Source organism: Trachinotus anak, unplaced genomic scaffold (genome assembly GCF_046630095.1).
Source record: "Trachinotus anak isolate AG129_WGS33_773 ecotype Australia unplaced genomic scaffold, CSIRO_AGI_Tana_v1 ptg000024l, whole genome shotgun sequence".
In the NCBI taxonomy this organism is placed as follows: Eukaryota; Metazoa; Chordata; class Actinopteri; order Carangiformes; family Carangidae; genus Trachinotus; species Trachinotus anak.
The window spans coordinates 10,282,759-10,406,041 of NW_027273875.1; the positions used below are offsets into that span (position 1 = coordinate 10,282,759).

At 40.3% G+C, this 123,283-nt stretch overlaps 6 protein-coding genes and 1 long non-coding RNA gene across 12 annotated transcripts; 3 read left to right on the forward strand and 4 right to left on the reverse strand.

Annotated features, from left to right (window-relative positions):
- Positions 1-1,437: 1,437 nt before the first annotated feature.
- Positions 1,438-61,953, forward strand: nlgn2b (neuroligin 2b). Its single transcript, XM_071460676.1, has 9 exons — positions 1,438-2,374; positions 27,241-27,988; positions 34,881-34,934; positions 39,532-39,681; positions 51,419-51,604; positions 54,725-54,990; positions 55,157-55,310; positions 56,337-56,703; positions 57,198-61,953. Exons 2-9 carry the CDS (start codon positions 27,472-27,474, stop codon positions 58,129-58,131), a joined length of 2,628 nt encoding a protein of 875 aa, XP_071316777.1. The 5' UTR covers positions 1,438-2,374; positions 27,241-27,471; the 3' UTR covers positions 58,132-61,953.
- Positions 60,569-62,564, reverse strand: LOC139607636 (uncharacterized). The gene is made up of 4 exons (XR_011684876.1): positions 62,220-62,564; positions 61,088-61,196; positions 60,868-60,940; positions 60,569-60,705 (listed from the first exon to the last, which is right to left on the reverse strand). It is a non-coding gene; the product is annotated as an uncharacterized lncRNA (long non-coding RNA).
- Positions 62,565-64,705: 2,141 nt separating this feature from the next.
- LOC139607634 (endonuclease domain-containing 1 protein-like) lies at positions 64,706-66,326 on the reverse strand. The gene is made up of 2 exons (XM_071460677.1): positions 65,784-66,326; positions 64,706-65,475 (listed from the first exon to the last, which is right to left on the reverse strand). Exons 1-2 carry the CDS (start codon positions 66,084-66,086, stop codon positions 64,882-64,884), a joined length of 897 nt encoding a protein of 298 aa, XP_071316778.1. The 5' UTR covers positions 66,087-66,326; the 3' UTR covers positions 64,706-64,881.
- A 6,052-nt stretch (positions 66,327-72,378) lies between these two features.
- On the reverse strand, positions 72,379-73,943 carry LOC139607982 (endonuclease domain-containing 1 protein-like). Its single transcript, XM_071461380.1, has 2 exons — positions 73,592-73,943; positions 72,379-73,346 (listed from the first exon to the last, which is right to left on the reverse strand). The coding sequence occupies exons 1-2, from the start codon at positions 73,892-73,894 to the stop codon at positions 72,738-72,740; spliced, it is 912 nt and encodes a 303-aa protein (XP_071317481.1). The 5' UTR covers positions 73,895-73,943; the 3' UTR covers positions 72,379-72,737.
- Positions 73,944-78,801: 4,858 nt separating this feature from the next.
- On the forward strand, positions 78,802-96,217 carry kdm6bb (lysine (K)-specific demethylase 6B, b). 4 transcript variants are annotated; one of them, XM_071460790.1, is made up of 22 exons: positions 78,805-78,958; positions 81,374-81,511; positions 83,829-83,885; positions 84,637-84,760; positions 86,113-86,169; positions 86,390-86,609; positions 86,721-86,966; positions 87,096-87,251; positions 87,332-87,616; positions 87,904-90,494; positions 90,631-90,757; positions 91,215-91,320; positions 91,985-92,190; positions 93,147-93,271; positions 93,352-93,420; positions 93,506-93,654; positions 93,781-93,895; positions 93,986-94,173; positions 94,314-94,455; positions 94,543-94,669; positions 94,753-94,923; positions 95,896-96,217. In XM_071460790.1, the coding sequence occupies exons 4-22, from the start codon at positions 84,642-84,644 to the stop codon at positions 95,917-95,919; spliced, it is 5,223 nt and encodes a 1,740-aa protein (XP_071316891.1). In that variant the 5' UTR covers positions 78,805-78,958; positions 81,374-81,511; positions 83,829-83,885; positions 84,637-84,641; the 3' UTR covers positions 95,920-96,217. The 4 variants fall into 4 exon arrangements, 3 of the variants coding, with proteins under 3 accessions (XP_071316892.1, XP_071316891.1, XP_071316894.1); XM_071460791.1 differs by lacking the exon at positions 83,829-83,885 and having other exon boundaries at positions 78,802-78,958; XM_071460793.1 differs by lacking the exon at positions 78,805-78,958 and having other exon boundaries at positions 81,375-81,511; positions 83,847-83,885.
- A 5,472-nt stretch (positions 96,218-101,689) lies between these two features.
- tmem88a (transmembrane protein 88 a) lies at positions 101,690-105,717 on the forward strand. Of its 3 annotated transcripts, none has more exons than XM_071460822.1 (4): positions 101,690-102,207; positions 103,167-103,487; positions 104,074-104,345; positions 104,381-105,717. In XM_071460822.1, exons 2-4 carry the CDS (start codon positions 103,179-103,181, stop codon positions 104,457-104,459), a joined length of 660 nt encoding a protein of 219 aa, XP_071316923.1. In that variant the 5' UTR covers positions 101,690-102,207; positions 103,167-103,178; the 3' UTR covers positions 104,460-105,717. The 3 variants fall into 3 exon arrangements, with proteins under 3 accessions (XP_071316923.1, XP_071316922.1, XP_071316924.1); XM_071460821.1 differs by having other exon boundaries at positions 101,694-102,207; positions 103,162-103,487; XM_071460823.1 differs by having other exon boundaries at positions 101,697-102,207; positions 103,162-103,487; positions 104,074-105,717.
- A 770-nt stretch (positions 105,718-106,487) lies between these two features.
- On the reverse strand, positions 106,488-111,961 carry pcolcea (procollagen C-endopeptidase enhancer a). Its single transcript, XM_071460820.1, has 9 exons — positions 111,675-111,961; positions 109,459-109,567; positions 109,110-109,368; positions 108,033-108,157; positions 107,771-107,907; positions 107,324-107,667; positions 107,158-107,235; positions 106,909-107,079; positions 106,488-106,818 (listed from the first exon to the last, which is right to left on the reverse strand). Exons 1-9 carry the CDS (start codon positions 111,761-111,763, stop codon positions 106,688-106,690), a joined length of 1,443 nt encoding a protein of 480 aa, XP_071316921.1. The 5' UTR covers positions 111,764-111,961; the 3' UTR covers positions 106,488-106,687.
- Between the last annotated feature and the right edge of the window lie 11,322 nt (positions 111,962-123,283).

A 123,283-nucleotide genomic window follows, 5' to 3' on the forward strand; every position in this document is an offset into this window, starting at 1 on the left:
GGTATGCTCCTACAGCACGTATTATTATTACCTTGAGGATGGAGGTACAGTGTGCCTGCTGCTGGTACGCTCCTATGAGTTGTATCCGAAGGTAGGGACAAGCTGCCTATATGATTGTTTAAGTTGGAGGACTTATATTAATAAATACTGCCCATAGTGGCCCTGTTTCAGCACAATCATACGACTTCTCAAGGTTTACCAAGCACATGAAGTCTCCGCTCACCACTCAGGATCCTTGAAAAAGTGAAGAGGTGGTCCACTGTTCCACGATGAGGCTTGACCATCACGTGGAGAGACACCACGAAGGGACAGATAGTGAGGAGAATGAAAGTCTCTAATAACTGACATATTTCACAATTCTGCATGTTCAGCCAACTCGCTGTGCACTGACTAAAGGATTCTTTAAGTAACACGAGAAGTAAATTGTAATTTATTGAAAATGCTGTAATCAGTAGTTTTATATTAACAAGGGATCAAATGACCCCATGTAAAGTGTACATGCGCTTCCTCATAGTGATGTACCCACAGATAATTATCACCTGACTCTGCAGTTCCCATCAGCTCCACAGCATCTTTTAGTTCATTGGTTTTGTTTTATGGCTCACAACTCAACTGTTTTGGCTCTCACCAGCATTGTTTCCAGACACATCAGGCAGCTGTTTTATAGCAAAAACACCTCTAATCCCCACAACATGCTGCAACAAATGGCAGTTGCAAGTTTGAACATAGGGTAGCATTTCGCAGCTAAAGCGCCAGATGTTTCCCACGGGAGTTGGTGGAGAAGAAAACTGCGAAATGGAGATTAATTAATGGAGTTACATTCATCAAGAGGACACAAACATGTCTTTAAAACAGACTGATGATGTTGCTCTGTGTCGGCTGGATACGAATATAGGCAAATGTTTGCTAACAAGTTCACCATATCAACTCAGGCTAAAGGCTTATGTCAGTGATGGGTTTCCAGCCTTTGCCTGCAGCCCCCAAGTGGCCAAATCGGTAAATGCAGCTTTAAGTGAAAGTGTGCCAACTCAACACTGTCTCAGTTTTTCCTAAAATGATATGCAAATTACAAATCATTTCCAGGGGCCTTCCTGTAAATTAAGAAATACCCTAATGAATAGGAAGTTCTGGGGAAGCATGGGAATATCATGAATAATCATCTATTATTATTATTATTATTATTATTGGCAGTAGCTCTATCATTACCACTCTACTATTATATTTTAAGGCTTTGAAATGCACTGGCGCCAAAAACTAAAAAAAAAAAAAAGCCTGAAAGTCTGACGTCAGCCTTGTGCAGATGCTCATCTAAAACCAATCAAAGCCAAATCCCAACCGTGGGTTTCAAATGCTTGTTTGTCTCACATGACAGTGTAGCAGAACCAGCGCATGTTCGCTGAATTATGCGTCGCGCCTCCTAGTCATGACAACTGTGTGACAGAAATATTGCAAGTGGTGTCCTGTAAGAGAGAGAGCCCATGAGACCGCACTGAGAGAGAGAGGGAGAGAGAGAGAGAGAGAGAGAGAGGGAGAGAGGGGCTGTTGAAGCACGAACCTCTGGGTCTTCTTAAGCGCACGTATCGGGCTTCAAACTAACATCACTGCGTCCTGATGTTTAAAGCAGTTATGGCGCTTTCCTAAAAGCATGAAGGCTAAACGGAAGATCCCGGCGCTGCTCCTCAGACTGAGCCTCTGTTTTGCGTCCAGAGCATCAGATACCAAGTGAAACCAAGAGAGAGCACCACGCAAGCGCGTAAAGACGAGATTGGACACCTGATTTCGTGGGGTGTCTGTAGAGCGTGTATTTCACATTTTAAGTCGGAACAGTCCGTTGCTTTTTTTTTTTTTTTTTTTGAAGGCCCCTGGCGGTGCAGCGGGGCTGAGACCGTGGATTATTATCAGCGTGGACACACGGGGAAAAGAGGACAGATCACTGCGTTGACTTGTGAAGCAACGCGCAGAGTCTTGACGCTATAGCGTTACGCATTTATTCTACTGTGAGTGTGTTTTCTCCCCCTCCCCAGTTTGAATTGCACTCGCTGCTGCATTTCAACATTATAAAAGTCAAATATCTGTGGATAAGGAACAGAGCAGGGTGTTGTCAGAGAGGGATGAGAGGAGGAGGAGGGGGGCACTATGAGGTGTGCTTTTTTTGGAAAAGCCGGAGAAAGACGGACACCGAGAAGGTGTACTGATATGCGAAACCCTGCGACGCGCTGCCCTCCTGAGAAATAAATGCGATCGGGGAAGAAATGGCCTAGTTAAAACCTCATCGACACACCGACAGAGGATAGAGAAGAAGAATCGCGTTTAGATGGACGGGCCATCATCATCGTCATCATCATAATTCCGCTGCTGGCTTCGAGTCTTTTAGGTAAGCCATATGTTCACCACCACCTACTAAACGTGACTAGAGATTTTCTGTGCATCGTGGGTTTTATGTGTGCGCAATCTGTACGCTTTGGTGACTTCGCACATTGCGCACGTTATCCATCTTGACGCACTGTCAGAATTGGGGGATGAGATTTCGGTGTAAATTCTCAGACCACTTTGTTGCTATAGCACGTATTTTCTTCCTTTCTGTGGGAGCCCCTCCATTGGCCTTGCCTGTTGATAAGCTGTCACATCTTAACACCATCGGTCTACTTTGTGCATCCACCATCAGTATTCTGTCATTTTAACCACGCTGCTGACAAGATGATATTCATCTGATTTAATTGGAATCAGCCAGACCGGCTGCTCTTCTCAACGGGGCTCCAGTTGTGTTCTGTTTTCTCTGGTTGTGAAGGTATACATTGTTTTCCATAATGTTTTTATTACGTGTGTTAAAGGCAGCTTAATTAGACACACATGCTGCTATGCTGCAATATAAGTAATCTCAACCGGTGTGTGTGGCTGGGCTCGAACTCAGAAGATGTCCTCTCTCATGAACAAAACCCTCAACAGCTCTGAGACACACACACACCACAGTATGCACAAACACACACAGACACACAAAGCCTGTGCCCTAGAAGATGCAGATAGGATTGTGAATTAAATGCACACACTCTGATGATCCAGGGAAGGCTCCATTAATATTCAGTGGTGGTTGGGCAGTGCTCAGTTAATGGCAGACAACAGGACCTCTGTTCTGACAGGTCATGGATGAGAAATGGTATATTTTCATTTTTAAGGAATAAATATGGGTTTTTTCCCCACAGATATGGTCCCTGAAGCTACAGAGGAGTGACATTTAAAATCCATCAGAAAACCAATAATGTGGTTTTGTAGACTTTTGCAGAATTTGGTATTACTCTTATTCATGTAGTGGTGAAATAGCTTTGATTGCTTTCTTAGGCCGGCATCACGTCAACCTGGCTACTGGCATTTGGGCACTTACTCAAATAGAGCAGAACATGGCTGAAGACATGGAGGATTTGCATGGCTTTCATGTAGCCTATTCCATGCATTTGTATTTTTAAACCAAATTTTATCATCGCACATAGGAGAAAAGACATGGTATACAGAGCAAGGATTGGAGACCATATACCGACATTTTGCAGAAATATACCTAGAACCCCAAATTGAAAGGTTTCTTGGGAGCATTTAAAACATTTAAGATCTTTATTCCTTCTGTGGTAATAATTTTAAATGAGCTATTTCTGAAATTTGTGAGTCTGTGCTCCATTTTCGTCTCTATTGCATTTCTTGTATTCAGTAGCAAGTAGGCCCGGAGGATTTGGTGGCAAATTTAATTTAAGGACAATCCTTTGCTTTACCAAAGTATGTAATGCAGTGACATAAAACACCTAATATAATCAACCAAACAGCAGTAAACACATGAATTTTAACTGTTAAAATTGGGTTTCCAGCTATCCAAAGAAACTACAGTAAACGGCCGATAAAGATAATATTGTGGCAACCACAGTGCCATTTGGTCCAGAGAGAAAATAGAAAAGATAAATGTCGTAAAAAAAAAGAGAGAATGGCTGCTTAATGGGTTGGATGACAACGCAAAGCATGGACTTACAATCCAGAACAAAACGTGTTAAGTCTTTATGTTTAATGAAGTATGTTTGGGTGATGTGTGGGGGAGGAAGGTGAAGTGTCCAGAAGTGTTCAGTGTGATATTCTCTCACACATACAGTAAACAGGGTACAAACCAGAGCTTTCTTTAAGGAGGAAAGGGACGCTGTCCAGCTGTCACATATCAGTGCTTATTCCCACCACCAAGGCCCAGCATTTATAAAGGATAGTCACATCATTTTCTTTGGTATTGTACTTTCACAGCTTTTAGTAATTATAGTTTTTGCTCGGTTAAACTTTCGGGTTAAGGCTTAATTCTGAGTTGATTATTTTATTATGGGTGTAATCAAGTAAAACAAATGAAACACTTGAAATCCTCAATAAAAGTTTGATATGTGACATGTTTTTTCATCTGCATCATTTCTTTCTGCTGCAAACACATTTCATGAGGACTATGTATGTGATGGATTGAAGTGTACATGGTATATTTTGAATCAACAGGTAACACGTAGCACATGAACTTTGCTGTTGAAATGTCTCTTTAGTCTGCTTTCTGATGCTGCACTGATGGTGTGTAGACGAATAAAATATTTCCACTTTAAAAAACAAAAATTTGCTGTTGCACAGAGTCAACGAGCCTTGTCATCAAGCAGAATGAGCTCTTATAAAAACAAGCTGTATGTTAGCTGCTGGACCTGCAGGTCACTGTATTCTGTATGGGCATAGGCTGCTTGCTACAGCCATAGGATATGCTTTATAAAATTGAGATGGTAAATTATGGTAAACAGAGATGTCATCTGTTTCTTAATTTAACTATGGCCATCAGAGTAAAAACAACAATAGGAATAAAAAGTTGTTCTCTTGTTTGGGTTATGATAGGATTAATGTGTCTCTACGGAGTTTAAGTAATATAATTTGCACAGAGAGGATTCTTTAAAAACAGTAAACATGCAGTGATTCATCAAAGCCAGTTGCAATTTCATTTGATTTTCCTTCTGTTGTGCCTGCACACTTTACTTCAGCTTGGTTACCTCTATTTCCACCATTTACTCTTATATTTACAGTCTGTGGTTTGGTTGCTTTTTTTTGTCACTATCCATTTTTAAGGTATAGATACTAATGTCTTTACAAATTATGTTGTTACCAGAGAATTTTGTTTTCTGCCTTAAAACAACCTGTTTTATGTTGAAAACCCAACAGTTGAACTGTATCATGAAGCTGCCATTACATCAAGAGGCAGCATTAAAAAAGGGTTAATAAACAAGTGGTGCTTCTAGCACATTCACAGTTTGGAATGTGCAATGACTTATATAGTATATCCTTATACAAATACATATTCTCATACACTGCAGTTGCCTTTGAGGAAGTTAAGGTAAGAACAATAGATCCAGGCTGTGCCTCTCAGTGGGTGTTGAAGTGATTTTCTTTTCTGTTCTGACAAACATTATCTCTGCAATTATCAATGGTGAAATCAGTGCAGTAGTTTATAGGATGTGAGCACAAGTGAACACTTGTGAGTCCATCCATGTTAGAAACTTTCCAAGCGAAGGCTACATTATATGTTATAATACTGACCCAATCTCCATGTCCACTCTCTGGCCAAAGCAGTGAACTCCACAGACTTTAGCTGATGTCACTTGTGTAGCATATGCATGGATATGCTGGGTAAAGAGCTCCAAATGGAACTACAACATGTGGGATAGCACTTTGTGATATCACATGACTTGGAGCAGAGGTAAATGACAATTGTTGGTTTTTTTCAGTGTTTTTCTGGATGCTTCTGGGGTTCCCCTGTTGTTCCAGTTATTTTTATGCCACAACACTATGAATTGTGGGTCAGTCCCTTAAGGAGAATCTGCAGGATTGTGCACTTACATAAAGTGTGTATCAAGGGCCCAAAAAGTCTACAAAAGAGCCCTCGTGCGCTTACCAATTTTATAGCTCGGGACTGCCCTGAGTCCTCAGAGATGTATCAAGAACCTTCAAAATCTGTGATTTCTGCTGAGAGGTTCGACATTAGGATTGGATGTAACCTGTAGTGTCACTGCTGCATGGCACATGTTCCCAGTGTCTGGGGATCTGCCCAAAAACAGACACGAAAACAGAGGACATCACTTTTAGGTTCACAGTTTTGAACATTAACATGTGTAATCATCAGCCCAAAACAGGATGAAAATCCATCCAGCATTGCCTTATATTTCACCAGATTGGAGGCGTGGTAGCTGTAGCTATCCGTACATCCTCTCACTATACGACTAGCCTGGTTTCTCATCAAGTTATTGCATCTTTACCTAAAACATTTACTGAATGCTGGGTTAATGGTGCAGCTGCTGTAATGGAGGCTTGGAGATTTTAATTTCTGAGTGAAGATGTCAAGTCAGAAAAAAAGGGAGGTTAAAATGACCCTGCTCTTAGTCACGCTACAACCAAGGAGGAGAAAAGCAGGAGAATAGCTTGACCTGACCCATTATCTGTGAGCAAAGTTAAAGCTGGAGAAACGCCTGGGCAAATGCCATGGTAACCATCTTGTGTAACCTCCTTTGAACAATATCACATAACAGTCATCCATGAGATAAGCCAGGATAAGTGCCGCTCTGTCTTGTACAGTCTGGGAAGAATATCACACCAAACCCCATTAAAATATCTGGTAATTTAATGTGTCTTTTATTAGCAGCAGAGGCACAAGCCCATTAAAACGGGACATGTGACCTTTCCTGAATTGCAAAGTTCCACCCTTCAATTCATCAAACATGATCCATTAAGCAGCTCTAACATTTAATTCTGTGATATTTTTTGGGCAGTGATGCAGAAGCTCGAGCTGGCATTCAAACATTGCATGTATTCTTAAAAAAAAAAAAAAAAATGAATGAATGAATTTCTTTCAAGCAGTGTTAGTGTATTATAGATGACGATGATCATAATTCACATGCTTATGACACAGCACAGGCATTAGGCAGCTGGTGCTCTTTAGAAAGGTGTGGGCAATGTTGACATTGAGTTAGACACATAGGCAGTCGTAGCCTACATGATATACTGTACTGGAATGGCAGCCCATTTGCTATGAATTAAATGTCATAGTTTTTACATTTTCAGATGGGAATATGATAGGCAGTTAATGTTGCAGTATGAAGTTAGCTAATGCTAGTTTCATTGCCTTGGGATACAGTGAGGAACTTTAATGCCTGAACAAATTTGTGATATGGTGCTCAAGGAAATGTTAATAACCATGCCCCCCACCCACCCTGTCCCTGTAGTAGAGAGGTAATATATTGTGCAGTGGAAAGAACATTGGAACGCTGGAGAGGTGCAAAGACAAGCCACTGAGGAATATATACGTACTCAATATGTAATGACAGTACAATTACACACTGTTGTTCAAAGTAGAGAAATCGGCCTCAGAATCACAGTCAGTTCATGGCTGAACAGGTTTTAGTGGAAACTGTGCAGTTGTTCTAACAACAAGCTCTGACACATCACTGCAAATGGCAAAACCAGAAACCTTGAATTCAAAATAAGACATAAATGCTCTGTATAAGCCCTTTGCAAAAACAAAAAAGAAAAAACGAAAAAACAGGCATCCCACAAGACTCTTGTATTCATTTTTTTTTCAAATCCAGTGACAAGATAAATGATATAAATGGTTAACATCTTATAAAGTGTCTGCTGTTTGGCTTGTACTGCAGTGTTACATTACATCTGCTAGCTTAAGTCTGTGATTTCTGTTGATCTCAGCAACGTTATTGACACACACTGTGCATTCTAAGCTGCTGATCTGGTGCTTGTATGCTGGAACATCTAGCCAATTTTTTCAAGTCAGAGTGTCAGTAATCATGGTATATTGTTGATGTTAAAAGTTCTGGTGATTCAGGATCTAGAGTTGTCATCTAAGCAGACCATTATTGTCCAACCTTGTTAATACCTTTGTTTGTTCCACTGTGTTCATACCAGTACTGTACCAAGGTTACAATGTTCTCAAAATGTCAAGAACTCCAATTTGAGGGCAGTAAACTTAATGTTCGTCAGCAGTGCAAAAGGTTGGATTGCAGGTTTTACAGACAGTTGCAAAAAGCTGGTGAAAAAAGACAAAAAAAGGTCCAGCAGGCTGCAAGCAAGTTTAACCTGATTTACCTTGAGAATGACAAAAAAAGGGGAACTCTTGATTACACATCATCTTAAAAATACAGAAATGTTTCTCCTACACCTTTTTGGCTTATTTACAATGTTTCCTATGACCCTTTTAATGAAGTCTTACATAAGAAATTAAAATTAGAAGTTAAATTTAAATTATATTAGCATGACATTTTGTGCTGTAATATAGTAGGACTGCATAAAAAAATTTATTTCAGAAATGAATGAAATCAGGTCGCTACAACAGAATTTTTTGAAGTGACATATCATGACACAATTCATCTAAGTAAATATCCCCATTTGTGGTAAAATCTAAAATTTTCAGACTTAATTATGACAATTATGACAAAGCAAATTGACAGATGAATTTCTGCAATGCAGAGACATGGAATTCCAGATCATTTAAACTACGGTATTTCTTTGATAACCTGAATTACGGGGCCTTTTGTGGGATAGCAAATGTAATGTAGAGTAAATGTCGCCAGCCAGGCAGCTGGGTGGGTGTTACCAACAGGATGGGGGGGTTACACTGACAGCATAGATATCCACAAGATACAGGCACCTCTTGCCCTCTTTGGCGATAATGCCAAACTACACACATGCTTAAGGTGCACAATGAAATTCACTGTCACGTCTCGGTAAATGTGGATCTAGGATCTTGGCTGGGAAAGCTCCACAAACTATCACGCTTGCTTACTGTCTGTTATTGTCAGTCAGTAATATAGTTAGCTTGGTTGCCAATGAAATGAGCTGGATGTTTTCGCACCATCAGCTCCTGTCTTATAACTGTCTGAACACAATTCTTCATTTGTGGAGCAGTTTATATTTCAAAAGAGCAGGTTAAGATAAAGTGAATGATGCAGTACAGGTAATCCAAGATAGTGCTCTCAATGTCGGGCGCTCTATAGCTTCTAGGTCCTTCAAAGGTCAGCACTGACAAGGTGCCTGGCTATTGGTCAGTGACATAAATTTGCATCTAAAAGTTAACCAAGGTTGAACTTGATGTGAAAAATCATGCACATTTGCCCTGCCCTTGCAAATGCATCCAGTAGTTGGGGCAGTTCCATTGGAATCAAATTATTGAGTGTTTCATCTCACGAGTAATAGAAGTTTTTGGTGTGTTACTATTTTTAAACGCTTGCAGCTAGAAACATGGTTCCAACACTGAAATGTTAAGCATTTTAGGACATACCTGCAATGTCTTTTGGTTATGATATCCATAACAAATGATTTCATATAACTAGGAAATTCTTTAATGGTTTTCTATGGGGAATAAGGAAAACATGATGATTACCTTGCAAACTATAAAGGCTACAAGACTGAAACATGGTGAATAGCTTCCACATACTTCAGTGCTTTACCTACATGAATTTCTGATGGACATAAAGTACTTTTGACTCTATATCCTACATCTTTGATCCATGCTTAACCAAACTTGGTGCATACATGTTTGGAGGACCACAAACACTGCCTATATGTCTGATTTGAGCTATCATGTATTGTTTTGTGTGTGGTCAAATCAATTCAACCTGCTATAACAGTTGACTGTTTCATGGAATTGCAACCAACTTTGGCGCAAGTGTAAAGACTGAGACCACGAATAAGACTGCCAAGTTTCATGCAGTTTTGCCATTAGGGGCTGCTATAGTAAACAACAACATTGCTTACAACAAACTGGGACTACTTACAGATAGTAACGGTTCCACTAAATTGTCAAGCTTAACTAGACCATATTAGGTTGTGAAGAGCTTGTTGATAGCGTCATTAATTCATTAATGAGGAGTGCATAAAATCACTAAGATCTGAAAACCTCTAGAGAATTGAAACTTTGCAGACAGCTGGCCAATGGTGAAATGCTTCACATAGTCAATTGTTGCGGTGCGGTGGGCACCATGTGGCCCAAGGTGTACATGAAAAAAAATGTATCTGTAGATTGTATTTGCTGCTAAAAGATTATAATATCACATATTATGTATTATTGTATACCTGATTTGGAGAACCCCGGAAACAAAAATAAAGGTTTGTGTGCACTTTACCATTTGTACTGAATTGCACTTTTACAAATAGGGGGCACTCGAATAAAAATAGAAAGGGACATTATTACAATTCTGTTTTTGATCAAATAAAACATGGTACAGCAGCTGCAAGCCTCTGCAGCTGCCAGTTTCAGCAGCTGCAATGAGGCTGCAAGAGCTGTCAGCCATCACACTGCATTTTCTTCAGGAATGCTAGTTGGATTTTTGTTATGTTGGCTATATTATATTTTGTAGAGCAGTATTTTAATACCCAGTGCACATATGGCTTCATAGAGCCATGAAGTTATATTTTAGCATCACATCCAACAACAAATCACTTGTACTTACTTGTTAGTTGTAGTGAAGTCTCATGTCTAAGCAGGTTCATGTGAGTGAGTACAACCAAGGGGTTGTGGACCACCAAGACCACTACACTGTGAACTGTTCTTGCGAAATGTCAGGTTGTGCAGACATTTACATCAGAGGATTCAGGACAAGTTATTGTAAATGGATGTCCAGATGCACTTGGTGGAAAATTTGCAGGCGCTTAACAGATGAATCCAAGCAGCATGGCAGATTCTGTGTGGTGCACGAGCTGTAACAGAAGCAGTGACATGAATAATCACAGGAGTGAGAGTGTGAGCTTGTCAGATTATCAAGACCACCTAATTACCATGTTTCAATCTGATAGGTGATTGTAAGAGTCATCTGATACTGATCAGATGATGGCATGCGGGAACCCAGATCCCTACCGGAACCTGCTCCATTTTACTACATAAATACAGGAGTCCATATTTGAAAATAAAACCCTAGTCACCCTAAACACAAAGATGTAGCAATTAACATTCTGGCAAATTATTAACAATCCTTCCTTTAGTATTGTATTTTGGATACAATTTATATTGAGTTATCAGGCTGAATGAGCCTGCATGATGTCTAATTTTACTTTGACATTTTACTGTCAGTTTTTAGGCAATTGGTGCTGATAAAATATTGAAAACACTATATAGGAGAAACAGTACATAGAATCAAAATTTAGCAAGAAACAAAGCCCTCTATGTAACTACCTGTATTTTGAATGATTTGTCCATCTTAAAAGTTAGAGCTTGCACTGAAACCCAAATTACAACCCCCATCTTTTATTCAGCTGACCTCAGAGCAGTACCTTTGAAGTACAGGAAACCTCTTAACACTTTTGGGCATACAAATCATTTCAGCAGAATACATCACATACAGCGAGTCTCAGTGCTCTACTTAAGCTAACTTACACATCATCAGTGCAGCCAGCCCATCTGTCAAGGTACACTTTCCACTGAGCATGACAGTCCTCTTAAAGCAACGTTTACATTTCAGCAGCTGTTTTGTGTTGTGGCAGCTTGGATAGCATGGCAAAGTAAATTGTATGTATTTACTCAAATGAATGATGATCTGGAGTCAAAACTTCCCCCAGTGTGAGACAATAAAGCAGGCTTATGTTTCAGGATGTGCGGCTGAACTCTTAGGCGGCTTTTCCCACTCTGACCCCATGAGTAGCATGTATCTATAGAACCAGCTGCAGGACATGATTGTATTACCCATTATTGTGACTGTCTGTGATCAAACAAAGTGCACCTGCTGTCTCTCATACATATGATTTTACAGCATATGATTTTTTTATTAGGTTTGTGTTTAAATGCTGTCTATCTAGATCCCTAAGAACCTAAAGGCCTTTATTATGGCAGTAGACAAACTATTATAGTATTGATATTTATAATAATATTTGTCCTGTGTATCCATTGATTTATACCATTAATAACAGATTAAAATCCATAATTAATAACAAATGTTATATATTTCACTGCCATCGTTACGTCCATATATTCTGAAAGTATACATATAAAACATAATGTATGTTATGATTTGTTAAAGATGTAAAGTCGAAAATTGTAAACTTCTGAATTTTTTGATTTGCTCATAATTTTTTCACAACCCAAGTACAGGAAGATCAGTATTGATGATGATTCTGCAAAACCTCTGATTACCTTGAGTAATTTCAGTAATTTTTTTTATTTTTTTTTTTTTTTAAGCCTCCGCGCCAGCAACTGCTGTGGCCAGAGGGTTTATGTTTTCAGGACGTCCATTTGTTCGTCCGTCCATCCCATTCGTGTGAAAGTGATATCTCTGTTACACCTTGAGGAAATTTCTTCAAATGTGGTGCAAATGTTCACTTGGACTCAAGGATGAACTGATTAGATTTTGGTGGTCAAAGGTCAAAATTCCAGATGACCTCTTGTTCTTGTGAACGTGATATATATTAAGAATGCCCAGAGGGGATTTCATTACATCTGGTACAAACATTCACTTGGACTCAAAGATGAACTAATTAGATTTGGTGGTCAAAGGTCAAAGTCACACAGACCTCACAAAACATGGTTTTGGCCTTGTCAACACAATATCTTGGTAACGCCTTGAGGGAATTTCTACAAATTTGGTTCAGGAATTTTATTACATCTATTATAAATGTTCACTTGGACTCAAGAACGAACTGATTAGATTTTGGTGGTTAAAGGTCAAATGTTTTTGGCCATAACTCAAAAATCCATACACTAATTAATGGACTGGTTTGTGAAGACATACATACTAGTTTTTCCCTCCAATGCCAACATTTTTTTTTGTCATTACAATATCAGCACATGGCAACTACAGTATGGTTAATGAGAGTAAAAGACTGTGTTTATGGCAAATACATTATGAGTATGGTTAAGGTAGTTAGGGTTAGATATTTAAAACACAATCTGCCATTTTCTGTAAAGATGTTAAATAATGGATTGATATTTATATCTACTTAAGTTAATGCTTGATTTTGCGATACCTATGGTCACCATGGAAACAGCAAGTGCAGTTTAATTCAACCAACACTCTTTGAGCAGCCGTTCACAATACAACTTAATAAATAAAGATGTTTTCAAGTCAAGTCAGTTGCGGTGTGGCAGTTACCTACAGTAACTGAGAAGGTGGAGGCGTGCTGCACTTTTGATGAACGTGTGCTGTTGGTGCTTATCCTGGTGAGAAAAGCTTTGTGTTTCTGATGGCTTCTTCACAATAAATGCCACTCTGTGTTATACCAGTCGAACGCTTTAAATTTGAAGCAGCAATAGTAGGATGTTTGGTTAGCTTCAGCATTCATTTAGTACAGTTCTAATGCTGTATAAAGAGTGTACAGTAGACAGTTATCAATGAAGTGTAATAGCTCTTGATTTTATTCTGCTTCATTTCCTGTGAATTCCTCATGCACAGGTTGGTAAATCTAAAAGGCATTTCCAATAAAAATACTATATAGATAGCTAATTACTGTATGTGAATACATTGAATGGCTGTTGCTTAAAAATGCAGAACATAAACAGTGTCAAAAATGGGTTTTGATTTCATGAATATCATGATTGAACTGTAATGAAACTACAGAAACTGAAATGTAGACTAGAATTAACATTTACCTTTTTATTAACTGAAGATACAATTAGGTTTAGACAAATAAAATCCTTCATATTATTCATACAGTAATGCAAAATGGCCACCTTCCCTTTTTGAGCAAACAATGGTAAGAAAAAAGAAAACAACAAAACAAATAAGTTCATTTGTTATTCTTCGGGATCCCCTGTCGATACTGCAGGAGTAACTACATTTACACATATAGAAACTCTTTGGTTTATTTTCAGAGGAAAAAAAAAAAGAGGAAAAACACTATGCATGTTATCCCAGCCTTTCTGAAAACATTTCAATTATTAATGTGTTTGGATACTCAGAACATAGCTGAACTACAGTGCATTACACCAGCAGTTGGGGAGTTCGATTTTAGCAGCGATGGAGGACACAGTCTAAACAAACAAAAGCACACAAAACAAATAGATGCCAGATTCGTTAAGAACTCCAACCATAAAGTCAGAAAATAGGAGCCTGTAACATGTTGGTGTAACCATTTCAAAAATAACTTTAAGCATCTGCAGACCAAAGGCTAAAGTTAATCACTTTCAACCTTCCACTTCCCCTCACAATTTTTTCAACCCATTGGAGCTCAGTCATTGTACCTCTTAACTCTCTCATGCATGGCATCTTTTATAATCAGACAATTAAACATTTAACTTAACAAAAAAAAATGTCAGTTACACAAAGTTTACATGGAGGTATTCCATGTTCTGATGTTTCTTGTGATTTACTCCAGTTTTGGAGTTTTCCCTAAAACAGTGCTGCGCAGCACTGACAAAATAAATATGATGATATATGAGGAAATTGCACAGGTGTTACAGACTTTCACATAAGAAAATACAATGAGCATTTCATTTTAGAGCATTCAAACAATTACACATCTAAATCCTTCAGGAGTGACAATGGAACCTACCCTGAAATAGACATATTCCTATTTTATTTATAATTTTACTAAATTGTCTTTTTGTAATATAACATAAAATTTATATAGAACAGAATTTCAATCAATGTTCACAACCAGTATCATTTAAATAGAACCAGTCAGTGTCATATCTGATGTGAAGTACTAACCATTACTCAACACAGACAGAAGAGGCTTTATTGATAATTCTTGTTAATGATTATAGTTCTTAATGGGTAGAAGCATCAGCAAATGTTTCATCATTTCAAATCACTGCTGATGATCAGTTTTAGTGAGCTACTGTTGATCATACATGGAGGTGAGAGGGTACTGACAACACCACTGCCACATAAAGTGACAATGTAGTCCAAACCTCATTCTGGTTTTTCTGAGGTGGACTGTTTCGTCTTCGTCTTCGTTGTTCCTTCAGAGTTTTACTGGAGGGGAAAAAGCTCTCTGAGCTTGTTAACTCTCTCACTAACTTGACAACAATTCACATGGACTTATTTGTACTCATAGCTGTCAGTAAACCATATACCTCTGTTGCAGCTCTGTTTGAACTCCAACACAGGAGGTTAAGCACAACAAGGCAAACGCGACACAGCTAACAGACTATGATAGCTTCCTCCATTTTGGACTCCCGCAAAGGTCAGCGCTGTCAGGACAGCTTGCTTTTGCTTGATGCGCAAGTGAGCATGTCAACTTCACCAAATTTGAAGTTGACGCGAAAGAAATTTGTGCAGATTCGCTTTCCCGCTGTGAGTGAATCCGCTGATTATGTCGATTCCATAACGACACAAATCGATTTCTCTGAAATGTTGCTGTTGTAAATGCTGCTGTGACCAGGCCTTTACCCTTTATCCCCACCTCTTTTCTCTCACTGTCCATACACCTTAACAGATATAGCCATAAGTGCACGTCTTATTGCCTCATTTCATCTCCATATCACAATGTCAGTAATACAACTCTATCTTCCCACCATTCTGTTGCACTTCATGTCACTTCATCTAAAATCTCACACTGCCTCTCCAGCACAGCCCTGATCTGCCCACACTGGTGCAGTATCCAGCCTGCAGCTGCTCTTCCCTGTCCCCCCACTGACTGCACACTTGTGTAACAACGAGTATTACTGTGTCAATGTGCTGTACAATGTCAACCATGTGTGCTTTTTCCAGCCTAGTATTTCTTTGTGCTCACATGATCTTATGTAAGAATGGAGCAGGTGTGGCTGACATGTGTCTCTCAGCTACACTCTCTCAGGATGCTCCTTAAAACATATTGCACTTTCCACAGGGGAGTGCGGGGGTAACAGGTAACACGACGCCTCATTGAAACACGGTTTGACAACAACCAAATGTAAGTGGATGCTGATGATTAATTTATGTAGGGTGTAGTAAAAAAAAAAAAAAAAAAAGAATGAAATAAAAAAACAGGGATGAAATAAAAAATCTTCAAACAATCACATTTTGGGAGTCAGTATCAGAACACAAATGGCTTGACTTGTTTTAGTTTTAATTATATGTTTACGTACAATGCAGGGACATGCCTGTTACTGTGACAACAGATACTGCATTAACGGTTCAATTAAGCAAATGCACAGTTCAAATTGTTTGATTACAGGGTATGTTTGATTCAACTGGAAGCAGTTTACACAGAGAAGAATTTGGCACCAGAAATCACTGAGAAAATAACTTTTTTTTTTTCTTTCATCTCCTCACAGACAATGTTGAATTAATGCCTCATTATTCACAGTTTGAGCTAAAAGCATTCACTCAAAGTGTGGGCTTTTGCTACAACCACTTACCTTTTTGTCATCTTTGTAAACAATCACGCCAGATCCCCTCTGTGTCCCTTCTGACACAAGAACATGTTCAAGAGAAGAAAATTAAGATCTGACACAGAGAGAGCAGAGTTAATATGACAAATGCAACTAAACTAAATTGATGTCTTAATCAGTATACGGGGCTGTTAGTGGTGGCATAAATGTCCCCACTGTCGTGTAACGTTGTCAATTGCTCCTAAAATCAATGTTGATGATTAATTGACTGAGAATAGCTTCATTAAGTAACGCACTCTTGGCAGGAGATGTGATGAACAAGACATTTGCTTTTACACTTTGAGTCCATCATGGGTTATACTGTTTACTGTAGTTCAATATTAGTTCTATAACCTGGTAGTTTCTCTGTTCTATGAAACTTTATAAATTACTTCACCTGACAAAAGGCAGGGTTGCTGAATCCAATAAATCCCTGCAGTAAATAAGAAAATATTAAAAATATAAAAAAGAACATCCCGTACTTCAGGATTATTGCCTCCTAGAAACAGTTCTAAAATACATCTCAGTGAACAGCCATGCTGCTTCTCCTTTGACACTACTGAAATTGAATTGGTTTGAAATAAGTTGCAAGGGAAACTATAAGGCAGAGCGGTTGTTTGAAAATATGTGCGACACATTCGGAGAGTATTGGGAGAGTGACATGTGATTCTACTCCAGCACATTTGATGTGAAATGAAGATTCAGGGAAGGGGTGGCTCGTATCTCATTTATATACGTAACATCCCAACTGTGGAACACTGCAGCAGGAAATTGGTCTTAAACATAAAGAAAAGACAGCCAAGGAGTTTTTCTTGGGCCAAACATCCATCCGACCTCAGTCCAACTGAGCTTTTACTGAAGGCCCTGAAACAAGCAAGAGATGAAGATGTGATGTTTTTTCATGAAGGATGATGTTTTGCTGTATCAGAAAATCAGCAGCCTCAATATTAGTGTTTAATTCCATGCAGTTCAACATGTTATAGTCTAATCATACATACATTTCATTAGATTTTCATCAGGCTTCATCTTTAGCTGCCAGGCTATCTTCACAAACTGTCAGTATGGTGCAGCTTGAGAAAGGGGATTAGAGGATGAGCTGTAACTTGACAGCAAACCACTTAACCACACATGTCACCCCTGTTGCCCTCACCTGCTTCTATTTTAGCCATCACGGTTTTTTCCCTCTGTTTCCTGCTATTGCGCCTCTGCTCCTAGCTGCCTTTTTTAAGCCACCTTCTTTTTCCTTCCTTATTTTGACCTCGCACCTGGCTCTTTACCTCAGCCTTTGCAACTTTCCCCTCCTTCCTATGATCACAACCTACTCCAGTTTTGATGTGAACAGTGTAAACATACACATAAAGAAATGAAATTAGAGCTAGGGCTGCACAATTATTTGAAATATTATTGAAATCACAATATGCTTAGTGCAAAATCCAAATAGTATGATTTGCATTTTTAATTTTTTTTTTTTTTTTGATCACAACATATGATAATTGAAGGAATGTGGTACTACGGAGATGCCCCGGCCTACAAATCTTTTTCTCCAGGCAAAAAGCAACATGCTTGTGTTGTACAGGGCCAAACAAAAATCACATCATCATCTTTTATATATTTTAATCAGTGAAAATAAAATGCTGAAATCTGAAATCGTGACTCATATTGCAAATCTGCCAAAATGATCGCAATACTTTTTTTTGGATTAATTTGGCAACCTATACCCCTAGTTTGACTTGAGTACTGTTGATTTTGATTTGCTTTTTTTGACACAGCAGTTATCTGTATTCTTCAATACAACTAGCTCATTGTTGTGTATGATATCCCTTTAACAATCTGAGGTTATCTAGTAGCAAAGACTAACTTAACAGTGTAGTCTTTTACTCATCACTGAATTTGGGGTATTATTCTCGTGCCTATTATAATATTAGTGATCTGTATAGAAGCCTGTCCCATTGCTTTAATGGCATTTTACCAAACTCACCACCAAACTATGTCCTGCCCAGATGTTCTCCAAATAAATGAAGAGGGATTTACTTGTCACAGCCAGTAATGAATTAGTCAGACTCTCACATTGCCAGCAAAATGTTCATAACACACCCACATCAAGAACACAAGGCACACGTTGGCAGTATATTGCTGGAGAGTCCTCAGTCAAATGGGATACACTGGAAACCACTGAGGTGGGTAGTTGTCAACCGATGGGCCGGTGTGTCTCCCTCAGACCAGAGGAGGCTGAAGCATGATGTAAACTTGTGCGATATTGTGGGGCTCCGGCTTGGTGTCATTACTTTTCAATGATCACATTTAAAGTAGGCTAAAGCAATGTCTGGCCTGTGGCTACATTCAGACTTTTGAGTTTCATGTCAGCCTGAGCTCCTCGGGCTCTTTCGACTCTCCTCCAGTCTAGAGCCAAGAATAAAGCTGATTGCAGTTTTGCTAGGGGGGCTTAGCGTTGTACGTGCTCGCCTGAGGAACGTAAGCTAGTTAATTCAATGTTATCCTGTAAATCTCCTTTTAAATTACACCCCTCCAGACATACTTTTATGTATTGTCTTCATCTTTGCAACCACCTTTTCTGTTTTCCCTGTTTTTCCGAGCCTGAAAAAGATTATCGCCAGCGTCATTATTGTTATTCGAATTTTTACATTTATCAGAATATCAGCGAGATTGGACAGCCACGTTAATATGGCTACGCTGCCATGTCTGTTTAACTTAGTGGGTCATTCTATTCTTAAATTAGCTTGAAGCTCGAGGCAAAGCAGCTGTCAGATTGCGCCCTCAAACTGTGTGTATCGCCTACAGACACCTATACACACGCTAACACAGCTAGCATTTCACCTAGATCACTGCTAATTAGTGTGTCACCACATTGCGCACACTATTTGGCTCCATTATGACATATTTCCCAGCTTACAGTCGCCAAACACACTAAGATAAATACAGACAGATAAATAAAAGGTAACAGCCCCTTCGAGGCAGCAATCTTCATCCAGCACATTTTAAGGGTGTCTGGTCAGAAGCTGTCAACATATCTTACTCTGTTAGTGTGCTGATGTGGGGAGTTGTAAGATAAAGGGTTTTCCATGTGATCTACAGGTGTTGAGCAGAAAGCACAGTGGTGACCAACAGCAACATATTGATTTTCTGGTCCAGCAGTGACAGAGGGCCTTTTGTCTAACCTCTCCTATCTGCTCCTACTGCCTGCTGCTTTATGATCCTTGCTGCCGCTTCATTAACAGGCATTGATGCTTCATTAAGGCCCTTTTAATTGACTTCTTCTTGAACACTTGTGAACCTCTGTTTTTTATCTAAATTTGTGTTTTCTTGTTGTTAATTACTGGGGTAAATTCATGAAGCTGTGTAGTCAAGAAATATATTTTAATAACATTTAATTTGTTTTTGACCTCCGGTTTAAATTGAGCTTGGCCTCTGTGGCTCAGCCGGATCTGTCCAGCAGAGCCGAGGTGTTTGCTGTGATTTCTTGCATTTATTGTAATTCTAATAAGTTAAACGTGATGTATCCTTGTGGATTTTCCTGCATTTTTCTTGCTGCAGCGTGATAAGGATGGGAAAACAGTGGCAGATGGAGCTGGTGTGGTATCTGATTTAGCTGCTCTTGGAGTCTGGAGAGCTTATGGTAAAAATAATAAATTTTGGGATGAAGCTCACAGCCTTCCTCAGCACTAACAACGCAGCAGTTTTCCACAATTATGGGGTCGCCATGGAATTAACACTGTGACAAGAACTTCCAACCTAAAATGTTTATTTTCCCACGCAGATTAACCTTTATTTGGATGTTGCTGTCTAGAGATTTAACAAGAAATCAGGACAGACTGTCTGGGAATGGGATAAATAAATGTATGTAAAAGCTTAAGGAAAGGAATTCAGATTAAGTATATTCAGTATGTGTTTGTGTATGTCTGTAAAAGACCTAGTGACACTGTATTTTTCGGGGTTGTAAATCTAAGACAAAATAATACTAAAAGTCATTTAAAAAGTTTATCATGGAACAAACAAAACAGTGTCAGTTTGCAAATAACTAAAAATGCAATATTTGTCTTGAGGGTTGTGCAAGGGGAAAGGCTGTGGGATCACTTAAATTAAAGGGTTTATCCTCTTGGCAACATGACAATGCTCAACATTAGCATGGTTGCAAAATTGTCATTTAGCCCGAGGGTGCAGCCAAAGCAAACCTCATGTAGTGTCCAAAATGGAAGAGTGGAGAGCTGCTGAAGAGAGTGTACGGACATATAGTTGAATTATTTTGAGTGGCTGTTTTTTGTGTGTGTAAAGTGTCTACATCGCCAAAACCAAGCTACTACAACATTCACAAAAAAGTTATTTTTAGTGAAGAAGTAAGGTAGATGATAGCTGGCTACAGTACATTAGCTGCCTTGAGTCACGACCTGTAAACTGTGACATGAATCGTTACACTTTATTGTGACTTGCACTTTCCGAGGATACTGTTATAAATATCAACCAGCCTGCTTAATATGTTTCAGCCATTCTCATCAGCTACACGAAGATACAGCTTTAATGACACTGTTGAAGTCAGCTGTGAGTTTTCATCTCCACAGCTTGAAAGAATATATTACAAAATAAATATGTATCTTCTCAGAAGGTTCAACAGTAATCCTATTACAATAATCCTAATATGGTTTAAAGCTCGATTGACACAAAGTCTGCTGGATCTCTGCCTATTACCATCTGCAGCCCTTCCCTTGTCTTCAGAGGCTTCAGTTCTCATTATGGGACACGTCACATAGTTGAAGACAAAAATGTTTTAGGAACTTGACTGTTTTGTCTAATTAAGAGACGTTTTTTAAATCAGTCAAATTAGTGACCATGTTTTTACCAAATAAATTTACCAAAAAAATTCATAAGTTGAGACCTAAAATTAAATAATTTTTTTTGAGTCTCAAAGCAAATGAATCACACATGATCCTAATTGACAGGAATAGGCTGAAACAGCCCCATCAGTAACACATTTTAAAATCAACTAATTCTCCCAGTACTGAAGAATGAATACCCCCTGTTGCCCCAGCGCCCTGGGTACATCATGCAGTTGTTAAGATACAAAGGAGAGAAACTGTTAGACTTTTCCAGTGGTGGCTTTTTGAGTAAATGAATTTTGATATAATGCTACCATTCGCAGGAGTGGCAACAATGTCTCCCCTCATTTCCTATTCCTGTGTCACCCAGTGCACCCTGGCAATCTGTATAGGGAGGCACTGGGGCAGGTTCTGGACAGCTTCAATGTCTGGTGTGAAAAGAGGATGAGGCCCTTTGGCTGAGTCTACATACACAGCCTGACAAATCTAATCTTAGACAACTTATTCATCTTACCCGGCCCATTTAAGGTTTAAGAGAACATTAAGGTCTCTGAACATCTCTTTTAATCGGAGTAGCTGTTCCTGCTGTACCTGCTAAAGGAACCATTCCCTTATCTTTCAAAAAGACAGGGGGGAGTTATACCTGCTGTATGACTCCCCCTGTTTTCTTGCCATGCTGGCCATGGGCAGTGCCTTACATTTACATCACGCTGAGTGGCCAGGGCCAATTCATTTGCACCTATCCACCTTTTTGCTAGCCCCATAATTACCTGTAGCTATTTCAGTCTTTGTACTAAGCTAAGTTCACATTAACCATACACACGAGAGCGGTGTTAACCTTTCATCCAACTCTCGGTTTCCCAAAACCTTTTCTTGACATAGAATAATGTGACCATATCTGTGCCCTCTCTCAATGACCTGAGAGAAGCCTTGGGTAGCAGTAACAAACTTATACCCTTTTCCCACTAAAATTAGGGGGTATAAGTGGGTTTTTTAAATGCAGGTTTTTTAATTAAAGCCACTTGAGCCCTTTTCCACTGATAGTCGAGTTTGTCTTTCTGCTTGACTGAGGACGCACAACTGCAAGGAGCGATGTCATCACATGCACTTAGAGCACACACACAGAAGCAGTGGAGTAAGAGTGAGCTGCCAGCTGCCCTGCAAACTGGTAAAAGCCTGTTTAAGTATTGGGGCTTCCATATGACATGTTTCGATCTGTGATTGCGTGTTTTTAAAATTTTCGGAGCTGCAGCTCACTCTTGTATCTCTGAAAGAGCAGGAAAAGATGTGAAAATTAGCAGGTTCACTAGGGGTTTTGTGTTTACATCAATGCCAATCGGACCCTGAGCTGATAAATACCTGTGTTTACTGCAGATTCATTTGACCCGGGTGTGAATACCGATTAAACCCTTTTCCACTGCCAACAAAAGCCCGATGTTAGCGGGTCTTAGTGGGCTTTTTGACCAGTGGAAAAGTGGCATAAATTAGCTTAGCCATGTGATGTGTTGATGTGGGACTAATAAGCTCTGACTAGCTCTAGAGACAAGGCTCTTTTCCATGTCCTTTAATAAAATTATTATTAAGGAAGCACTCAGCGCCTCAAAGCTTTTCAGATTGTTAATTGCTTCACCATCGGTAGCAACAGTAGGCCACTGCATCAGGTTGTCCTCCAGACTCTGGTTGTAGAAGGCAGAGCTATGAATCAGATTATTCCAGTTAAGGTGCAACTGGCTTTGTTGCCATACCATTTATTTCCCCTAAGCAAAGGGAAGGCACCTGTAGCAAACCGTTAACTCTCACAGACGCTGGTTCAGTGAAAGAAATACTGAGAGTCGTTCCCATAATTTAGTCAAGACAAGGGACTAGGGGGTCGATCTACTTTCAAGTCACTGCAAACAAATCCTAAATAGCATCAGTAATGTGTCTTGCAAAGAGGCGTCCTCTTACCCCTCGGAAATAGATGCATAAAGACAATGGATCACTGTATCTAGTCACTGTTGGTTGCAAGAGACTACACCATTGAGCCACTAGAGGTTAGTTTTATTTTTGAATTGAAAGGTCCCCTTTTCTCAGCATGGTGACAGTAGATAGCAGACAAGCAAGTTTAGACAAAAAAATACTCAGCACTCTGTTTCTGGCTTGCTAAGCTGCTTGTCATCCACAGATGTTGACTAGCAGAGGAGAGCAGCTTGACAGCTGAAGTAGTGCATGTAGTTTTAACACTCAAAGTGGAAACAGAGCAATATAAAATCCCAAGACAAGCATTTCTTCAAACCACTCTGACCATTCCATTTAAACATACTCATAAAAGCGTCCCGCTGGCAGAGAGGCATTACCTTCTCAAACAGCTCCAGCTGACAGGGCTACCTATTATATAAAACAAAACAGAAAACAGCTTACATTAGCCTGGTGATTTGTGTGTCAGTTCATACCATTTGATGTGTGAGGATGCACCCTCAATGCCATTTAAACTCACGGATGGTTGACATGAACAGATGTTAGGGATGTTAGGGTGCTTCCATTTGCCAGTCACATGTGAGTGGTTGCTTACTGTAGAGTCTCTACGCACATGCAACATCTGATGCCTCACTGGATTAAACACGTGTGTTCATGTGACTTAGCGCTGCTTATACATGCAGGGAGGCGAGCGACGCTAGAGACACTTGACCCACACCAATGTTCTCCTATTCAGTGAGGACATACTACCGTGTGCATCCCTGTGTATTTTGAAGGTGCTCCGACCTTGGGCTTGTGCTGTATGTTCAGTCACATTTACCTACACAATACGAGCACAGATAGCTGTTTTAAATTTGAAACGTGTATGTAAGCATAAAAAAAGAAGGCAATGAGCAGTGACAGCAGCTGGTTTGTAATTCAATGCTATGAAATCACAAGCTTTACACATGATTCTGTGTACTGCATAAAGTATAGTTATTAATGGGTGTCTGTGGTTGCACTTATTTCAGTCTGCATTGTTTTCAGTCTCCCTTTTGATCTTACCAACTTTCAATACTAAATGTGTGGTTTGTGGGTGGATTGTCAGATTTGTGATGATACTGCTCACATTTCCATCGCCTGGTTTTTCAAGATGTATTTTTTCCTGTCTTTCTTCCGTATTCCCCTTTAAGAAGCATTTTGTGGTCTTCTAAAGCACTTGTTTGACTTATTTGCTTTCTTGTCAAGAGTTAGAGGAGAGGCTCAACACAGTACCACTCTCATATCTGACTGTTAAATGTTAGGCTAGAGCCGGCTCGCTTAGCTTAGCGTAAAGACTGGAAACAGCTAGCCTTTCTCTGTCTGAAAGTTAAAAAAAATCCACCTACCAGCAGCTTTACAGCTCACAAATGAAAGGGAAACATCAAATAGCATTTTCCACTGCATGGTACCAACTCAACTTGACGTGACTCGACTCTACTCATCTTTACTCGCTCTTAGAACCAGGTACTTCTTTTTCCACTGCGGTACGGTACCCCTCGAATGCAAAATCATTACTATAGCAACCACATACAACACATCTTCCATGCACCACACACAAACAATGGAGAGTATTAAAGGGTATCGACAACTTGTGCCTGATGGAAAACCAGTCCAGTTGAGAGCTCTGTACAAACCCTCACTATCAAATCTAACTGTTGAGAGTCAAGTTGCACTGTGGGTAATGTAGGTCCAGCATTTGACAATAGATCTGACAAAGAAGAATGTGTGGTATAAAAAAGACAATGTCTCTGGTTCTGCTGCATCAATTTTGATCCTTTTTTGTTATAAACTGTACATTACAAGTTCAGCGGTGATATAGGAGTCCAATGCTGAATCGGAGTGGTAAAGAGTGCTCTTTTAACAAGTCATACCTCAAACCATAGTGAAAAAATGACAAGCTGTGGTATCATGAGAGTTATATGCTATTTCATGGTCTATTTCTTGAGCTTTAGAGGTGCTGGACAGAGTCATACTAGCTGTTTCACCCTGTTTCCAGTCTTTATGTGAGGCAAAGCTAACCGTCTCCTAAATGTAGCTCAAGAGACAAGTGAGAGTGGCATCGATTTTCATCGTCTAACTCTGGGCATGATGGCGGGTAAGCAAGTTTCTCAAAAGGACAAACTATTCCTTTAAAAGTACTTGTTTGTGTAAATAATGGTAATGCAAAAATGAGAGGAACAATTTGGGTAAATGAACACGTCTCCCTCAAATTCTTTGCCTCTTATTCCAAATAAGTCAAGTGGCTTCTCTAAATCATGCAATCTAACCCCCTCACACTGAGTCCTTTACAACACAGTGGAGAAAGTCATGTACTGTGTATAATTCACATTAATCTTTTTCTAAGTTGAATTTTCAGCTTGACTATGTATGCACACTAACTTTTTTGAAGAGGATTTAGGGTGTCCTGACGCACCTCACCTCCTCCTTGGAGTGTGTAGAGTTGTCATATGATGCAGTCACTAAGAGGGCTTTAATGAACTGAACATTTTTACAGTCAGCTTGCGCCTGTTTTGTTCTATAATGAAACAGAGCACCACTCACACCACTAACTTTGAACATCCTGTAATGTTGCACACCGTCTTTGTGCTCTATTTTACTGTCATCCCTTGTGTCTGCTGGCTGCCAGTGGAGTGTGGATATTGCAGGGTTGAGGGTGGAGGAATGAGGTGGCATTCAACCAACAGTTAGCGCCACATAAAGCCTTTATCACACCTAAACGGCTCTGTCTCCCAAAGCCAGAGTGCGATAAGCACTGCCCATTCATCTGTAATGATGTGGAAGCAAGAACCAACTGAACTGAGTTGAGAAGGAAAGGCTAACTCTGACACAGTGTGGATGGCTGAAAAGGGTGCGGGGCCAGTGGGGTTTTGCTTGTTCACTCCTCAGAATGATGTGTGAACATGCTTTTATTTACTTTGTGCTCTCTGTGGGTTGAAGGTAATTACACGACAAGTGTTGTTTTACACTTCAAAGTACTGTAATTATCTGGAAGATGAAAATATGAAGAAGGGGCCATATTACACCATGGTAATTGAAAAAGTTTCCCTTTGGACTGCAAATTAAGTTTTGCAACCAAACCAAATATTCTTAGACACTTAACCCTGTCATCACATGCTCATTGTGAGCCTCTCTTCTGAAGTAATAATTGCCCAATTGGAAGTTCCCAAGTTTAACATCTAAATTTGGAACCAGTGTTTCCAATATTTCTGATAGCAGGCAGAATCAAATTTCACCAGAGTATCATTCATAGTAAGTAAGGACCATAAGTTGTTAAATTTACTAACCTCATAGTCTGTGTTTGGCTCCCTCCACAGTTGCCTCCCCCCACTGTGCCGGGGGTGATGTGATCACAACTTTACAGCTCTAAATGCAGCCGTGTGTTTGCACCCAAAATGCATTATGGAAACATCACATGAGCTGCTTTCGTAGATGTGGTGTGCATGGTTATATTTGTATTCAGCAAAGGTTGAATTTGAGACGCATTTGGATGTCAACTGTGAAATCTGGATACAAGACACCGATTCTTGGCGAGGCCTTCAGGAAAGCAGGGCTGTACAGCTACTTATTATGACGAGCAATTGTGAATGCAGCTCGCAATTGTGAATGCAGCTCGCAATTGTTGCTAAAATTGATATCGCAGTGACACAAAAGAAAATATGAATACACAGGAAAAACAAAAACCACATACGTATGACTCTCCATGGTAGTAGCAATAAAGTAGCTGGCTAATATGACAGCTATAAAAGAAAGACACCAGTGGATACAGTAAATGCCCTTGTGATTTCATGTTCAATAAATATTTATGCTATTTATTTTCTAAATACAACATGTTACGTCAATCATCTTTAAGATGAAATCACATGACATAACAGACATAACACCTGGTGTCTGTTGTGGTAGACAGACGGGATATTATAAATGCATTCTAAAGGATTCATCCACAGTAAAGTGTCATTATTCCTTCTTTTCTGAGCTAACAGGGACCTCACCTCAGTTTAAACCAGCTAACCCATTTTGTGCCTTTTGAAACTCTGACAGGGTCAAACAAGTGCACCTTTCCCATTCACACACACTGACTCAAACCTGCAACCTGTCTTTGTCTTCCAGGTGTAATTGGTTCACTGACTGCAGCTCTGGACCCATCAGGAGTTCCTCAGACGAAGACAGATGAGACCGCAGAGTCTACCTGAGAATGCTGCCTGACCCTCCGCCTCACCATGTCACCCTAGGAAAACCGTTAACCTGTTCCTCTCCACACGCCCTCTTTTTGCCTTTGTTATCGCCCATAACCCACTGAGTTTGTGATCCCTGTCTACACCCAGCTGAAGTCCTAGTGATATGACTAAAAGAGCCTTTATTTTGGACATGTTGTTTTTTCCTTTCAATGTTGCCAGCCACCAAGGCTTTGGTGGGAAGCATCATTATACTTCTCAGCAGATTGCTAATCACTGTCTGGTGTGGCTCCTGGGACTAGCGCTACACCTGACCCTTTCCTCATGTCAGAGGGTTGACCTGAAACACCCCATAGTATCCACAGGCTATGGAAAGGTCCGTGGTATCAGGAAGGACCTCAACAATGAGATCTTGGGCCCAGTGGAACAGTACCTAGGTGTGCCATATGCCACCGCACCCATCGGCGAGCGTCGCTTCCAGCCTCCTGAAGCTCCAGGCTCCTGGCAAGAGATTCGCAACGCCACCCATTTTGCGCCGGTGTGTCCCCAGAATGTGCACGGGGTTTTACCTGAGATCATGCTACCAGTGTGGTTCACAGACAACCTTGATGCCGCAGCGACCTATGTTCAGAACCAGAGTGAGGACTGCCTTTACCTCAACATTTACGTACCCACTGAAGATGGTGAGTGAGACAACACTGTCAAACTAGATACAGGAGGAGATGAACTTCCTCTGATTCAGAGTGTAAAAACAGCTCCTACTTCTTAGATATTTTTATATTTCTGTGTCAGTTCTTCCTGGAGTAGTGTCATTTTGATAAATTAGTTAGGATTATATTCTGTGGAAGGAGAAATCTTAACATGAGCCAGAAGACACTCAGGAGATTACCAAAGAATATATTCACTGATAATCCCCCGGGTTTGTATTAATACCAGTCTCAGATACCATTGGTTATTGTGTGTAATCGTTTTCTAGATGCCGATCCTGCAGCATAGTCACATATGCAATCTGTCTTCTGCTAATACTCTGTTAACCAATTAGATACACTTTACTTTTATTGCTCATATTTAATTACTTCCAACATTTATCAAATACTTCAAACATGTTCTAGTTCATTTTTGTACCAATTATCCACATTGTGACATGCTGCATTTTAACTTAACACTAATTTCTTTAAATCATCCATGAACATTATATCTTCATCATAGTAATTGTATCAGCTTGCTAACATTAACCTTTTGCTTGAGCGGTGCAGAGTAAGTCACGTGTGTTTTGAGTGACTGAACAAAGTGAACCAGTGGAGTAGTAAATCAAATAATGACACCATTAACATTTTGTTACTTCAGCCAGTGGGAAAAAGAAATCTCACACCGACATACGCCCCTGCAACTGTAAAAAAAAAAAAAAAAAAAAAGAGTATTTTCTTTTATTCTGATGTTTCTTATATTCTTCTTCTTAATTTCTTGTTAATTCATTTGCAGTCACCTGTTTTGTGCTTTTAGTTGTTGTAAGCTTGTCAACTTCTACCATATGAAGGTTAAATCATCAGAGGAGAAGTGCATTTGTTAAAATGTTTGTTGAAACGCTCTGCAGCAAAGGGAGAAAAATCAGCAAAGATTATTTATTGATCTGCCACATTTCTTTCTTCTATCACAAGTAACCTACGCTGTGATTTGAATGTAGTCAAAATTACAGATGTAAAAACTCTTAATGAGAGAAACAAGGCAAAGAAACACATCTGCTCTTTAAAATATGGCATTATATCTCTCATGAATATTCATAAACATAACTTCTTAATCAGATATTGAAAACTACATTTAAGGATCCCCTTGAGTATAAATTAATTTCCAGTTCCTCAGTATGTGGGTCTGTTGCCCAGCATGAGACTTCCAGCAGCTCTTCACCAGCAGTAAGAGGACTGAAGAGGACTCAGCTCAGGAAAAACCAAAGAAACATCATTTTTAATAATCAGCTTCGTCTAAATGAATGCAACATCTGAAAAACTCATACATCAGCATCATCAGACCCTCATGTGATGTGGTCTTATAACCATGTGACAGCTCTTACTAATAGTGATCACCAGACATTATAATTAGTGGTAACTCGGCTTCCCCTGTTGGTTTCAGTTTGCAGGTTCATTTCAGATCAAACAATAGAAAACAATTAAGCTAGACTTACCTACATATTTGTATCATTCCAGGTAGCTGAAGGACGAACGTTCACACTATCATATATAGCATTACTGTTAAATAGAACTGATACAGCCTTTCAACGCACAGACAGGATCGTAACGATACAAACTATCAAGGTTACTTTTGCAGTGTGGCAGTTTGCACTGAGCTGCAAACAAAGATCTGTGTTTTTAATACTGGTAACATGTGGTTTTAAACCTCACTGACCGTTATGTCGGGATGCACATGTCAGTTTCATGGTTCACGCTTGTGTTGCATGGATTGTGCACTGCGGTTTCTGTGGTTAGGCTTGGAGGACTAATGCTGTTGTAGCAGCTGGGTCAGTAGAAACATAACAAATACAATACACTCGCCAAAGACAGCCTTGTTAAGGCCTCCAAGGGTGAAATTAGTTGAAAACTAAAGATCACTATAAGGCAAAACCTCCACCTCTGCATGGGCTATTTGGGTGTACTTCTTGCATTAATGATCCTGTGGAGAGCGTTTCAGAAAGCAGATGGGCAGGTAAAAGAACACAGCATCAAAGTGTATCTTTGGAGGCAAGGCATATGCTACTGATGACAGTTAGCAAGGATAATGTTAAAATGTTAAAAAGCCTATGATTAATGAGCTCACCTGAGAGTTCCCTGAGAGTATTCAGGAACATACGTCTATGTATTAGTGCTGCTGCTCATGTATGAAGTCTAACTTTAGGATTAGTCTGAAGTGGTGTACAGGATTGTTGTACTTTAACATTAAGCTGAAGCCTTACCCTACTTAGGAAGATTGTGTCAGTGTTGCAGATTAATTATTTTATCGATGCTCCACAGCCCAACAGAAAGTTGGAAACAGATTAATTGCTGGTGGAAAATATCAAGTAGTAGTGTAGTATAAAGTGAGACCAAAGTCCCAGAGGACTGAGAACATTTTCAAGAGATTTAAACCCCTCTGAACATATAGGACAGTTGAGTAGAATGAGTGCGCATACGGTAGTTATACAATATGTATGCTGTACACTACATATGTCATATACTCACCGAGAGGATGATGTAGAGTCTCCCGTGTTATTCCCAGGAGAAAAGGTGTGCAAATGAGAGAGACAGATTTTACATGTAGCCCTGTCTGCTTGTCAGAATCTGTCACTTATTGTCAGGGGTCACTGCTTACACAAGGCTGATGCAGTCTCCAAGGATATGTTCTGCCTAGTGTGAGAGAGGAAAATAGAGACTGAGGGAGAGTGAAGTGCCCCTGAAATCAAACACTACATTTTTCACGTATAACTGTTGTCACAATCCCTCAAATTGTTTACATGGTGTTGCACATGCAGTTATGTCAGAGGTCAGCTTTAAAGTCCCTGAAACTTTGATAGTAGTAAGCATTTCTCTATGACATGAAAGTAACTAACCTGGTACCAGTAAAGTGATGGTCAGGCGTGTGTACAGGGTAGATGTCGATGCTGTATTCTGCTGTGTTTGGCAGCGAGGAGTTGAGTTCCCACTCGCAGTGGATGTAGGTGGGCCAGGATGAATTGGCAGCACAGATTCATACACAGCCTGGATCTAAATGTTTTGGTGCCAGATCTGGCCCGCACGACTTGATTTTGATACATTAAATCTCCAGAGCACAACATTACGAATCGTCTTCCTATTCCCCCTCTCTCCTGCTAGGTCTGCTTCAGACCTAGAAATACTCGTGGTGAACATTTTCTCTGCGTTATTCTCCGGACAAAGGAAAATTCACTGCTCTCTTTTCTTCCTGCATCTGTTCACCCCTCTTGGTCTCTTCCCTCTGAAACCATCCCAGCCTCCTCTCCTCTCCCCTCCATCTTTATGCAGATGGCGGTAGAAGGGGTTACTGTTCTGAATGCAAATGAGCTCTTCCCACCCCACCCCCCCTCTCCATCCCCAGGCCACTATGTAGCCTGTCACTTCTTCAACTCAAATGAAATACAAATAACTTGCTGGAGTAATGTAAATACACAAACGTTGTGGTGGACTGAGCAGTGAGTTTTATACTCTCCATTTATCTCTCTCTAGCTTCCTGCCTCCTTCTCTAGTGTTCACCCTTAACTCTCCTGTGTGGCCAGGCTGCTAGGCAAGAGCACTGTCTCACTGCATTCCTATTTTCTCAAGACACTCCTCAGCCAAGAGCCTAAGATCCTTCATTTTTATTGCTGCTAGAGCAGCCATTTACCGTGCCTTTATTAAAAACTATATTTCAGGAGGCAGGACAGTGGAGGCCAGGATGGAGCTGGAGGCTGGGGGCACAGTAGAAGAGATGGGGAGCAGAAGGATAGGACTGCATGTGCTGGAAGCTGCTGCCTGGATGCAGAGGGGGTTGAACCAAAGCTGTGTCTGACACCTTGTCAAGCAGACAGGCCACCACAGACATGACATACCGCAGCTTCATCCCGTTTGCTGCAATGAGGAAATGGAAAGGGACGGGAGACAGCTTGCGCTCTGGCCACTGGCTCACTGAACCGAAAAGAAACGCTGTTGACTGAGAGACGGAGCTGCATTAGGTCAAACAGCACTGGGACAACCCAAGCTAAATGCTCCTGTGTAGGCCAACACATTTCACTGACCAGTGGCCCAATACATCATGTGACAGAGCCTACTGGCAGGCTTCTCTGCTGTGGTGATGGGAAATATGTTTATGACCCTTAGAAGGTTTGGCTACATCCTCTATTTATCTTGACTAATCCGTTCATCAATCAAAATTCAAATTGGAAAAAAAATCAATAGACAGTGAATTCTTTCTTTTACCAAACCTCTCAGACGTAAAACTCTGCTGCGTTTCTCAGTTTTATATCATAGTAAATTCAGGGCCTATGTTTTTTGAGCCATGTTAGCAGCATGGCTCCAGAGATGGAAATACTGGTCTGTTGGTTGGTCCACTACTTTGGTCCAGACTGAATTCCCTCAACAACTATTATGCAAATATTCCTCCAGAAAGTCATAAGAGTTCTTATGACTTTGGTGATCCACTGACTTATCGTTTTCCTCCACCAGCAGGTAGAGTTTTCAGTTGTTCTGTGAAATAACTCATATCTACCAGATTGGCAACATTCTTTCACAGATATTCATGGTGCCTAGAGGATGAATCCTACTGACTTCAGTGATGCCCTGAGTTTGCTGATGGAGGAATGGAAGGATGAATTGTAATAGCTAACTAATAACTACGAGCTGTACTTATTTCATACTGTTAAGTCAATGTAAGCAGGCTAACACACGAAACTCAGACGGTAAACATTTTCCCTGCAAAACATCAGCATGTTAGCATTGTGATTCTGAGCATGTTAGCATGCTGACGTTAGCATTTAGCTCAAAGTGCTGTTGTGCCGGAGTGCAGCCTCACAGAGCTCCTAGCATGCCTGTAAACTTTTAGTCTTGTTGGAATCTGGATCTGACAAAACAAGACTTCAAGGTGGGCTCAGAGAAACTATGATGGGCATTCCCTGACATTTTATAGACTGAGGAATAAATTAACCAAAACAATGTCAACAGATTATTTGAGAATGGAAATAATGCTAAACAAAAACAGAACATCATTTTCTGTTTTTTACTAAAAGACTGCAAGACTACAGGATGCAACTTCTGTTAGATGAGGTGAAGTCTGATGGGACGTTACAAAGTGCGGCTGTCTATTCGGTGGAGCTTATCCTCCATATGGGTTAATTCTTTATTGGGCATTAGAAAATGAATGAAATCAGAGAAGTCTCCATTAAGCGCCGAGGTGTGGCTTTAGAGTGGTGCTAAGTAGCGGGGAAGTGCTGACAAGACGGAGGGCTAATGTGCCTTTCTATCCATTACTGGCCTGTATACCTGTCTGTTCTATAGCCTAGGACAAGCTTCTGTACCATCTCACTCTATGGCAGGAAGTACTCTCTGGATCTGGCGCCTGCATAGCAGTACTCAAAGGATGCAGCAAATCCATTCAGCATTGATCCTTTCCCATTTAGACAGAAGATAAACATTTTATATCAGGAAACCATATTCATATAGAGGGGCGGATGAAAATGCAGTGTTATAATTGTAGGGTGCAGTGATGCTCAGAGTCTCTTTTGTCAGTAGACGCAAAGCTCTGTGAAAAGGAAAAGGGTACATGCCATCGCTTCACTGTGAGGTTTCCAGCAGAATGATAGAAACTGACATGTCAGCAGCACACTGGCAGAGTGATAAACCCCTTGGCAACCCAACATAGAGTATTCTTCAAAATGAGTGACTGCAACGCCTCCCCACCAGAGAGCCGGGTGGGTACAAGGAGGATAGCAACAGATGATGAGGACACTGTTAACATGCGTTGTATAGCGTGTGGACATCAAATGTGTGTGGGGCTGCAGGTGCATGAACATGAGTGTGTTTAATGACGTTCTTGAAAACAGGTAGACAGTGACTGAGGACGACACAAAACACAGGACTAATTGTGGGCCGATGCAAAGCTCGGCTGACAGAAAGCCAAAAGAACAAATTAATGGGATCCTTATCAGTTCAGACTTACAGAGGTTGATGCGTCAGGGCGTTGGTTGGTCACTGTGATAAATGCTTGTTATTGGCTCTGCCCTATGGAGCATTTAACTGGCGTTGCCATTAAAGCTTAATGTGGGGTTCCTCTTTGACCTTGATGAGGGGAATCCTGTCACAAGCCTTTACAGAAGGTGTAAATATCAAAAACAGAACCCTCTTTGTGAATTTGGTATGAAAGACTCACATTTCAAGCTCCATGCAAATGTTTCCCTGTGCACAGTGTGTGTGCGTGCGTGTGTGTGTGCGCGCGCGTGCGTGTGTGTGGTCACATGTATTCGTAATGACTATGTGTGCCTGCCCCCATGTGTGTATGAAGGACAAAAAATGACATAAGCACAAATAAATAAATAAATGCCAAAATAAATAATTAAATACATAAATAAATTAAAAATAAATACATTCAGTCTTAAGTTCAACAGTCTGGTCTCCCTGCACCGTGTTGGGACTTTTGCCTCAGGACTGCAACACTGTCCTGAGCTGGAGCAGGATACAGAGTACCTTGGCTTTCCTTTGCTTTTTTTCTGACTAAAAAGAGTGATGGCTTGATTCTGCTCATTGATTTTTCTTTACAAAGCAGCAGTGTGTCGGGACTGATTGGGAGAAGGGTTGAGGAGAGGTGGCCTCGGGGGTTATTTACGAGGCAGTCCGTGACTAGATCCTAAGCAGTTAAAACAGATGAGTTTGGGGGTTATCTTTTCAGGAAACAGTGTGTAATCCTTGTAAACATGTTGTCTCAGCTGTACAGTCACACAATTGTTGCAGAGCATAATATCCTACAGTTTCATTTTTCTCTTGTAACCCTTTTCTTGTTTTTCTACAAATGCAGTCTTTTTGAATTTTGTCTTTTGTCTCTCCTCCCCCTTTTTCTGAACCATAGGTCCGCTCACAAAAAAACACGATGAGTCTACAATGAACAGACCAAGGGATGAAGGTATTTTAATTGCATGCCTTTTTTTTTTTTAAACTCGTGCTCCATTTTTTAACTCCATGGGGAAATGTTGTGTTTGTATCTGTGGTAATAATCATCTCAGACTCACCACTCTGTGTGCACATTATACTGTCCTTTGTTAACTGCTTTTATTAGCACACAAATCACAAAAAGGTCCGAATGAATTAGTCTGATATGTTATTGTCCCTCATAATGTTATTGGGCCTTCTCCAATTTTTCTTCTTTTTAAGTAGGAAAAAGTGGAGGATTTCTGCATGTATCTGCTATTGCTGTGCATTTTCAAGTTCACTGCAGTCAAAGGGAGATTCTCTCACTACTCTTTACTGATGCAGCCAAAATCTACACAGACGGCATGTGCATATGTTTCTGTATACATGCCCAGACGTACTGAGTGTACTATATAGTACATAGCATTATGCACACATGGAAGTGCATTCCTTTCCATTTGTGCAAGTGTGTCTACTCAAGTACAGTGCTATTTGTGCTATTTGGGTATTGAATTCTCTCTCTTTTGCATCTCTAATTGCTATGGTTTAAAAAGAGACAGATGTAGCTAATCCAATTGTGTGGTTTCTTAACGGTGAAAACAGAAGGATTCACGCAGGATTGTCGAGGAGAGGAGCAGAATGATAGAATAGAGATGAAAGAAAAAGAAAAAGCTGAGCACAGCGGGAGCACAGGGGAGGGCAACGAGGGGGAGAAAAGGGGGAAATAGTCATAATGAAGACAAGTGCATGATGAAATGACATTTATGGAGCTTTGAAAGTGAGAGAGATGTGGAAAGAGAAAGAGAGTGAGAAGGGGGATGAGAAGGAGACGGGTGGAGCTTGACATTTATGCCGACACCTGATGGATCTTGACAGGATCAGGAGGGCTCGGGTAGGGGCTGAATTCCTCGCTTAATTGCTCAGGTATGGATTGGACACAGGTTCCCAAATATTGTTGGAAAATACTATCAAAAACACTATCGTAGCATCTTCATTTTGAATGTTAGTGGCAAGAAGCTGCATTGCTGGGGTGTGGGTTTGGGTGCAAAAAATGCTCGAGTGCTGAGTCAGGCTAAAAACGCCCAAATCAATCGAGATTTCCATAAGAGAATGAATGAGAGAGGACCACAGGAATGGAAAAGTAGAAAGTAGGCAGTTTCTGTTGGGAGGTAAGACGTTCCATTGAGGATGGATGTGAGGGAGGGAGGTGGATATCGAGGAGGCTAGTATCAGGTTAGGTAATAATGTGCCAGTGTCTTGGAGGCAGGCAGGGGAGACAGTGAGCTCCTTGTTGGCCATATAGGCTGTGGATCTGAGTGAAACACTTTCACCCTGCGACCCTGCACCCCCTAATCACCTCTCTGTTTGTGCTGAGCCCCTTTCAGTCAGAGTACATTTCCCTCACTTCAACACACATTCAATTCTGTTTACATCTTCTTTTTAATCTGTTTTTTTTAATTTTTTTCATTTTTATTAAACATTGTTACACAAATGTCAATCTTATGCAAATGTGATCTTCCGTTTGTTACTAACACCAGAGGTCACCCAGCCAGACGCAAGCCTGTATTCTCACCAAAATACCTATACCATGCATGTGTGCAGTTTTTATTTAAAGAATAAAATCTAGAAAACTGTTCATTTTAATTTCACCTGATGGAAGTCTAAAGCCCCAGAATGTTGTCAGAACGAAGTGCGTACAAGTGACAAGATAGTGTGCAGGAAGTTTTCTTCTTTAACACCACTTGGACCTTTTCCTATCCACCTTTCATTAAGGCATTGTAGGTATGCATGAGCTTTTTATCTTTTATTCCAAAATGAATGGATTTTTATTTCCATTTAGTTTTTTTTTTCTTTTTTTGGCATACCCCTGCCCTTTATTGGGCTTAGCAAATATTTCAGTTTTTAATTTTTCCAGCGTTTCTATGGTTCTGAATCATTGAGAAAATTTCTGTTATTGACAGTATGAAATGTGAAAAAATGCCCTTCACAAAGTAAAGACCTTGATGTACTGTAACACTGTATGGTTCCAACTACAGGGATGTGTGTCCTGAGAGGTGAAACAGCTTCAATGCAATTTCAGTCATGTCTGTGCTATAAAAACCTCAAAGGTCATTAAATGCTAACATAATTGTTGATATTGCTCAAATATTACTGTCCAGTACAGCACTAGATATCCAGCCTTTTATAAAAAGCAATGAAAGAAAGCCTCAGTGGGAAAATAAATTTTCTTGTCAAGGCTAATGGAGCAGAATCTAGCTTGAGAAGGGGGCCCCATATTAAAGACACAATCTGTGGTTTAAACGTAAACCAGAGAGTTGCCCCACCACTTTTTAAAACTCTCCTGTCAGTCGTGTTGTATTGTGGGCAACGTAGGTGCCAGGTTTAAGCAAGGAGGAAGAATGGATGGTGGAAAAAAAGATAAATTACATACCACAATAAAAACACAAGACAATGAAAAGACAATTATATCCTGGTATTCTACATACAATTGAAAGGATATATGTTGAAAGTGAGGAAAAAAGCAACGAAGAGGAGCTTACTAAGCTGTGTGAGGAACCAATAGGCAGTATATGATGTACTAGAATTAAGAGCAGTCACTGCACATGAGATAAATGAAAAACTTGAACATTTTGCACCTAAACCTGTATCTCTGACTAGAGGGCAGGATGTCAAACTGATTAAAGAGAGGATGGTCTGGATTAAATAGGATAGATTTAGCTTTTTGTGTGATGTGTCTGACAGATAGGACTGCTGCTCACCAATGATTTTAATCACTGTCTTGACAGGGTTTCCTAATTTATTCCTGTCTTGTGCATTTAAATTCCCATACCAGCAAATCATTGAGTAGTTAAGGAAGTGATTCTGTGATGGATCTGTAAAATGACACCATCAGGCGCCTGTCAAAATGAAAAAATATTTCACCTCTGCAGAAAATACAGCTTTTGTTGTCCTTTCTTACCAATTGCTACATTGTTCACAAGTGTTACAGTAAAAAAAAATTACTGATTGGACCTTTAAAATAGCAGCTACATGTCACCGTTCTTTCTCTCTGAGGATTTAATTTACGGTGTGTTGCTGTGAGTGCGGCTGATGATGGCCTGCTGATGTCACTCCTCTGTACTGTCCTGGTAATGCCGGGATAATTGAACTTGTTTACATATCCTCTGGGAAATCAGCTGAGGTTCAGAACATACCAGAGAAGAGAAGAAAAAGAGCAGCACGTCGGGGTGTACGAGTGAAAATTCATATTTTTAGCCAGCCTGCTTGTGTCATTCGTATGATCCATGAAAGGTGTCTGCATGTGTGAAGCCATATGTGCCATTTTACTGTGTTCACTGGTGTGTGTGTGTGTGTGTGTGTGTGTGTGTGAATGTTCGACTGTGAGTGACGCACCCAAGTGCATGTGTAACCTGAGATTCAGGTGGTGATGCAGGCGGGTGTGCAAATACGTGAGTAGAATTTGTTACCACGGCAACAGGCATTCAGTGAGTCGGTGCAATGGAATGGCTGGTGCAGTTCTATTAGTGAGAAGCAGTTTCCATAGCGACTCAACATCGCAGCTGCCTATGCAAGAGTTTGTGTGTGTGTGTGTGTGTGTCTGTATGAATACGATGTGAATCCTGTGTGAATTTGAGCGTTCATTACCGTACCTCGCTATGTATGACTTGCTCTGTAACATTTCATATTTTTTCATCATCACAATCCTCTTTTTTTGGTACAAACCTCCCATCTATGTCTGTACCCCTGTCAGATCTCTCACGCTGCCCTATTTTCATCTCCTTCCTCCCTCTGTCTCACCCCCCCACCCCCCACCCCCACCTTTATCTCTTGTTCTCTCCTCCTATCTCTCTGTCTCCCCATCTCTGAGTGCTGAAGCTCATCAGGGTAAACAGATGCTGTGGCTGTTATTTATGTTTCCACTTGGTCTGGCTTTCATACAAATTATCCACAGGCCCTGCACAGTGCAGACGCTCAGCCTAACTGGGCTGCACTGGCAGCTCTCTCAGCCTTATCCACGCTCAGACACTCAGACCCTACCACAGACGCTCCAAGAGAGAGAGGGGGGGGTGTTCAGGAGAGCGGCACACACACACACGCTGACAGAGTGAACCATAGCAACACACTGATGGGCATAAAGACACCAATAACAGAGAGGGCCTCAGAACTGGCTGCACCATTTGCTCCACACATGGAGGGACATAACAGTTTGGGAAGGTACCACTGCACAGGAGAGGGGAGTCAGACATCACAGAATAAAATATAGAGGATAAGCCCAGTGGGGCAGACATGAAATACTTGCTGCCAACTTAAAGGCAGTCTACTGAAAATGTTTCATACTTAGTATCTTCATCTTCTTTTTTCTAGTGAATCGCTGGCTGGAAGAGATTAGAAAATGCTCCATATAGATCTTTTTACTAAGAAGACTGCTGCAGTTATATTAATCTGGAGCTGTCGGATTAAAATGGGTAGACTACCTGTTGCCTGTGGACGCTTAAGCTGAACAGGAAAACAGGAATGAATGTGTGGTAAAGAATTTTACCAAACAGTGAATAAACATGAAAGTAACGCACACCTTTGTCTGTGTTGTGCAGATATTCGGGATCGTCGTAAGAAGCCGGTCATGCTGTTCATCCACGGAGGCTCCTACATGGAGGGCTCAGGGAACATGTTTGATGGCAGCGTCCTTGCTGCCTATGGAAATGTCATCGTTGTCACTATGAACTATCGGCTCGGTGTGCTCGGTAAGTTTGGTCAATGCTGATGTAAATGTTTACAGAATTTGTTTGGCACATGTCATCTCACCTTGACATAAGTGATACATACAGTATATCAGATTTCTGAGCAGCTGCATTCTATGAAATTCTGTGTTGAAATGGTGTGAAACCTGCCTTATGAAAAAGTAGCACAGTATTCAAGGCACCTGATGGAAAGGCAATATGATTTTTGTCCCTTTAAATTCATAAATCATTGCCGAACACAGCGGCGTTTAACGTGACCATTTGGACCCATCTGTCTGCAGGCTCCTATAGGTCAAATAGGTCTTATATTGTCTTACTCTAAGCTAACTTTACAACACATGTGAGTGTCAGTTTACACCTGTAAGGGAATGATAAACTGTAAAGATGTTGTTGGAGTTTTTAGACATAAAGCAGCCCTCGGATCTCAAATAATTTCAGCAGTGTTGACAATGCCTCCCTTGAGATGAAGAATGTTTGTATGGTGGATTTTACGATGATCGTAGCCTTAAAAAGCATCTCAACACTGCACCATCACAAATTCAAGAACTGCATTCAAACCCAGACCCTACAACCACTGAAACGGCCAACACCGTCACAGCCATGTCAGATCAGTGCTCCAGTGTCCCTCCATCTTTCCCTGTCTATTACTCTCTACACCCTTTCAGCCACTTGCAGCCATTTTAATGACCAGATGTTTCATATCAGAACTCATAGAGCTGTAGTTACATGTAACTCCCATTATTTCACCTTGTAGCTCAGGGTGTTGTGTCCCAGGGAGCTTCATAGACTTTTCAAAGATTTTTCTGGGTCTGTAGAAGAAAGAGTTATGGATTTTCTCTACAAGAAGGAAAATAACTTCTGTTGTAATAAACACTATAGACTGGGACCAGGACAGTGTAATAAAGTGACTCTACTGTTACTCAAAAAAGTGAATTTACTGTTGGGTTACTCTTTAAGATGCTTTTGGGAAATGGGGCCCTCACCTGTGCCAGTCTTTAATCCTTGACCTGGCTGAACCTGCCTGGTACTGCTAAATTTAGAACCTGAACCTGAACCAAAGCTAGATTTTTGCTGTATTTTACTGATTTCTGACTGTTAGCTTGCAAGGCTTATGCAACACAGAGGTTACAGTCTGTCTCTTTTCCTCACCCCAGTGGGTATTGCACACTGTATGTAGTTGCAACAAATGACAGGAATGGACATACTCGAGTGGCACAGTTAGAGAGAGAACAAGAGAAATTTCTCAATAAATCACATCTGAAAATAGCCAAACCCTAACCCTGAACCTGACAGGTCCTGACAAAGTATCAGGATTCAGGTCAGGTAGCAGAAGTCTAATGAACACCTGATAACACACACTGTACTGCACTATACAAGATTACTGGTCTGGGACTTGGAGTGGTGTATTTATAATAGCAGCCTTTGTGCACAGCTCTCAAGTGATTTCAGTCTTGAAGTCATGCACAATGATGTCTGGTTAATCCTGAGTTGTCATTTCTGCTGCTAAAGTTGCTTAGACTTCAGCACTTATACCATTATCTGTTCACTGAATGTTATTTCTGTGCAGCAGGGATTTCATAATAAAGCACAAACAGGTGTATTTACTGTGTTCACTTAGCCTGAAAATTACTTCTTTTATTTATTTATTTTTTTTGATTAATTAATTGTTGTATTGACACGCACTTCTCCAGAGAAAACTGACTTCAGACATACCACCAACCACTCAGTGCCTTTGGTGTACATTCAGCCATTGAAAAAAGTAGTGTGTGTGTCTGTTGCTTTCAGTGTATTTTTGGATTAAGGGGTATTCTATTTGTCCATTCTGTTAGAGCTTTGCAGTGCTTGCATGGCCTGTGAGCGTGGGCTGAGCTGTGCTTGTGTGTGTGTGTGTGTGTGTGTGTGTGTGTGTGTGTGTGTGTGTGTGTATACATACCTTGCCCTTGTGCTACTGGATATCAGTGGAGTCAAGTATTTACATTTGGCATCATCTTTTGGAGGTGTTTGCACAAAGACTGTGTCTGTGTCATTCACTGCAGCTGCCAGGTTGGGTAATCAGATCTTGTTTATTGCATCACGCCTGTTTCAACATATCAGAATAATGATAAACAGAGAAATGGGAGTAGTTTAGGATGTCGTCCAAGAGTTGCAGTGAGTATAAGCAGAGGGTAACATGATACAGACCGTTACTGACCGTGCCAGTGGAGAGGCACGGGGACAAGGACAAAGTAAGGGTTAGTGAAATGAGGACTTGGACCTGCAGCTTTATACGCCTCGATTTCAGCTCGTTTTGTGGTCTTCTCCACAGCTGTCAGACAAAGCGTGACTATTAACAAATTGAGCGTGCAGTTCACAATTTGAAATCAGGTTTTGTTGAGTTTGGCATTAAATTACATGCCGATCTAAACGCTCCCTCAGAGGTATCTTTCTTTGCTTTCCTTCACAAGATATGCCCCACCTTGTTTCGATTTGGCCGATTTACATTGGCATTGTTGCTGCGATTCATGTTGGAGACGTTTGAAGAGGCGTACTCATGTATTGCACAGCACACACACTCGCACACAGACACACAGTAGGGAAAATACGTGCAAAATATATATATAAATATATACATCGAGGTGGAGAGCGATCCTGCTGAGTGATTATGAGGGATGACGCAGTGTCCTCAATTCCTTTAACATTGTTGAAAATTTTGGTATGTGGGCGAATGTGTGCTCTCTCTGTCTCTCACTCCCAGATATGCTTTAAATGGGTTACTGTACTAAGGCGATTATCCCTCTCTCTCTCTCTGTGTATTTGTGTGTGTGTGTGTGTGTGTGTGTGAGAGAGAGAGAGAGATTGTATGTTTGTGTAGCATAAGCATGCATGTTTGCCTGTGTGCACACTAGTATCTTCTTGTGCATGTGACTGTGTGTATGTGTGCACTACTTGGTTGTGTGCTGTGCGTAAAACATATATATGAATAATGCACCATCCATCTGAATTTTTAATAGCATTCCGCTCTGTTACTGTGCATTTCAGTCAAAGTGAGAAACTAAAGCATACCGTATTTTAATAGTTTTATGTTCTAATCTTTAGTATTATCCTGTACTTACACACACAGAAGCTTACACATGCCAACCTCATTTCATACAGTGCCTGCGCCTTTAAGAGAGTGATAGGGAGTCAGGAATAAGGGAAGAAGAGAGAGAGCAGGAAATAGAGATCAGCGAGGGAGAATCAGAGAGAGACAGAGGGAAAAGGAAACAGAAGGGGGAAGATGGGAATGGTCTAAAAATAAACCATCAGAAATGCTTTTTAAATTCTGCAGTGATGCAAAGTATTCATTCAAATAAACACTCCTGCAGTGTGACCACAGCACCCTTGCATATGGTCGAACACCTTATGCTTTGATTCCTGTACGACACATACACATGTAATTTCCCATGATGCACTCCCTGCAATTTTCTGACTAATTTATGACATGCTCTGTTGTGCAATAAAATGGGTGAATGAGGAGAAAATGTCTGCTGCACACGGCTCGGTTCAGAGGTTTGGTGACAGTTGAGGTTTCAGATTGCTGTTCAGCTCACCTACTCCTACCTTCCTCCTGCTCCAGGCCCAGAGAGCCCTCTGATTTGTGTAGCATTGCCATCTGTTCAGACTAATTAACTAATTAACTAATTAATGAACTCTGGGGAAAGGCCCACCGTCGTGGGCTCTAAGAGTGAGAACATTTTTCACCTCAGGAAGAGAGATGAAACACTTCTTCTGGAAACGTTTCTCTGCACTTTCTACCCAATTTCAGCTTTTACTTGTAAGTTCAGTAAGAGCAGCCTACTTGGCAGTAATACCACCACATTTAATATGTTATGAATTTAATATTTATTTGGTTATTATCCTGCTGAAATATTTTTTTCATATTTACAGTTGTGCTTGCTGATATTTTGTGTCTTAATATAACTCAGTCACTCCTGAGTTTTGTCTCAGCGATATGTGATATAATGTTTGTATATGGTGCCACAAAAATAAATTGATTCTATTTACAAGCTGTTAACAAAGCATTGACATTGCATTGCAAAGCACTGTCAGCTTACAAAGTTGATATAGTGTATGTGTTATACAGCTGCCTGTATACACATTACCATTGGCATTCCTTTGAATTAGCATTCACCAAGCAACATTAGCATTCACAGCCCTGAGCACCTTTTAAAATTGCTTTGGCAGTTTCTTATATTCATATCTAGCAGGTACAGAGCAACACTAGCATTTATTTAGTCATGTTTATGGCCACCCGAAAAATCTTAGTCTCAGTCTCTTTTTAGCTCTGTTTTAGGTCTCTACCAACTCCTGAAAGAAATATCTGGCTCTTTAGCTGCTAAATGTGCCTCTATGTTCAACAGCTAGCAACTTTGTTTGTCTGCCACTTGATGCAGGGCAGCAAAGGTACACGGAATTTATCAGAACAGCTCTGTTGAAAACATCTGCACACCACAGCTGGAGCAAGGTTGATGAGAGCAGTGAGAACGAACAGAAGCACTGAAGGTGCAGGCTGGAGATTAAAAACACCGAGTTGAACTGGCTCTGTAGGGGAAGTGCGAGTCTGATGATAATTCTTCGTGAGTTTGGCACTAAGAGCGACACCTTTAACAATAAACACAGTCATTTGATCCATTTTGATATAAAATATTGACTAGAGCAGCTTGAAGCCTTGTTTATTGGCCCAGTTATGTTGATTTACCTCAAAAAAAAGTGGGGAAAGCCCAACTAGTGTCAGAGAGCATGTAATTAAAATTCTACAACACACTATCAGCGTAATCAACTAAAAGTCTAAAACCACAGAAATTCATATGGCATTGTTTGAAAGGACAAAGTGAGTTCATGTAACATCTCAAGCCATCAGACATGTCACTTCCAGTAAATGACCAAATTATGGATTTAATGAAGTCTTTTCATCTGTTATCTTCAACACTTTTGTATCATGTTAATATTAAACCTGACAAGATTTAACCACAATCAATACTCTTCACATCACTTAATACTTTATTTTAAAGCTTATTTCTGACATTTATTCTTTAAAAAATTGGCTGATTAATAGCACTGTATCACTTGTACCACTATTATTACACATAATAACATGTAATAATTATTATAACAGGTTGGTCAATTAAAAATGATCCACAGAAAAATGACCATGATCAGCTCCGTTTGTAAATCACCATTCTATCTGTTTCTTGAATCTCGCAAGCCTCAGCTCAGTTAGCCTTGGGAATCAGTTCAAATTGTACGACTCGTTCTCAAAAACATCCCTTTAAATGTGACATAAACAGTATTTTTAGCCAGCACAGATTTTGCTCTCAATTAATTTCAGCCTGCTGCCTTCTCACAACTCAGCTGTCCCTAAATACAAATGACACACACCTCCCACTCCCTGCACAGAGCCACAATCTTCCCACTCTGTGAGCAACCATGAGCACTTCTGTTCCCATACTGTATTTCACCTATGGTGCAATCACTGTGAATGACAGCAGAGAAAACTAAAATCATTTTTGCTTTAGTAACATTATGAATGTGATGAGGACAAAGGACAGCTTCTCTCTTATAAGCAAAGTTAACATTGAACACTAATGACTTATAGGTATATTGACAAAAACTGACACCCGGCAGCATGCCAGGCTGGCAGCCAGATGCACAGCTGGACCAGTCAAACACAGGGAAGGTAATTAATGCAGCTTGTCATACTTAATGCTCGACATCTTATACATCACATAAAGTGTCTCGATCAAACTCAAATTATCAAGGTGTCTAGAAAATATCAAACTTACTTTCCATGATAATTGAATTTTAGAGCTTGTATAGATTGTGTCCTTGCTTACAACTTCTGCTGAATTTGAATCCCCAAGAAATCATAGTCGTAGTCAAATCATATTAAAGTAATCCAGTGTTAGCTGTCTGTACACCCATTGGTACAATGTAAACAGGAACTGCTTATAACTCATTTGACATATATCACATTGACATATGATCAAATGAAATGTAAACAAATATAAGCTACTAAACCAGGGCTCAAGTTGTAGCCCACAGCAGACTCAATGACTCCATGGCAACATGGGGAGTTGGGTCACAATTGTCTCAATTTTCTCTGCAGGGTGCCGACACTGTCAGACTTTGAAAAACCCCTTATTTAGATGAGTTTTTGGTTGATGACACTGATTTGTAAACCATCCCCATGGCAGTACCATTTATTCTTTAAAACTGTGATTTGATTTTACAACCCACCATTTCTATGTAACTAGCCTAGTGACTAAAGGAGTGGGAGATATCTACTCAAATACTAAAAACACAGTGCAGATACCTCAATATGACTCACCAATAACCTCTAGTGTTGCCAATGAATAGGGCACACTGAGGTAACACCCACAGTAAAATTAAAAATGCACTATTAATGTAGTGTAATCAGTGAACAGTTAAATAATACTTTGCTAAGAGTCATGGGAACTTAACTATCAATGGATACATGGAACAACAAATATATAATCTGTATCTGTAGCTTTGCGATTAAAGGTTCAGTCTTAAAATGAGGCTGTTTAAGGCTTTTAGTTTATTTAATTTGATCATTTTTTTATTGATTTGTTTTTTTTCCAATGACCAGTTGTTTCTGAAATGAAGCTTTCTTCAGAAATGTTTTGTGTCAGTGTGACATTTGAGGCACTCAGCAAAGCATTTCAGATTTGCACGACAGCCCGGTTTTATCGCACAGCTTGGTACCATTTGAACGGACATGCGAGTATAAAAATTGAATTATCTAAGTAAGGTAATGAATACAATGACATTGAGAGCGTATGGACGGTGCACTGAAATCACAGTAGTTCCACGGGAGGGAGCCCAGTTACATTATAATTTCATTTCTTACTTGACATACAGAGAGATATAGACCGAGCAGCAGGTCTTCAGATTGAACTTCCAGTGCCAACAATGTTACTTGACAGATTTCTGTAAAAAAAAAAAAAAAAAGTTGATAATCCAACAAGAATTTCCCAGAGTTGAAGGAGCAGCAGTTTGTTAGCAGTAATGTTATCAATAAAAATCAAAACTATGCAGCTATAGCTATATAAACTCTATATTTATATAACTATAATTAAAACAACGTGCTTCTTCAAATAGATTCAGACAAACAAGTGAGCTCTATATTGCATACGATACAGAGAAAGATCACATCATGTTTACCCATGGTTACGTTCATACACCGCAGATAATCCCCAAGGTTGCTGCATAACACAGTATTATCAAATCCACTTTATTCCAATCATCAAAGCATATTCTTTAGTCCTCAATGTTCAGGAGACAGTCACCATCTGCTCAGGTTTTTTTTTTTTTCCTTTTTTTAATAGTGACTATTTTTCGCTTGATCAGTTTAGTGACTCATATGTACAGAAAAACTGATTTGTCTCATCTGTTCAGTCACATTTTCTGTTTGTATTAAAAAGGCAATATCTTCCCTCTGATTTTTGACATCTCTCATCATCTCTTGTGTGACGTCACAGTGAAATTATATAATATGTCCTGCAGTATATTCCTTTCACCTCTCTTGTCATTTAGGATCTGACAGTAGCTTTGGGCAATATTCAGCTTAATACCTGCTTCATGTCTCTTTTTATCCCCCCAACACCACACACACACACACACACACACACACACACACACACACACACACGTACACACCCCTCCCCCTCCCCTGGTTCTTTCTTCTCTGTTCACAGAAACATGTTCAGTGACCCACTGCAGTCATTCTGTTCAGTCCTAAAAATTACTCTGCAGATGCGTGTTCCCGTCTCAGTAGTCAAGCAGTCAGATGACTGACCACACTTCAGTTCTGGACTGTGAATTTGTGAATAGTGCAGTCTCTTGTAGAGATGGTCGACAGCAGAGGATGCAGTGAATAAAGCTGTTCATTATAGTACACTGAATATCCCGTTTAAAATACTGAAAACGTCCATTTGGTGTTGGGTTGTTGCCCTTTTTTGTATAATGCACCCCTGTGATGAAATAAAAATCCTTCTGACACATCTCTATACTAATATAAGTCCCTGTTGTAGAGGAGTACCATATCAATAAGGGATAATGGCTCTTACCGTACCTCATCTCATCAGTGTATAATAGACAAAGACTAAGTCCCGCTCCCCCTTCCCTTTCATTGGTAATATTAAGCTTTCATGAAATACACTTTTTGTTGAAAGGTTTTCTGTAATCATGACATCGAAGGTTGCAGTTATTGTCAGATGTTTTTTTAGCTTGATACAATATACTGTAAATATCTCTGTTTTAAATTTCCCTCCATCAGTTGCTCACTACCCCTCTGTTGTATTCCAGCCATTCATTTCCCTGTCTTCAGCCTGTGTCTTTACTCAGAGGTTGATGACTCTCCTCACAGTTCCTTGGCCGTTACCTAAAGCAAGTGTTGAATATGCATGAGTTCAGCCTCATAAACTGCTGCTCTCAGCGCTAAAGTCAGTAGGAAGCCCAACTCAGCAGATGGGGGGGAATCAGAAAGAAAACTTACTGAAAGAGAAAGAGAGGAGAAGAGAAGACTTGTTTGACTTATCTTCAATGGTGGAGGATAAATTTCATCTCTTCATGTTGCCCTTGCAAAGACAGCTACGGGAGGTGCTAGCTCGAGCTAGCATGCTAGTTCACGCACTCATCTGCGTGTGTGACTTTGGTTTTTTTTGTGTTCATGTACACATGCATGCAGCTGTTTGTGCACTTGAATATGGAAGTGCGTGAATGTGTGTATGGAAGTGCTTTTGTGAGTGTCTGTCCATATCATTTTGCCTGAAGCTCTGGACAGTTGCCAGGCAACTATGGCAGGCAGCTCAGCACTTGGCTGGGCAGCCACAGAGCAGACACTTCCACATGCCTATGGTTTTGATAAGAGGCACAGGTCAGCGCTGATACATTACCAGGTCAGAGTCACATCAGGCTAAGACCGGGTCATTGCTGGGATGATCCAAGGATAATACAATTACACAGTGACATAAAACTGTATCTTGATTACTGGAAGTAATCCTTTTAAGGTAATTTCTGCTGCGACATTAATGTGATTTAAACTAACAAGATTTCTATGGATACTGGGCTCAGTACCAAAGCACATAGCAGTAATGTTACTTTTTTGAAAATAACAGTTTTTTTCTTTATTTTTCACAGCCAATGTGTGTTTTTAATCTTTCATGTGTTCATTAAATGCAAGAAATCATTATAAGCTAAAATATTTCACAAAAAGTTAAAGTAAATTAAAAAATAAATTATGGTTGACATTAATAATTGTCCAATTTGTCCAAATATGAAATAAGTAGTAGTGCTAATATATAAAATAAAATAAAATAAAAGCATTTGGATACTCTGTAATATGAATCATGATTGAGCCAGGTCACGTCACCAAAAAGACTTCAGGCCGTTAACTGTAGTTTAAACACAGTGAAGAGGATGGCATGAGACATGTGTCTGTACAAAGGTCAATTTGGCAGGTTGTCATCATCACCACTGCTGCTACCATCATCATCACCACCCTCACATTATAATCATTAACTATAAAACTACATTCGCTGTTCAGCACGCTCGGAAACATGCTGACTGCTGTCTGCTACCATCTGTCTCTGTGTACCCCTTATACTGTATGGGCGTCTTTTAGAATAGACTGCTTGATTCAGTCATATATGTGTCTTTTTCAGTTCCCATGCAAGGAAACAAACTGTGAATCCTGATCACTTTATTCACAAAAAGCATAAATGTATGCTTATGCCATATTGAGACACATTATAACTGACACAGTTTATGCAGAAACACTGACCATGACACCGGGACCTTCTGTACAGTATATCTTGTATATTCTTGGTTTAACTGTGCAAATCCCTGCAAAAGTAAACATTTACTATTCAACAGCTCAGCTCATGCAGGTAACATGCAGCATGGTTGTATATAGCTGTATGTTTTTAGTAATGTCTGCTGTCCAGGTTTTGAATTATTACTGAATATGAAATTATTCAATTCAAACTGCACATGGGCTGTCTCACTGTACAAGTCAGTGGATGGATTTGCTGACGTGACATGAGCATTGTGCACTAGCTGCTAAATCTGCACAGGAAAAGATGAAAATATTCTTCAGCCATCTTTATCCATTGAAGGCACAAATTATGGTTGGAGATAACTAGACAGCTCCATCTTCCTTAAAGCTTCTATAGTCAATATTTTTATATTGCCAGTGGATCATGTGAAACAGTTCAAGTGTAGTGATGAAATTAATTTTGACCCCACTCTGCACTTCCAGTCAGCTCTACAGAGCTTTACAGTGTCTTTCAGCTCATTGTTTTGGTTTTCAGGCCTGCAGCTTGTTTTGATTCAGTCTCACCACAATCTCACCACCTTCTCAGCACCAAACAACAGACGGTCAGTGACTAGCTAGATGTGTAAGTAGAATATATGTGAATATAAGTAAAGTGTAAATACATGACTATTTGCTTACAAGTTCATCATATAAACTTATATATGTAGATGTTGTGGTTACTGCTATTGCTAATTGTTTCACAAAGATATTTAAGACTGGTCCGTAGTATCAGGTCAGTCTTAATTTCACTCTTGGATTAGTTGAATGCAGATTAGACAGCTTCACAAAAATAAAGACTTATTTTAAGCCTAAAAAGTTAGCCATCCTACGGGAGCCACATTTCCATGGTGACAATCAGTGGCAACAAATAACAAAAAAGAAATCATGGCTCATAATTTGTGGCTTCTTAACAATGTTGTACAGTGAACTATGAAAAAAGAGGGAGTTAATAGAGAGGGTAGTAACCTATAGGAAGCACAGAGCAGCGAGGACATGTCCAAAGAAACTATCCCGAGCCTGAATGACTTACTCGGTCAGCCATGTTTTACAGTTTAAAAAAAGTCTTCTTTTTCCCAGAATTCACAGCAAATTAACATAGTCAAGAACTAGGCAGCTTCGTGCAGCAGATAAATTTAGACATCTATCTGAAGTCTATTGGTTACCTCTAGGCTATAGTCAAAGTCTGTCTTTGTGTACCCCTGGTACTACTGAGAAATTCTGTTCGTGCAGAGACAGTGACACAAAGAAACATGTTCTTCATCACATCCTCCACCCCTACAGCCAGTGATCTGGTGAGTGTGCAATTCACTGAAATCATTTTAGATCTTTTCTGGGTATTAAAGTCATCCAAATAGTCAACAGTTTGAAAAGCTACGTGTGTTGAAGGTTGGAATAGCTTGGTGCTGCTTGAAACATGTGCAATTTACTGTAATTCACCCTCATAAGAACAAAGCTTTCTGTGTGTGTGAGCGGTGTGTTTTGAATGTGTGTTTGTGTGACATTTTGTTCAGTTTATTTTATCTTGTTGTGGGTGTGCACCTACTGTGTAAATGTGTGTCCTGGAAGTAGGTGAAACATGCCTTCTGTTGCTCTCCTCCTCTCTGCTGACAAGTTCTCTTAACTGTGTTGTATTTCTAGCGTGGGTATTAAAAATGAGTAATTTGGCAAGCTTTCTGTGTGAAATCTCCTCAGACTTGCAAAGAGTTGGAGGCTGAGAAGTTCCTGACAATGACAGGATGCCATCTTCTGTTTATGTGGGATACTTTTTAAAAGGCAATAAACACACAGGATTGTTATCCCTGTGCCCCTGAATTTCTGCCCTGCTCCTGCATTCACACACAAATCTGTATTTCCTCTCTGTGTTTGTTCTAATTTACCCTGCAGGGTTTCTGAGCACAGGGGACCAGTCTGCTAAAGGGAACTATGGCTTGTTGGACCAGATCCAAGCCCTGCGCTGGCTCAATGAAAACATTGGCCACTTTGGAGGAGACCCAGAGAGAATCACCATCTTTGGCTCTGGAGCCGGTGCCGCCTGTGTGAACCTTCTCATCCTCTCCCACCACTCCGAGGGTAAGGTTCTGTCACTGTCACTGTCATTGTCACTTCAGTAGTCATATACCCTGCTCAAAAGGGATTAACATTTCAGGAAAGTGTGGGTAGTTTATTCCTACATGCAGCATGTTAATAATTTCAATGAACAGCCGAAATCAGATAAAGATATATGGTAATATTAAGGGATTCAATATTCAGGAATGAGTCATCGACTATGCAGCAATATAGTATTTTTTTTTTTTCAGTAATCTGGAAACCAGATTGTCAATCTGGACGGTGCTAGAGTGGACAGATGGGTGAAAACAGTAGGTTATTTGCCATAAAACCATTACTCACCTTGGGACACAAGCTCTGTAATAATCCCAAATAACGTCATCGTCATCCCACATGGGACAAAGATCACTGAAAATTGTCCTTCTCCAATAAAACTAAGCCTGTCTGGACAAGGCATTAGGAAAAGATACTATATATTTTTATATATAGTGTGTGTGTGTGTGTGTGTGTGTGTGTGTGTGTGTGTCGATATATATAAATAAACAAAAAAAAACATGCGTCTCAGTGAGACTGAGACTTAGGTCTTTGTCAGTCGTATTTTAAAATCACTCCATCCCTTTAATTGATGGACAGTTAAAAGTGGCTCCTTTACTCAGTAATCTTGCAATTTGGACTAAAAGCTAAATTATAGTCTTCAGTTCACATGTCTGATGTTTCACTAATGTCACCAGTAGGCGCCACTGCTGTAAAGTTAGTTTGGTTTGTTGAAAGGACTTACCAAATACAAAACTAAGAAGTGTACTGCTAGTGGTTCCCAAACATTTTTTTTAAACCATAGTATCCCTAAAATCCTTTTTCCATGGCATCTGCACCCTAAATAAAGGTAAAAAAGAGGAATAAATCAGTAGTTGGATGTAATATTCACAATCACTGCAACTGTTTTAGGCAATGATGCTGTGAAGATTTGCAGGTAAATATTGAGCTTAAATTAAATAATGAATAAAAATGAAATGTGCCAGTTAAATTAATTTCTTTCATTGTGTTCAAATGTAAAATTTTCTTACATTTAAAAAGCACACACATGTCCATTGATGTATTCTGTATCCGTTGCTGGCAAAACAGGGAGTTCTGTCGCAAGATGTCTAGTGGCACCATTTCCACATTTGACAGTTTTTAACTGCAGAGACAGGATTCAGGTGTGAGAACGCTAGTTTCCCCAGTCCACCTAAAGCTTCAAGCCCCTGAAGCAAACAGCCCGAGTTTACTTCTCCTGGTCACTACTATAGAGTGCTATACATCTGGAAAATGTATGCAAGAGAGATGGAAGTCATGTTGTTTTACTATGACAGCTGGCAACTGTGAGATGACCTTAACAGCTGTGTCATACCAGCGCTTTATTTATTTATTTATTTTTTTAATACACTGATGTATATGTTTATTCCTCCAGTTTTATACATTAGAAAGATATTCTATATTAGAAATAATATGAAATGTACTTCATGTAAATATTGTCTCCGTACTTTATGGAAGGAAATATTTTTTAAAAAATCTGGCAGTATCATTGGGCTGTCCTCAAGGCATTGCTTTGGGAACAAGGACAGTAGCCTATACTACTTATTATGGACTGTATTTACTTTTTTTGTTTGTTTTTGAATGACGGATCTCTAAAATACCCACCAGATGCTTGTTCTCTAATCCTGTGATGTGATCTTGGTTGGTAGGACTCAGAAGGTGAATGGCACTTTATACTTTACCAAGAACTCAGATTATGTTATTACTAAACTGTTCACCTTCACACTGTCAAACTGACCTTGGACAGATGTAATAACACCTTTTATCTGTACTGTATGAAGCAGATTCTCAGCATACTCTGGAGGAAATGGAAAAGAATTGCAGTAATTATGTAGTATTGGTTGTTAGTTGCTGGTTAGTTACCAGCTAATGTTGGCTGTATTGCATGCTGTCCGTCTGGGTTTTCTCATAGCCAATCTGAACACACACAAAAACAACTCCACATAGGCTTGTGGATAAAACAGTATCATACAATAAACTATCACATTTATTTTAAAATGCATTATTTCTGCTTCAAATATTGCATTGTGGTCCACAGCTTTCCACGGACACACCTGTGCTACACCTGCTGCGTGAATTCAACCTGACAGACTTCATCCAGTATTACATTAAAGACACATTTTATATATTATATCTGAACCTACTCTTGTTTGCCAGTCAGTTGCATCACTTCAGGGTTCCTTTAACAGGAATTTGGTAGGTTTTGCTCAAATTTTTGTTAATGTCAGTGAAGTTTTCTCTCGTTAACAGCCTATGCACTATCAAAAACTGAAAACTGAACATCCACTTTATCATGATGGGTTGTTGTGCATAGATTTGTGGAAAAATCCTCCTCTGCTCCATTTTGAAGGCAGGCTGTAACACCGCAAAGCGCAGAAAAAGTTGGAGGGTGAAGAGTTTTTAAAGGTACTGTGTGTGTGTGTGTGTGTGTACGTGTGTGTGTGTGTGTGTGTGTGTGTGTGTGCACGCGCGCGCACAGAGGAGAGATGAGATGAGCTGGAGCTGCAGCTGAGAGGCTTCTTAATTGATTTCACAGGGAGAGGAGCGGGGGTGGGGCACATGCAGAATATGGGGGGGCTTAATTATTAATGACAGAATCTGCAGATAAAACAGAGGGACAGCAAGCCACTTTACATAACAGTGCAGCGGTGCAACAGTGCGAGCAGTTTTCTTTCTCTCTGTCGCTCTTTCTGTCTTTCTTGCTTTATCCAACGCGGCCATCAAGCCCACTGCTCTGCGCAGACTTGTCACCATTTTTCTTGCTGCTGTCTCTGGTTGTATGTAATGGAAACACTTCATTTTCCTGCACTAATGCTGATAAAGATTTTCTCCAGCTATGAAAAGCAGCAGGATATCTGCTCCATCTTGCCTTGTATGTAATACTCTACAATTGCTCCTCCTCCAACATATGCATTATTGAAAGCACTCACATTGTAAAGCCTTGAAGGCCCCATCAGCTGCTAGCAAAAGTGTGTCAGAGGGAAGAAAGCAGAGCTCAACTCAGAGAGAACAAGTTGACTGTATGTTTTGTGTTGAAGCTATATCTGCTGTGTGTGGTTCTTCTCTGCGTAGGCCTGTTCCAGAGGGCAATCGCTCAGAGTGGCTCAGCCATCTCCAGCTGGTCAGTCAACTACCGACCACTCATGTACACCAAGATCCTGGCGAGGAAGGTCGGCTGCACTCTGGGGGACATGGCTGAGTTGGTCGACTGCCTGCGGAGAAAGAGTTTCCGGGAGCTGGTGGACCAAGACATCCAGCCTGCACGCTATCACATCGCCTTCGGACCTGTGGTGGACGGAGACGTGGTGCCCGATGACCCTGAGATCCTCATGCAGCAGGTCAGAGCTGCTTTCGTCATCCAGTGAATACTTGCGTTTATTCTGTTAATCATTTCCATGCTGTTGTATGTGAATGCAGTACTTCACTAACTATTAATGAATAGAGCTAATGACTGTAGCTTTCTGTTTCCTCATGTCATGCTGTGTGTGTTTGTTGTGACACCAGGGCGAGTTCCTCAACTACGACATATTGCTGGGTGTCAACCAGGGAGAGGGCCTGAAGTTTGTGGATGACAGTGAAGGAGAAGATGGAATATCAGCAGCATCATTTGACTACACCATCTCCAACTTTGTGGACAATCTGTATGGATACCCTGACGGTCAGATCCGATTTTTAGCTTAAAATTATTCATGAATTAAAAGCTGAACTCTGTCGTTTTCCCCTTGTTGTTGGCCTCTGGCACTGAGAAATAATTAAACTGATGTTCAAACTAGAACAAAGACGGCAGGGCCTTCAAAGTTGTGCTTGTGATGGAAGAGTATCATCAAGTTGCTAGAACCTGCAAGGCGAGTGTCAGGGATAGCAAAACCCACACTATACTGACTTTTATCTGGTAAAGGATATATTTCCGTTGGATTTATTGTTTTTCTGCTACAATAGTGTTGTTTCCTCTTCACTGCCTGGTGCTTTTTCAGCTAAACAATCTGAACAAAAGAATTAAAAAATCTGAGGGAAAATTCTGTGATAATAGAGCTGTAATAGCTGTAATAGAGCAACACTTTGAAAATCTGATTAATTAAAAGTTTTATTCACATAAATATTCATGAAGGATACGTATTTCGGAACGAAGTTGAATCGCTCCAAATCTTTGGTTTGTAGCAAACCAAAGACCTTCCGAACATTGATTGCAATTAATCACAGTTTGTCAAAAATGAATAGAGATTAATGAAAGTTGATTATTAAGCTTTGCTGTATTTTTCCTTTTACTGTGGAGTAGTTTTATTTTTTAGGGACAGTTGTTTCGTGTAGTTGTGTAGCTGTAAGTGGACATGCTAAAAGGCTACGCTAGCCTGCTGATGCCTCATGTCTCCTGCTTTGACATTGTTTCACCTCTGTGAACAGCTATCTAGCAAAATCTGATTGAACAGGTAACTTCTTTGATCATTTATTTGCAGTAATGAAACCAGACACTAAAGGGGCAAATGATAACACAGATTTAGCAATAAAGTTTACTGTGTCCCCAGTAAACTATGTTTATGGTGCCTCCTGTGCAGTGGCTCTGGTCTGATTCTGTTGGCGAGGAGACAGGAAATATAAAAAAAAATCTGAACAAAACACCACCATCAAGATAATGTCGTATATCTGCGTACAGTACATACTCATATTCTTTTTTGTTTCTTTCCAGGTAAAGATATCCTGAGGGAAACCATAAAATTCATGTACACAGACTGGGCTGACAGGGACAACAGTGACATGCGTAGGAAGACCCTCCTGGCTCTGTTTACGGACCATCAGTGGGTGGCCCCGGCTGTCGCCACTGCCAAGCTGCACGCAGAGTTCCAGTCACCTGTCTACTTCTATACCTTCCACCACCACTGTCAGACCGAGGCGAGGCCAGACTGGGCAGACGCAGCCCATGGAGATGAGATACCCTATGTGTTTGGGATTCCCATGGTGGGAGCCACTGACCTCTTTCCCTGTAACTTCTCCAAGAACGACGTAATGCTCAGTGCTGTAGTCATGACATACTGGACCAATTTTGCCAAGACTGGGTTAGTAAAACACCACATTTAAGAGTTACTTTCTTTTTCTAAAATAAATTAAAATATCTAGTGTGTTCAGTGTAGCACAGTGCAGTATGTATAAATTTAGATGTAAGACAGTGGCGATTTTTCTTTCTGAGAAACTGAGTCCTTTGTCCCTTTAGCACTTTAGCCTACTAGGGAAGTCAGAAGTGTGCTGAGTTTTTGGCAAAATGATCCAGAGACAGGGCGCGCAGCGAGTCTGCTTTGTGGGTCTAAACATCTGTGTTGACACTGGGTTAGACAATGATCTACAACATCTGTTCTTTCTTTCACTATTATTTCTTCTAAATGCCTCTGCTGATTTTTGCCCAGTTTCTGACCTTGATGAGTGCATCAGCTCCTGTGTTTTGGTTTATTAGATTATTGTAGTAACACAGATAATGCTATGCTAAGGCTAAGTTACTAACTTAGTAGTGATTACTCATTAAGAAATACATTTAGATTTTTCTCTCCCCTTCCAGGGACCCTAACCTACCAGTTCCTCAGGACACCACCTTCATCCACACCAAGCCCAACCGCTTTGAGGAGGTCATCTGGACCAAGTTCAGCTCCAAAGATAAGCAGTACTTGCATATCGGCCTGAAGCCTCGTGTCAGAGACAACTACCGGGCCAACAAGGTGGCCTTCTGGTTAGAGCTGGTGCCACATCTCCACAGCCTCCACGAGGAAATCATTAGCTCTTTCACAACTCGACTGCCACCCGGAGGTCCCAACCGCTGGAAGGGCCCTCACAACCCTGGTACCCGCTCCACACGACACCCTGTGATCTCCACCTATCCTCCTGATCCTGAGCCTGACGGTTCAGAGAGACCCCGCTATTCTCCCTTCCCCAGTGAGACTAGGGACTACTCCACCGAGCTGAGTGTGACGGTAGCTGTGGGCGCCTCGCTTCTTTTCCTGAATGTGCTTGCCTTTGCTGCGCTTTACTACAAACGGGATAAGCGCCACGAACTCATGCAGAGGCGCCACCGCCGACTCTCCCCGCAACGAGGCACGACGATGGGCATGGGTGTTGGTATTGGAGTAGTAGGGGCCCCACCGCACAATGACCTGGCACTGAGCCAGGAGGAGGAGCTTATGTCGCTGCAGATGAAGCAGCAAAGAGTGGAGCTGGAGCACGGAACACCCCTCCCATCCCGCGGTGTCCATGGCGACCTGGAGCCTCTGCGGCCTCCCGTGTGCCCGCCTGACTACACGTTGGCCCTGCGGCGAGCACCGGAGGATGTGCCACTGATGACGGCCAATACCATCACCATGATCCCCAGCACCATCAGCAGCATGCAGCCCCTCCACCCCTTCAACACTTATCCCCCCGTCCCGGCCCCCTCCACTACACCTGTCCCCAGCCACAGCAACAATGCCCTGCCACACCAACACTCCACCACCCGTGTATAGGACCAGGCACAACCTCTGCTACCCCACTCTGGGCTTACAGAGCCACACCACACAAACTGCTCCATTCAAACTTCACTCTCACCGCCCTCTATTCTTCTTTACTATATCTTTGTCTTTTCTCATTAAAGCCCTCAACTAAAGCTGCAGTTTGTAAGATTTTAAGCAGTGAAATACCTCTAAAGTGTAATCATAACTCAAGGAGTTGATTTAAAAAAGCTCCTTTGCCAAAAGGCTGTCATCATAGCTACACACTCTTTTGCCCCGTTAAAGCTCTTTCAGTATCAGTTGCTAAGGTGAGCCTCCAACAAATGCAGCTTTAAGCTTGTAGCTCTCTCTCAAAGAGGTATCGAGCTAATCACAATCAGTCAGGCATCTTAATGTGTAGCTTGGTTGGTCTGCGCATGTGTTGTTGTGTCAGTGTAAAACTAAGTTTAACATAGAATACAAATATTCATTCTCATTCACTTAGTGAAAAGATATTACAGTAGCGAGCAGCTTTGTATGAGGCAACATATGCTCCAACAAGCTGTCTGTCATAAAGCGGTGATTTCTTGAAACTTACAAATTGCAGCTTTAAAGGCCCAATCTGGAAGTGAAGTTTGACACACAGTGTCGAACACTATGTCCCAACAGCTGTCTCTGCGTTCTGATTTTGGAGAATTTAGTTTAGTGTTAATTGTATTGACAGGGCGGGGAGTACAAGGATGAACACGATTTGACAGCTAAGCATGAGTTTTTCATTCATTTGAAAATTTAATTTCTCCTATTTACAAATGTGTGTACCTGTTTTTAGTTATGATGCGACCTAGAGGCCATCAAAAGTTCTGTCTTTTAAAAAGCTGTATACTCAGAACTAATGCTTTCAAAGAATTTCCAGATTGGGGCTTCAACTGATGGGCAGTACAGGAAATAACTGAATCATACTCAGTCTGTGGGACGCAACCTGGAATCCAGGCTGCCCATTAGAACTCGCTGCATCTCCACCACACAGGCTCTAATCATATCCATTACTTTATTTGTTTCTCACTCATTATCTCTCTGTCTGTAGCTCCATCTCAGATCATTTAACTGCTTCTCTCTTTCCGCTGCCTCACTCTCTCACTCTCTCTCTCTCTCTCTCTCTCTCTCTCTCTCTGCATCTTCCCTTGTAGCTGTTTTTATTAAACCATAGACATTAATCCATTTCCATCTTTACTTCTTTCCTCTTTCTCACAATCACTTCTAGACTCTTTTTTCCTTTTGGAGTCTTTTATACAAAAACACAAATGTAAATGATGTATTATTAATAAATTGTAAGGATATGAATGAAAAAAAAAGATATTCTGATATCTCGTTTTTACCAGCATTCTTGGTGCCAAGTACTGTGATAAAATTCCTCTTTCACTGGCGTCCAGTGGACCGCCTGGAGAGGTCCATCCTGACTGTATCTTACAAAAAGGAATTACCATCATAAAAAGTGCCAACCCCCTTCATCTTTGGTTTTGATCCACACAGTTTTTTTTGGTTTTGTTTTTTAATTACACTCAATGTTGCACTGTGGCTGGTCTCTTCTTTAAAGGGAAATCAGATCAAATCAATATATCCTTGTTTAAAAAAGAAGAATATAAAGTTTTATTAACTACTTTGCTGTCTGGGATATTTGCATGATATTTTTTTTTCTCCTAAAGTGTGGACAAAGAAGTTTGTTTGTCATTTTGATGATTTGCCTTGTTCTTCATTGATTTTTTTTTTTTTTTCATTTTCATTTTCTATTTTAATATCAACTGCACTTTGTGGCACTTCAAAAGGTATTAAAGTATTAAGAGATGAATATTGTGTAAAACTATGATTATAACAAAAAGAGTAAATATTTCCTCTTTATTTTTTTCATTTCCTAACACTGAGGCTGTGCTGCAAATCTACCAGAAAGACTGATGAAAGCCTTTTTTCTTTCCCTCCCCCTTTTTTGCTCTGTTTCTCTGTCAAGTTTGCACAGTCACTGTCTCTCAATCTCACCTGAAGATAGCACTTTTTTAAGTTACAAAAAAAAGAAACTTTACATGAATAGTCTAAATAAGGTTTTTGTCTGTGACTGACATAAACCACATGCTTCAAGTGTTTGAAGACTGCCTGACAGTTATCTTTTTGTCTGCTCTTTTGTTGTTCTATGATGCGCCCCTCTGCAAGGCGGGGGAAAGGATGAGATATATTTATGATGGTCAAAAGGTGAGAAAGCCTTGTATGCGCGTTTCACATCTTTCGCACAATTGAACACAGAGACGGGTCACACTCTGGACAATTCTGAAAAAAAAAAACCCTGGTGACATTAGGACAACACTGGACAAATGCCAACCGTGATTCAATGGTGACAACGAAATAGCTCGTCAGCTACAGTATGATCTGTCAGTGCACAGAGGATGCATTCTAAAAACCTGATTTAAAAAAAATCTTTAATGACAGACATTACTCATACACCATATACCACAAAAGCAAGCGGGATTGATTCCCCCTCCTTGTAATGTTCTGTATCCTGTCTGCTTAGGATAACGACACTCTGGAGCCAGACTGCCATCCCTCACACTGGACTGGAGCGAGCTGAGAGGACAAAAGAACAAAAACCAACACATGAAACTAACTGTACATTTTTTAAGTGTAAGAGAACAAACTGGAATTTGTAAATATTATGTTAGTTGTTTGGTTTGAGTGATTGGCCGGATCTTTTCTTTGTGACAACAGGTGCAAGTTTAGATGACTTACATGATTTTAGCACTCATGCGTATGTTTGATTCTCCTTTATTTCCTAGATAATCAAGAGGCAAATTCCAATAGGCTGTGGGTACATGAATACATACAGTCATTATACATGAATAATTCTTTAAGAAACCACAGCATGGTTGAGGTGAACATAAACACGAAAACGAATGCTTACGGCTCAGGTTAGCCTATATTGTGGTGATTAAAAAAAAAATGCACTTACTGCATATGGGGCTGTCTAAAGCATACTGTAGACACCTGGCATTATCCCATCATGAAGGAAGCTTTTGAGAGGAATGAGTCCTTTAATTGGTTAAAAAGCCAAAGAACAGCTGCAGAGAACAGATGACGAAAGGGGAAATAAGGATGATTCGAGAAATAAGGCAGAAAAGCAAAAGATAGGCAGGTGTTAAAAATGTGCTCCAAATAAACCACAAATCAAGAAATTTTACTTGTGATGATGTTGGATTTAAGTGTCGCACATCGTCTTGACCATTGTCATACAGTATAAGCTGTAACTGGGAGGTTGTGAAATTCTTTGTAATCTTTTGGTCTTATTTCAGACTCTAATTATGGTAGTTGTTTTGCTGCCTTGTTTAGCAATTCTTTCTGCACATTCTGTTTATGGGACTATTGACCCAGCTACTTGAGCTACTATATGAGTTTGAGTTGCCCACACTTCTAAAAGCAGTATTACATATACATTTTTTTTCTTTGTTGGAAATAAAGGTTTGGACAGCCAACAGGTAATGGAAGCACACTCACCAAGTTTACATGTTTACACTACAGTTTTGATGTTGGCTTAAAGTAAGGGACAGAAGAAAAAAAAAGCATTACAAGAATCCAGATATCTTCTTATTACAACATTAAATGTTGGAACGGTAACGCGAAGGCTTGCACCTGTTTGTCTGTTTCATTTAGTCTGATTCAGTAACCTGCTTGAAGCTCGAGATACTGTGAGAGAGCATTAATGACCAGAAGGGGTTGAAAGAATTAAAGTTAATATTTCTATTTCAAATAGAGGCTATTACACACTGTATGTTGTGTATCTGAACTGGAAAACATTAAAAGACATTCTTAAACAAATGATTTTCTACCACTGTTCTTCAGTTTTTTCTGTTATTAAAGTTGTAATACATATTTTGGCCAATTGGTGGCAGAAGAATAAATGCCGCTGCCGGAAAACAGAGTTGAGAATTAATAGAATAAACTTCTGAAGACTTTTTGTGGGGTGTATATTAAAAAAAGCGAACAGGACTAGCTGCAAAATGATTACTAGTCAGTATTAATGGAGCTATTTGTAAGTTTTGTTGTTGTTACATAGCCAACGTTAGCATTAACAGCTGTTTACTTACCAGTTTAGAAGAAACGTTAGCAGTTCAGCAGCATACATCTCTTTACTGATCTGTCTCCAGAGGTGGGAAACAAACCCCTTTATGTTTAGCCTCTATTTAAATCATTTGTTTTCTTCTACTGAAGTTAGCATGCCAACCAGATAGCTCCTGTCTTCTCACTTTTTTGTCAGTTTCCTTCCAAGTCACTGGCTCCGTTGAAGAAGTAGCACTGCTCAGAGAGTGTATTATAACCTTGCTGTCTTGTAAAAGCAACATGGCTGAAGCTCTTGCCACCAATACTGGTGAGTAGCCAGCTGTTAATGCTAACGCTGGCTAGGCCTACGTAGCACTAGCAAAATAGCAAAAGTTACAAATAGCTCTTTCACATATTGAAAATTAGTTTAGATGAAGTGATGATTGTTGTTTTGTTTTTGAAGAAAGATGCAACTGATGATGTTGTCAAAAGAGAACAGTTAACACAAAGAACAAGATGTATACAGTAAAGCAGGCTGATTTAAAAACGACTAGTTTGCCTAGGAACACATCCCAAACTGTTTATGTGTTTGTTTTTTCTTCAGGTTGTGCTATTCTGCATTATGAAGCCATGATGTGAAAATGCCTAAATTCTTTTGCACAGGTACAATTGTATGCAAAAGTTTTGGCATACATGGACAAATTACATATTATGTTGATTTTTGAAGTGAAAAGACATAAAACGACCCATTAATGTAATTGATGTTGAAAATGAGCCTTTCCTCAAGTGTTAATACGCTGTTACTTTTTGTGTCACAGTTCAAAACATCATTTTAAAATGTCAGCTGATCTCATTTCAGAGCCTGATAAATTCTCTGACTCTTTAAACTTTGTGCTGACACTCAACAACCATGCACTCCTCTAAGCAACTGACAGGATCTGAAAATGAAACTAACTGACGCCTACAAAGCAGAGGAGGCTATAAAAAGATATCAAAGCGCTTCCAGCTTGAAGTTTCCACTGTCCACAGTGTCATTAAGGATGGCAGTAAAGGGACATAACACCAAACCCACCCAAAGGTGTGTTTGAAGAAAAAATGAACATCTTGCCAACTCTTAAGCAAGGGGGTGGACATATTCTGCTTTGGATGGCAGCCAGTGGTAGGGGAAATACTGCACAGACACAGTATCAACAAATTCTGGATGCAAATGTCATGTAATCAGTCAAAAAAATGAAACTGAGAAGAGTATTCTATTGTATTCTATGATACAAAGCAGGCTTCAAAATCCACCATTAATTACTTCAACAAATACAAGCCGTTTCCAACCTGGATTCAAAAATTAACAAAATATGTTTTTTGCCAGGAAGTTGCCAAACTTTTGAATGCAAAACTTTTAATACATAAGAATTTCCTAAAGGAAAAAGTTTGTTATGCATCATGTTTACAGTCTTTAATAGTTCCTCATATCTGAAATACCAAATTCATACTTTTAGCTCAGAATAACTGGCTTGAATTACTGCTAAGAAAAAGCAAGTCATTAGTCCCCGGTCTAATAACTCTTATGGTTGATGTGCACTGTGTTAATCATCATCTACACTATAACTTCAGCAGATTTTTCTTCTGCACCCAACCCAATTACCTCTGCAGATAATAATGGTCTGTTGGTTTCCCTGTAAGTTGTCATCACAGAAAATGCTATTCCTCCCACACTAGATGGCAGTGTGCAAATATAATGTATAGAAAAGGTCAGCCTGCCACATCAGAATATGACTGCAACTAACCCAAATCAACCAGCCTCTATTAAAAAACACACACAAAAAGACTCAGCCTTCATCCCCTTTCTGTCACTTTGGGAGGACAGCAGATAATCCCCAAAGAAAGAAAGCATCTTCCTCTTCACATTTGCAAATAGAAGCAGCGCCAGTCTCCAAAAGTTTAAAGAGATGTCTTCAGCACCAAAAAACACTTTTTAAAATGTGATAAGTCAAATATGCCTTATCATATGGCATTCACCAAGGTGATAGTTAAACATTTTAAATTTTTCATTGGATACCCAAATATTATTCTCACTGTCTCTCACTGTTAGGGTTCTCCTTTTTAAAAACTTTTGGATGAATTTTTTCTTTTTTAAAAACTGCACAAATTCATGCCTGTGGATTTTTTTTGTATATTCAAAGGATTTCTATTACTAGCAGATGAGGTCAATGATTAAAGACACTAAAATCAATCAGAAAGCAATAAAGTCTAATCCAGTTTTTACAACTGATCAAATGTTCAAACATATGTTCGTGAAGTTATTTCTAAGCCTACCACAATGTTTTTCTATAATATGTCCAAGCAGAACCTCAGAACCTATTACAGGTATGTAAAGTAAATAACTACAAGTAACCTTAGTTTTAGTAAAAGAGGATGACTTTGTCTAAAAAAATTTTTTTAAAAATGTAACATTCATGAAATTGTGTTCAACCCCAGGTCAGTATTTTATAACACACTTCACACACAGTAAAAGTAACAAAAACACAATGTAGGCCAGTAAATTTAGATATTTTATTGAATGAGCCAATTTGCATAACCTCCCACACATCTGTTCTTCTCCCAACAAAGTAACTCTCCTGTAAAATTTTGAGATATGATGAAAGAACACGTGACTCTAGAAAGTCTTACTGAAGAAAGAACAGTTAATTACCTTTGGTATTATCAAGAACTATGTTAGTTAAGGGAGGTTGAAGAGACGCAGTTGTCATGAAAGAGCTGCAGGTTCTGATCAACATCCATATTAGTTTTAAGAAATGTCTCAAGTACCTGGACCGTCACTTCATTAACTTCACTGCTGTTGCCCTCTTTGGCATTTTTGGCCAAGGCTGCGTGGGACGGGAAACGGATGCGAACGTCGTGGGGAGAGTTGCGGTCGTAGTCAGTGCAGCAGTAAGCGGACCACACATCCTCGGGGATGGCCACACGGTCCTGGTTGTTGCGACGGGTCATGTTGCCTCTGGTGGTCACTCCAGTGACGATGTAGGCGGTGCCACGGCAGAAGTTGCTGAGACGGACCCGGATCCGCTCCTCATACTCACGCCAAGGCCCGATGTTGAACTCCCGTATCAGTGGGACCACATTGGTCAGGGTGTAGGTGGCAGCGCGGTCGTCAGGAGTGGACTGGTGCTGGTCCGGGTTCAGTTGACCTCTCTCGTAGAGAACCACATCAGAGTAGTCATCCAGGACTGCCTGGCTGGCCTCAAAATTCATGTGCAGGTTGCCAGTGGGGAAGGGCAGCATGTTTCCATTTCCATCGATTTCTGCCAGCTGGGGAGACACAGCAGAGCATTTACAGTGGGTCTTATACCCAAAGAATTGGATTGGATAATACAAAGCTGGTATTTTCTGTGAAGCCTCTGAGTTTCTTTTTTCCCCCTTGCTTCTAGAGTCGGTCTGTAACCTATTTTATCTGCAGCCAAGTCTTTCTTAAAAGACATTATAACTCACCTGGGAACTACCTGGTTAAACAATGGTAAAATGAAAGAATTAATGAAGGACGGAGATAAATGTAGATGAATGTAGTTTTTGTCAGTTTTGAAAAACAAACTAGTACAGTTAAAAGACAAGTCTCTGACCTGTGGCTCATACATCCAAGGGTAATCCACACTTCTGTCTCCCTCTGTTTTCTTGAAGGTATAAGCTGAGTAAACCGGGATCCTCTTCTGAGGGTCATACAGGGTCACAAACCGAGGTTTGTCTGCAAAGCGTTGGCAGATCTTCTTCAGTTTTATGTCGTTGATCCCCCGAGGTGGTGTCCCCATATACAGGGAGTCCTTGCATCTGTCTACGTGATTAAAATCTTGAACAACCATTGCTGACTTTAGAGACAGAAAACAGATGATCAAAAAAGCAAAAACTAATGCCATTGACTTATTCATGGTCAATAATATCTCCTCAGTGTTTCCTACGGTTGACTCTGTGGCAGAATTTTGTATAATTTCCTGGTGAGAAATAAATGTTTTAGACTTGGCCAAGCTTTAATTACTTTATTACAGGAAAATCATTAAAAGATTACAAAAAAGCTACACAAGTTAAAGAACAGAGTCACAGCAATAGTATTCAGCTGAGTAGGGACAGAGTTCTTTCACCAAAGCAGGTTCAAGAAGTCTGACAATTTCTCTGTTGTTGAGCACAGCTTTTATATCAGGTTTATGTGGGCTGATGGTCAATAGTCATGAAGACATCAACCTGTTGTTTTCAACGAGATGAACCTTGTCCCTCCTGATCCAAGGCCATAGGGATCCATGTCTGCCAGTTCGCTTTGGGACATCAATTCATTCTGGACAAGGACATGTTTATTAACCAAAGGACAGTGCTGACACAGCAAAATAATTAGTTCAAGCCATTGAGTTCAAATTTCTATTACAGCCTCCTCTACAAAACAATGACCAAAGATGTTTGCAGTTATGATTTAAATGTCATAGAGCAGATGTGCAAAGCAAGCAGAGTCTGACCAAAAGACGGGCCTCTTAACACCTGTGGGTGAGGATTTGCAGGTCATTGCATTACTGTAACCTACAATTTCTTTAATTGATTAAAAATACCTTGACAGGTTTGTTGCTGTGCGTTCATTATGAGGTTGTGGTTTGACTTGTGTGAAAAGGAGATATATCATACTGAGGGTTAGGCCACATTTTTATAATTTGGAATCCTCATTGAATGCGGCACCGGTCTCCGAAGAGACAAAAATTTATGAATCCATAAATTAATTTGATCAGTCTGATATCAGAAGTTGTGACTTCTTGATTCAATGGATCTCTGGTCTCTAACTCAAAGAGACACAACAGCACAACAACTGATTTTCAGAGATTTATTGACTGTGCTAATGCTACTATTTACAGGGTAAATGCAATGATTAGCAGGATGAGAATGGAATAGAAGACCCGGTTTAGGCAATGGTGGGAGACAATGTGTAGTGACTATTTACAAATATGCTATAGGCTACAACTAAATTATAAACTACTATTATTTCAAGGAATGGAATCTGATGATTGAATATTATTTTATCTCGACATCAACCCCATCATGAGCAGAATGTTAAGATCTCACCTACTGTGAGTTAGCTGTAGCTGGAGACTCTTGGCTGAAACCCAAATCACCTGAGCAGTAAGTTCGATGGCGGGCTCTGGGTGGATGCTCCCGGAGGCGTGATTTCTTCTTAGGCTTCTCTGCAGGCGGTCGTGGGCAGATTGTGTTATCTGCCTGCATCTTGATGTGAGATAACCCTTGAATTGCTGAACTTTAGGCCCAACTTTAAAGTAGACTGGTGTTGGCCAGGCAACTCTAAAATAATAAGAAATCTTCAAAATTCAGAATTGTGAAAATCGTTGAAAAGTAACAAAAATAGTCTGAGGTGCTTCTGTTGCTTGATTCAGTTTATTTTGACTTGGCTTACGAAAATAAATGATTGCGTGTGTAGACTGCACGTGGCAGAAGAAAGAATACGCAGACAAAAATTATAAATTGCAAAGAGCCACAAGCAAAGCTTCATGGATGGCAAAAGTGTGGCAAATGCATAGCTAAGAGCTGTGTGTGTGTGTGTGTGTGTGTGTGTGTGTGAGAGAGAGAGAGAGAGAGAGAGAGAGAGAGGGACAGAGATTCCAGGATTCACACCCTAGTGTGAATCGCAGTCCTTTTTGGTATTACTTTCCCTATATCAGTAACAATCAAATACCAATTCAGAGTCACTGATATAAAAATGGAGAAACTGGTTGTTTACTCCAATCTTGTGTGCATTCGTTGATCCTCTCGAGCTGACCTTTTTTGACCTATGGTCTGAGTGTGGGTGTCTCTGTGGCCTGCTTAATGCTGGTCTGTTTGTGGAAGAGGGGTCCTTTGTCTCAGTTTCCTATCAATTTGATAGTTTGGCGGTGGGAAGAATAAGAAAGTGTACATTTCTGGTCCATAACTCTGCATGTCCTTCCTATGAACTTCTTTTATTGGCTTGTGACTGATGCCAGGCCAGGTATGTCCACTAAAGTTCTGTTGCTGTTGTTGTTGTCTTTCAGCTGCACGCTTGAGAAATCGCTACAGCAGATCATCATCCACATATTTAAATTGGCATAGGTGTTATACTGGATGCACTTCCTGACACAACCTGGGTTCAGAGGAACCAGGGATTAGACTCCAACCCATAGTTCAATGGCCAACCTGCTGTACCTCCTGAGCCATGGCCCGTCTCCTCTGGGACAGTTCAGTACTGTCAGTGAATTTTTCTACTAGGCCATCATTCTTTATAAGGTGAGGGTTAGGACTAACCCTACCCTAACCCTTGCCTTACCACCTCTCTGAAGTCATAACAACCAGGACACTTTTTCTAACATCCAGCAATGATTGCAGTTGTTAAGCCTCCATTTGGCACAAAATGTAAAGCCCCAAAATACCTGTCAAAATAGCTGACCCTACAAAAACCTGCTGACCTTGCAAAATGTTTTTCCTCCATTAACCTAAGCGTAGTATTTTTCTGCTTTAGAGGAGGACTACTTTTTTGGGTTCTGCTGTGTGAGGAACACAGGACTTTCTGCTTTCAACGTAATGGTAAAATGCAAAACTGTCTAATCTGTCTCAGTGATGAACAAAAGGCCTACAGTGAGCAGTGTGGTTCAGAGGTACTATGCTACTCACTGTGAATGGTGGATAAGCCAATGGGCAAAAGAGAGATACAGCATGAAAGCACTTAACTTTGCACAGCATCAGTTTAAGAGCAGAAAGTTGCTCCGTGTTCGACTATAAGAAGTATGAGCCTTTCTCCTCTCAGTCAAGTCTGCCTCCTTCATCACCACTGGATTCCTCATCATCTGATATTACTGAGGACAGTGCAGTGGCTGTGTTTGTAAACATTTAGCAAACAAATTCAGCTAACTTGTACATTATGGTTTAGGCTACTGAAATTAACATGGATGCAGCGCCAGTGACAAACTGCGATGCAACGTTAACTGGAATATTATCTGGAGTATAACTCATTCAGCTGATCATATGGCAATATAGCTAGGCAGGCTTGTCCGTTGACTTGTCCTGGCTAAACAGCCGTTGTCTTATTTTTTTCTCTTCACAATTAGTCTCTACCTCTGTAATGTATTTTTGTTGTTGTTGAAATTGATTTAACAACATTGGTATCGAAAAAGTATTGTTCAGGAACCGGTATTGAAGTCAAGGTATCAGTACCAGTACTGGTATTGAAAAATTTTGAATAATACCCAGCCCTAGGCCTGTGGAGCGATTGAAAAACTTACTGATAGCTCTTTAAAATGTGGAAAATTGGTTCGAAGGAGGTTATGACTGTTGTTTTGCTTTTTAAAAATGACACCACTGAGGTGGCTGTCAAAGGAGAACAGTTAACACAAAAAACAAGACATACACAGTAAAGAAGGCTGATTTAAAAACGATTAGTATAGCTAGGAGCACATCCCAAACTGTTTTTGTGTTTGTTTGTTTTTTCTTCAGGTCGTTGCTATTCAGCATCTACTGTCGTAATCAAAATGTTTCCCCCTTTTATTCTGTAAGAGCTTTAAGTTATTTAAAGGATTTTCATTTCAAAGCCTAAAATACTTGGCAACACCAGTCTTATTAGGGGAACTCTCCTCTGATCTATATTTATTCAGCTGTTGTACACAATAAATCAGTATTACAGCAAATATACAGGAACAGACTGGTGCACTGGGCCTGGTGGGGGAGAAAAAGCTGCTGTACAGCCATCCATGAAACTGCATAAATGCTTTTGCCACAGACACAATTGTATGTAGAAGTTTTGGCATACCCAGGCAAATTACATATAATGTTGATTTTTGAGGTGAATTAAAACAACCCATTAATGTAATTGATGTTGAAAATGAGCCTTTCCTCAAGTGTTAATGCACTGTTACTTTTTATGTCACAACTTAAAACATCATTTTAAAATGTCAGCTGATCTCATTTCAGAGCCTGATAAATTCTCTGACTCTTTAAACTTTGTGCTGACACTCAACAACCATGCACTCCTCTAAGCAACTGACAGGATCTGAAAATGAAACTAACTGATGCCTACAAAGCAGAGGAGGCTATAAAAAGATATCAAAGCGCTTCCAGCTTGAAGTTTCCACTGTCCACAGTGTCATTAAGGATGGCAGTAAAGGGAACCTGTGGAAGTCAAGCCCAAATCTAGAACAATAAAAGTGTCAGATAACACTGCACATCTGCTGGGCAGAGAGGCAAAGCAGACCCCTCATATGACTGGAAAGGAGCTGCAGGAAGGTTCAGCTGATACAGCAGTGGTGGATCGTTGTTTGACTGTGCAGCTTTGATGCACAAGCAGGGTCTACATGGAAGAATCACCAGGAAGAAACCTTACCTGAGATCTCATCACAAAAGTCTGATGTCTGCAAAAGTTAACTGGTTAGCATTAGGGATAAGGTAAAAGGAAATACATAACAGCAAAACAGACCTCTCTTCCCCCAGAATCTAGTCCTGAGCATTGGATTCTAACACCAAACCCACCCAAAGGTGTGTTTGAAGAAAAAAAGGAGCAGCATTTGAAAAAATGAACATCTTGCCAACTCTTAAGCAAGGGGGTGGAAATGTTCTGCTTTGGATGGCAGCCAGTGGTAGGGGAAATACTGCACAGACACAGGGAAGAATGGATGCCATTAAATATCAACAAATTCTGGATGCAAATGTCATGTAGTCAGTCAGAAAAATGAAACTGAGAAGAGAACCATGATACAAAGCAGAAACCATTATACCTCTTTTTACCTCTCCATAGTCACAGTTTACCCTCTGATCAATTGATCATTCCTTTTCCGATTACACCTTTGATATGATAAACTAATAAACTAATAAACTGATAAACGTAAACTACAGATAATTACCTTGGCAAAACAATAGGGACTGATCATCTCAATAAGCAAACCTTTCCTGCAGTTGTATTACAAGCATTGTTGAAAGTTTTTGGGATTAATACATTTCTTAAAGCAAAAACACAAAAGCAAAATCTGACTGTACAACATTTTAATACTTTTTGAAGTTTATTATGCATCGTGTTTACAGTCTTTAATAGTTCCTCATATCTTAAACACCAAATTCATACTTTTAGCTCAGAATAACTGGCTTGAATTACTGCTAAGAAAAAGCAAGTCATTAGTCCCCGGTCTAATAACTCTTATGTTGATGTGCACTGTGTTAATCATCATCTTTGTTATAACTTCAGGAGATTTATGGTGCTTCAGATGCACAATTGTTGTGATGACAGATGCACATTGTAATGTCATAGCATTTTTCTTCTGCACCCAACCCAATTACCTCTGCAGATAATAATGGTCTGTTGGTTTCCCTGTAAGTTGTCATCACAGAAAATGCTATTCCTCCCACACTAGATGGCAGTGTGCAAATATAATGTATAGAAAAGGTCAGCCTGCCACATCAGAATATGACTGCAACTAACCCAAATCAACCAGCCTCTATTAAAAAACACACACACACTTTGGGAGGATAGCAGATAATCCCCAAAGAAAGAAAGCATCTTGCTCTTTACATTTGCAAATAGAAGCGCCAGTCTCCAAAAGTTTAAAGCGATGTCTTCAGCACCATATTATACCAAAAAACACTTTTTAAAATGTGATAAGTCAAATATGCCTTATCATATGGCATTCACCAAGGTGTATTATTCTCATTGTCTTTTAAATGATAAAATTTAGATTGTAAGTTTGTTAGGGTTCTCATTTTTAAAAACTTAAAAACTTTTGCATTAAAAATCAAAAAATTAAAAAAAAACTTCAAATTCATGCAACTGTCTGTGGATTTTTTTTTTTTTTTGTTATATTCAAAGGACTTTTATTACTAGCAGATGAGCTAAATGATTAAAGACACTAAAATCCATCAGGAAACAATAAAAGTCAAATCCAGTTTTTACAACTGATCAAACGTTCAAACATATGTTCGTGAAGTTATTTCTAAGCCTACCACAATGTTTTTCTATAATATGTCCAAGCAGAACCTCAGAAACTATTACAGGTATGTAAAGTAAATAACTACAAGTAACCTTAGTTTTAGTAAAAGAGGATGACTTTGTTTTTGTCTAAAAAAATGTAAAAAAAAAAAAAAAAAAGTAACATTCATGAAATTGTGTTCAACCCCAGGTCAGTATTTTATAACACACTTCACACACAGTAAAAGTAACAAAAACACAATGTAGGCCAGTAAATTTAGATATTTTATTGAATGAGCCAATTTGCATAACCTCCCACACATCTGTTCTTCTCCCAACAAAGTAACTCTCCTGTAAAATTTTGAGATATGATGAAAGAACACGTTAATCTAGAAAGTCTTACTGAAGAAAGAACAGTTAATTACCTTTAGTATTATCAGTAAGTTTTTATGGACTTCAAGAACCTTCTTAAGAGAATAATTGAGCTACAAGGAAATTTTTAAATTACCACTATAGAAAATTCTAACTGTATCATATTTTTTTAGCGTCAAGCAAAAAAGCACAGATGTCTGCTGTTATTCATGAAACTCAATAGCCCACACGCACACAGAGAGTGTAACTGGGGGAGCTCTCAGATGGTGTGTTGAAGGTAAAGGGGAAGAGGTGAGGGAGAGATGCAGTTGTCATAAAAGAGCTGCAGGTTCTGATCAACATCCATATTATTTTTCAGAAATATCTCAAGTTCCTGGACCGGCATTTCATGAACGCTGTTGCCCTCTTTGGCATTTTTGGCCAAGGCTGCGTGGGACGGGAAACGGATGCGAACGTCGTGGGGAGAGTTGCGGTCGTAGTCAGTGCAGCAGTAAGCGGACCACACATCCTCGGGGATGGCCACACGGTCCTGGTTGTTGCGACGAATCATGTTGCCTCTGGTGGTCACTCCAGTGACGATGTAGGCGGTGCCACGGCAGAAGTTGTTGAGACGGACCCGGATCCGCTCCTCATACTCACGCCAAGGCCCGATGTTGAACTCCCGTATCTCTGGGACCACATTGGTCAGGGTGTAGGTGGCAGCACGGTCGTGAGGAGTGGACTGGTGCTGGTCCGGGTTCAGGTGACCTCTCTCGTAGAGAACCACATCAGAGTAGTCATCCAGGACTGCCTGGCTGTCCTCAAACTTCATGTGCAAGTAGCCAGTGGGAAAGGGCAGCATGTTTCCATTTCCATCGATTTCTGCCAGCTGGGGAGACACAGCAGAGCATTTACAGTGGGTGTTTGATCCCCCTTGCTTCTAGAGTAGGTCTGTCACCTATTTTATCTGCAGCCAAGTCTTCCTTAAAAGACATTATGACTCACATGTGAACTACCTGGTTAAACAATGGTTAAAATGAAAGAATTAATGAAGGGGGGAGATAAATGTAGATGAATGTAGTTTTTGTCAGTTTTGAAAAACAAACTGGAACAGTTAAAAGACAAGTCTCTGACCTGTGGCTCATACATCCAAGGGTAATCCACACGTCTGTCTCCCTCTGTTTTCTTGAAGGTATAAGCTGAGTAAACCGGGATCCTCTTCTGAGGGTCATACAGGGTCACAAACCGAGGTTTGTCTGCATAGCGTTGGCAGATCTTCTTCAGTTTTATGTCGATGATCCCCCGAGGTGGTGTCCCCATATACAGGGAGTCCTTGCATCTCTCTACGTGATTAAAATCTTGAACGACTGTCGCCGACTTTAGAGACAGAAAACAGATGATCAAAAGAGCAAAAACTAATGCCATTGACTTATTCATGGTCAATAATATCTCCTCAGTGTGTCCTGCTGTTACCTCCTCAACAAAACAGTGACTGAAGATGTTTGCAGTTATGATTTAAATGTCACAGAGCAGATATGCAAAGCAAGCAGAGTGTGACCAAAAGACGGGCCTCTTAACCCATGTGGGTGTGGATTTGCAGGTCATTGCATTACTGTAACCTACAGTTTCTTTAAATTATTATTTGAGGCTGTGGTTTGACCTTTTTGATAAAGGAGATATATCATACTGAGGGTGCACTCAAAAGGTCAGACAACAAGATGCTTGAACACTAACTCCTCTGGGACAATTCAAAGTTGTTGTTGTTGTCATTTTTCAGCTGCACCCTTGAGAAATCGCTACAGCAGATCACCATTCACATATTTAAATTTGGCATAGGTGTTATGCTGGTGGTAACCTAGGTTCAGAGTAACCGGGGATCAAACTACCAACCCACAGTTCAGTGGCCAACCTGCTGTACCACCTGAGCCATGGCCCCTCTCCTCTGGGACAGTCAGTACTGTCTGTGAATTTTTTTACTAGGCTATTATTCTACATAGGGTTAGGGTAAAGGCTAACCCTAACCTTAGTACGACAGGAACTCATAACAACCAGGACACTTTTTCTAAGCATCCAGTAATCATTACAATCGTTAAGCCTCCATTTGGCACAAAATGTAAAGCCTCAAACTACCTGCCAACATAACTCGGCCCCACAAAAACCTGCTGACCTTGCAAAATGTTTTTCCTCCATTAACGTAAGCGTAGTATTTTTCTGCTTTAGAGGAGGACTACTTTTTTGGGTTCTGCTGTGTGAGGAACACAGGGCATTCTGCTTTCAACGTAATGGTAAAATGCAAAACTGTCTAATCTGTCTCAGTGATGAACAAAGGCCTACAGTGAGCAGTGTGGTTCAGAGGTACTATGCTACTCACTGTGAATGGCGGATAAGCCAATGGGCAAAAGAGAGATACAGCATGAAAGTTAAACATAGTGGCAGAGAGTGTACGTGCGCTGGACACTCACGTCAAGGTGTGTACATAAATGTCTGCTTGCTTTTACATTAAAGACAGTAGTTTAACTTGATGTATAATAAAATAAATCTACAATTACCAATAATCAGAGATGATAAGAGTTTTATAAGATGTAGTTTATTTAGATCACGAGGAAAAGAGTTTTAGTTAACAAGCAACAAACTAATAATGAAAAATAACTGTTCATAAATAAAGCAGTTGTGAAGATAAGGAAGAAGCAAAATAAGATAATAATCCAGTACAAGTACTTCACAGAGAGTCGAAAAACTTCATTTGCAGTGAAATACAAGTATTTCAGAGCAAATGACTCTGTTCTGCCAAAATGCGTGCTTGACCTATTTTGGCAGCTCAGTGTGTACCGAGCAATTAATCCTTCTGAAACCCTTCCCGATTTTTTTGTCCGGAGTTCTTCATAACAGCATTATGCAAGTTCATTATTTGAGTCTTTATTTTCATTTACATCACAATTTTGATGTCCTGTGTGACCTTGATCTTATTGCACATGCTCTGAAGAAGATTATCGTCTAAATCAGTGATTCCCATACAGAGGATACTCATATCCAGGAGATGCAATTCTGAATTACTTGAGTGGAGTAGCTCAAGTAATTTGAAAAAACAGGAATTATGACTTAGTTTAAAAAATGTCCTCCATGTTGTCTCAGCTGTAACTGAACGATAAAAAGGTGCATGAAAACCAGTTAGCAAGCAAAAGAGAAGTTTAAATATTTAGGTAAAACTAAAAGGTTGAAATACGTGGCGACAATGAATTGTTTAAATAATTTAAAGTAATGAGTAAACAGTTGAAATAGATGTTTAAATGTAAGTTTTTCCTGTTTAGAATAAACTCTGATGAACTTGGAACAGGATTGGTGGTGTGGATGGTGGTTTGACTAAAAGTTTGGGAAACACTGATCTAAATGTCTGCAATGTAAAGGAAGTAAAATGTGCTGCATAGGTAGCTGGAGTTTCTGTTGCTGCCCTATGCTGCCCTCTGCTCAATTCAGTCTTATGCAAATGGGAACTGTTTGTCAGATTAGCTGGAGCAACAATCCTTCACTGCCCTAATAAGTCAGTTTGAGTGACTGAGTGTTGTTATTCATCGAGGGACCAGCTTGCCTCTCTGATCTAATCTTGAGTTATGGCAATCATAACTTATGTGGCTGGGGCTGATGATGCGGTTATGTGAACAGACATTTTTCAGCTGTCAGCATTTTTACCAATTAAAATTATAAATTCAGGCCAAGTGCAGAGCCAGCTCAGCTGCCCTCTGCTGCTTCAACTTCAGCGGAAGAGGCAGAGATCTTTACTGCTGTTGAGTTTCATGTTAATCAATTCTTTAGTAAAAAGTGTAATGACTGGTCATGCAACATGTTTTAGTTTTCTTCAGACAGTTACTGTCGGTGTGGGTCAGCAGCACTTTGGGGGTTGTTTTGATGATTTTCAGATATGTGACAAAATCAAGTGTAAGATAATAGATCAGGTTAATTTACTTTAAATGTGACTGATATATAAATCAGCTTACAAACTGTTTTCAGGAAGAATAGCTTTATCTAATGTTTAAAACGGTGATCAGCATTTGCATCTCCATCTACCTGCGTGCCTGGGTGAATTAAAGACGTCAAGTAAATCGATGTGATTTAGAGTACCTCTCATACAGAGTGCTCCACTAACATGATTGTTATAAATCTCTCCACACTTTCTCAGACTGGTTTGAAAGATGTGGTAAGTCAAAGTCAAATTTACAGACATGTCAGTGGAAAGATGCGTCTCACTGAACTGGAACAAGCCCATTAGACAAGTATGAATGTGCCAGGCTGTTGAGAGGTTTAATGACAAAGCAGATAAGTCATTAATCAGTAAATTCTGTCTGGCTCCCATTTGCAATGCACTATCCAGTGACTCTAAAATATATTATAAATACAGTATGACGATTCAGTTTAGTATGTACACTAAGAATTTTACCTATTCTGCTGAATTTTTTGTGCCCATTAGTCTATATTTTTAAATTTTTACATTCCTGGCAGGTTGACTTCATATTCTGCGCATACATAGTCTCCAGTAAGCCATCGTGCAATAATATGCATTGTCCACTTGGGGGCAGTGTAGGCTTGGTTCTTGCTCATTCCAATTTCCATAAATGCATAAAAACATAAATGCCAAATCTTCAAAAGAGAAAAAATAATATAAACCCGAAAAGTTTGAGAAACACTACAGGTGTCATTTTGAGTTTTAAAAAATACTGATGTGTTTTCAACATGAATCCAGTTTGATGAGAATTGTAATGGTTGATGAGACACTGACAGACAGTTGTTAGGCTGTACAGTATTGTGTCATAACAATTATTCGAATATGTGAATGAATGTATTTTTGAAGACTCATTTACAGATCTGTATTTCTCAGTACACAATGTGAATAATTTTATTCATTTGTATTTAGTCTACATCTTCCAATTTTAGGCTGATCTGTTTTCCTTTCGCTTTCTTTTCTTCTTGTCTCTTTTTTTCTTCTCTTTTGTCATTTTCCATCAGAATATTAGTTACTGGTTAAACAAATTAAACACATTTTCTATTTATTTTTCATTTGTTGTGACATTAAACTAGTGTTTACTGATGTAACTTTACTTAAATCCACATTAGCATGATGCTTATAATTATCTTTGAATTTTATAGGCAACATGATAAAACATTTGTTATGTCATGACTGTCACCATCAGACACAAGCATGACAACTTTTTGTTTTTTCGTGAGGAACTGTACAAACAGCAGATGTTTGGAAACTACAGGAGACAGTTTGTAGGCCTTCACTAGGCCACCAGGGGGCATAATTTAGCAGATACTCTGGCCTGTGAGGCCCACTTAGTTCTGCACCAAAGCCTGCTGATTGGTCCAAATACCCACATGGGTTTGAGCACTGACCAATAGAGTTTCGGCTGATCAGGGGCTGTTGCTAAGGCACTTCAGAGGCAGAAAAAAAAAAATCTGTCAGCAGTCTGCTTCCACCATTTCCCTCTCACACTGCTCTGGCTCCTAATCAGCTCTCCCTCCGTCTCTACCTCTATCTAACTGTGCACTCAGGGCCGGCAGCTCTGCCTGCTTGTTACTGGTTGGTGATGGGTGAAATGAGCAGAGGAGTGAGTGGTGGTTTTGCATTTTGAGCCACAAAGACTAGGCCCTCCCTCATGAACCAAGAGCTGTAGCCCCTCCTCCCCTGGTTATCCTGTCATTTGACATTTGAGCTCAGCCAACACTTGCAGCCCGTCTGTCACCATTTCACTACGCCTCACTTCCCAATTCATGCAGAAAGACACCTGAATATTCAGCTCCAGAAGGGTTCCTGAAAATTGGAGAAATGTATGCATTGTTCATACTGATACTGTGATGTGTATTGTGATGAATTAGGTCATTGAATATCCAGTTTTCTGAGGGTTTGAAAAGAGTGAATGCATAAATGTTGGCAGCATGACAATGTGCAGGAGACGTGTGTGTATTTTTTGCACAAAGAGGTGCATAAACTTGCATTGACACTGGGGGAAAACATGTCTGTAACAGCTTGAGGAGATTCTTTTACAGCTGTGGAGAGATTTAAAATATCTCCTCTACTGTACTGGCTATGTTCCAACTCTCACTTACTCACTCACACACACACACACACACATATACTGTATACACACACATACACACACAGAGGAAGAGAAATAAAGAGCCCCTCCATGCCTCTCTGTCTGCTATTTTCCCCTCCTCCTGCCTCCTCTTGTTCACTGCAAAATGTGAGTGATACGAGATTCTGCCCTCTCATTGGTTCATATCCTGTGATTGGCAGCTTGATGGCCCGCCCCCTGGTCTCTGCACATGGATCAGTCTGCTATGAGAGCCCCAGCATCAGAGAGTGGAGTGAGGAAACAGGAAGAGGAGGAGAGGGGAAGAAAGGAGACAGAGGAGAGGATCGGGTGAGACAAGGTGGCGAGGAGTGAAAGGGAGGAAAAGGGGAGCAGAGGGGCGTGTGGACCAAAGAGAACGAAGACAACAAAAGAGGTAAAAGACAACTACAAAGGAGCAACTTGATGTGCTTTTTGCTTATGGCTGAATGGAAATATACTGCATGCATTGTACAGTGTGGGAGAAGTGTGAATGTGTGTGTTTCTGTTTCTTTTCTGTCCTGTGTTTGTTTACATTTGTTGATTTTTGTGTGTTTTCTGTGTCATTGTTCTGAATGATCTGAACGTACTGCAGTGTGTCTGCAGACTGTGCTGCACATTCATGCATGAAGCTCTCACACACACACATACACACACATGCACATGCATGCACACACACATACACATATACACACACACACACACACACACACACACACACACAAGTTAATATTCAACAGTTCCACAGAGCTTAAATATAACCACAAGTATAACCTCCAAGTTCCCCTTCACTACATTCATCATTTCACATTTCTGCACTGTCTGCACGTGAGCATGTCTGCATGTCTGCATGTGTGTGTGTGTGTGTGTGTGTGTGTGTGTGTGTGTGTGTGTGTGTGTGTGTGTGTGTGTGTGTGCGTGCGTGCATGTGTGCGTGCGTGTGTGTGTTTGGGGGAGGTTTACAATAGTCAAGAGCGTCAGTGTGACCAAGTGTGATGATTAATCTCCTTTTAGAGTGATGTCAAAACTGTGTCACATACTGTACACTACTTGGCGCCACTGAAAGTTCAGCTCAGTTTGTTTGAACACATCCTGCACAGAGACCTTTTCACTTTATTGTGTTTTTATTAAATAACTGGGTCAAATCTTTGACTCACACATTTTTAAGTTGTTTGAAAGAGAATTTAAAAAAAGGACATCTGGGGTTATTGTCACTAATGTGCCATGTGAACCTAATCTATGCTTTCAGTTTGCCAGCTCTGGTAACCTCCCGGATGTGCAAATTGTAGGTTACCATTAACCACACAAACCTGGTGTTTGACGCACACACACACATACACACAAACACAGACAAACACAGACACGTGCATGAAGTGGCTTCTTGGAACCTGTTAACCTGCTTCATTGTCTTTGTTCACAAAAAGCTGTACATCTTGCATTGTTTGCAAGAGACACCCCTCTTTCCTGTTCTTGACCTTGCCTTGGTACATTCCAGTACCCCTCAGAGGGCTGTGCTTTATGGAGCATACACTGGGAGAAGCTGCTGTTACAGAGAGGGAGAAGGGGATAGAGCAGAGTGAAGCGGGGCTGCAGGGATGTTATTTTTAGAAATGTGATTGATATTCGGCTCATACTGTACTTTCTTTCCCTGTGATTGTGACACTATTTCAGGCCTGCATCCAATAAAATCATACATGTGCATGCATTCAGGGTGGGTTGTCTGTGTAGTCTCTGTATTTTGTAGCTTCTTGCTTCCCCTCCATCTGTTCTCTTCATGTCTCTGCTCCTCGTGTTAGCTAGCTGAGGAGCCACCAGAGACAGGCCTGGTCTGGTGCAGCCCATCCTTCCTTTTATGGTATAGGAAGCAGTATCCTTACTACACACACACACACGCACACACACACACACACTCATAAAGTCTCAGCAAGAGATGCACATCTGCAGTGGTTCACTGCAGCTAGCAAGCAGCTCCAGATGGTATGAAATGTGCAAGAATGTGACAAACTGTTGATTTGTCCAAACGAGGACACAGATTAGAGTGTGTTTCAAGATCTGAGGCAGTTCTTCACTAGTCAGTGAATATTTCTATTCAGCTGATAGAGCTGCTGTACAAATGCTGCAGACATCTGAGAAGAGTGAGTAGAGAAAAGAAGATAGAAATGTGGAAGTATACATTAAATCCTATGGACTCCCCCACTCTCCCTCCCTCTCTCTCTCTCTCTCTCCATGTTATAATCACACACACACGCAAACACTCCCCTCCTTGCTTGAGGCCTTGCTCCCAGCTCTGGACTAAATGATATCATCGGTTGCCAGGGATACAAGGACACAGCGTGCAGAGAAAAGGGAGGGTGAGGCATAGGCAGAGCCATGCACATAGCCTGAAAGAGAAAGGAAGGAGGCTGGCATATTGGGTATCAAGAAAGAAAAGAAGCCTTGTTGAAACAAGTAGTGAAGATAGCAAAGTCGACTGGGCAGGGCCATAAAAAGGAAAGACAGGAGAAAAGAAAGCCTGCCAGCCTGTCAAAGGTTACTGGCCCATTCCTCTTTCTTACATCTCATTTCATTCTCCTTCTTTGTCTAGAGAGAGTCAGAAATGCAACAGTGCAGATGTGTGTGACAGCATGTGCTGTAGTAGATGAGAGACAAGAATAGAAAGGAAGAGAATGGCAGCAATACCTGAGGGATGGAGGAGAGATACTGTCCTTGATTTGAAACAATAAAACCCTCCTGTCTTGTACATGTGTGCACCAAATGACTGGTATTTCCTCACTCTCTCTCCACTGTGTGTGTCTGTGTGTGTGTTTGCCAGCAAGTGGAGGATGAGCATGCCTATTTAAAGGGATCTGAGACTGCAAAGGTCTGCTGTCTTTCTATTCCTGACTGGCGGCATCACTGAATTTGGACCAGAGAGTCTGTCTCCCCCTTTTCTCTCAGTGCTCATTGCAAGGTAAGATTGGTTACAGGGATGAACATGAACACACACACACGCACGTGTGCACACATACACACTATTAAGTTTCAAATGAATGTCTCTGATTTACACTCAGCAAACAGGATCCATGTGGTGAAACTGTAAAAGGTTAGACAGGTGAATGGAATTTGAGCAGAGACAATGTATGGTTATGCCATGCGCCATTCTTCCTGTGTGGTGACAGAGAGCTGACCGGGGTTTCCTTGGTGACAAGTGGGAGAGAGGAAGCAGACTGAGGGGTGCAGACAGCAGGTTTAGTCTATGAGTAGGTGACAGCCATCCTCCAGTGTCAGCACTGAAATGTTTTAATTTCAAATCACACAGTGCTGTATTATCTTGAAATTTCATATAGCTTGTATTTAGCACAATGCACTACTACTTACTGTACTGTTTGCATTATGCAATTCTTTTGTTTAAGGTTATCTCACTGTGAAGCAACAGAAACTTATCCCCTTTTTGCACATGACATCATTTGGCCAGATGTTTCAAATGACCCCGGCACAGATGGGTTAAATATTGGACGAAATCAGCCATTGTTGTGTAGACTCAAATGTAAGCTGTTGCCGACTGACACCACTGTAACAGAAGTGTGTGTTCCAGTATTAAACAGGGAGGGTTTATCTGCTGTCTGTGTAATGTTGCTCAATACTAGAAATCTCAGGGTCAAAAGCATTGTCAGGCATCTTTTCAAGTTTCTGTATAAAAATGTTGTAACAACACACAAACAGTGAAACACAGTTTACAAGTAGTTTGCATGAATTTAACACACAGTGATCGTCTTAATCACAGTGCAAGATTAATGTGACATTAACATTTTGGGACACAAATCCAAACAGGCGTCTTAGAATAAAGTCGTCCAAACAAGATCCTAAACAAAGAGCGTTTTGTCTTGTACAATGATGATGAGGTTATTGGAGCATTAGTGAAAAATTGTAGAAGCTCAAAACTAGCCTCAAAAAGCTGATTGTAGTGGCACATGAGATATGAGGATTACTGTGGATATTACCAGATCTTTTTGTCTATTGTACAGCTTCATGTAGCAACTGATGGCACACGGTGCTGTATGTTAGGATCAAGTCATGTAGTCTGACTTCACCGTATCTAGCAGTGGACATTGTATGCACATAAAGGCCTCTCATGTCCTTTTCCTACTCTAAAAATAAATGTAAATGTAGCTGACTCTAAAATGCCTAAAGCCACAGCAGTAAGAACTGTCTGGCTTCAGTTGCTCTAGCAACTGGTTGGAAATGGACGCTCAGAAAGGGGCCGCTCATTTGGCTCATTCAGCTCTCACAGAAAGGTTATTATAACGCGACTGCTACAAGCCTTACCACAAACAAACCTTCATGGAACAAAACTTGCAGTACAAAGAAACGCACCACTGGGGAAGTGGTAAATGTTGCACAAAAGTCCTTACTATGTATAGATAGCTGTGGGGAATGAATGCATAGAAAGGTGCAACCTGTCACCTGCACCAATACGACGTTACACTTTACTAGGTCAGCTCACTACAACACAATGTAGCCAGTGTTGAAATGTTTGGCAGCAGCAATAGAGACAGTAAGAGATTCTGCCTGTGATGGAGGTGACTGTCTGCCACAGTTTGGTTTTAAACAAAGGGAAGAAAATCAATAAAAATGAGAATAGGCAGAATAAGCTTAGGAGGCTTGGAATTAGAAATTATGATCAGACGAATTCTCCGCAGAGACACAGCCTGGTGGTTCAGTTTTTAACAGGCAGCTATACAGCTCACTGTGCCTCTGGAAGTTTGTGTACTTAAAACAAATAGAGCAAAGAAGCATAGATAGAAGAAGATAGAACATCCATGTTGATTTAAACACACATTCAACACCAGCTCTCTCAGACAGTTGAGGAACCAGGGGTAAGAAAACTCTCTAGCAGCACTGCCTGCTGTGATTTTTTTCTTTGCCTTTAAAGGGAGGTTGCCATGGTCTTTCGTCTTACTGCCATGTTTTTTCATCATTGGATAGCCACTGGCTGTGGTGGCTGCTGGGAAGCAGCGATTACAGAGAGACAGAATGCACAATGCAGCTCTGGCTGACTGATGATATGACCACTGAACAGATACAGAGCAGGAGAAAATGCAGCATGAGGAAATAAAATCTACCATAATGACACATTGGTGCTGATGTCAATCATAGACTCTCAACAATACAAAGCGTATTTGTTATTAAGCCAGAACAAAAGAAGTTAATGTGTAGACATGGTATTGAAAAACATGTTTCTCTCTAATACACAGAATACATCTTTCAACCACATGTCTTATCCACAGGCTGTCTTTTGCTCTCAGCTGTGAAGTGGAGGGCCTCTCAAATACAGACCAAGACTGGTAACCACAGCACATTTGTCTCTGTCTCTGTACTTTGTGTGTGTGGGTGTGTGTGGGAGGGTTTTACTATATTGATTGGGTCCAACAACTTTGTGGAGTCCAAAATGCTGGTTTTAGTATGAAGGGGTTAGGCATTCAGTGGTGATGGTTAGGGTTAGGGAAAACATCATGTCAGTGATGGGTCGCTACAAACCTATAAAACAAGGATATGTGTGTGTTTGTGTGTGTGTGTTTCTATTTAAATGCAAATACATGCCATGTGCACCACTGTAGTACTTTATAGTATTACAGAAGATGAAATGTGCATAGATAATTGATTTGCACTGCTGAAATGTCATCAGACCCTGAATATACCCATGTGTGAGTTGCTCCATGTTGTATTTCGTGAGTGTTCACTTGCTACTATAATTGGATTTTATGTTAATTGATTAGGGGGTCCTTCCCTTAGGACTTCTTCAAGTAATAAGTTAGTGAGTTGAATAGTTTTCTGAATCAGCATTGAGCAATTAAAGCTTCTCTTAGTTTTGTCACTCATGGTGTAGGAAGTGTTTGAATTACTCACAAATTCAACTGTACAATGCAAAGTGGTGGACATCGTCATTGCATACGCAAAGATCTGATTGGTTGAAAGTGGCAGCCCTTCTGTGTTGCATTTTAAAGTATGTTTATCAGACTTTCTTTAAATCAGATTTTAGATGTATTTGTTTCATAACCTTAATACCATACACATTAAACCACTTGTGTGTTTCAGGCTGCATGTATCACCCAGCAGAGCTGTACTCTGGCCGTAACACATGGGACTCCTATCCAGCTGGAGGACCTAACAGAGGACAATGGGCTCCCATAAACAGTCGCCTCTGGAGCCACACAAACAGGTCAGCAGCACCGTCAATGCACATACAGGATTATTAGTGTTTCTACAGAGGGTTACCTTTAATGTCTAAAGGGAAAGTTGTCCATTCACCAGGGTACATATAATTTCAGATGCAGTGGAAATAACCTCTTATGTATTTACTGTTCTATAGTGTATTTTTTAAATTTCTTTACCACGTCATGCATTATGATCTTTAGTTGTGAAAACTAGCTAAAACCTCCAATACAACTCCAGTAAACTTAACGTGTAAAAAAAATGGCTGGAAAGCATTTATACTCAGGGGGGAGAGGATAGTGGAACAACTTGAGACATGAACTTCCCCAACAAGGGTCATTCCAGCAGGTGGGACTCCAGCCTTTGTTGTCTGGGTTGATTTAAGATAAGCACCACTTTACAGGGCTGACTGATTAACTGAAAATGGGATGAGCATATTCATGAAAAGCTCTTACTTCAGCTGCAGCAGTGAGCATGAGCTCATCTGCACAGTTTAAACAAGCAGGACTGTGGTGAATGAAACCATAACTTCTTCAGCTACAGCTGAGAGAAGCCGCAGTCTTACTATTGAGTTCAGCAGCTGGGAGAGGTTCTAATGAATGTCATTGTAACTGCAACTGTGTTTATCTGGTTGTGGCTTTTGGCAATAGAAACAATGGCAACTCTGATGAAGAGGTATCACTCTCAATCTCTAAATAATAACTGACTTTTGGGGAAAAAAAAAAACTCTGCATTTTTGCACAGAGCTGTAGGTCAGTAAGTTCTATCAACATGTGAACCAATCCAGCTCAGAAATTCTCCTGTAAAGGTCAAATTAAAAGCTTCAATGTGCATGGATTTATTTAAAGTAGAGAGAATGAACCAATAACAGTTATTTAGTTACCAAGTTGTTTCAACAGGGTCACAGTGACAATGTGGCCTTCTGCATGGGGTTAAGTGATACTTGCAGAGACACCAAAATGACAAACCATGCTAATTCAGTGTGGTCAGAGAAGTGTATTACTACATGAATGGACATTTTTACTATACAGCTATAAACAGTTATCTACTTTATAGCTATAATGCTTCATCAGAGTTGCTACTAAAGAAATTACCCTGGCTGAAATAACATCTCATTTTTAAGTGTTGTTTAAGTCTCTATCACCACTGAGGTACGCCTGAGTGAGAGATTCAGGGAAAGACCATATATGCACAGAAAACACTTGGCAGGTTAGATCAACAGTCAGGAAAAACAAGCAAGTTTGGCTTGAAGCTGACTTCTAGCCAATAGGAAGACAGGTCAGGGCTCCCAGATTTGCATGAACTGTATCATTACCTTACTCAAGACAGTATATTTCTGTGTATTTTTCATTTCTACAGATGCCAAGAAGGGCGCAATCAATCATATTATCCACTGTCAAGTCGTCTTTACAATAGGTGAGAGTAATAATTTATTTATCATCCATACACTGCACTGAAAATGTGAATTGCAGCTTCTCTTTCTCTTCTTATAAAGTAATGTCATGTACTCGTTACTTGAACAGGTAGATTCACTTGATATATGAAGTCCCATTTGCGTTATGCTGTGGCGTCATTGTTTTGAATCTCTAGCTACACCATGACACTTGTTGCTAAGTTCAGTTGGTCTGTTTCGTAGGGGGGAGCGAACAGTCAACCATGTCCAGGACAAAGGTATCTCAAAGGGGCACAGACAGCATCTACGTCTGTGGGACGGTAAAGAGCAGCTGTTTGAAGCCCAGAACTGGCATCACAACTCCACACGCTCATTCCACAACCGAACTGCCAACAACAACGGTTATCTAACACCACCCGGAGAGCGCTACGCATCCTGGGACAACAACGTCAGCAACTCTGTGGTGAGCCATGCTGATCAGGAACAGTATTAGTGTTTTTGTTATTGGAGCTAGAAGTGTGTCATCAATTGACTTACTGATGTTGGCTGTACGTTTTCTCTTGCTGACTGTTAGCATGGGGGTCCTCGCCTACATCGGAACAACAGAGAACTCCAGTCCCCACCAGAGAGATGGGCCCCCGCAGACTGCCGCAGGAGCTTCCCAGGCAGAATGATAAACAACAGACCAGGACCCTGGAAAAGGCCAGCGCTCCATCAGCGGCGAGACCAATTACACCAGCACAGTCCACCCCCACAGCACCCTTTATCTCCAAGGGAAGAGTGTCCTGCTAAGAGGAGAAGGGACTCTGGTCCTGATCAGGTACAATAAACTTTAATTCCTTTGGTAAACATAACCTATATATCTATACATGACATGTGATTTCTGTGCAACAGCACCACCCATTGGTATATCATCTAGCATGACAGGTATTTATGCTTATCTGTTTAGTCATCTCATCCTGGATCAAGGCATTTACCTTTACTTGCCCATGCCCCATCACCACCTCGCCACCACCGCTGCAACCAAGATGACTGGAAGCCTCTTAATGACAGGGTGGGTCCTTGCCACCACTCTGACCATAGGACCTCAGCAACACAGCAACAGGTAAGATATTATCATCAGTGAATGCTAAAAAGCGAATTACAAATTCATGATCACTGATCATTTCTACTGTTGGTTTGCAGGAAACCTCTAAACTGCGAGCTGGAGGACATGGCTTCAGTAACAGTAGCCTAGCAGCTCTGAACCAGAGTTGTGGCAGCAGACCGCCACATCACGGAAGCAGAGGGAAGGTCGAGCGGAAAATCTCGTCTTCACCAGCAGCCCACACCCGTGTGCCTTACAACCACCAAAACCATCATTACCACTATCAGCGGCACACAGGCCACCCCAGAGCCCAACAGCACAACCCCCCGCTACATCCTCTAGAGGAGAAAGACTCACGGAGCTATCACCACAAACAAAGCACAGTAAGAAATAAACATTAAAACAGCATGAACACAAAAACCTGTCTGTTTTCAGGATTCTTTGGTAGGGGAGGTTATAGTCTAGATTAATCAAGCACATGAAGGTAGTATATTAGACATGGAAGTTCTCCTTTTTAAAAACTATCTTAGTGCCATTTCAACAGGCCTAATTTTCTGTTAATATGAATTTTAATGTCAGAATAACAGCAGATGTGCTGAATATGAATTAACGCAATTGAGAGTACTATCCCTGAACGAAAGTCTAAATGGATTTAATATTAACTCTGCAGGAACCTCAACGCACTCATCAAAGAGGAAATTCAAGGGATCCAGCCCACTTCAAGCCTTCTGGTGCAGACTCTCCTCCCTACTCATCCCTCCTCTGTAGTCCTAAAGATGGAGGTTCTACTGCCAGCAGTCCACGTTCTCCTTCCAGTCCCTCGTCATACACGGCAGCCAGTGGCAGAAAAGATCCATCAATCATTCATCAGTGTAGTCCTGGCCTCAGTGGACAGCAGAAACTCCAGGGAAGCCCCATTCACACCACAAGACCTAGCCTGATGTCCACCACATCTCTTACGTCTCACAATGGTCCAAAATCCAGGTTTGCAGACATCAAGTACAGGAAGACCTCACAGCCCCTCTGCTCACGGCAGTTCCCCCACAGCAGATCGAGAGCAGATGAGCCTGAGAAGGAGTTGGAAGAACACAAAAAGCCTGAGTGCAAACAGAAGGATAAGCTGGGGAAAAAGGAGAGAAAGGGAGAAGTTCAAAAGACAAACAGAAAGGGTGAGGAAAGAAAAAGGCGGAAGAAAAAAGAGGAGAAAAGATTAGGTGACAGAAAAAAGAAAAGAGATAAAGCACTTAAGAAAGAAAGAAAGTTGGGCGTGAAAATCACAAAAAAGGAAATGTTCACCTCCATCCCTGCTCCCAGCTCTTCAGGAGAAGTAAAAACAAGTAAAATGGAAACTACAACCCTGAATCCAGAGAATCAAAGCCAATCAACATCCAAACACAAGCACAGGGCGAGGAGTGAACGAGCAGAGGGGGGACACAGGCCATCTGCAAACACTCCTCATCCCAGCTGCACTTCACCACAGCCCTCCTCAAAATCTCAAAATCACAAAATGTCCAAAAAGAGCAGCACTCCCCAGAAACTCCCCGTCAAGAATCTATTAATGCAGTCTCTTCCCAGGAATACAAACCCCAACCAGACCAGCAAGAAAGCCACCATTGTCTCATCCCAATCAGAAGACGGACCAAAAGAAAAGCCAGATGATACCCTGCCTTCACTTTTGTTTAAAGCCTTAGAACCACTCAGTACAGCATGTTCTGTTAGTGTAGAGCAGCCTGTCCATGGCCAAGACAGTGGCCAGGGAGTTCTCAATGCCCCGGATCTCCAGCCTGTGGCTGTGATGGGGAATTTGAGAGAAATGGGAGACAACCTTGCAAACACTCCACCTGTCCTGAGCTGGCAGGGCTCTCCAGTATCAGTTCTGGGAGAGGATGAGGACGAGCTAGAAAAGGGAGTGATAAGTAGACCTGTCCTCCAGCCCAGCCCCACCCAGTGCTTTTCTCCTCCACCTGTAGACAATGAGAGCACTGATGATATGAATAAGGAGCCTTGTGAAAGTATACTGGCTGATGACAGATCTGGATTCTGTGATCTGTCTTGTACAACTGAACAAGCCACTGAGGAAGAAAAAGAAGAAGATGTGGACAGCAGTGGGGAAACTTCTGGCTCTCTTCTTCATGAGCTTCGCCACCATAAGGCAGGATTGGATGATGTCTTCAAAAGCCTGGCCACCTTTCTTGGAGGCCAGAGGGTCCCTGGTCGAGGGGGTCCATTTGGCGGGCCTCCTGCTATCACTGCAGGAGGGGTGAAGTACTGCTCTTCTCTTGCAGAGATCCACTGTCATGAGCATCACGATTTCTCCCCCAAATCAGATCCCACTGTGTCCTCCAAACCCAGTAATCAATCACCAACTCACACTACCTCAGACACACATATGAAATCCCACAGTCCCACAGATCTGAGTGAGCCTGTCATGGATGACTTGGTGCAAGGGAAGCAGGAAGAAACTGAGGATAATATAAAAGTGAAACAAGAGGGTAAGGATGCAGAGACCCTCTCTGAGAGCATCGAGTCATCCCTTTTGGATGGGTCACTGAGTGCAGAGCTGAGACTGACCACCACAAATACAGCGTCTTTCACTGGCCTCCTCACTGTTTCCACCAAGGAAGAGAGAGAACACAGCAAAGAGACAGAACACAGACATACAGACAGAAAAAGAAAACAAAAGGATAAGGATGGCAGCGGAGAAGGAGAGATCAAGATTAAGATAAAGGCAGAGGAAAGCAGTGTCATCTGTCCTAAGAACAAAGTAAATGAAATAAAGGATTTGGAAGAAAGGGATATTTCATCCTTAGAGCCAGTCATCTCCAGAAGCTCACCCAGACCTCTCAAAGATGGTATGAAGGGCCAGATTTCTCAGGAAAATCAAACCCCACACAGCAAGGACATCCAGGAAGAAAAGGTGGACAATGGGAACGCCGAGGTAAAGGTAGCAACAGAGAAGACGGGAGTGGTCACTGAGTTGGAAAATAAGATATCAAACTCAGCGTCAACTGTAACAATCAGTACATCCAAACTGTGTGTCTCCACACCAGCAAGTAAACCTCCCTGCTCATTAGCTCCAGTCGATCCACTCAAACTGAAAGCATTGTCCATGGGCTTGTGTAAGGAGCTGAAGATCCTCTTGATTAAAGTGGAGAGCGCTGGAAGACAAACATTCAACATATCAGAGGTGGAGGAGCAAAGAATCCCACTCTCCAAGATCAACATCAAAAACACAGCAACTGAAGTGATCAGAGCTTGCAAGTGAGTACTCAAAAGATCTGGGTGTCTACTTAAACATGGGATTTTGAATGGAAAATTTCAGAGGAGGTTTTACATGTTAGTTGTTGGAAATTCTTGATGAATTTTTGTTTTTTATTGCTCTGTCATCTCTTTCCAGGGGGACAAGAGTAAATGGGAAATTCAAGGAGTCGTACCTGCTGCCCACTTTCTCTGTGAAACCAAACATTGCCGTCAAGACCCCCATTCCTCGAGAAAAGCTTAACCCTCCCACTCCAAGTATCTATGTGAGTCCACGCACATCAGCATAATCAAAATGAATAAAGTATTGAATCTTAAAATCTTGTTTGTAGCCATGCAAGTGTTGGTCCCATTGACATTTGTGGTTCAGAGTGAGTCTAACTATTGTATGGATTAAATTTGGTATAAACATTCATGTCCCCTCTGAAACTATTGTGATTCTCACTTTTAATCTACCACCAACATTTTAATTAGTTTGGCTTATGTCTGAATACTCCGAGCTGCAAAAACTCAGTCTTGTTGATAATTTAATTAAAAAAAACCTAAATCACCACCACAACTATTTGATTCATTTAAAATCACTTCAAACATTTCTTGAGTCATTTTCTCAATCGCAGCAGAGAGAACTGCCTGATGGTACCTTGTTTCAAGACATCGACACATTTCCCACCAACTGTCCTTTAAGACAAATATGTTTATTCCTCTGCTGTGCTGTGTCTGCAGTTGGAGAGCAAGAGAGACGCCTTCTCTCCAGTTCTGCTTCAGTTCTGCACTGATCCCAAAAATGCTGTTACTGTCATCAGAGGACTTGCTGGCTCCCTCCGCCTTAGTAAGTTTATCAACCACATTCATCTCAGCTAAGTGACTGCACATTGTTTACTCTATTCAGTCCAACAGAATTTATCTGGATCTAAATAAAGTTTTTTTGATTAGTGAGACATGCAGGGAGCAGGGACAGAATGAAAAAAAAAAGACAGCATTGATTCCTCACATTTTATGATACAGTATCATCATAAAATTGTGATTATTCTAGATGTAGTAGACATTTTAGACATTTGATATATTGAGTCATTTCTATCATAAAAATATGTGCTCTTTGGACAGCAGGATTTCCCCACTATGTTTGACATGGATTCTGCATCTTCACAGTCTGCAAGATTTTAGAAACCAGGCTAAAACTGTCAGAGGCTGGCTCTAAGAAGTGCTGTGTCTTGAAGTCTGCCACCAATCTGCTAATTGGACAGCATACAGAATGCCATTGTCACAAACTCAGTAGACCTCACATGTCTTTATGATCCATATTTGAATGCAGACCATGTATGCTCACCCATGATGGCTGGGTGACTGTGAGGCTGTCCTGCTGCTTTGAATGCATTTACATATTTCAGTGTGTGTATTTTACAGTTATCAAGTAGAGGATGTGGTTGAGGGTTAGACATTTGCTAATTTGTGATGGTTATCTCAGTTCCCTGGCTTTTGTTTCCCTGTGGTAGACCTTGGTCTGTTCTCCACCAAATCTCTGGTGGAGGCCAATGCGGACCATGCAGTGGAAGTGAGGACTCAGGTTCAGCAGCCCGCCGATGAGAACTGGGATCCCAGTGGCTCAGCGCAGACGTGGCCCTGTGAAAGCAGTCGCTCACACACCACCATTGCCAAATACGCCCAGTACCAGGCGTCCAGCTTCCAGGAGAGCCTGCAGGTAGACATTTTCCCTCATGGCACACACATGCACACACACACAGAGTTTAGTGGACATAGGTATAGTTAAAGGCATTGTTAACTGGCTTGTATTACAACTCTTACCCCAAACCAGAAGTGTGTTCTTTACAGGGCCTCATTGAAGAACCATAGATACAAACAGATTTGCTCTTAAGTGGCACATAGAAGGGATTTCAGAGAGTTTGTGGTATTCAGCAGTTTTGTTGTCATATTTGTATAATTGAACAAAATTATCCAGTTGTCACCAGAGTCTTCTGTCTGAGGAAAAAATGCTCATTTGACTTAATCTGAATGAATTTAGCACAGATATACAGACAGTAAAATATATAATTAAGACATATAAGTGGTGGCCCAGTTTGCTTTAGCAAGAAGATTTTTTAGCATCTAACTTCATGTCAAACTATTGTCTTTGATTCTGTAATATTTTCACAAATGAAACCCACAGACATGGCGGGACAGGCAGCAGTAAATGATCAAATATCATGAATGTGCACCTACTCAAATACAGGTGACACTCATGACGCTGAAATGAGTTCGTAAAGAGAGTTTGGTGAATCCAATTCTGATTCCACTTGCATGACTAAACCTCACAGAAAATAGTAAGAGATGTTTGGGGTAAGAATGTAAATGCTCTTGCATAAGGGGAGTTGAGTGCTGTTAGTTGAATCAATACACCAGCCAACAGTTTCCATAGTAAAGCAAAGCAGGCAAACTTGTAGCATTTACTAAAGCCACTGTTCATAGTATATTTTTGCTCCTGTTCATCATCATCTGTTTTAAATGTATGAACTAATGAAATGCACATGTGTGGTTGGCAAATAATGATTCAATTCACAGGTATCCTTGCCCAGGACCTTCAGAGTAAATTATGTAATGATGTATTTATTTTTAGCTGTTGGCCAACCTGTCAGCTAAGCTCATGTAGATGTGTTATAGGAGGAGAAGGAGAGTGAGAATGAAGAGGAAGGAGAGCAGACCAAGACCTCAGAGCCGTCAGCCACCGCGAAAGCTGGTCTGATGTTAGCCAACAGTAAAGGAAGTCCCGCCATCAGCACCCCAAGGTTAGCACAAAGCTGTGATCTGTTTGTGTTGAATTCACTGTGTGAACAATTCTCAGCCCAGACTTTGTTGTTTCCCTCAGCTCAGAGCAGAAAACAGTCGGAAAGATCATTAAATTCGGGACCAACATTGATCTCTCAGACCCTAAAAGGTGAGCTTGTGTTATTAAAATCACTCAAACTGAGCTCAGTGAGGATGCTTGTTGTTTCACATTGCCCCACATGTTTTTTTCTAAGGTGGAAGCCCCAGCTGCAGGAGCTGCTGAAGCTGCCAGCTTTCATGAGAGTGGAATCCAGCAACAACATGCTCAGTCATGTCGGTCACACCATCCTGGGCATGAACACTGTCCAGCTCTACATGAAGGTGCCAGGCAGCCGCACACCAGGTTAGTGTGTGTCCGACATCACAATTTGACACCTATAATCCTGTGATTTTTTAGAAACGTCTGTTTTAATCTTTCAAATGAAGAAAGTTTTAGATTCATAAACCAACTCTTTGCATTTCTCACCAGGTCACCAAGAGAACAACAATTTCTGCTCCGTCAACATCAACATCGGACCCGGTGACTGTGAGTGGTTTGCTGTCCATGAGCACTACTGGAAAGATATCAACAAATTCTGTGAGAAGTGAGTGAATAGTCTGTTAGAGTTCACAAACAATGTAGTTTTCAGTATGTGTGCATACTAAATTTCATTGTTGCAAACATTTTCCCTCAGGCATGGAGTAGACTACCTTACAGGGTCCTGGTGGCCAGTCCTGGAGGACCTGTACAGCTCCAACATTCCCGTGTACCGCTTCATTCAGAGGCCGGGCGACCTGGTGTGGATTAATGCAGGGACTGTGCACTGGGTCCAGGCAGTGGGCTGGTGCAACAACATCGCCTGGAATGTGGGACCACTCAACTGTGAGTTACAGCAAGGACCAAGAGAGAAAGAGCTTAAAACCTGACAGTCAGGTGTTGGTCTCAAATTACAAGTTAAATATACAGTTTAATATACGGCCTACTTTCAGCCTCACCACTGCTTGTGTTTTCTGCCCTCGCAGCGTACCAATATCAACTCGCCCTGGAGCGCTTTGAGTGGAACGAGGTGAAGAAGGTTAAGTCAATCGTTCCCATGATCCACGTTTCCTGGAATGTGGCCCGCACGATCAAGATCACCGATCAGGATACTTTCAAGATGATCAAGTAAGATGTATTCACCTGATCATATTTACCATCTATTTGTGTGTGTGTGTTCATTTCTGTCACTCTCCGCTCCTGTGTCTCTCTCAGACACTGCCTGATGCAGTCCATCAAGCACATCCAGATCCTGAGAGACCAGCTGGTGGCTGCAGGGAAGAAGATCTGTTACCAGAGTCGAATGAAGGACGAGCCGGCCTACTACTGCAATGAGTGTGATGTGAGTCCCCCTGGCCTTTGTGTATGTGGTGCAGATGCATTACAAACATGCTGATCTGCGGGAACAAAACTGTGTTTGTGCAGGTGGAGGTGTTTGACCTGCTGTTTGTGACCAGTGAGAACAGCAGTAAGAAGACCTACGTGGTGCACTGTGAGGACTGTGCTCGAGCTAAGAGTCCGTCTCTGGCAGGAGTCGTGGTGCTGGAACAGTATCGAATGGAGGAGCTGATGAGAACCTACGACAGCTTCATGCTGGTCAGTCTCACTTTCTTATCTTCCACAGTAACAGTAATCCAAAGCACATTTCAGAGATGTTCTTCTGCTCCAGTTCTTGTTAGATTAGGCACCTACAGTATCACTTTGCTCCACCCAGATCATATTTTCAATCTTCAACAGAATCTCAATCACAAATGTGAGGCTGCGAGAAAAATGACAACACTTTATCAAAAAATTATTCAGTTATGGCAAAAATTACACACAAGTGTTTTTGCATGTAGTATATAACTCATTAACTACAAAACTTTAACATCAGCTTGTTTTTTCTCTTATCCATTTTCTAAAGCACAATGATTTCTTGGTGCTGTAGCTGTAATTAGGGATGAAGTTTAAAGATTCGACCCTCCACCCTGCACGAAACATTTATATTGCTTGTTTTCACAACCTCCATGTTTGTCTGTTGTTTGCCTTCCTTATCAGCAGCAGACTAAAAAACCCTCCAATGCATCACAGACAACTTTTGTAATGAAGACATTAACATTATTCCAATAACAGTGGGAAATGAAAATGTAACCTCCATAAAGCACTAATGCAAACTAATTGTTCACTGTGTTTGGTTACCTAGTCTTTCTAGAGCAAATTTCAAGCGTCTGCAAGATGATTTTTTATATCACTTCACCAAACAGCTACATCATGACCTCAAAAAAAATACACTCAGTAATAATATAAAGATTATGTGATGTGTATCTAACAACTCCTTAAACAGTGGCTGCAGTAAAACCATGATCATTCATTCAACACTGTATATTGTATTGGAATAATACATTTTTAGGTGATTCATAGCCATTTGACCATTGTCACAAATACCAACTAAACACTAGGGTCATTCACAAGGAAAGTTTAACACAAAAGTTTTACATGATAGTTCAGCACTAAATAAATAAATATGCACACACACTTTTTGCAAGTGATCAGCTGAGCTCTGTCTCTTCTTCTTTTCTTCCTCTTCAGGCTCCATCACCCTTTTCAAAATGAGGACTCCTCCCTGGTGTTTTTCAGCCATAACCAAAACTCTAATGGCAGCACAAATGTTGCCTTCAAGGCAATCTATTCCTGCAAACACTTTCTGAATCAGCCAATCACGTTTACTCGGTATTGTTTACATCACATAATAAGGTATGGATACTCAGCCAATCCAACTATAGCTCACTGTCTTCCCCATACCAGCTGCTGATTGGACGTGTGTTTTGAAATAGAATGACTAGACTGGTACTTCTCATGAAAAGCATTTCTGACGTGTACAAAAAAAAACAAAAACAACAAAAAAAAAAAAAACACAATGTGAGCACTGCTAGCACTGAAAATCAGGTTATATGTTTAACGGACACTGCTGTGATTCAAAAGCGTCAAGTAGCCAGTTCTTTGTATTAATTCAGGTACTTTTATGCAAATTCAATAGAACTTTTTTACACCAATCTAGTTATTCTATATGTCCATGAATTTGCTGTGATTCTATTGTACCAGCAGGGGAATTGCTTCACAGGAGAAGTAGCTGATTGTCACATTTGGCATCATATTGGTTTCTGTTTTTGTTTGGTATTCAGGTAAACTCTGACATTTGTAACTCCTGTCTGTAAACTCTTTGAGGTGCTATTCCAATGTTATTTATTCTCGTTAGATACTTAAAAAGTTTTACCAGCCTAGAAGTACACCACATTGGCCTTGTGAACTGTATTTAGAGGAGAGGTAATTAGAGGATTAAACTCACACAAATAAGGTTTTATGTAAGTATATAAAAAAAAACAAAAAACAGATCAAACACTTTTATCAGTTTCTCTAAAATACGGGTTTACTAGAGGACTAATATGGTTTCATTCTTAGTTGGAAATCAAGTATGAAGATGGAAAATGAGTTTTTTCTTTTATTTGTTTTTTCACAAGCCCAGCTACATAGTTGTTGGTGTGATTACTATGATACACCCAGAATACAGACATAGTGTTGTTTTTATTTTTAAAATGGGAAAACAATCTCAGTTTTATACCTCTTTTGTTGCTATGTTCTTGTTTGTAGATGACAGAGAAAATAAATAATTGTAAATTGTGAATGAATTTATGGGATACACAGTGGTGTGCATAGATGCAGTATGAGGTGGGGGTCACTATAGTTGTTTGTGTAAGTGAAGTGCCCATTGCAGTCTGCAAAAAGTAATATGTCCAAAGAGACACACAATCATAATCTTCTAATGCAAAAGCCAACAAGGGCAAACAGATGATCAGACTGCAGGGCACTTCAGTGTTTCCATTCTGCCCCAAACATCCGTCCGCGAGGCTGAGCTCCGTGCACTGCCACCAGGTGTCATTTACTGTACTTCCAGGTCAACATGAGCACATTTACTGAGAAATGACTAAAAAGCCCAGCTGTCATTTTTTCATTTATTATTTTCTCTTTTTTCATCAGCATTTACAAACAGTTGAATTTGTTGATTTACTGTATTTTTTATTTTTTACATTTCATGAACTATTTTTGTCATGTTGTAGTTTCCTTATGCTTAGTTTTTGATTATAATGTTATAACAACAAAAAAACATTAACATAACATTAACAAACAATATTGATAAGGATCATTCAGATTTGTTTTCTAAAGAATTATGACCAGTATATTTACTACGCTGAAAAATCACCTGGTCACTGCTCCCTGGTGGAAAAACCATGACCTCAAACATTGTTTGGCATCTCTGTACTGCAAGTATTTGATACTTGTTGGGCGACATATTCACCGATTCCTGCAGTTAGTTAATATCAGCTGAGTTGGTCTAGCTCTACTTCAGAGTACTTTGAAAATACATAAAGTTTGGTTATCGCATACCACGCCAGACTGTATTAACAGGTTAGGCCTGTTTTTGTCATTTAAATGGATGTTCAGTATTACTGCTGTGTAACCACTGTAATAAAATCCCCACAAATGACAATTTTCAGATCTTACCCCTTCCCTCGTTAGTCTGTGCACACCATTTCATGTACATAATGTATCTGTTTTCAGGTTTACTAGGAGACTTATGTAGTTTTGTTCTCAATCAAAAATCTAATTTGTATATGGTCAAATTTGTCCACCTCAGTCGTTTGTTTCTGTTGTTGCTATATTATAATACACCCTAAATATTCTGTTTTAATCTAGTTTAAATTACTGCAATGGGAATTTCTTCCCACTTTTATACCTCTTTTTGTTGTCAGTTTCTGATTTTTGAATTACAGAGAAAATGGAAAATTGTAAATTGTGACATTATTTATACTGTACATGGTTGTTTTCTTATATATTTATTGCATTTCAAAGGGTACTTCACTTGATAAGGGGCTACAAGGTATTTTAAAGATGTAATATGATCATAATGTGTGGATAGGGGAAGTGCAATCAGGGGGGCGGTTTAATTTTCATGGTGCTAGACCCCTCCTTGCCTCAATGCCCCCTCATTAAACAGCATATAATGATGTATGAACATAAGTAACTGATACGGCTCAAACCAACCAGCTGGTGCTTCGAACCATTTCAACACAGTTTACTGGTAACGGAAATGGAATGATGTCTTTGTACTGTATCGAACAGATAAATAAAAGATCTTTTTTAACTTTATTTCCATTGTATGAAATTCATAATCTTGTGAGGCATTAGTGGTTTTATGATGAGCATTAGCAGTAGTTGTAATTCTTGACTCTTTTGCAGAGACTTTTAGGGATGTGACTTTAAATGGCGTCGGGGTTTTGTTTTTTGTGTCTTGTCCTCATTATTAATATTATTTGAAGGATGTAATAATGCTTTTTTTCCTCTTGACTTGTTTGATTTATGCTGCACTTATTGTTTCAAAAAGAACTTACATAGAAGAAAACCTGAGCCAGACCTGTCTTAAATCCCTCTGTGATTTTTCTGTGACATATTGTATTGTTGTTCAAGAAAATAAAATGTTTTGATAAATTATTCAACAACGAGTCTTTGCCTTTGATTTCCTCTCCGTCTCACCGGTTGCTGTCTTTTGTGTGGAGAACAAAACTTGACTGATTCAATACTATCTGCAGGTATTCAGGCCTGCTTTCCTTAAATGTCCAAAAAGATTTGATGGATAGTTTGATCTGTTCTCAGCTCCGGAGGAAGGAGATGTGGTTTGACATTTACTGCCAACATAGTTTCATTTGAAAACCTTTGCTGCAAGAATTTTATAATTTTTTTCATATTGCACCTCATACAGGACAAGATGTATTGTGTTTAGAAAGCAACATTTTACCCCAACCTGATAACTACTTGATAGGCATGAAACTGGCTTCCACCTGAGTCTGGTTTGACGTAAGGAAGACATTTCCATGTGACGTGAACTTCAGTAGTGTTTTGATACAGTGCTTCATTTTATACACGAAAACACTGAACCATTATTTGAGTTACTGAACTGTTGCAGAGAGGTGGACATGTGCAGACCTCTGGGTTTACTGTCTTGCATTCGGTCCGTCACTTTGGTCCAGACAATCTCAACAGCTATTTGTCCTCAGAAGATGAATCCTGCTGACTTCAGTGAGCCCCTCACTTCTCTGCTTAGCATCACTAGCATTGCAGTTTTCATTTATTTGGTTAAATATCTCAGTGTCTACTTGAATGATCCTTGGATGGATCATCTGGTCAAATTAATTGTCCAATTTATGACTGAATACCTGTAAAGCTAATGACTTTAGCTGTGTTTTAGTGATTTAGCAAATGCTAGCATGCTGACAAGCTAAATTAAAATTGTGTGGTAAATACACCTGCTTTGCATCAGCACATTTGTTCTGTTACAGTGAGAATGTCGTTGAGACACTAATGTTAGCATTTAGTTGAAAGCACTGCTGTGCATAAGTAAATCCCCACACAGCTGCTGGCATGGATGTCACCTCTTACTGTTTGACAGTGTGTTAGTGTGTCACAGTGAGCCTGCAAACATTTTGTCGTGTCTCACAAATAAGGTGAGATAAATACCTATTGAGAAATAAATTAATCTGGAAATGAATATATAAAGAAATGGAAAAAATACATTAATACATGGATAAATACAGAGAATATACAGTATACTATCAATTTATATATTTCACATCGTAAAATCGTTAAAATAATTTTAATGGATATCTTTTATAAATTTTTAGCTATATTATTGATTCATTTTGAGGAGACAACACTTAGTTTGCTTCAGTCTTGTATCAACTTCTGAGTAACAACATGAAATTAAAAAAGCAGCTTTGAAAAAAAACAATGGTAACAAGAAAATCACAGGAAAGCTGAGTCAGACCTGACAGTTTGTAGATGATTGGTATTTGTGGTCCCACGGTTCACGTCAGCTGCCCTTTACTCACAGTCTCTAGCTGATGGCCACTGGGTGGCTCTACTGGACCAGTTTGCTCAGAAGACTTCCCTAAGAGTTGATGTTGTAGCTGGAGAGAGCATTACTCATTTATTTTCCCTCCAATGCTTTCATGATACCATCTTGTCAAAGCTGCAAACTGCAGCTGCTCCATTTATTTAGGGTGGAAATCACTCCAAAAGTAACAAGAGATAATCTGAATAATATGTCAATCTCTGTCTGTTTTTCTTTTTAAGCAATAGTGTGTCCTGGATGCTTGAATGAAGGGACACAGTCATACTGAACCTATAGTTTACATACTGCCAATTATAAAAATAAATAAATACAAAAAACAGGTTATAAGCTAAAATAATGTAACACATGCAGACTAACATTAAACCATTTTAAAAACTGCAAATAACAATCGTCAGGGCACCAAATGCAATGAACTAGTCATTTATTTGTCCCTCAGTCTCCTGGGTAAGAGGACATGAGGCTGCCAAAGGCTAAGACGCAGGGACACCTCATCGCAGAGCGTGGTCACTGCAGCGGATATCCCAGTTCCAAGGACAGGAAGACTGCTCTTCCTCTACCAACCCCCTCAGACACTGACATACGCATATAAACAGCACACTCTGTGGCACTGTTAATGGCAAAACCATCCATGCACTGCTCCCACATTTTTTTAGCCAGAGGACTAATGCCATGTTCTCTTTGATCATTGTTCCCTGTACAAAATGTTCAAATGCCCCTATTCTCTCCAGGGAGTATATATATCTACTCCTGTGTAGAAATAAATAAACAAAGATGCCCAGTGTGAGATGGAGAAATGAGACTTCATATCAAAATACTAATTTCACCCTTTGAACTGAGCCCCTCTGGTTTCTTATCAGTCCCATGGCAGTCTCTTTTCCCCGCCAAATTAGTCAATGTTCTCCCCCATCCTCATTTCCTTATGTTTTCTGAGAGCAGAGCTCTGTTTTTCATCAAAAGGTCAAGGGCCAATCCTCTGTCAGTCCTGCTTCTAAAACAGCAACTCTGGCTTGCCCTTTACCTTATTATTTCACAGCTCCAGTAGTTGAGTAGAGCTGTCTTATTGGTCGCACCCTCATCAGTAGAGTATAATGTGATGATGAATGTAGTGTGGTGAAGTCAGTGTGGAAGCCTCAGAGTGGGGTTAGTTGTAATTGTATAGTGGTTGCATATATTTTCTCATTATAGAAATCAATATAAAACCAGCCCAGCTGTTTCGAATTTTAAAACTCACCCTTTCAGTGTTTGTTGGTGGAGCAGAGAAAGTGCTCAGTGAGGGTGTAAAGTGTTGTGGAGTGGGCAGCATACCCTGACTTCTCTAATCTATCCAAATAAACACTCTTCCACCCTCCCCCTGGTTCCAGGGGTTATCACAGAAACCCTCCACCGCTCCCCTGCCCACCACCAGCAGCAGCAGTCTTTAACACAGCCCAGCCTGCTTTCTGTGCATTCACATTAGAGGCAACACAGGATACACACTCACACACACTCGTAACCGCTCACACACTCAGTCATATCTCAAACTGGAGTCAGAGTGAGGAAACAGAATGTCAGGGAAGGAAGCAGTGAAGCCGGTGGGAAAGCAGAATTTGCTTCATGTCTCCAAAGCTCTTTTCTGACCCACTCAGAGAAGTCTGAGGGAGAAGTTTGGATTCATAACAACAGGCAAATATCTGATGACTTCTTTTCTTTCTGTCTTTTTTCTTTTTTTTTATTTGGAAATAGGCCAGAAAACAGAAGGAAAAGATTTTAGATTTTAGATTTTAGATAGAAACTCAACTATACTTGGATACCACCTTCAAGAAAAGACATACATCAGGAGGAAATTCTTGAGATTCTCGGTGTCTCCGACCACTCACCGCTCTTCAGGTCTCTCAGGGTCCCATCATCTGTTGCCACCATCAAACTGCAAGAGGCCACATCATCAGGTTTACCACATAGTGAGTACAAAACAGTTTTTTTTTTAAATAAAACTATGTTGAAAAAGGCCAATCCTTGAAAGGGCTCGTTTTACTTAAATGAATGCAGTACATGCCTCTTATAAAACATCCAAAATAACAATATGTAGTTTCCTGTGATTATGGAGAAATTGATTTTGACGGGGTTGATCCAATTAATGATGTCAAGTGTTCCAGCTCCAGGCTCCAGGCTGACATGTTTAAAAAATTGTCCTTAGGCCACCGGGTTGTTGGATGAAATCATATGACATGAATTGTCTCTTTATGGAGCATCACAAAGAGCGAGGTGATGATGGGAGTTGGCCTGGTATGAATTTGGTGAACAGTAACTTACTTAAAATGTTGTTAACAGGGTAAAAAAAATCAAGAGGGCTTGTATAACCCTTGTGTTCACAAGGCATAAGAGCAGTAGCTGGTAAGACAATTGAAAACAGGGGGAAATGGTGGAACTTGTGATTAGAATGTGCCCCTGTGATTACAATGTGTCATGTGGAAACAACCAAGTCTGTAGATTTAATAACAGTGAAACGAAATAAGATGAGGGAATCAAAGCTCATTAATGTGAAAAAAGCACATTTGTTCTTTGACAGTCAAAGTCATAACATTGTTCTGACACTCAGACTGTTCAGAGTTTTCCAGCTGCTCTGGGCTCATTGTTCTGGGTGGTGGTTATCCTGGAGTTTGGAGGTGGGGTCAGTGGAGCCCATTTCCTTGCACTTAGAACTGTGCAGTTATCTTTGTTGACTTTCCACACCTTTCACCACATTATTTAAGGAGACCATTACTTAATGGATTTATAGTCTTTAGCCTTCCATGTTTTTAGTGGATAGTCGTCCTGATGGCAGAGTTAAAACAACTAATCACTATAATTCTGAATATTGGGCGGCTTCATTTATTACATGATGTGTACATGAACAGTTTTTTTTTTTCCTGCAGTTTAGACCAAAAACAAGATGAGCCTGTCACGGAACGGGACGCTGGAGAAGACGGTATCTGAGCAGGCCCAGTCTGAACCACGCTCCCTCTCCAGAGCGGGGTCAGGGGTTGTGGTGCCTCCTCCATACTCACCAGGGGGAAGCGAGGCTGCTGAAAGCCCCCTGGAGTTGAGGGGCTCTCTGGACTGCTGGGCATGCTCTGTGCTGGTCACTGCCCAGAATCTGATCATCGCACTGATCAATGCCTTGCTGGCCAGCGTCGTGTTCGGCACCATCCTCACCCCTGCTCTTAGTATGATCGTATTCGGCTTCCTCTGCCACTCCACGGTAATGGTCTCCTGTGGAAACCTGTCATGTTTTACTGACATTAGTGAGAAAGGGTGCAGATTTAAAAGCAGTAGGTCATACATGGATGGAAGTCAATATCCAAGATATGCTTTGTACTAACAGAAAATGATATAGACTGTCAATCAAATCACTGCCAATTAACTACTCCAGGACAAAGAGAGGTGTTTTTCCAGAGATTTGATACTGTTTTTCAAGATCTTACTGCAGCTTCATTTTAATTTTTTGCAGCTGTGACTAAGCTGCTCCAGTTCCTGTATGAAGTGCAATGTGGGGCTGTAATGTACACCCACAGGACACCCAAAAATCCACCAGATTTAGTGTGTGGTGATTTTTCCAAATATACTTAATTATTCGTTTTTCAGATTAGGTCACACTACATAAACAAAACTTCCTTAGAATTAGTGTGTAATATGGAACCAGAGTACAGGTTAGAGGGGGACATACTGCAAAGCTGGAGGTAGTTTTATGTGTTTGTGTGTGAGTGTTTGTGTTTGCCCTCTACCCTACTTCATTATTTGTAACCATGCCACTATTCATCCATGTTCCTCCTCCTCCTGTTCTCCAGGTGCAGCCTCATGGGACATCTCTGTATTGCTCAGACATTCTGGATGACACTGGCTGCGTGGCTCTGCTGGTTGTAGGTTTTCTGCTGCTCACTCCTCTGCTGGTCCTGGCACTGGCTGCCTACTGTCGCCTGGCCCGACACCTCCAGCTGGGCCTGTGTTTCATTCCCTACAGCCGTGCCGTCTACAAGAACCTGCCTGCCTCACGCCGCGGGGGGAGAGGAGGCTGCTGCGGGCAGCAGGGAGGCTCAGAGAGAGAGAGGAAAGGCAGTGTGTGGGTGTAGGAGAGGAGAGGAGAGGAGAGGAGAGGAGAGGAGAGGAGAGGAGAGGAGAGGAGAGGAGAGGAGAGGAGAGGAGGATTGTATCTAGTTTTATCCCTGTTAAATGACTAGAGTTGAGTCTGGCTTTTTTTTTTTTTTAAGCAAATTGCAAATTGTATTTACATTTCTACAGCCATTGTAAAAATCCATCATATTTCATCTTTTATATTGATTATTTGGACGTCTGTATTGCCTTTTTATACTATTCCCCATGTATTTTTATACCTTTTTACAATAAAGTGTTGCGCGCCCTAAATTTTGTGTTTCATCAAATGAGCCAGTTTCAGTCAAAACGGATGGAGGTAAAGTTCAGCAAAGTATAAAATACTCTGATGAACAAAACATTTTTGTCCTACAGTATGGAAACCTCCATCCTGCGTCATTCTTGCAATTCTTTGGATTTTCGTTGGATTGTGGCATTGTGTGATGAGTCATCAGAGTCAAGGGCATGTCCTGGTTACAGTTATTTTAATCCACAGGCATTTATGGGACAACATTTATACAGGTGTGATAGAGTATATCTGTCATCTTACCATCAGTATCCTTTATTTATTGACTCTGCACATTCAGTTGTATTCACTGTAAAGCCATAAGCACAGTGTATTAGTGATGGAAAATGTTAACATTATATTTTCTGTCATGTAGCTCAGTCTGTAATAGTAAATAATAATTTGTCTTTTGATTATATCTTGTATTACCAATCTGAATTTGAAAAGTACCTAATAACTGCACTACAGTCAAATAACTGTAGTAAAGTAAAAAGTATGTCCTATCCAGTTGTAGTAGAGGGGGTAAATAAAAAATGAAAATACTCAAGTAAAGTAAAAATGTACTTACAAATAAATGTGCTTAGCTACTTTCCAGCACTGCACTCTGTATGTTAGCAGTGATATTAGATGTTAATGTTACTCATTAAAATCAGATTTTTATACATCGTAGACCAATTTATACTTGGTGTGAGTTCAGCTGCTATTTACCTTTTAAATTGTGTTTCTGCCAAATAACAATCTTTAAAAAATTGATAATACATTTCAAGTGGAACCACATAACTTGTGCTTGAAGGGAAAATTACTCTAAATAAACAAAGACATTTGAATTTATTTTTGACCCTTAACCACCTCTGTTGGTGATTGTTAGGAATTGCAACCACATCTATTTGCTCATTAAATCACATTAACCCAGAGGGTAAATTCTGATCGTAAATAATGATACACCGTTAAACAAAATAATCTTTCTTAATTTCAAATCTACTTCATGGAAAATATCTCCAGTCTTTTGTAAGCAGTATGTTGAAATGACATTAAATAATAAGCTTTATTTATTGCATATTTGTTTTCAGTTGTCTTGTTATTGTTATGTCACATTATGTCATATATTTCACCAAATCAAGCAAAAGCAGACAGGTACTGACATCTGGCCCTTGATGCCTGTTCAGCAGATATAGACACAGTGTAGTATTAAATATATTAAATCCACAGTACAGTTTGTCACACTGCTGTTCATTCTGCTGCTAGGATAAAACTGAACATACTATGAACAATTTGTATAATTTGTTCACATTGTGCTATTCAGGTCTGCATTTTCAGTCAGTTTTGACCACCGCAAGCTTCATTCATTTATTTAATCACTTCTTCAACTAATTATTTCTTCTGAAAAAATAGCTCAGAGCTGATACTAAATAATCTTGGACCGGTCACAAGGTCATGGCAGATACTAAAAAAAGAGCATCTTTTGAAGCAAATGTTAATTTTTTTAATTGCAATCTAATGGCACAGTGTCAGAATTGGGCATTTTAGATATTTTATTACAGTGCTTATTTTACTCCACACTCGGTTAAAAAACTCTAGCAAATATCACAAGATATTTTCTTATTATTTTCTACTATGATTGTAGACCAAATGACTAGTGGCCAATTTATGTCACAGGGTTTTAAATCCAGATGTGCTTTGGAAAACAAGCTGTAAGCAAAGCTTAGCTTGAGCGCTATTACCCTCCAGAGCCACTTGGTGGCGACAGAGACATAACTCTAACAGTCTCAGCTGGAGTGAGAGAGCTACAGCTGAAAATGTGTAAATAATTATGCAGTCAGATACGTGTAAGAGATATAATACCTTTATTCATATATAAATTACAAACATAAGGTTTGGCAGGTGTTTAAAATGTTGGATAAAAATGAAGTTACGTTTCACTGCAGTTTTGTGCTTCAATAGATATGTAGCCTATTTCACATTGAAAAGTCTGGATTTGTGTTTCTGATATGTCGTCTTCATTTCCTGGCCTGGACAGATGTGTGAGGTTAACAAGGTTGGTTCTGGATATTTGTTAATAATTTGTGATGTGGGGCTTTGTAGGCAGCTGTAAATGCACCAGGTTCCAGGGTCCCACGTCCGTTTTCATCAACTTGACCCATGATAATGTAGTTGACACCTATCGGAAAGAAAAATGATCACAGAGATTGATTAGTGTTATACTAACGATCTGTCGTGTATGTAATCATGTGATTCCAAAAGTTCGTACCTCTTCGGAATAACGGGCATTTCTTGCACTGTGATACCAGCTTAACCGACATGGTTTCTCCCACTTGGGTGATGGTTAGTCGACCTGCCTTGTAGGTCCTAATTAGGGAGACGCTAACAAGAAGAGTGCCACGGGGCCCAGGGGCCAGGGAGGTCACCTTCCCAGTTAACACTGGAAACAGGAAGGCTCAGTCAGAACACAACATCCAAATTGGATATTTGTTGTGTATGTGAACAGCAGCAAACTCACCAAATTCACTGGCGCAGAAACTGGTCTTGATAGTTCCATCTCTTTTACAGGCTTTGGCACACAGAGGATTTTGAGGGACTAAAAGCATAAAGAACACACAAATGGTAAATTAGATGTAGACACCTTCTGTTTAAGGAAACAAACACATCCACATAACATCTCTCACCAGGCTTCTTTCCATTTGGCCTTGTGACTGCCACCCTCCTGTCCTGGCCTGTGGTATCCTTTCCATGGCCTCTCGTAGGCTTGACTGGTCTGGGTCTACTGGTGGGCTTAGGGGGTGGCACATACTTGGGGGTGGGGGCAGGTTTTGCAGTGGCTGGGTGTTCAGGTGCAGCAGGTTTGACTGCAGGTTTTTGGGGGATGGACCTCGTACCGGCTCCTGAGTCGACTGTTGTGATCTGAGAACCACGAGGGACGCTGGTATAGTGGGCAAGGAATCCATCTGATGTCACACTGAGGTCAGACACAAACTGGACCAGTAGCACGTTGCCACTGGTAATAATGGGTCTGCACAGGACATAGGAAATGGAAGAGGTGTTAAAGTTATGAATAAATGATTTAAAATCACTTTAATGGCCAACAAATAGCTTTAAAAACGTCTGTCACTCACTCCGGGGCCTGATCACCACAGTATTTTCCAATCAGACGTGAATCATCGTTCTCTCCACCGTTAAAGAATGCCACATAGTCAAACCGACAATAGGTGTCAGCCTCCAAGACGAACTTATTAAACTTCACAAGGATTACCTGGTACCCAAACAGAAACGGAAATATGACTTTAAATGATCATTGAAGCTTGGTCTTCCTTGTTAGGTATGTAAAGACTTTGCCAAATGAAATGTTTGCATGCTGGGAGTGAGTGTGCAGCCGACCATATCAGGCTCCACAGTGATAAGCCAAGAGCAGCTGGTTCCTGGTGGGTATTTCTTGTCAGGCCAGTTGGGCGTCATGATCTCTCCCTGGGCTTTTGTTATCTTCCCCCCACAGAACTGTTGGTCTGAAATATGTTGTACATACTCCATGAGGATAATGAAAGAGGACAGTGGTAAATTGTTATCCTCTTCACTAACTTTAAAATAAAGTGTTTTCTTGTTGATTTTTTTTTTTCACTTTTGAGTTTGGAATTTAATCAATTATTGATCTTGTGACATCAACTATCTGGAAGTTAAAGATATTAGTTACACAACTGATACACTAAATCTTGCAATTGTATTCATAAGTGAAAAATATTGTGCAAGCTGTATGGTCTGGAAGTAGATCCTATTTTCTTCTGTACTGCACTCACTACAATGACTTATGACAAACAAAACTGAAATATTCAGTACCACACGTGCCACATACATTTATTAAGGGTTAATAATTTTTAACTAATGCTTTATTAATAGTTAGTCAATACTAGTCATTTATAGATTTGTTAGCTTTTAATAAGAACACATTTAGGGTTACTGTGAAAAATGCCTCTGCTAGTATTTATCCTTCCTATTTGATACTAATGGATTTATGAATTTATTTATAATAAAAATTAGTCTTTGGATTGGACCTTACAGTCCAATCAGTAAAAGAGATTCTTCAGTCCTGGCAGCCCATTGTTTTATAATGGATATATGAAGCTTTTAGTAAATGACTTGAAACAGATCAACATTTTTGGGACTATTCCTTTACCATAAAAAATATTAGTTAAAGTTTATAAACCCTTCATAAAGCTTGCCTTATTAGAAAATGGTCAGATGATAACATTGTCTCTCTGTCTTTGATTGAAGCTCCAATTACATCTGCCATATTTGTTTATTTGTGGGCATGAAGATGTAAAATTTCAATTGTTTGATTAATTAAATGAATAAATAATTATATGTAATTATAATAATGTGAGTTGATGCATATTTGTATGAATGACAGAATATTAAAAGAAAGAAAAAACTTCATCACCACACTAAAATGTGACCACGTACCATCCACATATGGTTTGGTTCCACTGAAATAGGCCACAAACCCTCTACCCTGCGTCTCAGCATCAGACACCATCTCCAACATCATGGTGTTTGTGGTAGAAATAAGAGCGCCAGGCCGAAAAGTTCCACAAAAGCGACCCAGTTTTTGCACCAAGTTGGAATGGCCATTGTAAACATCCAAATAATCATAGCGACATTGTGAGTCAGCCTCCAGGTCAAAAATGCGGAAGGAGAGCATGACCACGTTTCCCTCAGGGACCTGGAAACAAGATTGTACATGAGTCAGACAGTGAACAACTGAGTGGGGAAGGAGTCAGTTTGGAGACGTGCTGTAGGGTAAGTGACTCACAGTAATACGCCAGGTGCATTTGCTGTTAGGTTTGTAGAAGCTTGGGAACCCTTCACTGCCAACAAACCCTGAGTCTGCCACCAGGTCACCTCCACAGTAGAACACAGGCCTGTGATGAAGGGGACAAAGACTGTCTGTGAGTCAACTGTACTGCATCAGTGCAAGTCCACTGAGACTCTCAACCCCCATGGATACAAGTATTTTGAATGACTTAGCAGACTGTCTACACTACTGTCTTTTAGGCCTTACTTTATTTTAAAAGTCATGTGGTGATACTGATGGTTTTATACAGTGTTCAGTCTTATTAAAAAGCTATCTATCTATCTACTGTATATTTATATGATATTTTGTGAAGAAAAGGGTAAGAAAGTATTGAAACTCAATTGATTTTTATAAAATGTTATTTTACCATTCTTATTTTCATAATAGCAGTTTTTTAGCTGTTTATTTATAGCTGGTTTACTGGCAGGGGAGCATTGTGAGGTTGGGTTATAATAAGCATCAAAGTAAAGAGTGAGTTTTAAGGGCAGCCGCTAATGTTAGCTTGTGTTACTTCAGCAGCATTTTGATTCTAAAGATGTTCCCCAGATAAAGTTAGACAGGCCTAACTCTGTCAAAAGCAAAAGATAGGAAAAGGCAGTTTGTTTTTCTCTGTGGTCGTTCTAGCCACTAGGAACCAGCTTACACTGCTAACACTGGCTTTTCACTTCGATAATGAGCAATAGACCAAGTTCTCAACCCAGTCCAGCCAGTTAGAAAGCTGGGTAGGTAGCGGTATGAGCAGCCTTCTCAAGCTAACATTAAAAAGCTGAATGTTTAGTCTGTGTGCTGTGTTTATTTCCAGTAGCAGCTTGGTTTATTCAGAATAACTTAACTGTAGCATTGTTGTGGTTCTAGCTAACAGGAGCTAAAAGGCCAAATTTGGTTGCAGTTGTTGTCTCTAAATGCTAATATTGACTTCCCATGGTATTATTCTAATCCACTGCAATATTTTAAGCAGGGATTCCCTCAGTAATTCTGTATGGATGGTGTCTCAAGATTTGTTTATTCCTTCGTGACATTGTACATTTTGATAATGCTTCACCACATTTTACTACAACTACATCTTTATTCTACAAATAAACACTAGAATGACCATTAAAATATGAAATAGGAAGTTGTGCCACAACTCACAACTGATGATTGTCATAGTAATGGGGGTGCTGTCATGCTGCTGTGATGACAAAAAATATCCCACTGGTTGTGTACCATGGTTTAACAATATTGTTGAACTGCTGCTTTTCATATGCTGTCATAAAAATGAAGAAGCATGGACAAAAAAAGAGCTGTAGCTCAGTCTTGCAGAAATAGCTGACAAGCACCTTTTACAGCTGACAGACTTTTCCAACCTCACAGTCACTTCATGTATTAAATTCTGTTGCTTTCCAAACACTCACAGAGCTCACTGAATGTCAATGGTCATTTCACAGAAGGGAAAATTTCCTATTTCAGGCTGTTGCCAACAGGCATACATCAGACCCCTTTGTATACTTTTGTGGGCCAAGAAGAAAAAGCCTGTTATTATGAAGGGTTTTTTTTTTTGTTGGCATTTTTCAGTCTGTTTGTGTTGTGAGGAGTTGTTTTAGGGGCAACTGTGAAAATGTCACATTTCATAAGAATTGAGTGTTAGAAAAACATGTGTATTTAATCCCCAGTTCTGAAAAGGTAAACATGTTGTTGGAAGAAGAAAACAACAATCAGGACAACTGAATTTGATGCAGTTGGAAAACAGTTTCTTGCTATACAAGAGCTCAGCTAGCAGGACCCCAGCAAAGTCAGACGCCTTGCTGATCAGAGCCAAGATGTCCAGCGCCGGAGCCAAGTTGCTCAGATTCGACCCCACAAGCAGAGCCAAAAGCATTAACATCTGTGGCGGCTCAGCCACAGCAAACTCAGTGTGCCTTACATCATGAGCCAAAAACCAACAGGACAACTCTGTGCCCAATCAAACGGAGCTCTGGAAAGAATTTACTTACAGAGACAGGAAAGAATTCAGAGTATTTTGTAAAGATGTGGACTCTTCGTCAATTAGCACTTAGTCGATATTTGTTCAAACTATGATTGTATTCTCATTTACAACATCAACAGAGTCACATACGTGAAGATTGAATTCATTTCAAAAAGACACTGTCCAGGACACATTCAATACGCACATTCCTCACACACCATGACCTCACCTGGTGTAATTCGTCTGCTGAGCCTTCGTCCATCCTAAACTCAGAGACAGGAACAAGGAGAGACCCCAGACAAAGCCCACATGCATCATGATGCCGCGTGCACACAAAGCAAAGTAGACTATTGCAGAAAAGGGAGATGGTAGCAGGAGGCAAGAGGTGAAGACAGGGGGGAAAGAGGAGGTTGCTAATGCAGGATGGGCGGAGAGTATGAATGAGTGGGGAGGAATCGGAGGGGGGAGAGAGTTCGAGAATGGATGAAGAGACAGACAGATGCTTTAGGGACAACAGCAGTGAGAAAGAGCCATGAGGGGGGGATGACTGGGAAGGGAGGGAGGAGAAGGCTTTAATTAGAGCCAGATGTTTCCTCCAGAATAACCCTGATTTCAACATAACAGAGGGGGCATCGAGGAAAAAAGGGCAGAGGGGAGAAGTATGGTTGGTCTGAGGTCTGAGGTTGTGGCTGGGGCTTTGAGGACAGTCAGAAAGGAGTGTATCGTTTTACAGCAGATGTCTGGTTCTTCACATGGTTGAAACTTGGTTTGGAAGCCATTAGCTCTATCATTGTCCATGCTGAGTGTCTGGCTGATCACTGGATCCACAGGTGGGAGCAGAGCCTGAGGCTCTATGGTTGTAGCACTCAACAAGTAGGGCCATAAATCTTTACATTCCTTTACACACACGTAAGATCTTTATTTTACGAGACAAAATATTTTTCAAACAAAATTACTAACATTAGTCTTCTTTTTCAATCAATAAATATACAGGACCAAAAAGACCTAGACAATAAAGTATCATAAAACAAATAACCTCTTTCCTCTCACCGTATTTCCCTAAGCCCCAGGGGCTCCTTTGGCTCCATAGCATCTGAGCCAGAGAGTGTCTTATTGCCCCCACAATCCAGGCAAAAAACAACACTCTTAAAGGGGGAGTATTCTTTGTGAAGATTCGCTGATGAGAGAACCACTGGCCTATATTACTGAGGCCTACGGAGGGAATGCTGTTTCAATAATGATATAAAATCAGCCACTTTTACCGACTGCACAGCTGCAACACCTTGATCAAAGTCTGAAGCAAGCAGGATGGACAGTCTATAAAAGCAGAGTTTCCACAAAGAGATTGTGTTTCCAGTTGCATGTGGCACATGACTTCAGCTCCGTGTGAGATTTTACTTAGTTAGCTTCTCATTTCAGTATTACAGCCTGCTTTATATAGTTTTGGTGCCACCGGTAAAGACTTGAGGACTTTGACAGCTTTGGTGCTCATGCAGAGCTGGAGAAATGAGCATTCCCTGGTCCTGCTGTGCTGTGTTTGTGTTAACGCTAAGTCTTGATAAGAGGCAGCAGAAGCAGGAATGCAAGGACGTGCAGTCTGCTGGGGGGCGGACAGTGTCTGAATGTGCGCAACTGTGCAGCCATTGCCATCATGTGTGGGAGTAACAGTGACCTTTACACTTAGCAGGAATCCAAGCCAAGGGTGTAGGTTTCTGCAATAACTTCTGACGAATCCTTCAAGCTGAATGCACATTCTTTTTGGAGAGTAAAAGGGAAAAGCAGTGGGGGAGTGTATGACTGCGTGTATGGGGGTAGAAAGATGGATAGAGAGAGAAGGGGTTGGATAAATCAGAAAAATGGAAAACAAACGTAAAAGGATCTGACAGAAAGACAGTCTAACAAAGTGAGAAGTTGTTTTTGAATGCACCCTGAAGTGAGGTCATGTTCCTGCCTCCCTGAGCCAACACATGACTGTATTATTATTCCACACATTCCCTCTGCAAATTAGTCTCCTATTTTGTCCAAGATAATCTCTTGAATTTACAAAATCACTGTTTAATGTGACACTCCACTGGAGAGGGGGAAACAGGATGAGAATGAATGTGTACAGTTGAGTGAACCCATGAGGGAAGGTGACAGATCCAAAATGATGATCTGTCCTCTGTAATTGTGGCTCCTCTCAAATTTACTATCCACATTTTTAAAAAAACATCAGTCTTCCAATTATGCAGTGCAGTACAGTAGGCCAAATTTCACGTGACCTCAGCAAAAAACAGAAACACATGCACAGAGATAAAGATTTGACGAGAAATGATTGTGTCCTGTTTTTAATCAGCTAAATCCTGCAAGAGGGTTCCAGAAGGATCCAGCGACCAGAAGGCTCTCAACTTCAAATATGAAATGTCATCAGTTTGAAACAACTGACTTGTCTGTTTCTCTCGGGTTTAAAGAGGGATGTCAGCGAGGCGTAATAGCTTTTTCCTGGATCCACTTCATTGCGCACTTTATGTTTGTTAATTCTGATATGTTTGGACAATGTGACCATTTGGCATGAACAGGATGTTGCAGTAAAGTGAAATCTTAGAATAAAGACCTTAAAACACACTGTGGATGCATGTGTTTGTCTAACAAAAGCTAATAGTATTATACAGTATCATACTTCATACTTTTTGCTGTGAGCCTTCCCTTATTTTTCATGGCAAATGTTCAGCAGACACATCATCATTTGCCAGTAAGTCCAAGGAAGGTAATGACAATATCATAGCTAGAAAACAATCTATTCCTTCCACAGTGGAAACAGGAGTGAAGACTCTCTTCTTAGGCACAAATATGCTGTGTATTTCCAAAAATGAAAAGCACAGTGGAAATTTCAGACAGCCTCATAGTCATGCACGACTTTGTTAACTCTATGGTTGACTAATCATCCAAATATTTGAGGTCAAACAAAAGGAACTGTTATTGCAGCTGCTGCTTGTAAATACATATAAATATGAAAATGTAAATGTAGATTAGGCTTTTCTCACTTGGTTTACTGCATACTCTCCCTCTAATAGCAACTGAGCAGCCAGTTTAGGCTGTGGATAGGCTATGTGTTGGAAAGAGCAAATAAACATTCAGGCTGGGATTCCCCCACTGTACAACTCTTTCATCTTCAGTATTCTTCTTGAGCACAAACCCACACTGCTAAAAATGATGTATTTGTTTTCTTTTGCATTTGGAGAGATGTCTAAAATGAAACATGGAAAGGAGAAGTAAAAGGCATTTTAATGTGGCTTTTTAACACAACAATCGGGCCCACAAGTGGAGGATTAACTGGCTGTGTAGACTGAAGGTATGTAGTGTACACTGACAGATATGTTTGTGTCAGTGGCTCCACAACATGTATATGTCCACACTGAAGCCTATAGTTGTAATGGTGACATCTGGTGGTGAAAGCATGAAGCTACATGTCGGACGGTGGAGCTGCTGTGCGGGGGTGGGTTTATTTGACTGAGCCGTGTTCAGTTTTTTTCCTCTCCAGAAATTTGTGTGTGATATGTGCGATGTAACCAGACACTATGGTTTCACAGTGAGAACAGCTTATTAGGCTGCGGCTAATCTCATTGTGAACACCGGCGCGGTAGACCAGTGTGTGACAAGTGATTGGATTTGAAGCCATGGTGCCGTCAGTCAGTCTGCCGCACAGACAGACGCAGGGGAAACTGTTTTGCGATGACAAAGCACAGAAAGAAATAAAAGGAGGAAAATGTCAGCGCTTCCGTGTGTCAGCTGTGCTTCACCGAGCACGAAAAAACGCTGGAAATGCGCTGAATGAACATTTCTTTGCCGTGTTTACTAGTACTTTAGGTATAGATAGGCTGTGTCTGGCAGTTTATATGAAGTACAAGCCTTGGGAACTACAGATAAAATGAATGTCACTGTGATGGGAGGTGTAATGTAACTGGTAAAGGCCAATCGTGGTATGGATTGGATTTGTTGGAATAAGTCCCGCCCACTTCAATCAATCACCAAAGATCAATCATCACCAAACTTTACCTGCACTCACAAATCATCACGTCATTCATCCCAATTTTCGTACAAATCCGAGCAACTGTGGGGACATGTAAATGTCCGTGCTTTTTGGCGCCCTCTATTGTCCGACTTGTGCCAGATTTGGAAGAGAGACTGAATGTTGAGAGCGTTTTCTTTGACAATGATTTGCAACAATGTGTGTTTTTTAGGTCATTAAAAAACATTTTTGTACTCATAACTGGGAAATGTTTCATAGTTCAAAAATTATTTTGATAACTTTTAATCAGGCAACTGTGGAGATGTTATGTGCACATTTTCGAATAGGGTCCGGCTCATGGATGTATTATATCATTTTTATATACAGTCTTTGATTATATCTATATACAGTCTATGCATTATATCCATGGTCCGGCTGCAGCCTGCAGACCAGGGGGCGTGGTGTGATGGGGCGTGACGTAGAGATCCAGTTACGCCACCAAACCCACAGTAGGCCAATCACAGTCACGGAACGCCCCCTCATACGAACATGGGGTGGCTCTGGCTGAGGAGATAGAGCCCGAAGGTCGGGGGTTCGATCCCCGGCTTCCCCCGGTCCTCATCTCGAATTGGGAGCCTAGGTCTTTTACATTAATTGATATATCATAGTTATTATTATAATACTAATAATATACCTTCAGTACACATTTTTGTGTATGTGGATCATTAATAATAATAAAAGATTTTTTTTAAATTATAAGGACTGATTAGTTTATTTTCAGCCTTCAAGTAAAGAATTCAAATATGTAACATGAAAAAGCACATGTGCAGAACATTTTTGCAATTGATATTGCATGCATGTAATGCTGTCAGAAAGTTCTGGAAACATTTTCAAATTCCTATCTTCATGAGTAGAAATTGGGGCATGCTGTTATTCATGTTTCCAAAACAGTAACTTTATATTATAAAACTTTATATGGAAGGCTAGCACTATCAACAGTTAACTGTCTCAGGTTGTCAAAAATAGTATGCAGACACAAATGATGAACACAACAGCCAGGAGGCATTAATAGATATGTTTACTGATGATATAATATTTTCTGGCACATACAGTTTTATTTTATTCCTCATTAAAAAAAAAAAAGGAACCAAAAAACATGTGGTCCATAGTAAGTATACTCATACCTGGTCATACAGAATATGTTGAACACATTGAATTATTATACAGTCTTTATTGCATTTGTTGTTCTATTTGCATATGCATATATAGAAAGGATTTAATTGCCTAACTATTATATTATACCATAGTGTATTTGTATTTATATTGATGTATTATAGTATATTCATTTTTCTATCAATCAATTATATTATATATTTCTAAATATTATCTTTATATCCATCCACAGTCTCGTAATGAAGGATGGGGACTCCAGTGTTGGTCTTTCTTTCTGAGGCTGAGGTTTCTTCTAAAAACAGAGATCAGCTTTGGTCACATACATTGCAACAGAAAATAATGTCAATCCTGAATGTAAAATCTGTGTGCTGATTAACGTTTACTATTTGTACAACATCGTCATATGTTGAACATCTCTCTCTCACACACACATCATGCAAGGAGGTCTGATTACCAGTTGCTTCTTCTCCGCCATTGCGCTTCATCTGCTTCGTCTGCTTAACGTTATTTCGCAGGTCCTCCATTGGCCAATTGTCCGTTTGGGGGTGTAACTGGATCGCTACGTCATGCGTCGATCACGCCACGCCCCCTGGTCTGCAGGCTGCAGCCAGACCATAGACTGTAGCCGGACCCTATTGTGAAAAATTTTCAGGTAGATCAGGCTTAAACTGTAGGAGGAGTTCGAAAAAGTAAATTTTGCATATGTAGCGAGTTGTTAAAATAAATTAATGAAGGAAGTGGGCGTGGCCTATGTCATATGATTGAGACCCATTCAGCGAATGCAACCATACAAGTTTTTTGAACGTACCACCAAAAATGTTATAAGGCAAAATCCGTTTACCATGAAAATGGCACTCCCTGGTGGCACACAGATGTAATTTTTGTTATGAAAGGTCTCTGTACCAGTCAACAAGCACCCTATGAATTTCATGGCCATCAGATTAATATTTCAGGTGAATTATATAGTTTGTATTTTGTCCTGTAATAAGCCCCGCCCACTTTGACCAATCATAACCCCATTTGGTGCATGGCCTCAGAAATGGTCTTGGAACATACCCACCAAATTTCGTAGAAATCAGTGCAGCCATTTATGAGGTATAAGCTTTCCACACTTGTAGCGCCCCCTAGTGGCCAAGGTTCGCCAAATTAGCTCTATATCCTCACAGTCCCGTGTCAATCATATACCTAAAATTTGGTGCTAATAGGACTTTGTTTGGGGACAATATGTAACAATATGTATTTTGATAGCTAGCAATAAAATTTAGTTTTTCAATAACATGTTGAAAACTGTAGGAGGAGTTTGAAAAAGTACATTTTGCATATTTCATGAAAAAATTTGTGCATAGAAATGGGCATGGCCATGAGATTCAGCTCAATTCAGGAAACATGACGATATAAGGTATTTGAATGTACAACATACAGTTTGGTGTTTGCGACACCACTGCTTGCAAAAAGAAGTCCGACTGTATGGAAGTCTATGAGAAAATGACCCTACTTCTCACTTGGTTTATGACTCCAGTAAACGTTTTCATAACGAGTTTATGGTCTCAGTCACTAGTTTCAAGTCTTCTTCAATACAACATGATGTTCATTTTTTAAATTATAGTCCCATTTAATTTAAAATAGACGATAAAGTAGGGTATGCATTTGGGCGTGGCTAACGTATGATTGACACATTTTGGCTTGTCAATCAAGAGCAGTACCACTTTGAAATAAAGTTTACCTCAACTTATGGAAAATGACTTCAGATTCAGCAGCGCTGCGTAGCCGAAAGATTGATGCCGTTGTCAGGTCGACATTTTAGGTGGGCGGGCACAGTGACCTCGGCTCTTAGGTCAGCTCCACCCCTCGCTCCTCCTCAGCTCCACCCTCCTCTCCAAATATGGTTTCTTCTGGTTTCAAAAAATCAAGATGGCGGCGGCCAAATTGCAAACTTGAGGCTTCAAAACGGCAATTTGCAAACCAATGGGTGACGTCACAGTGGGTTGCCACTTGGCCAAAACATGTTTATCTTGTTGTTTATCATTATAGTGCCCCCTACTGGCAGGTGTGTGTCATTTGTTGTGTCTGGGCTACGTGCCAGCCCCTGTACCTACCCTGCAAAAAGAACCATCCTACCTTGAATGGTTTAGGTTGTGCAACCTGTTTTAGTAGCGGAAAAATAAAAATAGAGAAGAAAGAACAGAAGAATAAAAATCTACAATAAGGTTTCCCAGCACTGCTGGTACTGGGTGACGCGTTGCCTTGCATACGCGTCACCCAGTCCACCGTGGGCTTGGACCCCTAAAAACAGGAAACATGGTAGTTAAGAGGTTTTGGACAGGAGGCACCTTTTGTACTTCAAAATAAAAGTCACCAGAAGTGACCATCACTGGTGGTGTGGACAACTACTACCACTACTGCTGCTGCTGCCTTGACGTGTAGAAAGTGATAGGCCCATCATTTTGCATGACTGTGGGACTACAAAATCAGTCGTGTTTTCATTAATTTTATACATCAAGTTTTGGTACAACTTTCTGATAAGGAGCCATTTACAGTAAAAAGGTTTTTTAAGCTGTAATTGTGCCATTAATAATGGGTAATTGTTTACCCATGTTATACAGATCAGTAGTCAAATAAGCCATCAATAACAGCAATAACTTTTGGGTTGCCAGGTTGTGGAAAATCCTCCAGCATGATAGGCTACTTTGCTAGAACCAGAAGGTCCCTCCACCAAGTCTGCAGTTATAAATATTATTTATTTTGTGCTTCTAACTTTCTACTTAGTCATCTTGTGTGCAGTTATAAATGTTAGTAAGCCATTAATACTGGATAATGAGTTTCCCAGTTTGTCATAACCCAGCAGCCAATGTTACTTAGTAGTTAGTAAAAAGACAGTGTCATGCTGGAGGAGGGTTTCCACATCTAGCAGCCTAACAGTTGTTCTTATTAATGCCTTATAACTGATCTATAAAGCATTAGTGATTTAATAACCAGCAATAGCACCATTAGATACAGTTTATAAACCCTTTAGAAACTGAACCTTATTAGAAATTGGTGGACATTTCTCTGACCTGCTATTGTCTAAACTGAGTCAGGTGTCTGTCTTACACTTGTGAGCTGTTCCACCACAGTGACACATCAGTTTCTGTGACCCAAATAATTTCTCCAGCTTTACTGCCACTGATTTTATAAGTCTTTGTTACATACTTTATTTTAATAGATGTAACCAACAATGGCAACCCCGTAGTGTTTCACATATTCTGTTAGCTGTTAACCAAAAATTGAAACCCAGTAATAGATATTAGACACTGAGATGGTCACATATTGATGTGTGTGATAGGTGTGATAGCACAAACCGTCGTGTGCAGCTGTGTCTGTGATGCACTGCCTCCTCATCTGAGAATATTTGGTCAACATTTTGGTCTTTTTCACATTGGTGATCCTCTGGTGTCACAGAATCTGACCACTTACAGGTTTAGATGTAAATTTAAATATTATGGGGGCATCCATCAAGATATGGTATATGCAAATAAAATTTATAGTGGCAGAAATTTCTTATCAGGTCAAAGTTGATGGGTCACAGAATTTGGTGTAAAAGTGGCTTCTGTACCCACTGTATTGCTGCATATAGCCTGAATGAGATTTAACATTTCTCTGTGGGGTCTGCACTGTTTTAATGTGATGTGTAAATCCAAGATACATGTAGATGACATGTGGACAAACACCATTTAAATGTATCTATTGTGTACTGTATAGATTTCAATGATGTGACTTTAAGTATCACTGTTATCGTGACTTTCAATGCATTATTGTTCTTCATACTCAGAGAGGGGGGGTTATATTTTTAACGGCGGATAGAGGGGGCAAAATGTGCATAGCCATTTGTTTTTGCAAGTGAGCCGACTTAAGTGGTGGGTGTGTGTCTGTCTGGTTTGAAATGAACTGAATCTAAACATGACTATGTGAAGTAACTCTGGACAAATGCAGAAATGTGGACTTGTCTTGTATGGTTCCAGCTCTCTGTGTATTTTTGAAACACACTAACATGTAATCAGGATAAATTAAGGAAAGAGGTTTATCTTTGTATTGGTAATAAATTTATGCTTATTCATACAGGTCAGATAAGGTCCCAGAAATGCAGTCAAAATTGCATCTGCCCATTGTTGCACACCCACAAAGCACATGAAGCACACACAAAAGTACAAGTTCTCAAAGATACTGTTTTTCCAATATACATATATTTCATGATGTTCATCAATATAATAAGACATTGATAGATTTACACTACAATTATTTTATGTACTTTAGTTTGTCACTCAGTCTCCTCTCCTTTACGTTGAGTCAACCTTGTTTAGTTTCTAATCCCATACCAAATGACAGCACAATAAATCTATCAATAAATAAAAGCCAAAGAAAAGAAAGAAAGAAAATATAATTGAGCACATTGCCCATGATCCTCCAGTCCTGTCCCTCCTGTGAGGCCAGATGAACAGGGGCAATATGGACCTTCATCCCAGAAACCCCAGTCCCAAAGACAAATCAAAATCTTTCCTCAAAAATAAACAGATTTAAACAAAAAATATATCTTGTAGATACAAACAGCAATCTGATGTAAACTGTAGAATCATTCTAAGCATTCTGGACAATTGAAGGTAAAAATACTTTTTTTCCCATTAACTTCCCATTTTCTTTACCTTTACCCATCAGTGCTTACACACAAACAATTCAGTGACATCTGGAGTTATTACTAAATTGATGCAAAAGAAAAAACACAATATTTGGTTCAAAATAAAACATGTTAACATATATATTAAGTTGAATATTGTTTGTTTATAGCCATCCAGTGAACATTCAGCAACTCACAAGGTTCCCTCCTGATGCTGTGTTCATCCCATTTGGGGGTAACGGTAGCTCTGTACATATCACACAATGATTTGTTGACGGTTTGGATCCTCTGTTGGTCTCTTTCTTTCGGCTTGGCCCCTTCCAAATTTGGATTACAAGTCCATCAGTCATAATTCAAACCTGGAAGAGGGTCTGAACACTTTTTTCTCTGTGTTGGCAACTTTGCATTTTGGATCACCACCAAATGACTTGAACACAGCGTTGAGTTGAGATCACTGAACATTTCTTCAGGTTGACATAAGACAATATTCGCCATCAAATCATGTTCCCATCCCACCAAAAATCAATGAATCACAACAGAAAAAGTGCCACGGTGGTAAAATATATTATGCGCACTTCTTTTCATACAGACAATAAAGCAACAGAAAAAGAGAGCACTCACTTCATTTTCACCATTGTGACCAAATTGGTTGAGCACTCACAGGACAACAATTGGATTCATGGACAACACAGAAGTCCTACCCCAATCAGTATTTAACTTCAGTCCACTGTGTGGTTAACTCCTGCAGGGTGGCTAAAATGACCACATTTGAAAGCCTATTGTGATTTTCTATTGCCAAAAAACCCAATTTTTACAGTTTAATATAGTTTTTGTCCTCATATATATTTTGGTAAATTGCTAATACCTTAAACCTGAGGATATAGGACCCCCTACCCCCCAAAACACCCCCATATTACGACACCAAACAATGCAGACTTTTTATAACATTTTCTTGGTTTATGTCTAATAGCTATATGTCTTTTTTCATTTTAAAACTTGGCAGCACTATGGAGACAGAGAAAAAAAGAAGAGTTGTGCTATTATTAGTTATAGGATCATGTGTCTAAAAACTTGTTACAGATTTAAGAAGTGTTTCAGACCTGGATGCATGTGTTGGGGAGACTGTATTTGAGATTTGAAGCGTGTAGTCCTTATGTTTTGGTTTAATTTGCATATATCAGAATGGCACACTTACAAGCCAAACTGGCACACCGTATAAACAGTGTGTCATCGTTAAAAGGTCCTGTAATTGTGGATAGATACGGTACGGGCATAAGCAATTTAAAAGAGACTAGGACGGTTTGAATAACCTGTTTCTCTCTACTTGTTTTTGATGGCAGTTGGCAGCGTAAGCACGGGAATCTGGTCTTTGGTAATCTTCTGCAGTTTACTTTTGCTCTATTTAGAGGAAAACACGTAGGGGAAGCGGGGAGGAAGAGAGGGTTTGTTGAGGTTGGGGTCCTTCCTAATAGAACTGGCTGACAGATCTGTAATCTCTCTGCTTGTGTACTTCAGTGGTCAAGGAAACAACGTGCCCTCGCTCTGAGATTTAAGCGGCCTAATCTGTCGGGATAAACTAGGGATATTCCCAAGACAGAGCTATTCTAACACACTCACACACACTTACACTGATGCACCTGCGCACTCACACACACAGACACTCGCACACACACATCCTGTAGGATTCTGAATCAGTGAGTTGAGCAAAAGGGGGAACTGGCTGGTCTACTCAGCTCGTGGTGAAGATAAAAAGTCATGCTGAAAAGAGACAAGGCTACTAAGGCTTGGATTTGGAATATTGCAGGTGGTTTTGTGGTCTCTTTAGCCTTCTATTGGCTGCAGTCTACAGCTCAACTTATACTTTTTATAATTGTTAACAATGGCATCAGTGGCAGCGAAGCAGGAGCTGAGTTGCTTCCTGTTAAGCACTTATTAATGCAGGCCTGCACACTTTAAAACCCTCCATCTCACAAAACATAGATTTGATTAAATAACAGAACTGCAACTATTTCAAAGCTTTGAGCAAAAC

Bases quoted from the DNA above. Each gene is read 5' to 3' on its own strand.
- LOC139607982 (XM_071461380.1), bottom strand. From the start codon at position 73,894: ATGAATAAGTCAATGGCATTAGTTTTTGCTCTTTTGATCATCTGTTTT. The intron at 73,347-73,591 runs GTCAGAGACTTG...GTGTCTCCCCAG, and splicing joins CTTGGATGTATGAGCCACAG to CTGGCAGAAATCGATGGAAA.
- nlgn2b (XM_071460676.1), top strand. From the start codon at position 27,472: ATGACTAAAAGAGCCTTTATTTTGGACATGTTGTTTTTTCCTTTCAAT. The intron at 27,989-34,880 runs GTGAGTGAGACA...TCTGAACCATAG, and splicing joins TTACGTACCCACTGAAGATG to GTCCGCTCACAAAAAAACAC. The intron at 54,991-55,156 runs GTCAGAGCTGCT...TTGTGACACCAG, and splicing joins CTGAGATCCTCATGCAGCAG to GGCGAGTTCCTCAACTACGA.
- pcolcea (XM_071460820.1), bottom strand. From the start codon at position 111,763: ATGATGCATGTGGGCTTTGTCTGGGGTCTCTCCTTGTTCCTGTCTCTG. The intron at 109,369-109,458 runs GTGAGTCACTTA...TCTTGTTTCCAG, and splicing joins AATGCACCTGGCGTATTACT to GTCCCTGAGGGAAACGTGGT. The intron at 107,236-107,323 runs GTGAGAGATGTT...TTATGCTTTTAG, and splicing joins GCCAAATGGAAAGAAGCCTG to TCCCTCAAAATCCTCTGTGT.
- tmem88a (XM_071460822.1), top strand. From the start codon at position 103,179: ATGAGCCTGTCACGGAACGGGACGCTGGAGAAGACGGTATCTGAGCAG. The intron at 103,488-104,073 runs GTAATGGTCTCC...CCTGTTCTCCAG, and splicing joins GCTTCCTCTGCCACTCCACG to GTGCAGCCTCATGGGACATC. The intron at 104,346-104,380 runs GTGGGTGTAGGA...AGGAGAGGAGAG, and splicing joins AGAGAGAGGAAAGGCAGTGT to GAGAGGAGAGGAGAGGAGAG.
- kdm6bb (XM_071460791.1), top strand. From the start codon at position 84,642: ATGTATCACCCAGCAGAGCTGTACTCTGGCCGTAACACATGGGACTCC. The intron at 91,321-91,984 runs GTAAGTTTATCA...TCCCTGTGGTAG, and splicing joins TGCTGGCTCCCTCCGCCTTA to ACCTTGGTCTGTTCTCCACC. The intron at 94,670-94,752 runs GTGAGTCCCCCT...GTGTTTGTGCAG, and splicing joins ACTACTGCAATGAGTGTGAT to GTGGAGGTGTTTGACCTGCT.
- LOC139607634 (XM_071460677.1), bottom strand. From the start codon at position 66,086: ATGAATAAGTCAATGGCATTAGTTTTTGCTTTTTTGATCATCTGTTTT. The intron at 65,476-65,783 runs GTCAGAGACTTG...GTGTCTCCCCAG, and splicing joins CTTGGATGTATGAGCCACAG to CTGGCAGAAATCGATGGAAA.